General features: G+C 38.1%; 1 protein-coding gene across 2 annotated transcripts; it reads left to right on the forward strand.

Annotated features, from left to right (window-relative positions):
* The first annotated feature begins 12,334 nt into the window (after nt 1-12,334).
* Nucleotides 12,335-82,962, forward strand: LOC149449249 (short stature homeobox protein). 2 transcript variants are annotated; one of them, XM_089693536.1, is made up of 5 exons: nt 12,335-12,806; nt 17,475-17,683; nt 42,060-42,126; nt 46,042-46,130; nt 80,585-82,962. In XM_089693536.1, the coding sequence occupies exons 1-5, from the start codon at nt 12,539-12,541 to the stop codon at nt 80,828-80,830; spliced, it is 879 nt and encodes a 292-aa protein (XP_089549662.1). In that variant the 5' UTR covers nt 12,335-12,538; the 3' UTR covers nt 80,831-82,962. The 2 variants fall into 2 exon arrangements, with proteins under 2 accessions (XP_089549662.1, XP_089549663.1); XM_089693537.1 differs by having other exon boundaries at nt 42,060-42,117.
* Nucleotides 82,963-144,179: the final 61,217 nt, after the last annotated feature.

Raw genomic sequence — 144,179 nt, forward strand, 5'->3', positions numbered from 1 at the left:
CAAAGCAACAGGGACGAGCTTCAAACTTTCGAACATGTTAAATTAGTTCAAATGAGCATTTTACAATTAAAAAAAAGGAGAGAGAACAGTCGCTTTATATTTATTACTTAGATCTAGTAATGTGTACAGTATTACTAAAAAAAAAGAAAAAAAATTATCATCATATTACTGATTAAAACATGGCAGAATAAGATCTAAATAATATGTTTAATTATATGAACAATTTTCATTTGCTATAGACGAAGAGAATTATATTATGTAAGTGTTTTTGTATTTGTATGTATGGGATGATTATTAGCCACGTGTGTGTCTGTGTATATATATATATATATATATATATATATATATATATATATATATATATACACAGAGAGAGTGTGAGAGAAAATATATGTATAAATACATTATATATATATATATATATATATATATATATATATATATATATTGGGAGCATATATGTATCTAGAGAAAGCGAGAGAACGATAGAAATGAGAAAGAGGGAGAGAAAAAGTGTATTTACATATATATGTATGTGTGTGTGTATCTATATACATATCTATCTATATATATATATACACACACACACATAGATATATATATAGAGAGAGAGATATACACTCCTAGTTTTATTCAACAGATAGAGACTTTTTGAATACTTTATGTATAAATAATACCATACCGTGGGGGAGATTTACTAAAACTGGTGTACTCAGATTCTTGTGGAGCTGTGCATGGTAGCCAATCAGCTTGTAACCAGCTTGTTCAATTCAGCTTTGACAATAAAACCTGGAAGCTCATTGGTTTCTATGCAGAGCTGCACCAGATTTTGCACTATGCAGTTTTAGTAAATAACCCTCAGTGTGATGTATAGACACTGATACACTAGATCCTTGAAAGACTTAAAATTAATATAGCCATATGTGTACACACACACACACACACACACACACACATATATATATATACTTTTTTTACTTTAATAAAATAAAAAAATTAAAAAAAAAAAAAAAAATATATATATATATATATATATATATATATTTCATATGTATATCTATTTATATATTAGATAGATAGATAGATAGATTATCTCTCTCTCTCTCTCTCTCTCTATATATATATATAGACATATATATATATATGTCTATATATATATATATATATATATATATATATATATATATATATATAATAAATACATTTTTAGATAGATCTATCTAGTTTACCTTCTGTCTAAATATTATCATTCAGTGATTGCCTTGACATTGTTAGATCTTTGTAGTCTTTACAAAGTAAGATCTCCTAACAGGGACTTGCTGTAAATTAGTGCTGGTAGGACGCACTACAGTCCCCTAGTTGTTAATAACAGGCGCTCCTAGCTGAGAGGAAACGTAGGTAGGAAATAAATGAAGTTTGTGTGATTAAAAGAATCCGGTCTAATTATGAAAATGTCATTTATTTGGGTGACGGAAGCGTTCAGGATCAATCAGCTTCAATTAGGATTAAAGTGAGCCCATTCAATGAAATCTATTAGCTTCTCATTTCAGACACGGATTCGGAGCATAAATCAATAAACAGCAGAAAAGGGAGACCAGTGGCAAAACACAGAGTGCAAAAAAAAAAACTATTACAACCGAAAGACGTGTAAAAGAGGCATCTGTAAAATTCTGAACCCTTTTGATCAATACGATGAATATGTAATAGTTAAAAGAGGAAAATTGAAATCTATTAACACCGTCTCCTCCCTTCTTATTAGGACTACACCATGCCCTGAGACTTGTTTGATTTTGGAGCTCCAGAAAACGACTTGGGCAGTCTTGTCTTAAAGCTCCATTAAACGCCTCTCGTTCTTTCTGGCTCCATCAGATTTTTCTAACACTCCAATATTCACCAGACAGCCTCAAATAAAAGTCACTTTTTTTTTTAAAGGACTTCCAGTGTGACGTCAGGGACAGCTAGGAAACAAACTTTAATGTGCAAATTGTAGATCACACAAAAGTGACCTCTGCAATAACGTTGGACAGACCTCAAGTTCAATGCCATCGCCTGATTTTGTAAAAAAAAAAAAAAAAAATCATTTGAAATTCAAATTGTTTTTTTTTTTCAGTAAATGACACCATCCTCCATTCATGTGGTTGGTCTGGATGCAATAGCCGGTGTGTGTGGCTGTATTTTTTTAAACTTTCGTATTTAGCTTAAATACACTAGCCTATTGATAGCTGTATGACAGCCAAACATGGCAGAAAAAAAATTCCTGTGTGCTTGAATGGGAGAAGTATTTCAAGCCCCTGTGTCTAGATTAATATTTATATGCTACTATGTCATTTAAAGCAAGCCATTACCCCAATTAATGGAATTATAGGAACATACATCAGTGACCCTATGCAGGCATGTAGTTAATTATGCCCCCCTAACAGTTTTCTACTCGTTATCTGTGAAATAACAGGGATCTGAACGTTCAGATTATATGACCTATAGCACTTGTAGCAAGAAAGCAGTGTTGTTCCTGGGTCTGATGTTTAATTACTTTTATTCCCCCCCCCCCTTTTTATTCCATGCAAAAAAAAAGCTGAAAATGATTTAAAAGTAAAATAGACTTTAGATCCAAAGGGGTGAAGGGTTCTTGCTAACTAAATTATACTAGCAGCGGAGTAGAACTTTGCAAATCCCATTTCAACCTTTCCCCCTTTCACCCACCCACAGAGAAGATTATATTTTACGAATTATGTTCATATAGGAGCATATGGGTAGAGCTGTTTGTTCGTGTTCTGAAGCCTATGTGGGAGGTCTGCGTATTATAAAATATATATGGAAAGCTAGAGGGCCAGGAAAATGAAGGTGCTTGAAGTGCAGTTTATTTATGAGGGAGATACACTATGGCTTGTGTATGCCAAGGAGCTTGTGTTTTGTCTGCTGGTAGCAAGGCCTTGCTGGTTTGTGGCTACTCTGCGCTTGTTGGTTCAATATGCTTTGCTATGATTTCTGGAACAATTAAGCCTTTTTATTAAACTATTATTTCCTCTTGGAGTCTCTACCCTTTTCCATAGAAGAAAAAAAAAAAAGCTTCAGCCTACTTATAAACATGTAGGGCCTAAACCTTAGATGACTTTGATAGGTCAGATATGGAAACAACCATTAAAGCTGAACTCCAGACAAGCAGCTAAATACACAATTGCAAGACATAGATGACGATTGTCCAGGGGCTGACTGACCATTTGGAAACTCTGGCACTGCCCGAGGGCCCGGGTCAGTAGAGGCCCAATGAAATGCCCCTGGTACCTTTTTCATAGGCTTTTTTTAGTTTGGACAAGGACACAGGGGCCCCATGATCCCCTATTGCCCGGGGGCCCCATGAGTTGTCAGTCCGCCCCTGCAATTGTCATAAATGCCAAAGAATTTGTACTTTTATCCATCCAGACCTGAGAGTTACAGTGCCCTGATAGACATCATAGCCAGCCTAGTGATGTTTCTTTTCCTGCCCCTGCTCTGTGATTGGACAGTAAAGGAACAGCAACAGACTCTTTAAAGTGTTACTAAACCCACAACAGTAAAATCAGTCTGTATGTTCAGTAAAGCATGCTTGTTATTATTATATTATTATACAGGATTCATATAGTGCCAACAGTTTGCGTAGTGCCGTACAAAATGAATAATCACTGTGGAACCTAAGTGGTTAATCCTCTGCATTGTGTAAGAATGCTGTTTGATCCTGTCTTTTCTGATCCTCCCCTGCTTCCAGTGTCCCGTTCTTATCTCCTGATATGACATATGATGTGGAGACACTCTGCACCTGCTCAGTTTGGTGTGTATTGCTAGAGAGGTTTTTTTTGTTTAATTTTTTTCTTGGGAGAGTACATGTGATCAGCACAGGGCCAATCAGCACTGTCCAGACAGAGGTCAGTGATTCTGCATCTTCCTAGAGCAAAATGAAAACTCCTACAATCTTTAACCAGTGCTCTGCTGGGCACTGATATAAGTCACAAGACTGCTGTAGCTGCTGATGAGAAAAGGTATTTAGAAGTTTATATTTACTAAAATAATTGCATTTCCATGTTCTGTGTACTGTGGGAGACCAGATAGAGTCAATTCAGGGTCCTGGGTTTAGAAACAGTTCACGCTACAAAAACGCACTCTGGATGCATTCCGGGTACATTTTTGCTTACAGTTCACACCCCACGCAGTTCCAGTGCAGTTTTGATGCAGTTTGCTATATTCCAGTATGGTTCTGTGCAGAAAAAGTGCAGTATGTTCTACTTTTTTTTCTGCACTGGAAACTGACTGGAGCTGACTGCACTGGTGTGAACCAGGGCAATTGGAATACAAGAAAACATTGTGCATGCATTTTAGATGCTAAAAAAAAAATGCAGTAGACTACATCTAGTGTGAACTAGCCCTCAGGGCCAGTTCACACTATATGCACTTCAGTTGCTTTTTTTCTGCATCTGAAATGCACACAAAGTAGGCTATATGGTTGTCAGTGTCATAGTTCACATCAGTGCTTGCAGTTCCAATCGTTGCAGAAAAAAATGTAGAACATGCTGCATTTTTTTCTGCATAGAACTGTACTGGAACTCGGTAAAATGCATCAAAAAAGCACCAGAACTTACTGGAACTCACCAAAACACATCAAAAACACACTGGAACACACATGTCTCTATTTGAATTGAAGAAAAATAGAGCGGGAAAAAATGAACTGGAATGCATAAAAATGCACTGGAACGTGGCAAAAACGCACACATGCGGAAACGCATCTGGAACGTATCTGGAATGCGTTTCTATAGTGTAAACCGGCCCTAAGTCATCCCTCTGCTTTATCCTTCTTTAAACAATAACTCCGCTTTTGTTGGGAAAAAATCATTGGGTGAGCTATATACATTGCAAGGATTTTAATAAACTGTTGCTGACTCTGACCCTTTGTTATTCTGAAGAAATAGCTGTTCGTTTGTGTCCATATGCAGAGTAACTTCCTAATTACCTATCAGCTGCAGGGCTCCAATGAGGAAAACTGGAGGGTCTGCATCCCTTTCCCCTTTGGGAGTATCTCACAAAAAATAACATGCGGGGGATGCCCAACATCTGACTTGTATCTTAATGCAGACTTCTGGAAAAATCAGTGAGCCAATTATAGGAAATGATGTTTCATGGGGTGTTCTGTACACCATCTGTGCACAGAACGCCTCCAGGAAGCCATACATACAGAAAATTGAAATGCTGAGGATTGAAAAGGAAATGTCATTTACCATAACATTCAAATACAATATGATTTGTGTTGCAATTGTATATACTATATATAATTCTTTTTTGCTATTTTATTTTTTTACCACAAAAGTGAAGTTACCCTTTAAGCTCATCCCTTCTGTGCAGATGTGAATACAGGACACTACATACAGTGTGTTGACCCTACCTCTCCTAATGTAAGTGCTGCTGTGCAGGAAGGCAGAAATCTTGTCATATTCAGGTATTTATACTTGCTACTTTTAAAATATATTTCTATTTTAAATACATGCACAACAGCATTTATTGGTGTTTTTAAAATCTAACTGGATTTCAGCTTTAAAGCATATGTAAACCCTCCCCTTGTAAAACAACCCATTCATTTTAAAATAGAAAGGCAAAGCATTTGTTTGGAAATATAAAATAAATATAAACACCTGTTTTTCCTCTCTTTTTTAAATGATCACATAATCTCTGTTCCCAACTGCATAAGGAGCTCAGGGAAAAGCCACAGCATCATGCTGATCTTCCTAGTGAATGGCTAGGGGGGAGGGGTATCATCACAAATCTAATCATTGGAATAGAGCACACTGAGTTTTCAGCACAGATAGAGAACTGACCAGGCTGTACTCACATGCCTAGTGTGGTCAGTTTTTAATAGGAATGCAGAGGAACTGGCAGGAACACCAGGGATTTCATACAAAGGGAGCAATACAAAGAGAACAGGAGATTTTTTCATACAGCCACATGGTACAGCAGGCACATATCAGGAAGATGAAATGTTGGGTTTACATATTCTTTAACATCTGTTGGGATTATAGGGAAACCACTAGTTTTTGCCAGTTTTCTGGCTGGAGGAATTGTGATGATTTCTTGGCTGGTCTATGCCTGATATGAAAAGCAAACCCAAAAAGTCTACAGACTCTACCAGTCAAAACCATCCATTGACAAATTCAATAGATTCTGTTTGTTGGTTATAAAATCAGAACAATTAAATCAATAATAAACCCCAATATAAAATGGATTACATTGCAGCCTAGCAATCCTTAGATATGATGGCTGCAGTAGTTTTCTTGTTTGGCTCATTTTACTTTCTTTTCACCTGGTGATCCTGACAGTAGCACACTTCATGTCTTTTAGGCTCCATTCACACTAAACTCAGCGTTTTCAGGTGTTTTTCAAGTGTTTTTTTCAGGCATCTTTGAGCGTTTTTTGAGCGGATTTGCAAATATTATAGGTGTTTTTTTCAGGTATTTTTCATTTAGTCATTTTTGCTGTAGCCAATAGAAATAGCTGCTGTTTGAGCTGAAAACGCCTGAAAAAAATGCTTGAAAAAAAAACTGCTCATTCCCACTGTTCAGGTGTTTTTCATTCTAGTCTATGTTGACAAAATGCTGAGATCTGCCTGAAAAGTAGAACAAGCACTTTTCTGAGCAACAGACATTTTGCTACAGGCAACAGAACACTCAAGTGTTGGAAATAATGGGATTTTACTTGTTAAGTGTTTTTGAGCTTTAGACTTCGAGCTGAAAAACGCTCAAGTGTGAATGGGGTCTTAGGGGGTTTCCAGTCTTGATGGAAGAGCAATGGAGCCACCCTTGAACAGCAGTATTGTCAATCACGGAGAAGGTAGTGTTAGATGGATTGGAGATTTAGAAGGACTTGGCTTACACATGTTCCAGCTAACAATTTTTAAGCAGTTACAGTATTTGTTTCCAAATTTTTGATCCGTTTTGCTTTTTTTTTTTCCTTGTCGCTAGGCAGATTAAAATGTAAAACGCATCAAAAATGTGGCAAAAGCACAGCAAAAATACACTGCATGCTTTTCTGCAGCATTTCCATCGAAGTCTGTAGAACCAAAAATGCAACTTTTTGCGTTTAAATAAGTCCCTGACCCTTTCCAAAAAACGCACAGGCTGAAAACGCAGAGATGTGAATGTGTCCCATAGGAAATCATATTAAATGGACCGTAGTGCATTTCTACAAAACGCTGCGGAAAACGCTTGGGTGTGAACCTAGAGTTAAAGGAAATTGAAAAATAACAGACTTACTGGCAGGATCACTAGGTCAAAATAGCCACCAGATCTATATATTGGTAAGCTTCAATATATGATTTTTTGTTAATAACCAAAAAGTACAGATATTTCATCACTGGTTCTTCTTAATCCTTATTAAGACAAGGTAAACTAAGCAGAGTCCTAGGACAGAGCCCAGCCATGCAATGTAGGCACAGGAGACCAGGAGATTCTAGGAGTTCTGTTACTATGGAAACGCTGGAAGTGAAATAAATCTCCATACCAAGCATGATACAACCTCCATCGAACATAAACTGGGATGTTACAGTCTGGTTATGAGAACCTGATCACTGCCACCCTTTCTGGAGGGCTGCAGTGCAATGTCAACCCCAGCACGTGACTTAGCTTCATTACAGCTTTGATGTTGCCTGTCCTAAACCCAGCATTTAATTAGCGTCATCAAGTGTTTATTTTATCCCTGTTCATTTATTTAATGCTAGAACTTTCTTGTGATATGCTGAGCTTCCCACAAAAAAAACAAAAATTAGCAATGCAAAGCTAGCGATATCTGTATATATCTCTATCTATCTATCTAATCTATCTATCTATCTATCTATCTATCTATCTATCTATCTATCTATCAATATATATATATACATATATATATATATATATATATATATATATATATATATATATATATATATATATATACATCTATCTATCTATCTACCTATATAATATATTTTCTTTAAATTTATTTATATATACATGTATTCTATTATATAAAAAAAAAAAAAATATATATATATATATATATATAAATAGAATACATGTATATATAAATAAATTACAAAATATATATATTATATAGGTAGATAGATAGATAGATAGATAGATAGATAGATAGATAGATAGATAGATAGATGTGTGTATATATATATATATATATATATATATATATATATATATATATATATATTATATGTATTATTTTTTAAGGCATGTAACAAGCTCTTTTGCATAAACATTAATGGGATTGAAGTGGTAGTGCATTGGGAGCCTTCCTGTGAGCCAGGGTGGAGTTTAATAGGCGATGGATGAGAGATGAAGCTTCGGGAGTCCTTAGTAGAGACACACACTTTGCCTGATGCTTATCAATGTCAATTGCAAACTGCCATATTGCTCAGTCTCCTGGGAAAGTTGAACGCTACTTGTGGCTTTTGACAAGGCTCCGGGTATTTTTAGAACCTTTGCCCTCGTTCTGTCTTCAGCACCATTGGTAACACAGAGTGCTACCAGACTTTCATATTCTCGGTAGATATGATAGGAGTTGCTGTGTATTTTTCTGATTTCTAGGAGGCCGGTGATCATCACACTGACCTCACAATACCGGTATAGCTTCACTCTCAGCTTTTCATTATTTGCAGAGGTTAATACATCCCTGCAGCAGGGTCATGTCAAACCCAGCACTCTAATGTACACATGTGATATTCTAGGCAATGCTCAGGCGTGGGCTCTTTGCAAAAAAAAAAAATGTACAGAAATAATAATTACAGCCATTCCTCTGATCACTGGAAATAATTAGAACTAGGCGTGCACTTGGCATTCCCATCTTCCAATCCCACTGATTAAAAGTCAACTTCTATTTAATACTGCTGTCTGTGGATGCTCTCCGGAGCTGAAGGCTGAAATATGGAGATTAGACTTTAAAGGGCATCAAACATTCCAAGTATTCAGAAGAGCTTACCTGTGCTTAGATATGGTGGCTGCATTCCTTTTCTTTTTCTGCACTTTGGAGTTGATTTATTAAAACTGGAGAGTGCAAAATATGGTGCAGCTGTACATGGCAACCAATCAGCTTCTAACTTCAGCTTGTTCAATTTAGCTTTGACCAAAAAGAAAGTGAAAGCTGATTGGTTTCTAGGCAGAGCTGCACCGGATTTTGCACTCTCTAGTTTTAGTAAATCAGCTTCTTTGCAGCATTTATTTTAAAATCCTGCCACCAATTTGCTTTCTGTCCTAGAGTGACAATCAGCCTAGGACAGGGAGTAAGTCAGGACTACATAACTCTATTGTTAGGACCACACAACACCCCTCATTCTTTTGCATAAGGGGGATGTGTTTTATAGTCCACATATTGCAGGCAATAATGCACCAGAGGCAAAGGGGTTGAGTTACTAAAAGGCACTTTCCAAGGGAATTTGCCCCTGAGCCTAGTGAATGAGCTAACTTTCATTATCCTAGCATATGCAAGCATCAATGCTGTTTTTTTTAACTTGCAGTAGATTGGGTATTTTATGCACCATATTCAGTAAGCTCTGGAGCAAATACCTTTGCAAAGTGAACAGCCTATTTGCCTTTATTACAATCAACCCCAAAGAGCACAATAACGTATCAGCCCACAAGATTACCAGCTTCCATGAATATATATATATATATATATATATATATATATATATATATGTGTGTGTGTGTGTGTGATTTTATATATATATATATATATATATATATATATATATATATATATATGTATATATATATATATATATATATATATATATAAAGTACTTGTGGAACAAATACAATAAAAAGCTTTCAACAGTCATGCAACAAACCAAAAGGGGGCAAGTAAGAGAAATTAGGGTTTACATTCACTTTAATATACAGTTTTGGAAATAACCTGTGGGCACGTATAACGTGGCACGCACTCGCTGTAGAGAAAGCAGCTAGTATAGGGGGAACCTAAACTGAATATGTTAGCAGCGACTACATTAATAAATCGCCATATGGTATGAGATCACTATGGTAATAAGCAAGTCTAATGGTGATTTTGCGGTGATTTGAAGAAAGCATGCAGCGATTATTCTAATAATAATGATAATAATAATAATTTTATATATATATATATATATATATATATATATATATACTGTGCATGTATATATATATATATATATATATATATATATAAAATGTGTGTGTATATATTTATTCACACACACACATATATATATACATTTTATATATATATGTATATATATTCTTTTTTATTATTATTATATATATATATATATATATATATATATATATATTAGGTGAAGTAAATCAGGTAGCAGTATCAGAGACGCCTGTCTGTTACAATCAGCAGGACTACCTAGTGTCACCATGGTAGATGACCTTGTCCCATGGACTTGAGAGCAGACAGTGGACCCGACCTGCACTCAATCCTAGCACAAATTGACTGAATGGAAGAGATCAATGGCCACAATGACACTTGAGTCGCCTATTCCCAGTCCTCCTTGTACCTTACCTTGTTCAGCCGAGCAAAGCAACACTACAAGGGGAAATATTGTTTGCAAGTGCAGATGTTGCGGTCACATAGCATTCATTGAATCCATCATGTCCTTTGAAATATGGATAAAGCAGGATGTGAAGCTATTCCCCCAGCCAGGCCCCTGATCACATTAGACACCAGTCTAGCAATCCATCAGTACCCTGGAAACTTAATGCTATTTAGAGTTAATGCTCGCTGTAATTATTTTTGCCTTGTAAATATGTTAATTCGCTTTAATATTGACGATAAACTGACATTTACAGTAGACATTCATTTATAATCTATATTACCACCGCATAATTTAATAGAGCAGGGTTGGCTGATACGTCTCTTGATATTTGGCGGAGACATGGAAAATTACTGAGTGGATCAGGAATTAAAAAAAAAAAAAAAGGTCACTGATTGCGTTAAATGGACCTAAATCAGGACTAATAGAGATATAGATGAGAAGGCAGGCGGCTGCATCTAGGAGCTGTGAGTTGTCCTGCCATCCATAGAATCAATCAGTGAGGCCCTGGCATTCCTATAAACTTGGTGTGAGCCTCTTTTTTTCCAGGGCTTGCCTAATTGCACACGTTCTCCAAGTATATTGTTGGGAGCACTGCAATTAAGACACTTCCCCTGGAAAGGAAACAATTGCATCTAGTGCATGGGCAAGCATCTCATTGACAGCGATCTCACGCAGGCTTTGGGTGGAATTAATTATGTAATGTGATTAAATAATGAAGGCGAGGATGAAATCATGGAAATACAGCCCGCTATGAAATGACATCCAACACTACAGACACTTGTAGGGGATCATCTACGGTTTCTATTATTTTTTATTTTAGCATTTGAACTTTTATTTCATATTCATCAAGTGCATCTCCAAACTCAACGTCAGGAAAATGAGAGTATTGTGATATTAGTAGAGTGAATGAGTCTGATGTGCTAAAGGAGCTGGGGACATTCATACATGTATTCACTTCACTTACCCAAATCTGTGCAGTTGAAATAGAGATTTGTTTTTTTATTGAATAATTTTAGTGAATTTTCACATATGTGAACATTCTCAGCTCCTTTAGTAAATCATCCTCTACACTTTCCCAGATGAAGGTCCCCTACTAACCTAAAAAAAGGGGAGACTTCTAGCACCTAACACACCCTATACTACATATATCCAAAAACTGCATCGAAGCTGATAGTAGCTCTGGCTGGAATGTCCATTCAAAGCAATTATTATTTCACTGGAGAACAATGGTCATAGTGCAACCCCAAGTTCACGATGAGTATCCAAAAAATAGGAATAAAACATTTATTTTCCGTTCAGAATCTGTTTCCTAGACAGCTGCCAAGTCTAAAAATCTGCCAATAAATGATCCCTTTTAGTGGTCATTTACTAAGAAATGACACAAGTCGATCGCAATGATCTCCCATTTCTTGACAATGACAACCTTGTCCTTGCACTTTATTTGGGGCATTGTAGGCAGATCAGCGACCTTCTCTTAGCCCTGTTTCCATATTTGCCTTTTTTTTATAGGAACATTTTTTTATTATTATATTTTTTTTAGTTGTGTGTTGCTGCTTTCTGTACAAAAGTCAAGGTGCACTGATGCCAAGCAGTGATGAAATAAGAAGAAAGCCAATTGCTGGACTGAGTTGGGGGGGTGTGGGGGGGGGGGATAGCTGCTAGGAATCCGCCTGCAACTGTGGAGAAGTCAGTAATTGCTGGAGACAGGGAGAGCTGGGAGGGGGGGTTGGGCTGAACTATCCATGTATAAATAGTGTGATCTCAAATTGAAAGGCATAAATAACAGCAGGAGTGATCTAACCCTATGCAGTTCATCCTCGTCGTGAAAAAAAAAGAAAAAAAAAAAGGGAAGGAGAAACAATAAAAAGCTTCCAGGGGACGTGTAGATCTCCTACTGCAAAAAAAAAAAAAAAGCGAGTGGATCTCTGTGGGTAGGTGGCAGAAGATCACAGGGCAGCCATGGAAGAACTTACAGCTTTTGTATCTAAATCGTTTGACCAAAAAAGCAAGGAGGGCAGCGGCAGTGGCAGCGGCAAGAAGGAGACCATCACCTACAGGGAAGTTTTGGAGACAGGCTTGGCTCGGGCCAGGGAGCTGGGGAACTCTGACAGCAACCTCCAGGACATTACAGACAACAGCAATCACTGCCCGCTCCATCTCTACAAAGAGCACACAGACATTGACAAGGACAAGCTCAAAGACTACAGCACGAGCAGGATCTCTGAAGGTAAGTATGTGCATGGGGGACAAACCTTGCCTGCCTGCCTACCTACCTGCTTGCTTGGGCTGGATCAGTGCTGCTGTAGCTGTGACGGAGGACAGCAAAACTTCCAGCCAGATCCACACTGGTCTGTACTAACACACTGATCTGCCTTCTAACAGCTGTATTGTGCATGCCTGTCCTTCTCACTTCCATCCCTTCTATACATGGCTTCATTCTTCCTGTCTGCTCATGAATTCCATCCGATCATTCGGTTTTAAAGAACATCTGGATTTTGTGTAATGTAATGCATGTTGTATGTTCGCCTATTGATTTTTTTTTACTATTTGAAATATTCAGGAATTTTTGTTATGATCGTGTGCTTTAGAAAAAAAATTGCTGGTGTTCTTTTGTTTCAGCACAGTGTAGAGGAAGGGGACCTGGGATGCATTCTATAGCTGAGCTGTGGGATAAAGTTTGCAGAAGTTGCATTGTAGGAAATTGTTTTTTTTGTGTTTTTTTTTCAATGTGGCCCTGCGACAACCCATTCTGCACTCACTGACATCAAACAGCGACGTTGTCCCCCTATCTCTCAATCAAAGCCATCAAGTGGCCGGACACAAGGGCCACATCGATTAAATCGTTTCTGACCCGGGCAAACAGGTGTCCTTTCTTTCAAACAGGACTATTCCATTGGAAAAAAAAGACATATTGCAAACAGCCTCCAAAACATGTGGCTCAACTTGAGGGAGGGGGGGGGGGAGCCCAAAACGTTTTCATCTGGTGTGACTCAAGGTGAAACTAAATTAAAAACAAGACAAGTGAGAGAGCAGGATAAGAGGACATGAGTGATTTTCTTTTCTTTTTTTTTTGTCTGAGCTGGGTGACACAAACAGCAATATTCCTAGAGATTTAGGCATTGAGCCTGATTCACTAAAGGAGTTGAGAATCTTTACACAAAACATTTATTTTAAATAAAATTAAATTAAAATGATAGAAAAAGCAAATGCCTGTTGCCATCTGCACATGATTAAATAATTAACATGAATATTAACCCGATTTATTAGGTGATCATTTTGAACTCCTTTAGTAAATCAGCCCAGCGCTGTCTGTATTCTCTCCCTCCTTGCCTGCTGTTATAAACCACAATTTTCTTCCATCTCATGCAGGCTTTACATTGATCGAACAAGTGTTTATTGTCTTGCCAGCAACAAGCACACGACACAAATAAATATCCTGTTACCCTTTGCAGCAATACAAAACTGCAGATCTCCTAAATATTTCATATTGAATACCCTGCCCTATGTCAACACGTGGGCCTTACAGACTTTATAAATAGGTGGGATCCTCCAACAAGAATTAAAAGTCACTATTGTGCCTAAAAAAAGTCAACTGTGGCCTTCTAAAGCTCGCAGCCCAACAGCAAATGTAATAAAAGTTTAAGTGGACCGCAAGAACAAAAAAGGATTATAAGATGATTAAAACTGCCTACAAGTACTCTATAAACACGTGGAAACAATTACACGCCCATTTTCTTTACAACCTTTGCAAAGTTAATTTTATATAATGGATTACACCAAACTGGGAGAAGTTTTGGCAGGAGGTTCCAATAAAGAGCAACTTGCAATTTAGAATTTAGCTGCACATCTAGCAATCTATAATCTATCTAATGTATCTATCTATCTATCTATCTATCTATCTATCTATCTATCTATCTATCAATAGCATTATATATATATATATATATATATATATATATATATATAGTAATTTTTTTAACTATGTACAATATATCACACACACACACGCACATATATATATATATATATATATATATATATATATATATATATATATATATATATATACACACACACACATACACAGTGTCATGTTTAAAGCTGCCTAAATGCTGTTTTGCACTGCAACAGCGTGAGTGTTTATAGATAAATTATAAGGGAAAGCCTTGACACTTGACTATCATATTTCTAATTGAGGCTCCATTAACCACCTCCAGAGCCACTTTCTTGCCTTGTTGATTGAAGAATCATTGATAAAAGCTACACTGACTGTTCCCTGCATTCTGTACAGCACAGTTCTGTGTTAATGACAGACGAGCCTACTGAGAGGCATTTTATCCTCAAACTACTGTATACATGATTGCTACATGTTCTATCAAATACATTATAACTATATAGATAGTTGATGTCAGCTAAAGTGTATGTGGTTGCTGCATGTGCTGTGGAATACACTATAACTACACACATTATTGTCAGCTAATTTATCTCTGGTTGCTATATGTGCCAATGAATATACCATATCTATATTAATGCCAGCTAATTTATCCATGGTTTCTATATGTGCTGTAAATACACTATAACTTTTGTAAACATTTAAGTGTCAACTAATTTATACATGGCTGCTATATGTGCTGTAAAATACACTCTATTTTTTTATACATTTAAATGTCAACTCATTTATCCATGGCTGCTATATGTGCTGTACAAGACACTTTTTTATACATCTAAATGTTAACTAATTTATCCATGGCTACTATATATGCTATAACATACACTCTATTTTTATACATTTAAATGTCAACTAATTTATCCATAGAAGCTATATGTGCTGTACAAGACACTTTTTTATACATCTAAATATTAACTAGTTTATCCATGGCTGCTTTATGTGCTGTAAAATACACTATTTTTATACTTTTAAATGTCAACTCATTTATCCATAGCTGCTATATGTGCTGTACACTACACTTTTTTAATATACATTTAAATGTCAACTCATTTATCTATGGCTGCTATATGAGCTGTAAAATACACTCTATTTTTTATACATTTAAATGTCAACTCATTTATCTATGCCTGCTATATGTGCTGTAAAATACACTATAACTTTTTATACATTTTAATGTCAACCCATTTATCTATTGCTGCTATATGTGCAAATGAATACACTATATCTATATTAATGTCAGCTCATTTATCTATGGCTGCTATATGTGCAAATTAATACATTATAACTTTTTATACATTTAAATGTTAGCTAATCTATCTATGGCTGCTATATGTGCTGTAGAATACACTATCTAACTTTTTACACATTTAAATGTCAGCTCATTTATCTATGGTTGCTATATGTGCAAATGAATACACTATATATCTTTATTAATGTCAACTCATTTATCTATGCCTGCTATATGTGCTATAGAATACACTATAACTTTTTATACATTTAAATGTCAGCTAATCTATCTCTGGCTGCTATATGTGCTGAAGAATACACAATAACTTTTTATATATTTACATGTTAACTAATCTATCTGTGGCTGCTATATGTGCTGTAAAATACACTATAATATTTCTTTACATTTAAATGTCAACTAATCTATCTGTGGCTGGTATATGTGCTGTAGAATACAATATTACCTTTTTATACATTTAAATGCCAACTAATGTATCTATGGTTGCTTTATGTTTTGTAGAATACACTATAACATTTTATACATTTAAAATGTACAAAGGAATGCACTCTAACTATATATACGCGAATGGCTGCTATATGTGCAAATGAATGCTCTTTTATTATATATATTTAATAGTAACTAAATAATCTCTTGTTGCTATATGTTTAGGGGGATTTACTATAGCTAATTTGTCTCTGGCTGCCACATGTGCAAAGGAATACACTATAATTATATATGCAATTAATTTCAACTGATTTAACTATGGGTGTTATATGTGCAAAGGAATACACTGTATTTAATGTCAGTTAATTTGTTTATGGCTGCTACATGGGCTATGGAGTAAACTACAAATGTTGATTTTTTTTTTCTATTTTTTTTTCTATTCTTCTCTGTTCTGTTTTTTATTAGTTCTATTTCATTTTCTGTTCAATTCTATTTTTATTCTGTATTATTATCTGTGCATCTCTGTCAACCTGCCTACCTGAATTTCCTGCATGCACGCCTGTCATTAATACATATACTTTGTAGATGTCTAGGAAAGGCTTAATTGTAGGTATGCTAGGTGTGAGGCATGGCTGTACAGTGACTCTAGTGTTCTTCTCTACACCCAGGAGAGTGGGTAGTGTAACATTTGCTGATAATCTATTTATTGTGTGTAATGAAGCAACAGAGCCGAGTGTGCAGGGCCACTGACTGGATTCATTATCATTATTAAATGATATTAAATAGATACAAATCCTTGGTCCCATTGTATTTGCATTCGATGTGTCTTCAATTGATTTCTGTGCCTGTGTTCTCTACACCGCTTTTGGACTAATATAAATCGATTGAGAATACATTAGAAGGTATCTGCTGGAGCGGGTTAGTTCATGAAATACATGGCGGATAAAGAGTAATTATTAAGATTACTGGCTTCTTCCTACTGAAGGGAAATCAAATTGCATCGATCTTTTTTTTTTTTTTGCTAGGGCAAAAGAATAAAAAATGAGAATACACACAATTGTTAATTGAAGATCATGTATGAGGTCATTTATCAAAAGGGGGTTTGCTAGTTATTGTGAACACAGGGAAAAAAAAGGGGGGGGGGGTGCAGAGATATCAAAGAAAAGGCCGTTTGAAGTATTAGGGGGATTTAAGTCCATCTAACTGTTGCTGAAGCTCAGAGGCCCCAGCCAGGCTTTGATAACTGCTGACACCTTCTACTTACTTTCTGGCAGGCATCTATGAGTGCAAAGACAAGAGGGACGATGTGAAATCCGAGGATGAGGATGGGCAAACCAAACTGAAACAGAGGAGAAGCAGAACGAATTTTACATTGGAGCAGTTAAATGAACTTGAAAGACTGTTTGATGAGACTCACTACCCTGATGCTTTTATGAGGGAAGAGCTGAGCCAAAGGCTGGGACTCTCTGAGGCTAGGGTGCAGGTAAGTGCTAACGCTTTCATAGCTGCTAAAAAAAAATATGGTTTATCCAACAGTAAATCCAGCGTGAAAGTTACTGTAAATCTCAGCTAGAATTTTGTAAAAAGAAAAAAAAAAACCCTCACAAAACATAATAATACAAACAATGATGATGATGATGATTAATATTAATAATAATAATACTAAATATGATTATGATGATGATGATTATAATAATGAAGATGATGACTGATATTAATTATAAAAAAAGATGATAATGATTACGTTGTTATTATTATTAATAATAATAATATAATAATAATAATCATTATCATCATCAAGATAATATTATCACCATCATCATTTTTTATTAAACTTATTATTATTATTTTATTAATAAAAATGATGATGATAATAAAATAATTATAAAAACAATTTGAAGAAATATATTATTATTATTGTCATCATCATTATTATTATTATGTATATTATCATCAACATAATATTATCATCAGCATCATTTATATGATTAATATTAACATTGTTATTATTATTATTATTATTCAGGACTGGTATATACAGAATTGGATGAGGAGCTAAACGCCTAGTGTTCATCCAATCAGCATGGCCAGGTTCTGTACATACATATAGCAGTATCCAGGCACAATTTGGCACCGCATGCACATCTAACCCTATTAGTTTTCAGCCCAATTTTCCACCTTATGTCGTTGCCACCACCGAATGAAATAGGCCTCTTTAAAGGTTATGTGGCTGCTTTGGGGCTGGATTATCATGAGCCGGGGGGTAAGGGTGCCCCAGCTGACCTACTTGACAGGCATATGGATTTATGACATCCAAGTCTACCCCATCTGCTCACTCGCTGCTTTGAAAGCGCTGGAAACACAATCCTGAAAATGATTATTTAGTCAGTAAAACGTATTTACGAGCTTTTAGCTGAGCGTTCAACGTTTATGACAGGACGCATTGAATTAAATCTCTATTAGACATAAGTTTTCCTGTCCGAGCAGCAATCGATAAAGAGAAAATAAGTCCAAGCTTAGAAATAATTGCGATTAAAAAAAAAAAAAAGAATTGCAAATTCAAGCATGTAAAGTTGGATGTATAAAGGCAAGAACCACAAGTATAGATAGTAGACATGGAGATGGGGATAGTCCTTTCCTTCAAAATGTCATTCAGATTAAAGAAATAAATGGGATTGCTTAAAGTAGCACAAATGTCAAGAGGAGTAAAAAATAGTAGTGTAAAAAGTAGTGTATTTAAGTCACGAGTAGTAAAAAATAAAAAAGATAAACATCTGCATTTGGGGAAGTTTTTTTTTATTGCCTCTTGTATGAAATATTTATTGTATTGTTTAATATAAAGCAGTGATTATCTATAACTCTCTTATTTGTGGGATTTCAGTCTCACAAAGTGACCACATAGTCCCTATTGCTTCTTATATTGCTGATTACAAAATGACCCCACAGTCTTCAATGTGGTTTATATTGTTGCTTTAAAATGGGACCACACAATCCCCCAGTGCTGATTATATTGTTTTCCTACAAAAGTGATCACACACTCTCCGTTGCTGCCTAACTTATATGGCTGCCTTACCCAGTGACCACACAGTCCTCGGTGCTGCTTATATTGCTGCCTTATGAAATGAGCATCATACAGTCCCCATGGATGCTCATACTACTGCCTTATAAATAGACCTCATCGTACTCATTACTTAGTGTTTATATTCCTGCTTTACAAAATGAGCAAGCAGTCCCAATTGCTGCTTATATTACTGCTTTGTACAGTGACCACACAGTCCCTAGTACTTACTGCATATATTGTCTCACACAGTGACCACACAGTCCCTAGTACTTACTGCATATATTGTCTCACACAGTGACCACACAGTCCCTAGTACTTACTACATATATTGTCTCACACAGTGACCACACAGTCCCTAGTACTTACTGCATATATCGTCTCACGCAGTGACCACACAGTCCCAATTGCTGCTTATATTACTGCTTTGTACAGTAACCACACAGTCCCTAGTACTTACTGCATATATCGTCTCACACAGTGACCACACAGTCCCAATTGCTTCTTACATTACTTCCTTACACAGTGACCACTCAGTTCTCAGTACTTGATGCTTATATTGTCGTCTTACATGGTTACCACATAGTCCCCAGTACTTGCTGCTTATTTTGTTGTCCTACATAGTGATCACACAGTCTCCAGTACTAGAGATTGTATTATTGTTGTCATACATGGGGACCATACGGTCCCCAGCATTTGATTGTTATATTGTTGTCCAACACAGTGGCCACACAGTCCTTAATACATGCTGTATTGTGGTCCCACACAGTCCTCAGTACTTGATGCTTATATTATTGCCCTGCACAGGGAATGTACAGACCTCAGTACTAGCTGTATTGCTGTCCTACTAAGTGAACACACAGTCCCCAGTACTTGGTGGCAATATTGTTGTCTGACACACATAGTAACCACACAGTTCCCAGTAGTTGATGGTTATATTGTTGTCCTACACAGTGACCACACAGTCCCCAGTACTTGGTGGTAATATTGTTGTTCTACACAGTGACCACATAGTTTCCAGTAATTCATGCTTTTCCTGTTGTCCAACACAGTGACCATACAGCTCCCAGTTCTTGATACTTATATTGTTGTCCTACACAATGCCCACATAGTCCCCAGGACTTGATGTATATTTTGTTGTCCTACACAATGACCACACAGTCCCCAGGACTTGATGCTTATTTTGTTGTCCTAACAATGACCACACAGTCCCCAGGACTTGATGCCTATTTTGTTGTCCTAACAATGACCACACAGTCCACAGGACTTGATGTTTAATTTGTTGTCTTACACAGTGACCGCACAGTCCGCAGGATCTGATGCTTATCTTGTTGTCCTACACAATGACCACACAGTCCCCAGGACTTGATGTTTAGTTTGTTGTCCTATACAGTGACCACACAGTCCCTGGGATTTGATGCTTATCTTTTTGTCCTACACAATGACCACACAGTCCCCATGATTTGATGCATATCTTGATGTCCTACACAGTGACCACACAGTCCCCATGATTTGATGCTTATCTTGTTGTCCTACACAGTGACCACACAGTCCCCAGAACTTGATGCTTATCTTGTTGTCCTACACAATGATCACACAGTCCCTAGGGCTTGATGCTTATATTGTTGTCCTACACAATGATCACACAGTCCCTAGGACTTAATGCTTATCTTCTTGTCCTACACAGTGACCACAAAGTCCCCATGACTTGATGCTTATCTTGTCCTACACAATGATCACACAGTCCCTAGGGCTTGATGCTTATCTTCTTGTCCTACACAGTGACCACACAGTCCCCAGGACTTGATGCTTATATTTCTGTCCTGTACAGTGACCAGACAGTTCTCAGTAATTATACTGTAACTTTTTTCTCCTGACCATGCATCCTATTCCCGGCATCTCTTTCCTCTTTCCCCATGCCTGAGAACAAAGTCATTCTAATAAGTGTTTTGTACATAAGCATTCCCATACTAAACACTTCCTTTCCCCTGTCCTAAGTAAAGTGTGGGATTATAGGGTCCCAGCACAGTTCAGGGCATGCTTGTGCTAGGCTCAGTTCATGTGAAGGATTGATCAGACTGTCCTAACCCACAACAGACACAGACAGAAAACGTCTTTTTTATTTAGCTAAAGGGGATATCAACTTTTATGTCATTTCCACTTCTCACGTTCTAGAGCTGTAATACCTCCATGTACCTTGATGTACTGTTTCTATTTAAAAAAAACAAAAAAAAAACAAAACAAATGACTTGTAATGGAATTCTGCACTGCCTCCTTTTAGTACTTTATTAGAGAGCAGCACCTTAACAGGATGTTCAAAGCTGCAGAAAATCATATTCTCAGCCAAAAAAATGTCTATATTGATTCAGGTGGAGGGAATGCCAAAAAAAGGAAACAAAAGTGTTTGCTTTGAAAATAGCTGGGTATATTAAAAAAATGAAGCAAATGATGAGATTAAAAATAAGAAGGTATAATAATAGGAAGAATGAAATGAAAATAAAGGAGGGGTGCTAAGATACAGGAGTAGAAGTCACAGGAGCATTTTAATACTTGCTGGCTTGTAGTAAAAGCCATTCTATCAGCACACCCTGTCCTTGTTGTTAGAGGATCCAGTTTCAATTTAGAGTGGAAATTTGCTGTAAATAAATTGATGCTCCTATGTCTTGCTGGTCCTTATTAACCTTTTATTTTTAGCGTGTCCTGGAACCCCATACCACCCAGCTGTCAGGGTTATAATTGAAAGTTATGAGACCATGGTGAGGAGCAGGCAGTAATTCAATTACAAGGAATATCTCTTGGTTTATGGTGCACAGCTAAATTAAATGTCATTATTCACTGTCTCTAATGGAAATCAAAAGGAAATCAGATTAGGGTATTTGTGAAAGGAATCATTGAGTGATGCTTAATGAAGAAATAACTGTCTAAAACAGTATGCTAAGCTTTACTTAGAGTATTCCTGTCTAATTGGAACTGGTTGCAAATCGCCACACACTGATTCCTTATTGCTTAACCTACTGGCTAATTTATCACTTTTATTTATCATAAGCTGTTCTTTTTTTTCCCCTTCATTTGATATCTCCCATGGAGAAAATCTCCTTATTCCTGCAGCCTCCCTATTTGCAGAGGTCCCTAGCTAATGTGCCAGGAGCTATCCAAGAGATGACACCAGCTCAAATCACATTACACACTGATTGCACATATGCACTTCTCTTTGTTCACAACAACTACATCCACAACACACAGCTTTCCAGGACTAGCAGCCTTCGAAAATATTCCTTGGCTGAAAATGTAGTTGGAAGGGGGAGGGCTAGTAGTTTGCAATTTATGAACAATCTTTCTATCTCATTTCCAACCACAATTTTAGGTCAGATTTGCTGAATCAGCCTAAAATGACACATTTACTATATACATTTGATTACTTTTCTAGTGACTTTTTAAATGTATTTGCATTGTTATGGCTACTTGACAGCCTAAAAAAGTCAATGACAGATGGTAAGAGAAATGTTTTTTTTGTAGCAGTTTAGCAGAAAGAAATATTCCTAACCTGAGATTGTCCTTTAAAATAAATGACAGCTGGCAATAATTATGTCATCTGCACTGAGCCTCTTTTTACACTGAGGTCCCAGCACCATGTAAAGTAAGAATGTGCAGGACATGCAGGCACATCCAGAGAGCACAGTGTGACATTACTGAGCACCGTGATAAATGCCTCCCGACTCTCTTCTCACTAATTACCGCCTTGTAAATGACCGTCATTAAGGCAATTGAATAAAGCTTGAAGGGAAATGCAATGTAGAAAGTGCAGCTAGTAATAATTAAACAGGGAGTCATTTGACAGGCAATTGCACGGTCCATGTTTACTTTACTGCACTTTATAATGGCTGTAGGAACTTTTCAAAGTATACTGCGAAGTGGATTACACTTTTGCTGCTCAGTGATCCCCCACCTTCCTCCTAATATAGGGAACCTGGGAATGGCTGGACAAGTGATATGTGTGCAGAATAAAATAAAAATAATAATACAATAAAATGAAATACTGTTATCTTATATCAGAATAGAGAGACAGATGTTTTAGTGCTGGCAGGCAATGGTGACATTAACTAATCCTTTTGTATGATATTGAAAAAAAAAAATATATATAAATATAATTGTGGTGTTTGTTGCACACTTTTCACTCCTGACTGTAGGCATGACTTTTCTTACACTGCAGTCTGGGAATGCCTGATAGAAGGACTGCTTTAGTCGAGGGAAGTTGCAGATCAGAACCAGTGCACACTCCTAATACCTAGAATGGATCTAAATAATAAAGGTTCCCCCCACCTGATCCAGCTTTTGAAGAGAATGTAATAAATTCACACAGAACTACATAGCTTTCCTTTCTAAAAATAAATATTACCTTTTATCACTGCTAGGTAAAGAACAAAAAAAAAAGAAAAAAAAATATCTCCCAGATTGTAAACTCTAACGAGCAGGGCCCTCTGTTTCCTCCTGTACCAAATTATATTGTAACTGTAATGTCTACCTTCATTCTGTAAAGCTCTGCACAAACTGTTGTCACTATATAAATCCTGTATAATAATATATATATATATTATATATATATATAAATATATATATATATATATGTATATATAAAATATATATAATTACTACTATACTCATTATTATACACTATATATAAACATAGATACAGTATGTCAAATGTAAGGCAAGACCATGGTATTGCAATGCATATGCACACGCTTCAAAAATTACTCTTGGTATAAACTAAAGCTGCCCTCGCCAACTAATCAGCAGTGAAAAATCAGTGGATTGAATGCCTTTTATTTATTAAAATCTCTAACTATTGTAACTATGAGCTGCAAAGGACCTGCATGGCAGGTCTTGATTCAGTTCCAGGCCTGGGTGCTGCAGAGATTTATTTAATAAGGCTGCTCCTGGAATACATTTTGCACTGCAGCATTTATTAGAGAACTGGCAAACTCAGGGAAAAATTGCAACTTTGCATTTGCTGTATTCCTTAATTTCCAGGCATAGGTAACAGATCCATTTGAAATGTTTCCATTGGGAAAGTTATAGTATGGTAATAACTAACAATGTGCTGGAGAAAATTGTCTATATATATATATATATATATATATATATATATATATATATATATATTTATTTTTATTTCCTAAAGCATCTTAAATGTTACAAGGCAATTTATTATGTTAACATGAGCAGGGTTTTTTTTAAGGTTTTACACATTGCAATTGCTAGGTACACAAAAAGTAGCTCTGACAACCAATCTGGGTTGAGTGTGCTGTGGGATCAGGTACAATATTTTGTGTCATTGGTAACTATGTTAGTAACAGAACACAGTCACTGCTCTTCTACTCATTACAGAGATACATACATGTTATCATTGCCTGTATAGTTTATGAGCAATCATAAAGCACATATTTTACAAATTAAAAATTGCTGGAAAACAATCTAAATTGGCTTTCACTTTTAACTTCATGTTGTCATTACTGAGCAAGTCATAGTGTAAAATCAGTGGAGTTTTTTATTTTATTTTTGTTGCACTTGTTATTTAAATGTAAGGCTCTATAGCAGAACTTTGTCTGGGAGGACACAGAATTGCTCTTTGCGTAGACCCTGCGGACTACAACTCAAAATAGTTTAAATTAATCTGGATGCTGACAAACGCTGTGGAAATGTATTACTTTATCTAATTAGTGAACCACAGCATGCCTGAGCTCTCTTCTTGGTGACTGACTACCTTAAATATTACATGGTGGTTTGAAAGTAGATCTCATATGGCTTTGCAGCAGTATGTATGCAAGTGCAGAGTTTTCTGAATGTGATGGAAGAGGTAACCCTGTTATCCTTAGTGTTATATTATCACTAGAAATGTTTGTCTTTAATTATTTAGCATTTAAAGGAAAAGCATAATGCATTCCATAATATATGGAGATTTATTTAGTGGTTAGCCACTAGAGGGAGTTCTGCATTTAATGGCAATCACTGCCTCCCCGCAATAGTTGAGATAAGATATTATCTTAGATAGGGAGTGTATTAATCTCTAAAGCTCAGCAGGCCTGTTCTTGATTTACTAAAATATTATGGAATGTTCCCTTAGCAAAGTAAATGTTCATTGAGCTTATTGAATAAGGGGAATCAGTGTTCACATTATTCATCCAGTTTTACAAGCAAAATTCCTTTTTTTATTTCTTTTGAAAATGATTATCAAAAGTGAACATAGGTTCACATTATTTAATAAACTAAGTGAACAGTCTTTATTGTTTTAGAAAATAAACCCAGTGAACTTACATTATGGGAACAAGCAGTAAAGCACAACAGTTGCACAGCACTGAAAAGCAGGAAATAAGGCTGGTGTAAATGTGGCAGAGTGCCCAATTAGGCTACATTCACATTGGCAAATAGCGCTGGTGCGAATTGTAATGGAATCAATGGGTAGTTGCAGCCACCATCTCCATCTTCACTATAGTGACAGGTCAACCGGTATCTGCAGCTACTCACAGCTCTCTGCACAGCAGGGGCGGACTGACCATTTGGAAACTTGGGCACTGCCCGAGGGCCCGGGGTCAGTAGGGGGCCCCATGAGATGCCCCTGGTACCTTTTTCATAGGTTTTTTTTGAGTTTGGGCAAGGACACAGGGGCCCCATGATCCCCTATTGCCCGGGGGCCCCATGAGTTGTCAGTCCGCCCCTGCTGCACAGCCAGCGATCACCACAGGTAATCACTGGCTTTGTGGACACCCTTGAATAGCTGCACCTACCTGTTGAGAGCTGCAGCAAGAATCTCTCATTCCTACTTCTACAATTTGCACTGGCCCTAATCACTGGTGTAAATGTAGCCTTATTCACCATGCTAAGATATAGCCAAGCCACTTAAACCCTTCCCCCCAAAAAAACACCAAATTTTGGACATGCCCAGTTAGGAAAGTTCCTCAACTTTACTCCTTCAGCAGCTCAGAGAATTCACACCTGATCAGGCAGAAGTAGCTGAGTAAGTGATCTTCAGCCAGGCAGAGGCTCTCCTTTGTCAGAACCAGCATATGGCCAGCTGGGCAAGAGGTTAATACTGTGCAGCTCCTCTGGGAGACCCAACTACTGTGAGGAGCACCTCCCCAATTGCTACTAGTTACAGTGGGGTGGCTCTTTGTACCCGGGCCTTGGATCCCTCCAGCTTGTTAGCAGGTGTAGTTCCTACTCAATCCAGCAGGTGGTATCTTGATGCAGTGTAGACTCAGAAGAGTGTTTTGCCTCTGGGGCCTCCGTAGGTGTCATGTGGAAAGCAGCTGTGTTTGTGATCCCTGCTGACCTTCCACTGCCATCTTGGTTGGAGCAGCCCTTTTAAATAAGGGACCAGTTTGGGGCTTGGTGCGCATTTTGCCAATAGTTAGTGTAGGGACAGGAACTTGCTCTGTCAGGGAGAGAGATTGAGTTTTAGGTAAAGGCTCCAGTGCGAGGAGGGCAAGTGTAAGGATACCACTATACATCCTTAAGACACCGGTCCCTAGAGTTGTCACAGCAGATCTTCCAGTCTCCTCTGTGTGCTGCTTGTGCCTTCTGCCCTACCAGTCAGCCGCCCCTCCAGCAGATGCTGTCTCGGTAACGTAGGCCTTTACTCGGTAAAGTAGGACTTATTGTGCCTGAAGATATATCACTGCCTAACAGTGCTCTGGTGCTGTGACATTTCAGTTCAAGCTGGTTTACCTGCACAGCTTATCTTCACCTTTGCCACTAAAGACAGTACCAGCACTGTACTGGGAACCAAGAGTAAAGCTGGCAATAGACGATTCGAATCTCGACCTGTTCAGCAGGGATCGGCCGAGATTCGAACCATTGATCAATCAACTTGGGTATAACCAGCCTGTAGGATTTTACATGCGATTATTGCTAGTGGCTATTGTATAATGGCTTCATGGGAGGGATGTCCTGACCTGACCCCATCCATACAGTCACTGACTGTGTTAATGGTGGAATCAAGTGGTTTTCTTTCCTGCAACCCATGGTAAAGAAAATCACACCATTTATGTACTGTCTTTAGTGAGCCTATTTGTTGCAAGTTTTATTTTGTCTGTTATTGCAAGAGTTGGTGTACCTAGTGTTCTGCACCTGTTGCCATGAAAGATTGTACTAGTGCTAACTTCTGTGTTCTACAAGCATTCTTGTTAGGCTGGCCATACATTATACAATTATCGTGTACAATTTACTTTAGATTTATCAAAACCATATAATATGAGGTTAAACCTAAATTGGGGCAGCACAGTGGCTAAATGGTTAGCACTTATGCCTGGTAGCACTAGGGTCGTTGGTTCAAATCCCAACCACGACATGCTGGTAGGGTAATTGGATCCTGTCTAAATTGGCCCTAGTATGTGTATGTATGAAAGTGAGTTAGGGACTTTAGACTGTACACTCCTTGAGGGATAGGGACTGATGGGAATGCACAATATATATATGTAAAGCACTGCGCAAATTAACAGCACTATATAAGTACATGTAATAAAAATAAATAAGTTCAATTTATATGCAATCAGGCAAGCCCTTGCCCTACATAGTTGCAAGTAAATCTAAAGGAAGTTGAATAAGAAAATTGTATAATGAATGGCCAGCTTAAGTCTTCAGCCTGCATACTTGTAAACAGTGGAGTATTTAGGTTTTGTGCTGCCCTAGGCAACACAAATATTGGCTGACCCTGCCTCCCCCCCCCCCGCAGAGAGAGCCTGACACCAGCCAACATCCCCACCCCTCTCCAACCGCCCACCCAAGAGAGCATTCAACTACCACCACACTCCATACACCAGCCATCCCACCCCCAGCGAGAGAGAGAAAGACTCACCTTCACAGCTCCAGACATCCCCTGGAATGAGAGTCAGGCTCTGCATACACTGTCAAGCAGCCCGCAGCCTCTCTCGGATCCCATATGGTCCCCATGCTGCGTGTGTCCCTTCTTCCATCTCTTCTTCCAGGGGGCAGTACTGCCCCCTCTGAAAAATGCCACCCTAGGCAAATGCCTTGTTTGCCTTGTGGTAAATACACCCCTGCTTGTAAATGCAAGAACCAACTCTTCATAGACTGTGTGTGCCGCTTCCTTACATTGGGTACCCTACTCCTGGCCCTGCTCACAAGCTGTTTGCCTTTGTTACCAGAGAACACATTTTTTAGGATAACTGCAAGTAGCTGTGTTTTGGACTGTTTAACTGAATTAGTGATTTTCATTTTGACTCTCTGTTGTTATAGAGTCTTATAAAGACTACGCTATGCAGCCACATGTCAGCCTTATTAAGGCAGAGACATTGCTGTGAAACAACCATGTTTGTGCAGTTTTCATTATTCTGCAGTGCATGTATGTTCTTTTTACCCTGAACCAGTTTTGCATTATTGCCTCTAACTATGCACCTGTTTAGCAAACTGCATGTTACAATTCCTCTCTGACCATTCCATTAAATATGCTGTACAATTAGCGAATATGGATGCCCCCATGTACCACTCATTAACAGGCAATGATATTTTCTAGAAAGTCAACCTTTTTCACATGTAAATCTAAGCAAGACCTTTACATTCCCTTTAAGGAAACAACCCACCCCCCCATGTGAGATAATTCAGGCTCTGCATTGTGTGAATCACATCTGGTCATTTTGGATGGTCTACACCCTGCATTGAAGAAATTGGTAGCAGTGATGCATATTCACACATTACAACTGATAGTGTCTGTAGTGGAGGGGTGATTTAGATTTTCCAAATGTACATTTAAAAATGATCAGTTTGATGTAAATAGCCTTATTAATGTAATTTAGCATAAAAATAACATGCTCCTGCGTATACATTTTATTTTCATAAATGTGCAAACACAGCTTTCTGTTTAGCAGTGCCCACAGAATGATTGTTTTATTGCAGTTGGCTCGCTCACTGAAAACAATACACTACTGAGGATGTTGCTTTTGACAGTTGTAGATTGGTTAGATAGGGTAACCTTAGGAACTAACCTATCTGCCTCTGGTGACTAATCTACAGATCTCTGCATTTAAAGTCAAACTCCAGGTTAAAAATATTGTCTAAAGACTTGAGGAATATGCATTCTTACTTGAATCTTGGTGTCATTTGTGCATTTTTTCCAAATCTGTGCAGTAATCCAGATGGAAACCTTACTTATGTACTGGGGTTTCCTGTAATACAGACCAGTTGCTGCTGCTCTATCTCCTTGTACAGGGTGACTGGTCTTATATCCACCCCCTCCTGTACTTTTCTGCAGACAGACTGTAGTAGGTGGAGCTCTGCTCTCTGCACAGGCTCTGTACAGCACAGTGATGATGTTACTGCTACTTTTAGAAAGTGATTACTGGGTTTTCAAGACATTCAGTGACACAAATGGATTTCTATCTTTTGTGGTTATTGAGGAGAATATTTAAAAGAGAAGTATGTATTTTTTTAAAAAATCATACTTACCTAGGTGGATGCAGATCAATCCAATGCTGCATCTGTCCCCTGCTGGCAGTAAGGGTGAGAACTGAGTGATAAAAGACCACTGTTTGCTGAGTTCTTACTGCCACTCTGAGCAGAGAGCCGTGACTGTCAATCACTGCTCTTTGCTCTGCCCCCCCACCGCTCACTGGAGTACTGGGCTATGGAGGGAGCAGAGAGGCTGAGCCAGATGCCAGTCCAGACATCTGGGTGGATCACGACTTTAGAGTCAAGATCTTTCCACAGCCTGGACCGGCTGAGTGCCGTCACCAGACAGCTGACTTTAGCCTGCCATCAGCTGAAAATGGGTCACAGGAGTGCAGTTTGGTTTGCATTCCTGAACAGCTTTGGCTGTTCTTCTCCTTTAAATTAAAATTCTTATGCTAGAAGTTCAGCTTCAATAAAAAAAACAAAAACAGAAGCTTGTTAACACATGAAAGTATATGTGAACCTTCACCTTGTAAAAAACCCCATTTATTTTAAAATAGAAATGAAAGGCAAAACATTTGTGTGTATATATATATATATATAATGACACTATATTGACAGAGGTTTTGGGAAACCCTTCCAAATCATTGGATTCAGGCTTTCCAATCACCTCTATGGCCACAGGTGTATACCATCAAGCACCTAGGCATGTAGACTGCTTCTACAAACATTTTTGAAAGAATGGGTTGCTCTCAGGAGCTCAGTGAATTTAAGCGTGGTACCGTGATAGGTTGCCACCTTTGCAATAAGTTCATCCATAAAATATAACAAAGTGGAAGCAACTGGGAACAAACCTTCAAACTTCATGTGGCCTTCAGTTTAGCACAACAGTGTGTAGAGAGCTTCATGGAATGGGTTTCCATAATGAGCAGCTGTATCCAAGCCTTACATCACCAAGTGCAATGGAAATCATCAGATACAGTGGTGTAAAGCATGCCAGAGCAGTGGAGATGTGTTCTCTGGAGTGATGAATCATGCTTCTCTGTCTGGTAATCCGATGGACGTGTCTGGGTTTGGCGGTTGCCAGGAGAATGGTACTTACCTGACCTCATTGTGCCAAGTGTAAAGTTTGGTGGAAGGGGGATTATGGTGTGGGGTTGTTTTCCATTGGTTGGGCTTGCTGGTCAGCATACCAAGACATTTTGAACAATTTCATGCTCCCAACTTTGTGGGAACAGTTTGGGGATGGCCCCTCCCTGTTCCAACACGACTGCACACCAGTGCACAAAGCAAAGTCCATAAAGATATGGATGAGCGAGTTTGGGGTGGAGGAACTAGACTGGCCTGCAGAGAGTCCTGACCTCAACCCGATAGAACATCTTTGGGATGAATTAGAGCAGAGACTGCGACCCAGGCCTTCTCATCCAACATCAGTGCCTGACCTCACAAATGCATTTCTGGAAGAATGGTCAAACATTCCCATAGACACACTCCTAAACCTTGTGGACAGCCTTTCCAGAAGAGATGAAGCTGTTATAGCTGCAAAGGGTGGGCCAACTCAATATTGAACCCTACGGACTAAGACTGGGATGCCATTAAAGTTCATGTGCGTGTAAAGGCAGAAGTCTCAATACTTTTGGAAATACAGTTTATATATTTTGCCTTTCATTTCTATTTTAAACTGAATGGGTTAAATGTATATAAAATAAACATTATGAGTATCTTTTTCCTCTTTTATGCATGTGGTCACATACTCTCTGTTGTCAGCTGCATAAGGAACTCAGAGAGCTGGGGGAGGAGAAATAGCATTGCACTGATCTTCCAAATGAATGGCTGTGCAGGGGGGAGTGGCATGTCATCAGCAGTTTAATCATTGGAGGAGAGCAGACTGAGTTCTTAACAAAACTAGAAAACTGACAACAGTGTGTTCTCATAGCTAATGAGATCAGTTAATAGGAAAGCAGAGTGACTGGCAGAAAAACCAGGGATTTTACACAAAGGAAATAATACAAAGAGGACAGTACTTTTTCATACAATACATAGTACAGCAGGCACATATGAGGAATGAAATGCTGTCTTTACTAATTCTTTAAATTTGAAAGGTAAACACATCTTACATAGTTACATAGTTAGTCTGGCTGAAAAAAGACAAAAGTCCATCCAGTTTAACCATACAAAAAACATATAATCCTATACCCACATTTGATCCAGAGGAAGGCAAAAAAACCCCAGCAAAGCATGATCCAATTTGCTCCTGCTGGGAAACAAATTCCTTCCTGATCCCCCGGGAGGCAATCGGATATTCCCTGGATCAACTTTACCTATAAATGTTAGTATCCAGTTATATTCTGTGTATGTAGGAAACAATCCAGGCCCTTTTTGAAGAAATCCACTGAGCTGGCCAGAACCAACTCTTGAGGGAGTCTATTCCACATTTTCACAGCTCTCACTGTGAAGAAACCTTTCCGTGTTTGGAGATTAAATTTCTTTTCCTCCAGACGTAAAGAGTGCCTCCTTGTTCTCTGTGATGACCTCAGGGTGAATAGCTCTACACCCGGGGGTGTATTTACCACAAGGCAAACAATGCATTTGCCTAGGGTGGCATTTTTTAGGGGGCAGCACTGCCCTCCGGAAGAAGGGACATAAGCAGCATGGGGACCAGTTGAGATCCGAGAGAGGCTGTAGGCTGCTTGATGGTGTATGCAGAGCCCAGCTGTTGTTCCTGGGGATGACCAGAGTTGCCTGTGGGGGGGGGTTGTTAGTGGAAGGCTCTCTGAGGTGGGGGGCGTTCAATTTTTGTGTTGCCTAGGGCACCACAAAACCTAAATATACCACTGTCTACACTGAGTTCACTATATGAACCACTGATGTATTTATACACATCTTAAGTGAGAAGAATCTCTCCAAAGTGAGAGATAGCAGTCACCAGAACAATCATCTCCATTGTAAGATTTCCCCTCCATTTTTGTTTTGGAGACAGATTTAAAATATGGATTTTTCCTTACTTTTAGTTCCAATGAGTATACAGAGTAAACCTTCCTAACGGGGTCACAGAGAGCAATAAAATTCCAACAGGGGTTCTAACCCCACACTCTATTGAAATGCTCACTGAAAATACAGTATACTTTTTCTTTAGAATATTTCCCCATATGTGTTTCAGCAGTTGTTCAGTTTTGTTCAGTGCCACTAGACGTACGCATCTACAGAATTATTTAGAAGTGCAATTGGCACAGAGACCATCAGTTTTTATGACAAATGTTCCTGACTCTTCACTTAGCACCATAATACATAACCAATGTCAGCTGTTAAATGGCTAAGTGATAAGTGGCAAGTATTGTTTCTGAAAGACACATTTTGAAGCTGTCAGCAAATATCCATTTTTACATTTTTGCTTAACTATCCACATGATATTTTTTAATGATTATAATCTACACTTTCTCTTTGTTATACTCTAGCAGCATTTTAATGACTTTTGCTTTCCAGATTTGCTATAGCTTCCAGAAATACATGTAGTATATTTTTACTCTTAACTCTGCTGGTATCCAGATTCATTTTAAAATGTAATGCTAAAGTCAATGCCAACATAGCCATTTTTGTAATGGTTTTTCTTTGGTCTGGGTACAATGCAATGTAAAAAGCAACAGATTGCAGGCAGATTTCTAGAATGGAAATGTAAGGAGATCAGGTACTGAATGCGTATGCAGTCTAAGTGCTCTGCACCTGAAGACTGTGTTTCTTTCCCATTGGACCTACTCACTGGCTGCCTACTGTGTGGATGCACATGGTCAGAGTACAGATATAGAGAAGAATGGCTGTTCTGAGCACAATCACCTATGACCATTGATCTTTACACCCGTGCAATAATTCCCCGCCTCCACTTCAGATTGCTGTCTGTATTAGAGGTCTATATAATATTTACCAAGTTTGAATTGGAGGGGTAGGCCAGATAGAACATTTGTTTTAATAGTTAAAATTATTCTTTCATTTGCTGTTGAAAGTCAGTAATATATACTGTACATTGCAGTTGACTGTTCAGCAATGTAGAGAAAATTAATTTAGCAAAACTGTATTTATTTCATTCATCCAATCATGTATAGGCAAGGTAGTGTTTTTTTTTAAACCCCTGCACATGACTGGGTATTCAAAGTGAACACAGCTTCACTTTGCTAATGTAACATTCTTTTAGTAAATCAACCACATTATTTTAATATGTTTAACATCCCTAATATCCATAACTGGAAAGCGGTTATACCAGGATGATGACTGCAGCTGCATGATGCTTTTCTGTAGAAGTGATCACTTTTACAGCGCTACAGGTTCCTCTTCTCCCCTGCTGCTGCCTGCACCCATTTCCAGGAAGCCCTGGATTGCTGTAAGCAGAGAACAGAGAAAATGAACACACATACACTCCTGATCTCCTCTTTAATGAATGAAGACAGAAGCGAAAAGGGTTTAATCACTTTAGGTTTCAATGCGGTCTTTCCCAGGACATTACAGCCAGAGAATCAGCTGATCGAACAGATCTGTGTTTGATCAGATGACTTGGAAGGCAGAGGAGGCATTAGGGATCTAATGGACCCCTGATGTCTCCCTAAAGAGTACCCGTTATTGCTCAAAGCTATCACAAGGGGTCTTGTTCACCTCCTTGTGAAAGCAAAAATGTTAAATAAAAAAAAAATTAAAAAGTTTAAAAAATAAATGTAAATAAAAATAACAATGAAAAAAGGAAAGCACCCCTGCTCCACAGTGTTCACGTGAAAATGCAAACAAGCACGTAGGTCTGGCATGCATATGTAAACAATGATTTTACCAAACATTTGAGGTATCGCTGTGAACATCAGTATGAGAGCAATAATTCTAGTACCATAGCTCACATTTAACTCTAAACTGATAACCTGTGAGCATCACCTTTGGACAATTTTAGGAACCATAGTTTTTTGACATTTCACAGGTGTGCACACTTTTAAATTTTGACATGTCTGGTATCTATTTACTCGATGCAAGATCATATTTTTTCTATTTTTAAAAAATGTGGGTATTATATTGTGTGCATTAAAATTCATTTAAGTGCATTTTTTCCCCCAAATTTGGGTTTGCTAAATGGCTGCACAAAAATCATGTACCATAAAAAATAGGAACAACCACCATTTTATTCTCCAAAGCCTTTGCTTTCAGAAAGTATATAATTTGGAGAGGTTCTAAGTAATTTTCTAACAAAAAAATGCTGATTTTAACATGTGTGTGAAAAATGTCAAACTTGCTCAGATAGGCAAGCGGTTAAAATAAATCTGAAGTCTGACATGGCAGTTAAATCATACAAGCTACAATGTTTAATCTAGTAGAATTCTGAGTTCTTCCAGGGTTGCCTGTCTATTTCTTATACTATAATAAACATGCCAAATCTGTACGCTTATTCCAGGGCTTTACCCTGGTGCTTTCAGCTTTACCTCCCACACAAGTAAGGGCTCCTACACCAACTCCTAAAGTGTTTCCATTATTTACATAAAGCATGCAAGGCTTTCAAATCTCACATTAGAGTACTTTTGGTGGTAAGTTTAAATTTACATGACATAGCTGCCAACATTTAAAATAGGAGGAACACACTAAAGGGGTTGAGAAGAAAAATGGGGTGTGCGGATCTGGGTTATGACTAAGGCCGTATGGATGAAACGCATCGCCCTATTTTGATATAAGTTTTTGTGGTCAATTCAATAAAAGAAGATTTTAGTGCTGTGGGGGTAGTGCGGATCAATTTCTTCATTGCGGTGTGTGGAAATACCCAAACATATTTGGGTGTAGCAAAAAGGTGGGCATGGCCAATAAAGTAGGTGTGGCTTTATGGCATATGACTTATAGTGCTGTACCTTTCGCTCTAGGGTTTCCTAGGCACATTAGGGCCTGGGGTACATTGGGGGGAGAAAGTGGTGGTAAAAACGTACCATATAACTGGTGTCACTGAGATAAAAAGGTGCCATCATTGATGTCAGTGGGATGAAATAGGCCCCATTGTTGGTATCTCTGGGATGATAATAATAGCCCAATTGTTGGTGTAACTGGGATAAAATTAATTTAATAATGTTGGTATCACTGGGATATAATAAGCCCCATTATGTTGGTGTCACTGGGGTAAATTTATCATATTGTTGGTGTCACTGGATAAAATAAGCCTCATATCGCTGGTGAAACTGGGATAAAATAAGCCTCAAATTGTTGGTGTCAATGGGAGCAGTGAGTTCTATGTTTACATTGATGTTCCCTGGTTACTAACCTCATGATACGCACCCTTGCCAGTGCTCTATTTTTCATGCCAGCACTATGCTGTCACTGTTAGGCACTGTCTGATAGTGCCAGCATAAATATAGTGTTAAAACATGTAGGTATTCTTAACAATAATTATCAAATTATATTGTTTCATTTTACTCTTACAATAGATGAAAATATTACTTCATGTAACAAAATACCTCAGCCAATGCATACATAGAATGCTAATCATGTTTCCTACCTTGGTACAATCCTTCCTCATAAGTTATTAAAGTAACTGGTTAACAGTATATTTTATGGCATTCAACATCCTATATTGTGCCAAGGTTAGCCTATGCCATCTGAGTCTACAATTGCATGAAGCAGTTTTCATCCCTCTTCCTTTAAACATACTGACCATTTTCTTCCTTGCCTTCTACCTGATTCTCTATGTGCTTAAATGTATTCCTTTCATAGATGCATTGGGATAGATTTACTAAAGGAAAATAGACTGTGCACTTTGCAAGTGCAGTTGCTCCAGAGGTTAGTAAATGAGGGGAAGCTCTGCTGACCTCCATCATCCAATTACGTGAGAGCAAATATACTGTGTTTTATTTTCCTTGCATGTGATTGGGTATTCTTTGTAAAGTGAAGTTTTACCTCTTTTACTAAGCTCTGGTGCAACTGCACTTGCAGAATGCAACTGCAATTGCAAAGTGCACAGTCCATTTGCCTTTAGTAGATCAACCCCACTATCTATCACTCTCAGTACACTATGGTTTCTCTATATTCACCCTACTAACCCATCATTGTCTATGTCTTATTTGTGCTGCTTCTTTTAACAGAAAACTTGATACAGGCTTCACAGGTCAGATCAAAATGACAATGCTAAGGGAGGGGGTGCGGTGGTGGTGGTGATGGTGGTGGGGGGGTTGACATGAGGGCAGGGGCGGACTTACCATTTGGAAACTCGGACACTGCCCGAGAGTCCGGGGTCAGTAGGGGGCCCCATGAGATGCCCCTGGTACCTTTTTCATAGGCTTTTTTTGAGTTTGGGCAAGGACACAGGGGCTCCATGATCCCCTATTGCCCGGGGGCCCCATGAGTTGTCAGTCTGCCCCTGCACGAGGAACATAACCTTATTGCCTGTTGGCTTGTGAGTGCAAGCTGCTGGGAGCAGGAGAAATTTATAATAGGAAGGGAGCATACTGCATTATGTCCTGCTCATGTGCAGTAACCCTCAGTGAACCTCACATTGTGATCCCAGGACCCAGCACAGGACAATTCACTAAAAGTGCCATATATAGAGTTGAATTAATATAATTAAAAAGAAAAGTTTTAAAAAGAGAACAGCCACTGTGATGCACACCAGGCACACTAGCATGCACATGATCTGTTCACTATAATATGTGCCTGCTGGTGTACCGCACATGTGTGCAGTGCTCATTATGTTTGTGTGTAGTGTGTGTACTGTGTGTGTGTTTGGTGGGACAGACACATTCAAAGGGCTGAAAAGGTTAAAGCAAACCCAAATGGAGTAAAATACTGTACAGAGGTTTCCATTGCTATGCTCCATTTGAAAATTTTAGTTGCCAGGTCCCAGGAGTCATTGGGGTTGATTTACTAAAGGAATAAAGACTGTTCACTTTGAAAAGTGTTTACTTTGCTTTGTGAATAAGAAAAAGCTGTGCTCGTTTCAGTCATTCAATCATGTACAAGCAAAAATCCTGCTTTCCCTTGCACATGTTTGGGGTATTTAAAGTGAACACAGCTTTATTTACTCTTGAAAATACACTTTGCAAATTGAACTGCCTGTAATCTTTTTATAAGTTATCTCAATTGACCCAGAAACAGCAAGTAGCAAAAGAAATCATAAGTCAAAAATCACTATCTGTATACCCATTCTAGGTTAGTGACTTGGGAAATATTAAAGTGTTGTGGAAGCCCCTGATGACGTCAATTCTGTCTGTAGGACGGAGCTGGATGTTGTAACATCATCACGCACACAGAAGTGTGCCAATCGGGTCCCAATTCATTGTGGATGCGTAGTGATATTACCTTTTAGCAGGGATTTTTTTTCTCAGAGAATAGGTACGGGAACTCCCCCCTTCTGAGTCACGCTTGTCTCCTCCCCCTACCCACCTCCAAGCACTGTCTCTTGGTCACACACCATAACCACCTCCCAGTACTGCCCCTTTTAGAAAATACAGAACTAATATTATGTAGTGCTAATTAATTTGTATGGAGTTAGTTAATGATAAGAAGAAAAGCAATAAAATAGATCCCCTGCAATCAGCAACAATAGACACCCCCTGGTCAATAGATCCCCTCAGCAACAATAGATCTCCCAGAAACAATAGACCCCCGGCAGCAACAACAGATCTCCCAGCAGCCAGCATCAATAAACCCTCCTGCAGGCAGCAATACTAGACCCCTTCCTCAACAGTAGATCCATCCCAGCAACAAATGACCCCCCAGAAATATCCAATTGCAACAATAGATCCCCCAGAAGCAACCATAGTAGACCCCTAGCAACAAGCATCAATAGACCCCCCAGCACACCCCAGCACCCCTTGCCATTACATACATCCAGTGCTGGAGGTGCTGGAACTGTGTTCCCCCACTTTCCCACAGAAAAAATACCCTACCTTTTATTAATGTGAGTGTTTTTTAAAGATTTTTTAAATAAAAACATATTTACACCATTGGAAGCGCTTGGCTCTTCCTTTTCTTTTTTCCCATACTTATGAGTTTTTTTGCGGAGATCTAAAGTGAGATGTAGTAGAAGCCACTATCCATATTGATCACAAGACAGTTATAAAATCTATGTGCAATTTGACCAGCCATGAAATGGGGATCATGGCACTCTGGTAAGCCTTCATGTATGGCACAGTGGTGGAGAGGAGCTTGTATTGCTGGACACATTTAAAGATCACTGCCTAATTATTAATGCACTTGACTATTTATGTGTTTAGATTAGTGCAGCACTTGTTTTTTGATTTAATGTTTATTGATATGATATATCACGTATTGTGTAAGCAGCTTTTCTTATATTACCTTTCTCTGTGACCATAAATGTGGTTTCATTTTTGTTTTCAAAGTGTTTGGATTAACATAACAGCCAGCCAATCAGCATATTCAAAAGGAGAGTTCAGCATTGGTATCCTCCATATTTAGTCAACATAAATTTCTTTTAACGAATGTGTGAGCTTTACATGAAAGCCTAACATTTTTGGCTAATGAAAAGATATAATATTGTGGGATAAAATCAGGCACCACTTTCCAAGTCATGTTTGTAGGATAGAAGATCTGCTATTTTTGAAAACTTTGATCACTTTTGCCTATATCTGGACCTTCTGGATCAATCTCAATAAACTGAACATTAAAACCACTTGCCTACTACACTATAGCAGATATACTGCTACAGGGTGGCTGCTCTGTGCAAAATCACACACACACACACACATATATATATATATATATATATATATATGCACTGCCATTGGTTGCAGCTGATGTCAATCACCGGGTCCCGGCTGGTGATTTTCAGCTGGCACTCAGTGATCACTGCTAAAGCTGAGAAGGGTGAGATCGGTGTGTAAACAACACAGGTCTCTCTCCAGTCAGCATGGACATGCAGCTTTCTCTCTCTGCGCAGAAGAGAGAGAGAAAGCAGCATGTCTCCCTAGTAAAACAGCACACAGCACACAGTGTAAGCACAACACACAGTTAACCCTTTGATCACCCCAGGTGTCAACCCCTTTCTACCCAGTGTCATTAGTACAATGTCAGTGCCTTTGATTAGCAAGTATCCCTGAATTAGTGTTTTCTGGAGATGTCCGTGGCCATCAGTTCCCACCCAATGTCAGAATGCCCACTACAATCCCACTATAAGTCACTGATCGCCACCATTACTAGTAAAGAAAAAAAAAAAAAATTTCCAGTGTATACCGCCATTTGTAGACGCTATAACTTTCACGTGCACCAATTATTTTGCACGTATTGGGATTTTTTTTTAGCAAAGACATGTAGCAAAATACATTTTGGCCTAAATTTATGAAGAAATTTTATTTTTTAAATGTTTTATAGAAAAAACTAAAAAATATTGTTTTTTTTTTCAAAATTGACTGTCTTTTTTGTTTATAGCACAAAAACTCAAAAACGCAGACATGATCAAATACCACCAAAATAAAGCTCTATTTGTGGGAAAACAATAACATAAATGTAATTTATGTACAGCGTTGCATGACCGCGCAATTGTCAGTTAATTTAACACAGCTCCATATCACAAAAAATGGCCTGGCCAGGAAGGGGGGTAAATCCTCTGGAGGGCAAATGGTTAATGACTGCAATGATTTGTGACTGTATCCTGCTTGGAAATGCCATACAATGCTGTTTCTCTTAGTGTAAATACAGCTCCAATATTCTGTGCCTGTCTAGCTGAGTAACAGCTACACTACTCAATTGAAATGTCTTCATGCAGACTTGCATTACAGAAGAATGGAAGGGGCATGTCTGACCAGATTATTATTATTAATATACAGGATTTATATGGCACCAACAGTTTGCTCAGCACTTTACAATATAAGATCTGGTACTAGTGCTGATTACTGAATGCACTGGAACTAGCTCTGGTGGCTACTGTAATGCACAGTCATGTTTAAACACTCTGAACGATTGGTGTAACAGGAAAGTAGAGGTACAATTATAAAAATGAGGGTTATTAGTAAAATGTCTATCTGCCTGCATAATGATTTCTGTTATTTAGTTGGACTTTAAAAGATACATTTGTAACTGCATGATCTGTATTTTGAAGACCATGCAAATGACATAGGCTTGAGGTGGATTGTGGGTATGTACTTCTTCTCTTTAATGTTAGGTACTGCCTTCCTGTATATTAGGTGAAGGGAGATTGCCTTAGTTATTGTAGTCAGTTCAAAAGAAGCTGGAAGCAATTGTGTGGAACTTAGAATTAAAGACTAGCACACACAAAAGTGTTAAGCACAACATTTGGACTTTTGCCCTGTGGAGCACAAAATCTTTCATTATTGTTTATAGCCTGCCATAGATGAGAAGGATTGCTTGATGAGTTTCAATCGCATCTTTCCCCCTCTAATTCACATTGTAATAATTTGTTGGGAGGAGGTTTGGTGTGATTGATTGCAACAATTCACAACCAAGTGTTTTTTTTTTTTTGGTCACATGCCTTAAAAACATATCCAAAATTAAAAAAATCTTCGCACAGCTTGGGAATAACAGTAATAGAATTGCACTCTTGGTTTGATATGTTGACAGATAAACTCTTTTTTGTAACCGAATAAATACTTTTGTTTTCCATAGCTACACTCTGAATGAATATGTTCTATTATTGCCATATGCACAGTCTGGCAGTGGCAATATTACTTTCAAATTCCGATTCTTTGTTAAGTATATCTTATTTAAATTTTGAAATTTCAGCCTCTTCAGTTTGTAGCAGTGGTCCTCACTTCTGATCATTAGTGACTATCAACAAGTCATGTTTTCTAGGTCTCTCTTCAGAATCGACTGTGAAATTATTTCTGTGTTTCCTATAAGCTGCTACTAATCTACATAACTGAGGTTCTATCAGGAAGAAAGGCAACATGAGTTGTTAGCAATTATTGAAGCCCTGTGCTCAGAACTCTAATCTGTTGCAATAGATTCAAAAACAATAATCAGTATAGAAATCGAGCAATGTTTAGCAAGCAAAATCAGGACAAAAGATACACATTTTATTTGCCACTTTGTAATGGTCTGTAATCTTTTACTGATGAACACAAGACCAGGGGCAGACTGACCATTTGGAAACTCGAGCACTGCCCAAGGGCCCGGCGTCAGTAGGGGGCACCATGAGATGCCCCAGGTGCCTTTTTCATTGGCTTTTTTGAGTTTGGGCAAGGACACAGGGGCCCCATGATACCCTATTGCCCGGGGGCCCCATGAGTTGTCAGTCCGCCCCTGCACAAGACTATACATTGACTAATACTGATATAATTATAAAATACAGTAGCATTACTTTTTTAAATCCTATTTCTTAAGGTATACATTCCTACTGATGTTTGGAGATCTGTAATCTACTTTTTTAAATTGATACTGGATATAATTATGATAGAACACTAATCCTCTGTGTGTTTTGTAGGTATGGTTTCAGAACCGAAGAGCAAAATGTAGAAAACAAGAAAACCAAATGCATAAAGGTGGGTATGGTGAGTAACATGTTCAAATTTTACTCTTTTCAAGATACACACCTTTTCAGCCATCTCTTTCTAAACATTACCTGCCATTTTTCCATTAGGTAGAGTAACATTATCTGCAAGTTGTAGCAATTACCATTCCTGCGCAACTGATACTTAACCAACTCTTAACTGTGCAAATACAGTAACCTAGAAAAGTAAAAAAATATTGGCTTCACTACGCACTAGGGTGGATTTACAAAAACTGGGGCAAAGGGAAGCAGTTCATAAATGAAGTAGTAGTACATAGCAACTACTTAGGCTTAATCAGTTTGGCACCATGTGCCCTGAGCCCAGTATTGACCCGTAAGTTCAAAAGTACCCCTAGAAAAAGTAAGTATATCATTAAAAGGCACAAAACTGCATCAGCACAAAAATTACTGATAGTTGTAGTGTCCATCTCTCCTCTACAAACATTGAGACCCACGAGTCTCCTCAGCTGTCACTTTCTGGTTTTGGGGCATAGACAAGCCCCACCAATTTTCCCACAATGCACTGAGCTTGAGCATCCTATCACTGGGCCTAAAGCTTAGTACACATGATGACAATATTGGATGAATGATTGTCCTTTTTTTTTTTGCAAGTCTAATCTCATATCAAAAACGGATAGGTTGCTAAAGTTACGAAAATTTTCGTAAGACAGAATACAACTTCAAGAGTGATGTAATGTATTTTACTGTATTATAATGTATTATTTCCTTTCCTAAACATGCGAGGTCTTGGTCACTTGATTGTTTTTGTACAAATATTATACTAATTACATGAAAATCATTTGTTCTGTTACCTTGCAAGAAAAATTTTCATGGTTGTCCCTTTGGATATTTTCTCTTGAACTGTCGTGATCGGCTCTCAAAAGCTGTGCACTAATGATCAGATTATTGGATGATCTCTCCGAAAGTGTTTTATTTTCATCAGATTTTCTCATCATTTGCACCAGGCTTAAGTACAGTATTGTCTTGCAAGACAACTGAAAACTGAAAATGATCAACATTGTAATTTAAGGTATATTAAAAACCTTTAACTAACATAGAACTAAAATAAGATTATGCCCATGTATTCTAACACCTGTATTGTGGGCAAGAATATTTAAAGTGCATGTGTGGGAAAAAAAAACTAATTGTCTCACTAATACATGCACATTTACCCATATGATGTCTCTTTAAAACACTGCAAGTTATGAAAATATCTGCCAGAAATGCAGTTAGTTCCTAACTTATTGTATAGGTCTGTCAACATTGGCTCTACCATACTGTGCTACACTGATATAGTTTAGCAGAGAAGAACTCTGGTAGGGCTGACAGTGCTGTTGGGGATTTTGGTGCAGCAGTGCCAGTGCAGGCAACTCACTACAGAAAGCTAGGAGATCACTGCATTCCTGGCAGGATCAGATATTTTTCAGTACTTGCAATGTTTTTAAAAAGACATAACAATGGGAAATGTGCATATAATGCGCTTTAATAAGTAGCATATCAAAGTATAAGTGTGTTTATACCACGTATACACATTTAGTAATATGTGTATGAGGTCTTCTATTTTTGTTTTTCATTATTTAACCGCTTAAGGACTGCCCTATAGCAGATATACTGCTACAGGGCAGCAGCTGTGTGCAGAATCACGTATATATACGTCATTTTGCATTTCTTGGTAGGGGGCGCGTGCGATGATTACCGAGGATCTCCGATGGGGAGTAAGATTGTTTTGTTTACAAACAGTCTTCCTCCCTGTCAGCTCGAGCACACTGCTGGGGGTGGCTGTGCACAGTACAGCCATCCTGATCAGTGTGCTTACAGTTAAGCACACCTCCGCCCCCTAGTAAAACACTCCTAGCACACCGTTAACCCTCTGATCGCCCCTCACATTAACCCCTTCCTGCCCAGTGCCAATAGTACAGTGTCAGTGTTTTTTTTAGCACTGATAACTGTATTGGTGTCATTGGGGTGTCAGTGACAAGTTAGTTCCCCCCTAGTGTCAGAATGTCCGCCGCAGTCCCGCTAAAAGTCGCTGATCGCCGCCATTACTACTAGAAAAAAAAAATTCCACTATCTATACTGCCATTTGTAAAGGCTATAACTTTCACGTAAACCAATTCATTTACACGTATTGGGATTTCTTTTTGTAGTAAAGACATGTAGCAGAATACATTTTGGTCTAAATTGAAGACGAAATTAGATTTTGTAAATTTTTTTGCTGGACATGTTTAATAGCAAAAAGTCCAAAATATAGGTTTTTTTCTCAAAATTGTCGATCTTTTTTTGCTTATAGCGCAAAAAATAAAAAATGCACAGGAGATCAAATACCACTGAAAGAAAGTTCAATTCGTGGGAAAAAAAAGGATGTAAATTTCATTTGGGTGCAGCGATGCATGACCGCGCAATTGTCAGTTAAAGTAATGCAAAGGGGGTAAATTCTCAAGAGGGCAAGCGGTTAATTACTTAACTTTATTGGTATGTGATATCTGTCTCAAAAGGCAGATGGTTTGAGCCACTGTCACAGTGCCTTGGTTCTTTGAATGATCCAGGGAGCGATCAGATGACCATCATTTCACCCTCTGATGGGATATTTACTGCTTGTGATCTAACATACATTCAAGCTTGGCCTCTTGCACAAAACCTTTGTGGATAGGTCCATCTTAGGACATCACTAAATAGACCCTGTTGAATACCTTGAATGGGGGCTGAAAATTCTCATTAACTCCCCACTTGGCTCCTGATGGTAGGAATCTGATCCTGAGCATGCAGATGCTTAGTCCTGAGCACTTCAGGGTCATTCAACACAAGTCTGAATGTCAGAGCCCGTATACTATCTAGAGAACCCACAGTACTCCTTATTCTAGAGAAGTATAACAAGTGCGCAATCCTTAAAATTAAGCAATATATGTAACTGCCTGCTAAGGGTAACACTTTGCTCCAGTTTTTTTTATAATAAGCTCTACATATTTTACCTCTTTGGCACTGTCAAGTCAAACCTGACATGAGTAAGACCCACAGAGCAACATGTGTAATCCACTGATCAAATCTAAAATAACGAAGCCACAATATAGGCAACCTCCTTTTTTGTTATTTTGCTGACCTAACACTTTTGGATCAGTAGTAATTTGCACAAAGGGTATGGTCAGGTATCTGCTGTCTGACATTAGCTCTACATAAAACATTGCATACATCATTTGTGAATAGTCCTATTTAGGCATTATATTAATATGAAAGAGAACCAGAATTGTCCTGCCCAAGATAAGATGGTGAGGTGCCTGCCATTACATTTGTTAGTCAGAAAAGACTCTTGTGTGCTTTCCTTTGATCCCAGATTCACCTGGTTACAAAATTTGGGATTTCCCAAACTATGGGAATAAATCACACCTAAATGAACCCTGATGTCACAAAAAAGATATTTATTCAGCTTGAGGGAGGTTAGTGAGAGAGAATGATGGTGGAGGAAGCGCACTATAAACTCAGGGCTTGCAAGGGTGGTGCACAAAAGAGGCTTTTCTGACTAACAATGGTAATCTGAATTTAATTTCAAGAGTTGAAATTGGCTACTGTTTCATTACAAATCGTGTAACCATGGTTTAAATGAGAACATAAGATAAGAATTCAAAATTGCATTCACATATATTGGAGATTGTACCACATTTGGGTATTTTTGAATCCCAAATACATGTTGGCAGCACTGTTGACATTTTTTTTTAAGTAAGAGAGACTTAGCTGTATGATCACACAAAATTACTGTGAGAGGAATAAGCAAATGGCAGAGTTAGCAGTTTTTCTGGGTGGGCATGGTTTTCTAATTACTTATTCCTAAAAGATTGCAACCTATCCTCTTGGTTTAGAAAAGGGATTACACCTGCTAGTCCAATACAAATGTAAGCAGCACTGACCTATATTCCTTTTTCAGGTGTGATTCTGGGAACAGCAAGTCATTTAGAAACATGTAGGGTTGCGCCGTATGTGAACATGGGAGCGTTGAGGATGCCTTTCCAACAGGTAGCACATTTATTATTTGCATTTGGTGGAGGAAAGCATGTGGGTTCGAATATAAAGCCCAATACCTAGAATGTATTATGTTCAACATTTTAGACAATATTTAAAATCATTACAGTTAACAAAAAGAGATGCTACCTAAAGCAGTCAGATTGTCTGGCACAAACAATAACATGAAAGCTAGCCTGTGATTGATATGGGCATGCTGGACTGCTTTTCCTTTCAGCTATTTTTTTTATAGATGTTGGACATAGAGTACATGTTTTCTAACTGCCAGGTCTTCATGTAAGGTAATTATAGCTTAACACTGTTGTAACATTGGTAACAGTCCTAGACAGAAGGCCAGCACAGTTGTTCATACAGAAGAATGAAAATGTGATCTGTCTCTGCATTGCATTGTAAATTGTTTTCAGTCATTGTTCTACAGATAATTTCATAGTTGCAGATACTGCCAGTTAGCATTGGCATGCTAATGTTGGTTAATTTTAGAATGCTCAATGAATGCTAGTTGGATTAGATTGTAATTCATGAAGTAAAAAAAAATATTGAATATTAAAAGGCAGCCTTTTCATTTGCTCTCCTTTTTTTTGGCAAATATATTCCCCACTTTTCACCCTTAGGTTCCAGAGTGGTTTATTTTTAGTATTGGAGATGTCTCAGTTTTGCACCATATAATGTTTAGCTTTTCTAGTCTGCTCTAAGCTATACATCTTTTAATTCAGTACAGGCTGGGCTTTAATTTGGTAGCAGATATGGATACATAGATTTTACCTTCCAATGTTTTAATTAGGAAGAAATATGACAGTAAAAGCCTTTCAACTAAAATGATAGCACTATGATATGATGATACAGTGTGATTTTTATGGCTCAAATAAAATTTTATTTATCCAGTCTGTGCAAATTCTGACATTCCACTCCTACATGTAAAAAAACAGCATTTTGTTAAAGGAAAACTACATTTTTAAAAAAATCAGAGGCCCTAGAAACAAAATGGTGGGTTTTGCATATTTTTATATCACACAATATTTGCGTAGTGGATTTTAAACGCAATCTTTTTTTTTTAATGCATGTTAATGAATTTTAATGCTCAAAACCACCATATAATACCCAATTGTAAATTATAAAAGATGATGTTAGACCGAGTAAATAGATACCAAACATGTCATGCTTTAAAATTGTGTATGCTTATGGAATGACGCCAAACTACGTTACCTCAAAATCTTCATAGGCGATGCTTTAAAAGCCTTTACAGGTTACCAATTTAGAATTAAACAGGAGGTCTGTAACTAGAATCATTGCTCTTGCCCTGACATTTGCAGTGATACCTCACATGTGTGGTGCGTTCACCATTTGATCTGTTTGATATGTTTGATGCCTGCACAAGCCAGTAATGTTTTGTTTACATAAGACTGAAATCAAAAGTGATGAAATCCTCATTGCTTCCAGTTTCTGACATCACACAGTGGGAGGAGCAACATCAGTTCCTCTTACTGTGTCCCAGAAACCAGATCCCACAGGTTGCATCTTTACTGGGCTCCCTGATCGGAAGAGCCTGGTAAAGGCGGCAGCAGGGGCATCCCCTTCCACGGTCTGTAAAAGTAATCCAGCGGCTGTATAGCCACTCAAATTACTTTTACTAAAAAGAGGATCGCCGGTTGAAAAAAAAAAACGATACGGGGATCATGACTGTAGATGTAGTCATGATCTCAGTATAACAACTTCAACCTTAGGCCATTTATAAATAGCCTAAAGGACGGGAAGTGGTGAAATATAGGGGCACTTTTTTTCAGCATTATTTTGCAACATACACAGGAACAATCAACACAAATCTGCTTTGGACAATTTGGGTTTGGACAGAAATGAGCACGGAGGCAACATTTTCATAAGTTTGTGAGCACTAAAATTCTGCTTGACACTTATGCTCACTTATGTCAGCGTTTGACACTCACACAGTAATGCAAAATGTCATCCAGAGCATCCATTCTGGGGACATCCATTCTGGGGATTAATGGGGAGAGGATTTTTTATTTTTTACTATTTTTCTGTTTGTTATTTATGTACATGTCTTATTTGTTCTTCATTTATACATTTTCTTTTTTTTTTACAATTGTTTTCTTCACGGAGGTGAGGGAAGACTTGATCCAGCCACTGCCCCATGCTCCTTAGCAGCAAAAGATCACTTGCATTAAATATCTATTTTATCTCTTTTATTGTAGTGAACTGTTGCTGTAAGGGTAGGCAGGGCAAGCTTGATCAGTTCTGACTTATTTAAAGATGGCTGTGTGACACCACAGATGACTTCCCAGGGCAAAAAAATAGAATTTGGGGCTTAAGTGGTAAAATATAAAAATATACATTTTGAATTTTAAGATAAAAATGGAGCATACATTTAACTGCATTTAGCAATGTGTGCAATGCTTGTGCAGTCTTATGATTTACAATATTAATGTCTTACTTTCTAGAAGATAACCAGAATATACCTTTTTGATACCTCAAGAAGGTAGTAACATGCCTATGTCTAATTGGTAGTAAATTCAAATTTTACATAAATTACAAACTAAGGAAAATGTTAAAAAGATAGGTGTAAGCAATACATATAAAGTTAGTTTAGAAATATGCTACGTATTTATTATAATTTTCTTTAGATCATGCTTTGGTTCTATACCAGAGTGACCAATGTGATTTTAATCAATTTAGTAAGAAGTAGTGTAATCTTTTTTATATTATTTTATAGCAGCCCCAAGGTTATTTTTTGTCATAGAACTATGGTAGCACAAGATGTTGTATGCTATTACATGTTTAGATCTTCATGAAAGGTAAACCAGTTAGGATAGATTTTTTTTTTAATAAAAGGGACACAAACATATCTTAAACTGACCTTCACATGGGGTTGATTTGCTAAAACTGCAGAGTGCAAAATATGGTGCAGCTGTGCATAGAAACCAATCAACCAAAACAAATGTTTTAATTTAAAATAAACATTTTATTTAAAATTGTAGGGTTCATATACATGTAACATCTATATCTGTTTCCCTTCTCTGCAAATGATGTTCCTTTAAATATTTTATTGAATAGATCTCACTGCTATTACCTTGCAGGGTTGTTAACAATACTATTCAAAAAAGAAACAGATCTGAAGCTAGGAAACTCAGGGCATCCATGTTCTCTTTTTCAATTTAAACAACTAATCAATTGTAAAAAAATGTTCCTTGTAGCTGAATGTTTAGCACAAAGACAAAATCACTAAGCTAGTAATAGCAGTTATAAAATAATATACAGTATGTTTTGTACATTTTAATTCTAAAACATTTGTCGTCATTTTACTTATTGTTCTAATGGAGCTATGGCTCATTCATTTACAGTTTATTTGAAAATGCAGGGGGAAAAGCATGTTATAAAAATGAAACATGAGAAATTGTTGGTTACTATTGGAATTTTTCCTTGTCTGTTAATGCATTTTGGAAAACACATAAATGATTAATAAAAATCAAATGTATGAGCCTTCAACTATTAATGTTCATTGAGAACCTCTGAAAATGCAATAGATTATGGGTAATAAAAACCTTTCGTTTTAGCCAGTGACTAATGGCAACTTTGCTATTATAATTATACATCTGCATTTTTATTTACATCTGACTTGTCATTACACTTTTCAAGATATACCATATGAGTGTTAATTTGTTCCTACAGTTTGAGAACAATTTGATATTGTGTGTTTCTTTGTGGGCAAGACTGTAGTCCAAGTTATATTAATTTCCAGGTGTGAATTTTCTAAATTTTTTGATGATGTGGGGAAAAGGCATTTAAACCAGTCTAGATGTAAGTGCTACTGTGTGGTAACCAAGTGCTTCCTAAAAATGGCTCATATTTATTAATGAACTTTTCAGAAAAACAAAAATGGCAAATACTGCGTGTGTCTAGCTTATGAAAGCTTTTTTTGACTTTCTGTGAAACAGATAAGTACTGTCGCTCATTTTTACAATACAGTGGGGACTTTATGAAATGGTTGGCCACCTAAAGTTGTATTGACTAACTGATGTTTGTGTGGAGAAAGTGGCAAACTTCGAGCATACATGTGGTTGCTGGACAGATGTCCAAAACAAACGTTTTCAGTCAAATTCATTTTTTGTTGGCCATTTCAGCTAGATTTTTATGGTAGAAAATGAAGACAAACATGAGTACCTTATAACAAATTTACACTGTGCCACACAGAACCTTAGAACGAGCTGAAAATATATTTAATTTTCTCTGCTGGTGATGATAGGCAGTCTTCTAATGGCATGAATTTATTAGTGATATTGGTGGGCTAGCGCAAAGATATGTTACATTCATTTTTTAGCTTTTTTAATGTTTTTTCTGCTCAAATGTGTAATTTATTCTCACTTTAGTTAAATAATTGTAACTTTGGATAATTATTTTAATCCACCATATATGTGCCAAATAACCTATAAAACAGTAAAAAGGTAAAAGAAAATGAATTCTCCACTTCTGTTATACTCTATTAGAGCATTTCTGTACTTGTTTGCAATTTTGTTGCAGAAAGTTTCAGGACCAAGAGAAATTTAAAAAGGAGGGTTTTACCAATAGCAGTCCACATTTTTTCACTTAGCTCAGGGAAGCTGTATTTACTTTATTCACCCAATCATCCATCAGTATGTATCCTTCTCCATGCAGCTCTGCAGTATCCAGTATTTTTCACTTTTCTATGTTTCTAAGTTTCTTCTTATTATTAATACTATAAATATAAAAAAGTGCCAACAGGTATGCCGTAATAACCTATTCACTCACAGCATCTGATTTATTGAGCTCAAAGTTCCCTTGCATGCAACTGGGCTGAATTACTAAAAGATTTGAGAATCTTCACTCAAAAAATGGTGTGGCTATTCACTTTAATGATCACTTTCATATGATTTGAATAATTGAAATGAATATTCACACATCGTTTTGACGCTAACTGCTATAGTAAGTTAGCCTCACCATACTAATTAGCTCCAATGGCTTGTTTGTGTGGTGCATTGCACACATTGGCATGGCTCATTGATTTTGAGCACAATGATCCAACTCTGTTACCTACTTTTTTCTTAACCAAGATAGGTGTCCGTTTATGACACAGAGAATAGCTGCGATTCAGAGGATCGCAGCTATTCTCTGGTCATTCACAGTTTATGACACTCAGGAGATCAGCGGAGAACATGTTCAGCCCTTCACCGGAGATCTGTGTTCTCCCTCCATATTTTCCAGTTCAGAGCTGGAGAATTGCTGGAACCGCAAACTAAGCAGCGATAATTTACCTCTGCTTAGTAAACTGGTCTTTTACTGTAATCTCGCGAGATTATAGTAAAACCAGCCATTTTCCAGCGTTTGTAGACCGTTCTCCGGCGTTTGTAGACCGTTCTCCCTTCATTTAGAGAACTGATCTACACTGCTTCATAAACTGCATTCACAGGAGAACTGTGTTCTCCGAGAATGCCGGAGAACTGAGCAGAGATCTATTACCGCTGGTTCATAAATGGACACCTAAGAGTTCAATTGAGGATTGCTTTCGTTAGCTTCCTGTGCCTTATATATGCCATATTTTGTGTTATGTGTAAGTGTGTACAGAGAATATCAAGATGTATACTGATCAGATATATTATAAAAAAAAAAGGTAGATTAATTATGTCAATATCTATGCAATTTATTTTATTATGAAAATGGCTGTAGGGACCAAGTACATATAAAAGACCATTTTCCCCAACTCACAATGTGCTGCAAGAAATGCATTTATTGGTGTGTTGAGATATGTTGTGGCATTTTAAAATTAATGGGCTGCAATGCATGAATATTTTGTGGTTTTTCAGTGGACCACATTGGTTGCAATTCAATAAGGCATTTGTAACACATTTCTGAAGGTGTGTATGTAGTTGGAAGCCTTGCAGCAAATTCAGGAAACCCTTCTTATTTGCGGCACTTTCACTGTACAGTGCTATTGTTAAAACAAATTTATAAAGAAATCCCTCCATATTGGTGATAAGTAAAGTGGAGGCAAATAAGATCTCTTCCATGTTGGGGTAAATTGTTGATTGTGCAACGCATTTAATTATTGTTTTTAATTCTGCAACAAACTTTATCATTAAGTTCCTTTGTAACTGATATTTGATACGTTTCCATTACTCTCTCAACTACTCCAAATAGCCTTTCTGCCTGTAAAACTCCACTACTTTGCAGGAGAGATGTTTTTGACAGTTCTTCCAAAGTTGCAACAGAATGATATGAACATATTGGACACATATAAATCTGACATATTATTATTATTATTATACAGTATTTATATAGCACCAAAAAGTTTGCTCAGCGCTGTACATTATAGAGGGAGACAGTACATGAGACAGTACAGTAACAATACAATACAAGAGGGGTTCGAGGGCCCTGCTCCTTGGAGCTTACAATCTAGGAGGGAGGGGATAATGGTACAGGAGGAAATGGCTGTGGGGGATTGGGGGATGGAGTGGTAGGAGGAGTGGAGGAGATTGGCTGTTAGGTGAGGGCGGGGTAGGCTTCCCTGAAGAGATGGGTTTTCCGGGTGCGCCTAAAGTTGAGGAGGGTAGATGACAGTCTGATGGATTGGGGTACTGAGTTCCAGAGGATGGGGGAAGACCTGAAGAAGTCCTGGAGTTGGGCATGGGAGGAGGAGACCAGGGAACTGCAGAGTAGGAGGTCTTGTGAGGAGCGAAGAGTACGTGTTGGGTGGTATTTGGATATCAGGTCGGTGAGGTAGTTTGGGGCAGTATTATGAATAGCTTTGTACGTCAGTGTTAGTAGTTTGAATTCTATGCGTTGGGCAATCGGAAACCAGTGGAGGGAATGACAGAGGGGGGTGGCGGATACGGAGCGGTTGGTAAGGTGGATGAGTCTGGCCACTGAGTTCAGGATAGACTGAAGCGGGGAGAGTCTGTGATGAGGTAAGCCAGTGAGGAGGGAGTTGCAGTAGTCGAGTCGTGAGATAATAAGGGAGTGATTGAGTTGTTTAGTAATGTCTGGGGATAGGAACGAATGTATTTTGGAGATGTTGCGGAGGTGGAGCCTGCATGAATTTGCCAGCGATTGGACATGGGGCTGGAAGGATAGGTTGGAGTCTAGAGTGACACCTAGAACTTTGGCTTGCGGGGTGGGACTGATGGTGGTGTTATTGGTCGTGATGGAGAGGTTGGGGGGGGCGTGGGCTGGGGGGAAAACTAGGAGCTCGTTTTTGGAAAGGTTTAATTTGAGGAAGTGGAGTGACATCCAGTCTGATATGTCGCTCAGTAGGCAGGTGATTCGAGCGGAGACTGAAAGTGTGAGGCGAGGGGTAGAGAGGTAGATTTGCATGTCATCGGCGTAGAGGTGGTAGTTGAAGCCATGGGAGTGTATCAGCTGGCCAAGGGAGGAGGTGTAGATGGAGAAGAGAAGGGGCCCAAGGACAGAGCCTTGGGGGACCCCAACATATGAATTCTGCCATTTGTTGCACTACCACAAGACAGATTTCAAAAGAGTATACATAACACTCTTCATGAATTCCAGGAATTCTGTGTAGTGGTGTTTTGTTGTACATTGCAGTGCATTGAGTTGCAGTATGTCACGGTGCTATTCAAAATGAACATGAACGCAACAAACCAATGCATGTATGGTGTGTTACAATGCGGTGTGGTAACATGTGAGTTACTTCAAAATGAATGTGTGAATAAGCCCTCTGATATTTATTTATATTTTAACTTAGTCAACAAGCACATGGATATGCATACACCATTATAAACGTTTGGGAAAAATATGTACCCTTTATTGATATTTTTTTCCAGGCATGGAAGGTCATTTTCCTATGCATTTTAATATTGAGCAATGTGTAAACAAACCTATTTAGTAAATCAATCTCAGTGTACCGGCATATGATTAGAGGCCTATAAAAGTCTTATTATTGTCCATAGCCATTGGATTTGTTCCATGTTAGGAATTTTTTGATCAATAGTTTACCAGATTACAGGGTGTAAATTATTGCATATTATCCAGACCCCAGCCTGTTATTAATTCACAACTTCAGAAATATGTTAAAACAAGCTAATTGCAGCAATTCTCACCCTATACGAATCACCAATGCTGGATGAAAAACTGAGGCCTTACTCAATAATTCTGAAGACATACAAGTAAAAAGGATTGGTTGCTATAAACTATTGAATAGGAATAAGAACACTTTATTGACTACTAGAGAACATGTCTATTCTCTAAAATTCCCTACAGAGAAGAAAATATAACATTGGTACTATTATTTTCAGGTCATATGTCCAGCTTGTATGATGCTCAGCAGGAGATATGTAAATACTATCCATATTCTGAAGATCACATATCCAAGGACAAAAACAAACACTTCATGTCTAGCCATATCTCCACTGTATGATTTACTTTTTACTTCATTTACTTAAAGTGGTATTAAACCCAAAACAAAAAATGTAGTATATTGCAGTTTACCAATCCTTAGATGTGGTGGCTGCATCAGTTTTCTTTTTTTTGGTGTTTTCCCTTCTGTTTTCACCTGGTGATCTGGCCAGTAACACACCTCCTGTATTAGTCAGACACCAGTCTGGAGGAATGTGCATAGAGGAGTCACAGAGAACTGCATTGTCTTTCTGGGAGGAGGGGAGTGTTAGATGTATTAGCAGATTTAGAACCACTAACAAACTGAAGCCAAACTCCAGCTCACACTTTATAATATAGTGAAACTATTTGGGGTCATGGCTTTGGATGAAGATGGCTAAGGTTGCTTTCACCTGTTTACTAATGGCTTTGCTAGGTGTGCAGTGTTTGGGACCAGGGGCGGACTGACCATTTGAGCACTCGGGCACTATCAGAGGGCCCAGGGTCAGTAGGGGGCCCCATGAGATGCCCCTGGTACCTTTCAAAGGGTTTTTTGGGTGTGGTTTGAGTGTGGGTGAGGACACAGGGGCCCCATGATTCCCTATTGCCCAGGGGCCCCATGAATTGTCAGTCTGCCCCTGTTTGGGACATTTCTTTATGCATATCCACAGTATGTGAGGATTTAGATGGACTCCTGCCCAGCCAGCACCCATTGCAGGAAACACCGGATGGACTTACAGGAGCTTGTGTGGAGACCTTAAGTTTTATGAGGTCACATTAAAAAGGCTGAGTTTCTAAAGGAATCATTGTATGCTGACTTAGCAACCTTGCATGCAGTTCAGTCATAAATCAGGTTCAGAAAGATATCTGTATAATGTCCTCTTAACTGACCTGCTAATTTGAAATAAATAAAATATTAATAAAAGAACATTAAATTAACCACTTGCCCTCCAGAGGATTTACCTCCCCTTCCTGACCAGGCCATTTTTTGTGATACAGCGTTGCGTTGCTTTAACTGACACTTGTGCAGTCATGCAACGCTGTACATAAATTAGATTTATATTTTTTTTCCCCACAATTAGAACTTTCTTTTGGTGGTATTTTATCACCTCTGTGGTTTTTATTTTTTGCGCTATAAACAAAAAAAGAATATTTATCACTTTTTGCTATAAAACATATCCAGGAAAAAAATCTAATTTCATCAAATATTTAGGCCAAAATGTATTCTGCTACGTGTCTTTGCTAAAAAAAAATCCCAATACATGTAAACTAATTGGTTTACATGAAAGTTATAGCATCTACAAATGGTAGTATATATACTAGGATTTTTGTTTTTATTTTTTTTATACTAGTAATGGGGGCGATCAACGACTTATAGTGGGACTGCGGCGAGCATTCTGACTCTGGGTGGGAAGTGATTAACTGCCACTGACATCCCAATAAAAAGCACTGAAACTGTACTAATGACACTGGGCAGGTAGGGGTTAACATCTGGGGCGATCAAAAGGTTAACTGTGTACTGTTTAACATAATGTGCTATGTGTATTTTACTAGGGAGACATGCTGCTGTTTATTTCTCTGCTGTGCAGCAGCATGTTCTTGCTGGCAGGAGAGATACCTGTGTTGTTTACACAGGTCTCTCCACTGTCAGTATTACTCGGCGAACGCCTGGTGCTGGCGGGGAATTTCTGGCCGGGACCCGGCAATTGACATCTGTAGCCGCCGTGTGCGCTCCCTACCTGTAAACGCAACTCACGTATATATACATAATTTTGCACAGCCCTGCTGCCCTGTAGCAGTAGTTCTACTATAGGGCGGCGGGCAATCTGTTAACATAAGAACACTTTTTAAATTAAAAAAAAAATAAAATGATGGGACGACTACAATCAAGCTAAAGCCAACATTTTGTTTTAGTTTTGCATAAAGCAGGGAATAGGTAAAATCCATGGTCTGTACACTCCTTGAGGGTTAGGGAATGATGTGAATATTCAATACAGTCATGGCCGAAATTGTTGGCACCCTTGATATTTTTCCTGAAAATCAAGTATTTCACACAAAAAAGGTATTGCATTAACACATGTTTTGCTATACACATGTTTATTCCCTTTGTATGTATTGGAACAAATATAAAACAGAGGCAGAAAAGCAAATATGACATAATGTCACACAAAACCCCAAAAATGGGCTGGACAAAAGTATTGGCACCCTTAACTTAATATTTGGTTGCACACCCTTTGGAAAACATAACTGAAATCAGTCGCTTCCTATAACCATCAATAAGCTTCTGACACCTCTCACCCGGAATTTTGGACCACTCTTCCTTTGCAAACAGCTCCAGGTCTCTCTTATTGGAAGGACACCTTTTCCCAACAGCAATTTTAAGATCTCTCCACAGGTGTTCAATGGGATTTAGATCTGGGCTCATTGCTGGCCACTTCAGAACTCTCCAGCGCTTCTTTGCCATCCATTTCTGAGTGCTTTTTGACGTATGTTTGGGGTCATTGTCCTGCTGGAAGACCCAGGATCTTGGACGCAAACCCAGCTTTCTGACACTGGGCCCTACAGTGCGACCCAAAATCCTTTGGTAATCCTCAGATTTCATGATGCCTTGCACACAGTCAAGGCACCCAGTGCCAGAGGCAGCAAAACAACCCCAAAACATCATTGAACCTCCACTATATTTTACCGTAGGTACTGTGTTTTGTTCTTTGTAGGCCTCATTCCGTTTTCGGTAAACAGTAGAATGATGTGCTTTACCGAAAAGCTCTATCTTGGTCTCATCTGTCCACAAGACGTTTTCCCAGAAGGCTTTTGGCTTACTCAAGTACATTTTGGCAAACTGTAGTCTTGCTTTTTTATGTCTCTGTGTCAGCAGTGGGGTCCTCCTGGGTCTCCTGCCATAGCGTTTCATTTCATTTAAATGTCGACGGATAGTTCGCGCTGACACTGATGCTCCCTGAGCCTGCAGGACAGCTTGAATGTCTTTGGAACATGTTTGGGGCTGCTTATCCACCATCCGGACTATTCTGCGTTGCAATCTTTCATCAATTTTCCTCATCCGTCCACGACCAGGGAGATTAGCTACAGTGCCATGGGTTGCAAACTTCTTGATAATGTTGCGCACTGTGGACAAAGGCAAATCTAGTTCTCTGGAGATGGACTTGTAACCTTGAGATTGTTGATATTTTGCCACAATTTTGGTTCTCAGGTCCTCAGACAGTTCTCGTCTCCTCTTTCTGTTGTCCATGCTTAGTGTGGCACAGACAGACACACAATGCAAAGGTTAAGTGAACGTCTCTCCTTTTTATCTGCTTTCAGGTGTGATTTCTATATTGCCCACACCTGTTACTTGCCCCAGGTGAGTTTACAGGAGCATCACATGCTTGTAACATTCTTATTTATCCGCAGTTGTGAAAGGGTGCCAATACTTTTGTCCAGCCCATTTTTGGAGGTTTGTGTGACATTATGTCGAATTTGCTTTCTTTCCTCCCTTTTTTTGTTTTGTCCCAATACACACAAAGGGAATAAACATGTGTATAGCAAAACATGTGTTAATGCAATACGTTTCGTGAGAAATACATGATTTCCTGGAGAAATATCAAGGGTGCCAACAATTTCGGCCATGACTGTATATGTGTAAAGCGCTGCGTAAATTGACAGCGCTATATAAGTACCTGAAATAAATAAATAAATAAATGGTTTCTTCTGTTGACTATGTCCATTGTAGAGAGTTGCCTTTACTTCCTGTTCCATAGAAACAACAGGAAGTGAGAGGAAATCTCTCAAAATAAGAGAAAGTCCTTCTTAGACAGCTGTCACAGGAACAAGTGTCCCAATTGGAAGCCCTCATTGGAACATTTCCCTTCTGTTCCTGTCAAATTTTGTAATTTTTCTTCACTTTCAACCTAATGGAAATGACAATGGTAATTGGCCTACATAGAAAGAGTGAATTTCCCAGTTGATGTCAACAATAACAACTTCACAGAGGTTTAAAACCTTCCTTACTCTACCAAAAACAACAACAAAAATGGCTTAAATTAATAATGTGAGCTCATTAAGGTATAACTATAGCCAAAACTTTGGAGAGAGGCTAAAACCCCTGTTACACTATTATGTAGGTTGTGTTTTATTGTTGTGATTTTTCTTTACTTCCTGCCATGGAGATAGAATCCACTTACTGTTGACTGACTCACTACCTCTGCTGGAAGTCTATTTCAACAATCAACTACTCTATTAGTAAAATAATACTTTCTAAAATTAGTTTTGAACTTTCCTCCTGCTAGTTTGAGATCATGAGGATGAATGTCCTTAGCTAGGACTGTCTGACAGAAGGTCTAACTCTTTCACATTCTATCCAAAACTAGAAAAAGAAATTGGCTTTAAGTATGCTCTTTAATAGACAGTAAAATGTCTTCTGGCAGGAAAGGGGAAAGTTGTGCATTCTTCCAATGCCTAGAAGGTAAAGTTATCAAGATGCTCTGTGATGAAAGTGACAAACTAAAAGTAAACAAATCGAGTCTTCTTTGGAAAATTACCTATTTTTGTGTCAATTATAATTTTCTTTCAGTCTGATCATAAAATAAATTAATTTTATCAGGTGAACACTTCTTGATTGCCTAAAGCATGTGTGAACACCCTTATGTTAGGATAGAATTTGTGTTATTTCCTAGGAACAATAAGTAAAGGGCATCAAGGTATACAGTCAAATTGATACCCAAAGTGGTTATTTACTAAGATATGCCAACTTTTGCACAAGTGTTTACTTCAAAAAAACTGACTATATTAAAGGGGATTTCAATTTTCAATCTGTAAAGTTCAAAAGTCGTACATCTGTTGGACGCTGAGGGATGATATGTGTTACTTTGAATCATCTGTTCCCTGTGTTGAAAACAGCAATCTCAAGGCTGCTAGAACACTCAAGGCTGCCTGTCTGTTTTCAGTGCAAAGCAGTTCTAGCCTGGGAAACTAAATGAAAGACTGGAGCGCCAGTCATTGTCTGACATAACAACAGCTGAGCCTTACTATTTTGCATGAGCAAAAGGGTTCCAGTTTAACACTAAAAGTTTAAGACCCTTTTGAAGGATACTATACTGTATTTCTAAATAAATACATATTTTAGGGTTAATTAATTTAATGAGCAAATGTAAAGTAATACACTGCTTTAATAAATCACCTCAATGGTGACATATGTATAAAAGCAGATTTTGTTTTTACTGTTTTAATATTTTTGTTATGGATCCAATTTGTCTTATAAACATGCTTAGTCTATTTTATTAATTGCATCTGACCTGACCTGTAGACTTGCATTATAAGAGGGAAGCAGTGAAGTACATTCACTGTGCAGTAGAGATAAGTATGAAGTTGAGTCAGTTATTTTCTCAGGTTTCAAAGTTAAAGTGCAGAAACTAACAGAACATTTAGGATGAGCTTGGGGTTCAGCTAATGAAAAAAGGAACTGACTATATTTGGCAGGTTTGCCTGCCTAAACCCCAGGCTGTTATTTGTGTCATGTCATTGTGTGGTAGTAGCATTAGTGCAACAAAATTAAAGCTCTTTGTAGGCTCATACCTATGATTGGCCGATGATGTTACCCAGGATCCCCACTGGCTTGTCTATATATAGAGTCTGGTAGAGATCTGTCATTTGCTATAGGAGTAGCGATTAGCATGACAGATCACCATGTCTGTGGGTCATTATTATTATATTATTATTATTATACAGGATTTATATAGCGCTAACAGTTTGCGCAGCGCTTTACAATATAAGGGAGACAGTACAATTACAATACATTTCAGTACAGAAGGATTTGGAGGACCCTGCTCGTGGAGCTTACAATCTAAAGGGTCATTGTGATTGACTTCAATCTACATTGCTTGATGATGATACTGACTTTGGATTTACATTGCGGAGCATAGTTTATTTTTTATTTCTAATACAGATTCTGATAAGTCCTCTTGGCAGAACCCAACATCCCTTTTGGGAGACAGGAAGTGAGGATGAGGGCCTTCTTCCCATAAACCTGGGGACAAGGTGCCTTGGAAGTCAGCAAGGCTTTACCCCCTGCAAATTATTTTCCTAATATTGAAGGAAGTAGGTCTGGGTAGTGGTGCAAACTCACTGCCTGCATGTTCTGACCACCAAAGGTTCATGCTTCATTAAGGATCTTTTATGAAAAATTAGGAGGAAGCCATGCCTTTTTTGGAAGTGACAGTACATACAATGTGTGTTGTTCATCTAAGAAAAGAGCTTACCAAGTTGCCTTGAATGCAAGAAAAAGTAAAAATATCCAGCTTCATTATACTTCAATGGGGTTCAGCACTGTGTTCAGGGTTAGAGGATTTTTTGCTGGATTTGTTGAACCTCAGGTGAACAAAACGTTGCCAGTATGCTTATCTCTACTGGACACAATGTTACAATCCAGGCCACTTAAATTAAAACATTGCTACACAGTTCTTACATAAGTAAAAAAAAAAATGAAATACTAGGGAATTTCAAATCAGCTGATGATATACCAATGGTGTAAACTCAACCTCAGTTTAATAGATGAATATTTCACATTTTTAATAATATTTTTGTTACATGCTCTATCTTTTGTAGTTAACCAATGTGCTAAATGTTAAAAAAATGACCACTCTAGTAAATCATTCTCACAAATGGTGCTATAGGCACCCTGATTTGCCAAGGGAGTAGTCAATATGGAGAAGTTGTGCTGACTTTAATCGTTCATTCATGTGCAAGGAAAATGCCCATTTTTTAAAAAATGTTTTGCAAAGTGAAAATTCTCTCTCCACATTCACTAAATGAAGGAGCAAGTCCTGTGCAACGTGAACACTCTCTGGTGCCTATTTGCCATTTTAAAAACCCCATAAAATATGAAGGCAGCTTTATCTATGACCAATGTTTGTGTGAAATAAAACTGAAGCTATCTCATTTATTTTTTAGAACATTTAAATTTTTGTAGTGTATATACTAAACTTAAGGATTTCCTGTTCTGCATGTAGGATGTGGTCTCTGGGCTTTCTTAGTGCTAATTTATGTCCTTGCATTCTAAAATCTGTACTCAGCTGCCTACTGCTCCATGAAATTGTTTGAGTTATAAGAGCCGGATATATTAGTATGAAATCCACAACTGTACAAATGGTTCATTCATGTCTCATATATGCTTCCAATTATATTTATAAATCACCTCTCAAACTGTATACACAGCATATTCAGAGAATAAAATTTGTTTAGTATGTACAGTAAACAAATTTTCACTTAGCTTTGGGCACCATATTTCTATTTATATAGTTATTCATAAAATGTTGTAAAGGGCAGATTGTAGAGAAGTATACTGGGCAATATTCATCTTACAAAAATGAGAGCAAGTATAATGTGTTGGAGGCTAGTCTCAAAACGTAATTTGTATGATTTTTTCCTGTTTCTAGAAACTACCATAAAGCTAATAGAGGGTCACAATTTTAACACCAAACCTTCTCAGCATAGCAGTTTCATATCAATACTACACATTCCTAATTTAGTAGCTAATAGTGTTTGTCAAAACATTATCCACAATGTTTTTTGTTCAGTAATGTCAATGTTTTTTTTTTTTTTAAAGGCAATGTTCTTTGAAACTGTGGGATTGATTTACTAAAGCAGTAGCGTATATTTACTTTGTAAGGGAATTTTCACTTAGCTTAGAATACTCAATTACATACCAGGAAAATTAAAAAAACCCCAAAAAAAACAGGATTTTTGCTTGCACAGGAATGGGTGATTGAAGTCAGCAGAACTTCACCTAATTCAGCTAAGTGAAGTTATCCTGTAAAAAAATAAGCTGTTTTTCTTCTGTCAAAGCTTTTATCAGTTGTTGCCAAAAATTGTATTCTTTTAATAATATACCTTTCTATGTTTTTAACCATTTTGTATTTGCAAAGTCTAAATATAACATTTTATTATAATTTTATAAGTTAATTCTAACTCAATCATTCTTCAAATTGCATACTAAAACTTTAAAAGAAAAAATAAAAGGACAAATGTCATGTAAATTGTAGGAGTTCAATAGGCATTTGAAAGCAGTTAAATTAGGTCAACAACAGTGACAGAAATACTGTATTGAGGTATTTACCTGATCTTGCTAAAATGTTTAAAAGTAAAGAAACTTTATTTTTAAACTGTCAGTAAACAAAATACACATGGAATGTCTGCTAAAGAAGATTTTTTTATTACCTATGTGCTGTCTTTATTTCAAATACCCAATGAGGTTTATAGAAAATGTATTTTGTTTAAATTCCCCATGACTATGGTTATGCATTTAGGCTGAAAACAGGCCTCTGCTCTATTTTTAAAACAGCCTCATAATCTCATGAAATAAATGTATATTTACTAGCTTCACTAATTAGTAGTTCTCCAAAAAACAGTAGTTTAATACCTACAAATGTCTGTAGCCTTACATATTAACAAATTAATTATGAACCTACATCATATTTAGAGTTATGTGTTATGTTGTTTTTAGTATCTTTATCACTTGTACATCAAAACACACACAAGCATAAAAATGAGAAAAGTTTTACATATTTATCTATATCAAAATTATAACATTTCACCTTCAACATTTTTTGACAACCTATGAATACTAGGGTCTCTAATGAGTGTTAGACCAGAATGAATTCACCTAGTTCAAACTGATGAATTTGGTTATCCCCTATGGGAGGTTTTTGCTAGATCTAAAAATGCGTTTTTGCTCATTTTCACTAGGAAACTCATAAATGGTGTGGTTAACTCCCTGTCATCACTAAAATAATGCTATGGCTTCCCCTAATTTTAATGTTCAACATCACTACTGCTTTTTGCTACTATTTCTTTAAAAATAAGGGGACTTTTTAATGTTAAGTGGGTCATAGTTAAAAGAGAAAAGTTAATTTCTTAAAAACAGCCATGCGTTTTTTTGGAGGACATACAAAAGTATAGTTGGACATAAAGTAATTCTTTCAATGAGTGCTTGGAATATTGCATATACAGTATAAAATGTATTTGGAGTTTAGCTATATGGAATAATTTACTGAAGTGTGCAGACTGAGAGCAAAGTTTTGAAGTCTGACTATATCTGTTTATTATAAAGTTTTATTTAAAGTTTATTATAAAAATACTATAGAGCTAAAGAAATGTTAAAAAAAATCAGTGACCTTCCACAGCTGGCATCTCGCAGCAGTGGTAGCATGAGCTTATATATAAGATATTTTAGTAACATTTACTCCTCTCTACTGTTCTGATTTCTAATTACACTTGAAAGGCTTGATTTACTAAATTCATAAGCATGATCACTGAGTCATTAACCTCAGGCAATGCAGCATGTATTTCTTATCCTGATTTACTAAGACTCATTGTACATGTCTATGTGTGTGAAATGCATGCAACAAGACAAACTGTGATTTTAGACTAACTAAAATTACTTTTACAATGCTCTAGTGAAGGGTTACTTATTTTACTAAATATTGTAACTTTTTCCATCTTAGAAATGTGTATTTGTAGTGGCTTTCTAAAGAAACAAATTACTATCTTATATTTCATTTTAATTAATCCATTACTATTTGAACTAATATAACATTCTTTAAGTACCATTTGTTATTATCATTGTTGGCTATTTCTGGAGGTAGACATTTATGATATGGCATTTAAAAATATCTCTAGAATTTTAAAGAGCAATATTATTTTTCTGATTTTAATGGTAAAGCATAAAATAACATTAGATGGATCATTCTGATCAATGCAGATAATGTCTCATACTGCCCTGAAGTGTGCACATGAAAGTACACCTAGATGAGCTTTCAGCCCACATCAAAGTCAATGTGCATGTAGGCACCCAACCTATGTATAAGCTTTTAATGGTCCTGGCTATTACTGACAGGCAATTTTTGGATGCATTTGTAGAAGAATGTGGAGGATATGTTGGAAATATGTGCAGGTGTACTTTCAAACACCTTGATTGATTAAAATCAAAGGGGAGGGCAGCAGACACTTAAATCAATTAAAAATCTTCTGACTAGTTTACAGTTTGTTAATGTACTGACCCATAGGTTTTTTTTCCCAGTCATTCAAATAATATGTATATTTATTACTGACTAAGGAACATTTTGTACCACATTAGAGATAAATAGGAATTACATATATATAAATATATAAATGTAGTTCTGTGATATTTTTTTTACAGGAGATCATTCAGAATAAAAAATGTAGCATTTTGTTTTGCTATTTAATCAGTTATAGTCAGCTATAGGACATACTAGATGTTGAGTAAGTCTGCCCATGTGCACATTTCACATGGCTGTGTGAGATAGTGAATATTTATTTGCCAGCGAGGAAAAGTGAACACTGCTCCCTGACAATTTGAGCTGAATTTAGCAATTCAGGCTCTAACTCTGTGTGGTGCAAACACATCCATCTGGATAACCGGCAGAACAATCAAGGTTAAAATGTTACAAGGTGGAGCTTGATGTTTTTATGATTTTACCTGACATTTAGATAAGAAGCTATTTCCTTTGATTTCTTAAATTAATAAAATACAGTTTAATAATTAAATAGTACTAATTTTATTTTGTTTTGTTCTAGTTTGTAAACATAAATGCAGGCTAACTAAATACATTATAAGAAAAAAAGCTTAATTTTGATTCCAAATAAAGATACTAGGTGCCAGGCCTACTATTTAATTTATATGTGCTAGCATATGTGAAAATGCTTTCCTCCCAAAGTACATATGCTCATTTATAATTTCCTAACTATACTGTAGTATGAATAGTACATGTGAAATGAGAAAATACTGTTCTGTGACCTATGTAAATCCCTGCATATATGACACATCTTTGTTACTGCTACATCAAAATACATTTGCTAGCTTAGAACTCTTTATACTACTGTCCAGCTAAGATGTTTAAAAAAACTGAGAATGATTTAATAAAGGAGTAATATTTGCTATTCTGCTAAGGAACATACTTTCCATTAAGCAATCAATTATGTGTGGGGACATAAGAAAATGGGAATTTAAATGGCTATTTTCAGTAAATGCAGATTTCATGTGAGAAGTGTGAGTAGGAAATGTTTTTAATGGATAACTGCATATTTATGTATCAGTTGCAAGAAGTTGTATATTAAAAATAATTACAGCAACTTCAGCAATCAATTATCTCAAGTGTTATGTTTTTCCTTTGAGCAGTATTTACGTATATATTTCATAACAGTTACAGTTTTAGTACTGAATGATCTTGCTAAGGTACTTTATAGTGTTAAAACTCCATATTGTTAAAACTTTTTGAAATAAAAGTAAGTTCTTAATACGTCAATAATAATAGTAAGACACCATTCGACACAGCCTAGAGGATCACAGATATTCTCTGTGTTTCACATACCCAAGCATGATAGGAAAAATAGCTATTAATTCTAAATTTGTTTTAGCTTTTGTTTCTGTATATTTTGTTTATTTTTCTTATATTCCCATAAATGAACACAGCTCACCTATAATAAACCAATAATTCTCTAAAAATGAAGTTATTACTTTTTACAATTACATTTCTCATTAAAACAAGAAAGACTGTTGTAGCAATAAACACTGAAGTAAAATGGCACGTTTACATACATACTTATTATTTGTTAAAATGTGTAGCTATGAAAGTTATTTTCATAAGCACAGACAGATCTTTCCATTTTATAAACTGTGAGAAATTTCGATACCACATTCATACAGGAAAATATTCCCATTTTTGGGAATACTTGGATTTTCTAATTCAATCATGATAGAGCAGCACTTTACACTGCCATTCAAGATTCACACATTTTTCATTTTTATTCTAATAAATTATTAATGAGATCATTACACAGTTTGTGGGATATTTTTCAGTAAATTGTGCAGACATTTACCATCAACTTGGCTTTTTTGTTTAGTTTTTGGCACATTACTTTGCTGGCATACTGATACCTTCTAATATACTTTAAGATGCTTTAAATGTTCCAACAGAAATATAAACCACTTGTGTTTAATGAAAAGTTATGAAGTTAGAAATTTAAGAAAGCAATAAAGGAAGCAAACAAATTCACCAGCGCGGTATAGAAATGTGTGCGTATGTATAGTCCATTCTTCCACATCTCAAAAGATAGAAATCATATTTTGTGGTTTATAATTATGGTACTGTTAAATGTAAAGTATGTTTCATTTTTATTATGCTTCCCTACACAGTAAACTTTAAACATAACTAAGTAAAAATAATTGTAATGTAGATTCAGTAAATCAAAATACTTTAGTCTTTATATATATATATATATATATATATAAATATAATGTGTGTTTATGTTTGAAACTACTACCTCTATATAATTTTTACTACTACCTCTACAGTATCCTTTTATAAACAATACGTTTGCATTTTAAATATTCTAAAATATGTTTGTAGTATGTATGTAGTAATAGTGTAATTTTTAACATAAGCTGTTTGTATTGAAATAGCCAGGTTAGAAGTTCTTTTTGCTCTTTAAAAGTCTTTTAGTCTTTTTACTGGTAATGTTTATGTTATTTGTTAATTTGTGTTGACATTTGTGAGCGAAAGACCTAACTTACATAATCCAATTATACAAAGGGCACCTTGGTCATATACAGCAACCTTGAAGTGAGTTTGCATTCTGGGAAACTCAGGATTGGTGGAAATGAGGATGGGAGCTACACAGCTGTTGTATGGTCTCATATGTTTAGGCCTAAATGATACATTTTTCAGAAATTACACATTTTAAAATACCATTCAGATATGGTAAGACAAGTCTTTTGTTTTATTATATAGCATAGCATGACACTTATTGGATCTGTAAATTGATTTCATGATTACAAAGCTTAATACTTCCCAAATATTGAACCTGATTTACTAAGGAAGGTGAGAATCTTTACTTGAAAAAAAGTGATTGGATGTTTTTTCAATTATCCAATCACGTAAAAAGTGAACTTCTGTTTACTTTGAATACCCAATCATGTGCAGATGCTATTTACCTGATTGGATGATTAAAGTAAATATTTTTTTAATGGAGATTCTCAGCTCCTTTAGTAAATCAAGCCAATAGTTTGCACAGTCTAATAATATTTTCTGCATGTGCTGTACTATTTTTCACATAATAAGTTCATTATTGTGTGCTTTATTATAGCAATTATTCAGAGTTATGCAAGTAATTTTTTCATTAAACTGGAACTGACTTTGCTAAATTGTTTGTAAAGAATCAGGCTCCAGGGCTGTTATAATGATCCTGGCTTCACTGCCTAGTGAGTCACTGGCCTGAAATAAGTGTGTTTCATACTTTGCTTGCAATATAGTGGTGTCTGGACCATGATGGCAGCCTGGAGCCTGTACCCTTAAAATCAAGTCAATAAATGTAACTCATATATTTCTATCCTTCTCCCACACAAGTCAGATTCAAAGGAATCTTTAACAAAGAAAGAGTGATTTAACTTTTAGAGGCTCACTAATGGATGATGAGCCATGTTTATCTAAATCTGGCAATATCTGTATTAATGTTATAGGGTTGCACTTCAACTGTGAGCCTTCAAACATTCTAGATATGCAGCTTAAAAATGTGATTTGATGCTCATTATAATAAATTAGGTCAGCCTTCTTTCACAAACAATTCACATACAGTTTTATATTTTCATATCTTCAGTAGAATTAAGCTCTTCTGTTCTCTCATACTTTGTAACCTGCTGCATTAGCAATTGCATGCCTTCTTTCTCCCAAATCTTCACTGTTACTAATATGCAAATTACACAGTTACATAGTTAAAGAAAAAAGGGAGGAAGCAAACTGCGCTTGTGTAAAAAATTTTTTAAAATTTGGAAACAAAGCTGCAGCCACACTATGAGATATCGTTCATAGTAGAAGAATGTTGCGCTAAGCAAAATACATTAAGTGAAATCAAACTAAAGCAAATACATCTGTGAAAAATTGAAAATAATATACCATAAATGCCCTTACGTGAGATTATGAATAAAACACAGTCCACTTGTGTAGATATCCAGTCCAAGTCTCAAATATAAGTGAGTAATCCAGACTCCACCACCACCACTCACTGAGAAAACCACCACCTTGAAGGTACAGATGTAAAACCCCCAGCAACAATAGATCCTCTAACTAAAGAGTGGTCAATAATGGCTCACATAGTAATCATCCAGACCATATCACTTCCACTGGCAGTGTCCAAAGATTTCCACAAAGAGTATCCCTTGTATCCTCCTCACCTCTCCTTTCAATCTGTACTCAGAAGGAAATAAGAAAGATTGCATATCATAAAACCTTTTTAAAAATATTTATTTGTGCTTAAAATGTCACTCACAAGAAATAAAAGCATTTTCACAAAGATAGAAGGCTTTCCAGCCGGCATACACAGAGTTTACTGTCACTTCCGTGTTACGCAACGCTGCTCCGCCCTCCATGTTTCATCACATCTGATTTCTGGTTTCAGATATGATGAAATGCATAACTTATCATTTTATCAACACTAAACCATTTAGTTGCCCAATTAAATAGTGCACTGAGGTTGACTTGTAAGTTGGAGACATCCTGTAAGAACATTATTCCATTACATAGCTTTGGCCATCTGCAAACACTGAATGGTACTTTTTAATCCCGCACTCTACATCATTTATAAGTATGTTAAAAAGTTAAGTAAAAAGTAAGGGTCCCAACATGGAACATGGGATGCGCCACTAATAACCTTAGACCATTCAGAGTATGAATCATTAATCACTACTCTCTGAATACAGTCTTTTAACCAGTTTTCTATCCAAATACAAACTGTATTTTCTTTGCTTGTAGACTTTAACTTGCACATTAGCCTTGTGTGGGTAACTGTGTCAAACACTTTTGCAAACTCCAAATATACTATATCCACAGCAACTCCTTTGTCTAAGTTTAGGTTCACTTCCTCAAAAAAAGAAATCAGATTTGTTTGACAACATTGGTCTTTTGTGAATCCATGCTGACTATTGCTTTAAATATTGTTTTATGGCAAAAACTCTTCTATGTGATCTTTTATTAAACTCTCAAGTATCTTCCTGACAATAGATGTTAACTAACATCTGTAGTTACTCCTGATAATTTTGTTCAAAAGTCCACAGAAAAAACTGATCTTGAAATATTCACAATGGACATCAGGGACAAACAACGGTCTCTCTGAATGACAACCTTGCTTTACTTTCTCCATGGTAAGAATCAAAATGGCGGCAAAGTTAATAAGCTGAATAGTTCATATTCCATTATGGTTCCTGTAAACAACGGCAGAGAAAAGGTTTGCTTTCAGTAAATTGTTTAAACAATCATGGCCATTTATGGAAAAAGTCTGTGGACCTCTATGTTAATGGTATCATAAAAAAGGTAACTTGCATCCAGTATCATAAGTGATGAATAAATGTCTTTAATTTATTCATACTGTATTGTGGTTGATTTGCTTACCAACATTGATGCCTACAATATTTTCACAGTTTTTTCACCTGTTCTTCACAAAAGATTTCTGTTAACTGTGGTCCTGTCCAAGGCTTGAAATGGTTAAAAAAGGATTTAAAATATTCAACCCCCATTAGTAATGCACATAGAAGAAATTAAGCACTATTGCTAGTCTCCTTAGAAATTGGCATCCAACAAACATTTGTTCACTGGCATGCTTTGCAACCCTCAAACAGATGTCAAAGAAAGTGCCACTTCATGATCTTTAAACATTTCACTACATGATCTTGCAGTATATAATACTGGTGAGGCAACACTTTTAAAAATACTAGTTTTTATTAAGTAACAAAGATTAAATCATAGTTCTCCAAAAATCTGCCAGTCTCAGTTTTGCTGTAATCCCCTAAATTTTACTCATGGAATAAAGTTCTAAGTACAGATGACTCATATGGCAAACTTTTTGTAAATTCATGAGGTGATTGTAGCCATATTAATGTATTTGCAATGAAAATAGTTGATTGCTGTCCTTGATACTTTTTTATTTGCACTAACATCCAAATAAGCTGAGGACAGGCTTTTGGGGTGTACCCCCTTCTTCAAGATCAAAGCAGTACTAATTAGTACTGCTTGGACTTGAAAAAGGGGGTATGCCCTGAAAGCTTGTTATAAAAATTTGGATTGTTGCTGCAAATAAAATAAGTAGCACGGACAGTACTCAATTGTTTTTGTAAATGCATACAGCATTACATTTGAAGAAAGAAAACCATTGCATAACAACTAAGCCTCATTCTGTTTATAAAGCCTAGTGAAAGATGTGTGGCTGCCTCAGGGCCTGGAGGTCTTGCAGTCACTAAGCCACCAATCACTCAGTGACTTGATAAACTCTGCATACTCAAAAACAGGTCACACAATTTGATGAAGATCCAAGACAAATCACTAGCACAGTTTCTCACACAGAATTAACATTTTAACATACAAAAATGGGTTAAATATCTAGTAATTACCAAATGTTTGGTTGAAGTTATTCTAATAATGTAGACTCCAGACTATAGAGGTTATACTAGACTACTAGATATACAGGCTTATTTATTTCCCATAAATCAGCTTGATTTTTCAAAGCAGATAGGGCAATGTAAAATATGTGTTGTGTAGTAAATAGGATAAAAATCAGTCCACTCAAATTTATATATCAGGTTTTCATAGATGCTGGAACATTAAAGGAGAAGTACAGCCAAATCTCTTTTGGCTGTACTTATCCTATGGATCACAGGAATGCAGTTCATTCTGCACTCCTGTGACCAGGGGCGGACTGACCATTTGAGCACTCAGGCATTGCCCCATGAGATGGCCCTGGTACCTTTCATTGGCTTTTTCATAGGCTTTTTTGGGTGTGGGCGAGGACACAGAGTCCCCATGATCTCCTATTGCCCGGGGGCCCCATGAGTTGTCAGTCCGCCCCTGGTTGTGACCTATTTTCAGCTGACAGTGGGCTGAAATCCATTATCAACAGATGTCTCAGAGCTAGTCCAGGCTGGGGAAGGATTGCGACCATATGGTCAAGACCCACCCCAGGGTCTGGAGCAGCACCTGGCTGAGCCTCTCAGTGAGCCACTGAGAGCCTGAGCCAGTCGCTTCTGACCCTCCACAGCCCAGAGCTCCAGTGAATGCAGAGGGGGGGGGGGGGGCAAAGCAGAGAGTGGTGACTGACAATCACCGCTGTCTTGCTCACAGTGACAGTGAGAACTCAGTGATCAGTGGTTATGTGATCTCTGAGTTCTCACCCTAAGAGCTGGCAGGGGACAGATTCAGCATCCACCTAGATAAGTATGTTTTTTAAAGGAAAATATTTCCAATACTTCTATTTTAAGCTACCTGAAAAGCTTGTTTTATCATTTGGGTACTCAGTGACTTTCTTGGTCTACATATCTGCTGTGGCCATTATGAAGTAATACTGAAACATGTGAAATTGGAAGGGAACACTCAAAACACCAAGGTGGAAAGGAAAATATTTATGAACTAAAGTGACACTAAATTCTGGTTTAAAAAGAACGTCCATTCAAGTACGTATTCTTAACTTAGAAAAGTACCTTCTTTTGTCTTTAGCTTCTGTCCATTCTCCAAATTCCTGCTGTGATACAACTTCCTGGTAGAGAAAGACTTCAATCATCCTTCATGGTCCCATTTCATATAGGAACATAGCCATGCTCTTGCTTACTCCCAGGATGGACTAGGGACTGTGGATTATGTACTATTGAATATGACATGTTCATAGAGCAGTGCACATAACTGCAACTAACATGCACTGGTTATGCCAATCAAATGGAAGTGATAGGGAAAGAAACTGTTTGGGAGCCCACGGAGGGCATTATGCTGAGGCAAAAAAACACAGTTAGTAACTATTTCATGCAAGATAGATTACAGGGCCATTAAGCAGAATGTATATGGACTATATTTGGAGAATAAGGTAATAGTTTAGTATCACTTTAAGCCATGGAGATCTCACTGTTAGATCACTGCAGGACATATATTAAGCCGAGGGCTGACTCAGATCACCATGCTTTACTTACAGCATAGCTAAAATATCATATCTTAGATAAACCCGACCCTATGTTTTGACTTAGATATTGATCAGACAACATTTTATGAACCTTTCATGAAGAAACCCAGGATTCTCTGAGAATAATCTATAAGGTCATCATGTGTTAGCGATTTGTCTGTAACAATAATGTGTTCCAACACCCACACTACTTTATAATAAACATAATGATATTTTAAAAAAATATGTAAAGGCTACTTTTTTTTTTACTTCAAATTACCTGGAATTGGTAGTGTATGTCTGATAATGTAAAAAGTATTTTATGTTACTCCCTACCTCTCCATGGTCCTGTCTCACATAAGACCTTGTTTGTCAATTAGAATTGTAAAATCACTCTCCAAGTATTTATCACCCATAGACTCATACATTTTCAACATCCTTTCAACCACAGTAGATTTACTACAGGATGTAGTGGTCATAGCACTGTCTAGATGTAAATCTAGATGTTAGCTGTAGTTGCCTAAGAGGCAGCACATAATACTCAATAACATGTTTTGAAATTGTAATTAGTTTTTGGGGGGGAAGATGGTTATTTATTAAAGTGGTAGAGAATGTTCATTCAGCATTGCAAATAAAGTAAATAATAAAGCTGTTTTCATGTTAATAATCCAAATTAGGTGCAAGCAAAAATCCTCACTTTACTGGAAAAGCTAAGAAAGCATTCTCCAGCCTTTTAGTAAATTAAACCCAGTACTTTTCACTGCCAGAAAACATGATAATTACATCATATTATTGCCATGAATATCCTTGATTTTTAACAGGACATCAGAAGAATAAAAAACTAGGGAGTACCAAGAGGTTGAAATGTAAGGCAAACCATGAGTAGATTAGGTCCCCCTGAGCTGTATTAATATGGGTATATTTGCTGGTCTAGCGGATCAGTTTAGTCTTTAGATCATCTTTTTGCACCATCATATACCATCTTATTTGAGATACAGCAGCCAGCTTGAATCTTTTTTGATTCAAAACTGTCAGTCTTGGTGATTACTTATCATGTGTACAGATATAAAGAATGTACAGGATATATTATAATATGTGGGGACCTGGTGACTGGTTGGGTTTTAACAGTGTGTTCAATATCTGTTGAATTGGGTTTTAAATAAAATAAAGGTACTGTGTTTTAGGTGTCCTTTTATGACACAGAGAATAGCTGCGATTCAAAGGATCGCAGCTATTCTCTGGTCATTCACATTTTATAACACTCAGGAGAACATGTTCAGTCCTTCACTGGAGATCTGTGTTCTCCCTCCAGATTCTCCAGCCCAGAGCTGAAGAATCGGAGGGACCGCAAATTAAGCAGCGATAATTTACCTCTGTTTAGTAAACTGATCTTTTACTGTAATCTCGCGAGATTATAGTAAAATCAGCCATTTTCCAGCATTTGTAGACCGCTCTCCCTTCGTTTGGAGAACTGATCTACATATGCTTCATAAACGGCATTCACAGGAGAACTATGTTCTCCGAGAATGCCGGAGAACTGAGCAGCGATCTATTACTGCTGGTTCATAAACGGACACCTAAATTAGCCAGGAGTTGTTGCATTGTTTTATTCATGCAGCACAAGAAGATTATTTAAGATTAAGGAAAAGTTGAGCCTGCATCCAATTTTTTGTTCAATGTTTGATACAAGGTGTGTTTAGTTACATAGAGTTCAAAGCTCATACGAAATGTGTAACATATATACAATGCAACACACCCATATGATGTGAACAGGGTCTAAAATTGTGCCACAGAACATTAACCAAAAAGGAATGTGGAATGTGGTACCTAAATAAATCATCATTGCCTGCCTATAAGTAAAATGATCATTGCCATGCTTTGATACTTGAAAAAAATATAGTGCTAGGTGCTAGTAAAAGAGTAATACTAGCTCCCATTGTAGAAATGCTTGCATATATTTACTTTGGGGTCCTCCTCAATAGGACACTTGTATCAATTTAGTATATACCTGCCAACATCCTGAGATGGGGAAGAGTGACACCTTTTAGTGCTAAATATTGAAGCAAAAGACATACCGCTTTTACTACCACCTTTTCTTTTTTAGATGTTAAATTATGCAACCTCTGTAATATCTCCAAAATATGCCCCTTTTTACCCAATGACACTACAGAGCTTCTGATTCACTCCCTGGTACTCTTTTGCTTTGCCTACTGCAACTCCTTCCTCATGGCCTACCTTTACATATGTTATCCCCCCTTCAGTCCATCATGAATACTGCTGTCAGACTCATCCACTTTACCAACCATTCAGTGTCTGCTACCCCACTCTGCCAATCCCTGGCTTCTACTCACTCAACAAATGAAAGTCAAAATATTAACAACAACTTACTAAGCCATCCACAACTCTGCTCCTAGCTACATCACTAACCTAGTCTCAAAATACCAACCAATTTGGTCTCTTCATTCCTTCCAAGACCTCCTGCTCTCTAGCTCCCTTGTCACCTCCTCCCATACTTGACTATCTCCTACTCTGTCCACTTTTAGGCAATCCCTGAAAATCCTTCTTTTCAGAAAAGTCTATCTTGCCTATACTTTTACTTTTTCCATCAGCTCATCCCCCAGAGTTATTAACTTTTGTATTATTTGACCCTCTCTTTTAGATTGTAAGCTCTAACAAGCAGGACCAAGTGATTACTCCTGTATTGAATTGTATTGTAACTGTAATGTCTGCCCTCATGTTGCGCTCATGTTGAGCTGTGCAAACTCTTGGCACTATATAAATCCTTAATAATAATAATAATAATAATAATAATAAAAAATATATTAATGTATATGTATAGCTCTATTCATCACACATAAGAGACATTTGAAGATGAAAAAGTAATACAAGGATATTGTTTCTAAATGAGGGACACTTAAAGATATGCAGTAAAGTGTATTGTGCTTTCTTATACAAAGTTCATTGTACACAGGCCTCTAAGGCTGGATTTACACTATATTATTGTATGCATACTATGTTTCACTTCTTTAATGGATGTTTTGACACATTTTGTGTTTAAATGTAATTTTCTTGCAATTGTCCTACACAAAACTGCAACACAATAGGTTAGATTTACTAAAGGCATAAAGACTGTTTGCTTAGCAAAGTGAATGTTCACACTGGAAAGTTTATGAACATTTTGCACAGTGAATGCTTTTTTAGGTTAATGTATATGGTAAAGCTGTGTTCACTTCGGTCATCCAATCATATGCAAGCATGTGCATTGCCTTTGTACATGGTTGGGTGAGCTAAACTTGTGTACTAAGAAGGGGCGGACTGACCATTTGGAAACTCGGGCACTGCCCGAGGGCCCGGGGTCAGTAGGGGGCCCCATGAGATGCCCCTGGTAACTTTTTCATAGGCTTTTTTGAGTTTGGACAAGGACACAGGGGCCCCATGATCCCCTATTGCCCGGGGGCCCCATGAGTTGTCAGTCCGCCCCTGGTACTAAGCTAAACAAACATTTACTTTGTATGTGTACATCACTTGCCAAAGTGAACATGCAATTTTATAAGTGAACAGTCTCTATACCTTTGGTAAACCAACCCCAATATGTGATAAAACATGTTAAAATAGAACTAAAGGCAAAACGTTTTCATTTTGAATAGAGTAAGGGAGGGTTATAACCCCTGCCAGTTTTTTTTGCCATCTATGTCTCTTAAGGGAGATTTCCCTTTACTTTCTATCTCATAGTCAAAACAGAAAGTGAGAGGAAATCCCCAAAATGAGGCAAACCTGGGGTGTCACGAGAACTAGTGTCCCTATTGAAAGATTTCTATTATTGTTCTGGTGCCAATCCAAAGTTTGGGATTTTTTTTTACTTCCCCTTTCAAAGATAATGGTAAACAGGATGAATAGAGAGGGTGAATCGCCCTAACGGGGGCACAGACAACAAAAAAAACATGACAAGTGTTCTAATCCCTCTTCACTCTATCCAAAAGTAAAAAAGAAAAACCTTTGTCTTTAGTTACCCTTTAAAATGTGTTAAGGTGAAGAATATGATAACAATGTAAGGTGAATTATTCCTTAGGGCTGAAATGTACCTTTGTGATAGGGTATGCAGCAGCGTGTGCATTACCACAATACACGGTAATGCATGATACAGGCATGAATGCATTACAGTGCTATTAATTTGGAATGGCCACTACACTCACTAAGGCATTGCATTGGTCTATGACAGTGGTGGGCAACCTTTTTTTTCAACTGAGCCAAATCTCGCCAAAACCACGATTGAAATTTATTTTGAGAGCCACATTTTTAAAACTGAAAATACATAGGATGGTACACTGTTTTTAGTTTCAATAAGTTTTTATAGTAATTCATCCCCCATAGTAATTCATCCCCCATATAGTAATTCATCCCCCATAGTAATTCCTCCCCCATATAGTAATTCATCCCCCATATAGTAATTCATCCCCCCTATAGTAATTCATACCCCATAGTAATTCATCCCCCATATAGTAATTCATCCCCCATATAGTAATTCATCCCCCATAGTAATTCATCCCCCATAGTAATTCATCCCCCATATAGTAATTCATCCCCCATAGTAATTCATCCCCCATATAGTAATTCATCCCCCATAGTAATTCATCCCCCCTATAGTAATTCATCCCCCATATAGTAATTCATCCCCCATAGTAAATCATCCCCCATATAGTAATTCATCCCCCATAGTAATTCATCCCCCATATAGTAATTCATCCCCCATAGTAATTCATCCCCCATATAGTAATTTATCCCCCATATAGTAATTCATCCCCCATAGTAATTCATCCCTCATAGTAATTCATCCCCCATATAGTAATTCATCCCCCATATAGTAATTCATCCCCCATAGTAATTCATCACCTATTTATTGTAATTCATCCCCCATAGTAATTCATCCCCCATATAGTAATTCATCCCCCATAGTAATTCATCCCCCATATAGTAATTCATCCCCCATATAGTAATTCATCACCCATAGTAATTCATCCCCCATATAGTAATTCATCCCCCATAGTAATTCATCCCCCATATAGTAATTCATCCCCCATAGTAATTCATCCCCCATATAGTAATTCATCCCCCATATAGTAATTCATCCCCCATAGTAATTCATCCCCCATATAGTAATTCATCCCCCATAGTAATTCATACCCCATAGTAATTCATCCCCCATATAGTAATTCATCCCCCATATAGTAATTCATCCCCCATAGTAATTCATCCCCCATATAGTAATTCACCCCCCATAGTAATTCATCCCCCATATAGTAATTCATCCCCCATAGTAATTCATCCCCCCTATAGTAATTCATCCCCCATATAGTAATTCATCCCCCATAGTAATTCATCCCCCATATAGTAATTCATCCCTCATAGTAATTCATCCCCCATATAGTAATTCACCCCCCATAGTAATTCATCCCCCATATAGTAATTCATCCCCCATAGTAATTCATCCCCCCTATAGTAATTCATCCCCCATATAGTAATTCATCCCCCATAGTAATTCATCCCCCATATAGTAATTCATCCCTCATAGTAATTCATCCCCCATATAGTAATTCATCCCCCATAGTAATTCATCCCCCATATAGTAATTCATCCCCCATATAGTAATTCATCCCCCATAGTAATTCATCCCCCATATAGTAATTCATCCCCCATATAGTAATTCATCCCCCATATAGTAATTCATCCCCCATAGTAATTCATCCCCCATATAGTAATTCATTCCCCATATTAATTCATCCCTCATATAGTAGTAGTAAGTAAGTAGCAAGTAGTAAGCCAAGTCCCTCCTGTGTCAATTCACTTACCTTTGCTCCGCGCGTTCCTCTCGCCGTGTTCCCCGCGCCGTTCCGGTCTTCAGGGCGGACTGTGAGAGGAGCCTAGCTCCCCTCACGTTCGTCACGCTGCCCCGCCTACACACATCCTGACAGCCAATCACTAGCTATCAGGATGTGAGTGGCAGCGAGACTGGCCAATCATTGCTGGGCTAGCTGCAGAGTCCTCGGCCGCCCGAGAGGAGGGAGGGGAGCGGGCGCCCGGCACACAGAAGAGCCGCATTAAAATGTGTAAAGAGCCGCATGTGGCTCGCGAGCCGCGGCTTGCCGACCACTGGTCTATGATAATGCACTACCGTGCAATGTGGTGCACTGCATTGGGAAGAATTCAGCAGGTCTGTTTTTGTTCTCTTCTTGTGTGTTGCTAGGCCATTCAAAAGGAATAGGCTGTCTTTATGCATCATATATTATGTCCAACAAAACACGTGTGTGTGTGTGTATTGATGTAACGTGCATAAAACAGCAAAGTGTAAATCCAGCCTTAATGGAATCCTGGATATTTATATTCATACCACAGGTGATCATAACTCCTTTACCAAACTCCTACAGTCATCATTGGTAATAATGCTGCATATCACTATGGTGAGTGGCCTGTAGCTGCCCTTCCTTATTTTAAGTCATCTTTATATATTGAATCAATGCTGGCTTGTCAGAATCTTGCCTTTAAGGTGTCTTTCTATGTCATAACAGGGGGAGGTACACAGCTTAAAGTGAGATTTATATGTAGAAGTAGTTAAAAAAGATGAAATCAACACAAAATGTCTTAATTGTTAATCATATTTAAGGAATTACTGTATGTTTAATTTAGAGGCCTAGTTTTTCAAAGGCACTCCAGCACAGTGAAGTTTTTTCAAGGTGAGGGAAACTCACATACGTAGGACATTTTCCTTAACTTGATTTGTTGTTTGAAACAAAACCAAGATTTTTAAATCAGCCCTACATAAGTTTGGAAGTGGAATGTTTTCATTGTAATTGCTCGCGCATGAGCCTAGGCATTAGATATGTAGTAACATGTAGTGAGCTAATCTATATGCAAATTATACAAATATGTCTGATTCTTTGTTGTTTGGTTTGTAAGAAAAAGCAGCATTAACATGCAGAATCTACGGCCATGGTCAAATTGATGACTCCCAAAGGATGCAACAGCTGTCTTTTGAATTAATTCAATGGCTTTGTTGATCTTCTGCCAGTCTTAGGTTTTCTAAGGCTAAATAATGATGTTTCAAACTCTGACTGATTCACAAAAAAACCTTTATGTGTAGCAGGCTATCGCACTTGAAAACAACCATTTCCTATTTTAAAATAGTTTTGTTTGTGATAGAACAATTGTGATAGAGCAAATAGAAGATATTTTCATTTGATGTAACTTAACTAATTTGAAACCGTGTCAGATATAGTGTGGTAATTACAGGGAAATTTTATTAGACAGACATTAAGCAATGGACACCTCCTCCAAAAGGGGTATTGCATATAATATATAAAATGTGCTTAAATCCATATACAGTGTATCAATCTGATGGAACAACTATAATAAGCACTGAGTAAGAGCACCAAGATCAAAAATGATTTTAAGTAAAGTTATATTCAATAGGGCTTTGCTTGTGAACTAATTTTCTCTAACTCTGTCCATGCACATGGGTGTGTTTTCAACATTGTGGCTAAGTTATACAGGGGTTTGCTTTGGCAATAAAACCTGGAAGATGATTGGTTTCTATGCACAAGTGAACCTGATTTTGCACTCTCCAGCTTTAGTAAATAAAACCAACAGTGTATCATATGTTACTGTTGCACAAAGCTTGATGTGACATTGGCAATTTCCTAACGTGTTAAATATAACTCAATAATTGAAATACATTGATGCCCACTCCCCAAAACTTAGGATTTCTTTAAATTCCTAGCAGGACTGAAGCTCTGTTTTCTTTCCTTTTTTTTGATGTTCCATTAATAAATGTGAAAAGTAAAAACTTATTTCATTTCAATATCTCCCAATAGTAGCAGCTTTGTTACAATAAACATTTTAAGTTGAATGTAGGTAGGTACACATTTTGACTGAATAAAAAGCAAGGCATTTCGTATTTACAGAATTAAATTTTCTTTATGTTGGATTACAGGTGATGCTACTTTGGGGGGGGGGGGGGGGCTGTCCTAAATCTCTAGTATGAAATAACTATGTAGCATACGTGAATACATCCCTTGTAAAAAAAACACTTGACGTGACCTGTTTTTTTTTCTTTCTTCTAGGTTCAAGCTCAGTTACAGTTAGAAGGTGTAGCTCACGCACATCCCCATCTTCATCCGCATTTGGCTGCCCATGCTCCCTATTTGATGTTTCCTCCTCCACCCTTTGGACTTCCAATTGCATCATTGGCAGACTCAGCCTCTGCTGCAGCTGTGGTTGCAGCTGCTGCTAAAAGCAACAGCAAAAACTCTAGTATTGCTGACTTGCGACTCAAAGCCAGGAAACATGCAGAGGCTTTGGGGCTTTGACACTTTTAGCCATTGGTTAAACAGTAACTGACTTCTTGATTCTCTTCTCTGCCATTATATGACTCTTCAGATGCCAAATGGGTTGGTAAAAATACTTTGCAAGTGTACTAGAACAATTAAAGGGCCTATACCTGCCTCTGTAGAAGATCAAAAGGATTATTTATCAAAGGCATCATTTGGTCTAGTTAATTAAATTCACAATAAGCTTGAACAAAATATCATGAATTTTGAACAATGTTTGCAACCACAGTGATTCTGAATCTGGAGACAGATGGAGCCTTACATAATTTGGACAATTGTGGAATTTTGAAGAGGAATGGAAAACAAAGATTTTTTTTCTTTACCCTTGGCAAAAAAAAAGGAACTTGAGCATTACACCATTGGCTGCTTTCAGTTTTTCTTCTGCATGTTTCTGAGAAAAACAACACGGAAAATGCATATACATAGATCAATATATTGTAGATAACAAATCACTGGGGCTGGTCTCCATTAAAAATGGCATCTCTTTGTTGCCAATGGTATTACTCACTTCCATATAATTCTTCCTTTGTAGACACAGTCTCCTGAATATACATGGAGTTTTGGATATAGAGAAAGCAAGAATCACCATTCATTATGTGCAGCAGCCTGCTCACAAAAATAGGCAGCAATAATTTATTTTCTTTTTTTCCAAAGATCACATTTGGAAAAGAAATGATACAATACACCAATTATTGGTGCTTTCAATACCTGAAAATAAAAATACTTAATATTTACCACAAAGACATTATATGTTTTAATAAAACGCAGTATCATGTGCTCTGTGCCATTTACCTGTAAGCTGTCACCATGTCCAAAATTCAGAAGTAATTCGATTTGGAAATCCCAGAGGTATTTATTGTAAGGAGGAAGAAGGTTGAATGGCGGTGTCAGAAAGTAATATTAATACAGAATTAATGTTAGTAAGATGCAATTAAAGTGCAGTAAAGTGCAATACTGTAAATAGTATAGGTTTACGAAATGAAATCTTGAGATATCAATAATTAAATTTGCATTCACCTATGCAAAGTCTTTTGGGCTCAACTTGGGTGTTGCAGTTAATTTGCCAAATGAGTGTATTCCATGAGAATGGATAAAATAATATTGTCTTCTTCCTTGAATGAAGAAAGTTGTTATGGTTGTTAATAGTCTGTGTGCCATATTATAATGAAATCAGCTGAAAATCTGGCATGGTGGTTTTAGTATTGATTTGCCATTTTTAATACACAATTTAAATTGGACACATATATGATCAGGGCATTGTCGACTGGTTGACGTATACATCAAAAAGTAAATATCATATTAAAATAGATACCAAAGTGTTCGCTTTTTTATTTAAATGCAAATTCCTTCTGCCTAGACAACTTGGATAACATGCTATAGTTTGCAAACAATTCCTGTTTACTTCTACAAGAAAACATAAACATTTCATCATTTTAGTTTGGCATTTGTGTTAGGTACATCCAAGACAGGCAAACCTTTCTGTTTCTTTGTAAAGATGTAAGTGGACGTTTTATTTATTATTTTGTTTGAAATTTTATAAATGTGTAATATTTTAATTATGTTGAGTGTAAATTTGACAATGCTTTGCATTTATTTTTATATTTTGGAATGTTGTTGCTTTTGCAAAATGTTGTAGGCATTTAGCCTAAAGGTTTTTTTGGCATTGGCTTTACCCACAAAAATGTAGCCCTCTTGATTGTAGCCTGGAGACATAGCCATGTGTGATAAATAAAGCACTTTTGTATAGGGCATGTTACTTTCTGGCATGATCTGCAAAATCCTCTCATGCTAAAAATTCTTTAGCATCATGTCAACTAGTACAATTAGTTGGGCTGCATATATACATGTTGTATGTCTGGATTTTCAGACATTTCAGGGATTGTAGATAGGAAGATTTCAAGCCTGTCAAAAAGAAAACTGGTCTTAAAATCTGTCATTCTGCATAATTTTACATTTTCATATCCAAGCTTCCATACCAGCATGCTTCCAACACCAGGTCACTAAATCATGTTATGTTCAGTTTGAGAGTGTATTTTGGTAAATCACAAACAAGGTATGAATGTACATCTCAAACAACAAGTGGAATATTAATAAACTTATAAATATTTGCATTTGTGACTTTATATGACTTAAACATGATTTTCAAATAGATTGTAATTTGTTACCAAGGCCCATGCTAACAAAAACCGAGTAGACTTCAAACTTGAAGAGAAGAGAGAAAGAACATTCCCTTTTACATACAAAACAGTTTTTCCTTTCTAGGAGACATAGGGCTTGATCTACTAAAACTGGAGAGTGCAGAATGTAGTTCAGCTTTGCACTGAAACCAGTCAGCTTCCAGGTTTATTTTCAAGCTTATTTGAACAATAGATTTTGCTCTCCAGTTTTAGTAAATCAACCCTATAGACGTTAAAAAAAGGGGTTAAATGTGCATCATTCTCTACATTTAGGATTTTATTCTATGTGGATTTAATAATAACCACCAGGCTAGGTTAGATGTCTTAGCTTAGTAGCATAGCTATCTTTAATCACTTGGGGACCGCCTGCAATGTAGTGCGGATGGGTGGCCCGTGCAGGCAAAGAGATGTACTGGTATGTCACAACCTGCTTCCAGGTTTAGGGTGAGCACATCGACACCCACTGTGATTGTACACGGCGGGAATCTGTCAACAAGTCCTAGCCAATGATTCATGGCAAAGATCTGCTGATCGGCTGTGTGCAATCACAGCTCAGAGCCTTGTGTTGACATTCAATACAGGGCTCTGTGCAGAGGGATTGATCTCAATGTTTCTCATCCCTGCAAAGCATGGATGAGAAACAAAGAAGTCTCTTAGTTAAAGCAACACATAATATACACATTAGACATTGGTAGGCGCACATTTAACCCCGGATTGCCTTAGTTGTTAACCCCTAAGCAGTTGTCATTAGTACAGTGACAGTGTATATTATTATCACTGACCACTGTATTAGAGTCACTGGTGATGGCAGTTAGTCAGTTCTCCCACAGCATCAGTTATTTTCAGATTTCCCACCACTTTCAAAGTCCCATTATAAGGCCTTGATGACTGCCATTAGTAGTAGAAAAAAAAAGTTCCAGTATATACCGTATACCATAGTTTTTAGATGCTGTAACTTTTGCACAAACCAATTCATTTACACTTATTGTGATTTTTTTTTTAATCAAATACATGTAGCAGAATACATTTTGGCCAACATTTATGAAGAAATTAGATTTTTTACATTTTTTATTTGATAGGTTTTATACCAGAAAGTAAAAAATATAGTTAATTTTTTATTTTTCACATTTTTTGGTTTATATTGCAAAATATTAAAAAAGAGTGGTGATAAAATACCACCAAAATAAAGCTCTATTTGTGTTAAAAAATACTATATACATTTTGTTTGGGTACAGAACTGCATTATTACGCAATTATGAGTTAAAGTAGCATAGTACTGTATAGCAAAATATGGCCTGGTCATGAAGGGGGTAAAATCTTCCCGAGCTTAAGTGATTAAAATTATTAATATTATTACTCAGGATATATATAGCACCATCAGTTTACACAACTCTTTACAACATGACAAATTATGTTAGTACAGTGGGGATAGAAAGTTTGGGCACCCCAGCTAAAAATGTGTATTAATGTGCATAAAGAAGCCAAGGAAAGATGGAAAAATCTCCAAAAGGAATCAAATTACAGATTAGACATTCTTATAATATGTCAACAAAAGTTAGATTTTATTTCCATCATTTACACTTTCAAAATAACAGAAAACAAAAAAATGGTGTCTGCAAAAGTTTGGGCACCCTGCAGAATTTATAGCATGCACTGCCCCCTTTGCAAAACTGAGACCTGCCAGTGTCATGGATTGTTCTCAGTCATCGTCTGGGAAGACCAGGTGATGTCAATCTCAAAGGTTTTAAATGCCCAGACTCATCTGACCTTGCCCCAACAATCAGCACCATGGGTTCTTCTAAGCAGTTGTCTAGAAAACTGAAACTGAAAATAGTTGACGCTCACAAAGCTGGAGAAGGCTATAAGAAGATAGCAAAGCGTTTTCAGATGTCAATATCCTCTGTTCGGAATGTAATTAAGAAATGGCAGTCATCAGGAACAGTGGAAGTTAAAGCAAGATCTGGAAGACCAAGAAAAATATCAGACAGAACAGCTCGCAGGATTGTGAGAAAAACAATTCAAAACCCACGTTTGACTGCACGATCCCTCCAGAAAGATCTGGCAGACACTGGAGTTGTGGTACACTATTCCACTATAAAGAGATACTTGTACAAATATGGTCTTCATGGAAGAGTCATCAGAAGAAAACCTCTTCTACGTCCTCACCACAAAAATCATCGTTTGAACATTGCAAATGAACATATAGACAAGCCTGATGCATTTTGGAAACAAGTTCTGTGGACCGATGAGGTTAAAATTGAACTTTTTGGCCGGAATGAGCAAAGGTACGTTTGGAGAAGAAGGGGCACAGAATTTAATGAAAAGAACCTCTGTCCAACTGTTAAGCATGGGGTTGGATCAATCATGCTTTGGGGTTGTGTTGCAGCCAGTGGCACAGGGAACATCTCACGAGTAGAAGGAAAAATGGATTCAATAAAATTTCAGCAAATTTTGGATGGTAACTTGATGCCATCTGTGAAAAAGCTGAAGTTAAAGAGAGGATGGCTTCTACAAATGGATAATGATCCTAAACACACCTCGAAATCCACGGGGGATTACATCAAGAGGCATAAACTGAAGGTTTTGCCATGGCCTTCACAATCTCCTGACCTCAACATAATTGAAAATCTATGGATAGACGTTAAAAGAGCAGTGCGTGACAGACAGCCCAGAAATCTCAAAGAACTGGAAGACTTTTGTAAGGAAGAATGGGCAAAGATACCTCAAACAAGAATTGAAAGACTCTTGGCTGGCTACAAAAAGCATTTACAAGCTGTGATACTTGCCAAAGGGGGCAGTACAAGATATTAACTCTGCAGGGTGCTCAAACTTTTGCAGACGCCATTTTTTGTTTTCTGTTATTTTGAAAGTGTAAATGATGGAAATAAAATCTAACTTTTGTTGACATATTATAAGAATGTCTAATCTGTAATTTGATGCCTTTTGGAGATTTTTCCATCTTTCCTTGGCTTCTTTATGCACATTAATACAAATTTTTAGCTGGGGTGCCCAAACTTTCGATCCCCACTGTAAGTGACAGGTGTAAGTGGCAGTAATGGTACTAATAGTCCATCACAGGTGATTTAGGTGCTTTTTGATTGTGTTTTACACTTTTTTTCTATTTTGCTATGTTTTTTTGCACATGCTTTTCAACACATGTCATGATTAATAATACTTGCATTAGTACATTCCAAAATGCATGTAAAATGTGACTCACAAACGCATGCTAGAGCACATGCATTTTTAAAATATAAAACTATCAGATGACATGTAATAAAAATCTTTAACTCTATGTTGGATTGTAAAATTCAAAGGTGGTTTAGGTTCCCAAACATGGTTTGAGTGCCACATAGCGTAAAGCTTGCAGCCAAACTACTAAATAAACAATTGAATTGCATACAATGTGAACTGTATTGTTTACCAGCCAAAATATGTCCTAGCAAAAACAATAATGACAAAAACTCCAATCAACTTAAACAATTTAAAACTAGTTTTTTAGGTGCCCATGGAAAGGACTTTTCACAGAATAAATACAATACAAGCATTACCTGCACACTTACCAGCTAGCCAGCAACAAAAAGAAATTACACTGTTTCAACATGGTAAGCATGCTGGAAAGTTTTTGTATTGTGTTGGTTCTGTAAAAAGCCCATTTCATGTAAACTTTATTTTAAAATGTTAATTTTATTTATTTAAAAGAAAACATTTTAGGTTTTATAAAAAGGCTGGCCATTTTTTTTTTGCTTGATTTAGCAGAGGGACACACCGAAGGACTTCAACTGCCATTGTGCTGTGCTGAGCTTCTGGTATGTCCCTTAACCTTTAAGGAGGATTAGGCTAGCAAACTGTGCACCACTCCAGGTCACCACCCATTCTGTGTATACATCACTGCTCCACAATCTCTCAAGGTGAAAGCCTGGCCCTCCAGTGGCGACTGAAGTGTACACACAAAATCCAGACGGCTGCAGTTTTTGACACTTTATTTAATAAAATACATTACATGGATATCATGCAGAAGTGGGGGAAAGAGAGGATGGCGTGTTTTGCACCTACCTGGTGCTTAATCTCATCTAGGAGCTAGAAATAGGTTATCTCCAGGCAGAACTGCCCTCAAATAATTCATTGCTGTATGTGTTCCCAGATGAAGGCTTTCATAGACTGGATTCAGGATCCCACATTTTACAGAGGGGAGTTGACAGGCAATGTGGTTTTCATAAATATTTGCAAATGTATATACTGTAGCTACAGTAAAAATTCTGATTTATTTTCTGGCCAGCTTGTAAGGATGTTAGGACATTTTTTTATTGTGTTTTGTTTTGCTCAGTCAGTTTTGTGGTTTACATATACCGTCATATTACTAGTGCAACACATGCACTAATACAGAGGTTGAGCTTGGATTGGATGCAAGCTAAGAAGCTCATAATAAGAGAAAAACCAAGTGAAGGATCAAGGCATTGGTAGGTGTAACATGCAGGTAACCCCTTTTTAATGGACCTCCCAATCACCAAAATAGGTTTCAAAGGAAAGCAAAGAGGGGATCTTCTTTGCAAGAGAAGAGCTGAAACATCAAAGATGGGAATATCAAATGCCGTACACCAACAAAAGTCCAGGAATAAACAGATAAAAGGCATCTTCAGCCTGGCTCCATCCATGCCATGTCCCTTGTTTCACCCTGCCCCACATAGAGCCTGTCTGAAGTCACCCTTTACCTGTTTACTCCTGGGCTTTTGTTAGTGTGCAACGTTTGGACTTCTTCCTTGTTTTAGTGTTTATATTGAGCCAGGATCAGCTCTTTCAACCCTTCTAGTGTGAGTCACTGGAGATATTTGGTTCTGGGATCTGGAGCTGCACCCAAAGTCTTTTGTCTTATGGTCATCAGAGGTGGGAACTCAGGATCCCTCTCCAGGGCTGATATCATTCTAATCAATCAAGTAAGGCTCAATGCAATCTAGGTATGTTATGAAGGACATTCTTCTTAGCCAACCAAACCTTGTTCCCAGGTTGAAGAAGTGGTTCCTGCTTCCAAAAAATTGTTTGTGTATTATTGAATCTGGGTTTGAAATTGGTTCATATTTTTTTGCATGAAATTTCAGGAGCACAGGGCATGGGCAAGTGGTGATTTTTATTGGTAAATTCTGCTGAGGGCAGGAGCAATCCATTTGTCTTGGTGGTCAGACATGAAGGCTAGGCGGAAATGATAAATTGGCTAAATACATCCCTTGATTTGCCCATTAATTTTCAGATGGTAGACCAAAGAGAACAGTAGAAACATATCCAAATATTTACAAAGGCCCATCCAGAAATATGAGGTAAACTGGACCTTGTGGTCAGACACTATTTTAAATGACAGACTATAGAGCCAGAAGATTGGCACCAAGGCTGCTGCTGAAAGCAATAACTGGATAGGTATGAAATGTGCCATTTTAAAAAATCTTTCCGCTAATACCCAGATTACAGTACTGCCCACAAATAGAAGAAGGTCTTTTATGAAATCCATTCAATTGGGCACCAGGCTTTCGCAGGAATGAGATATGGGTGGAGAGGATCAACTGGTGCTTGGGTAGGAGACTTAGTCTATGTTCACATTAGACAAGTTTGTGCATATTCCTCTACATTTTTCTGAGGCCCAGTCACCAGCATAAGTGGAAAAAAACACATAGGTTCTGTGGTTGCCAGGATATATCTTGGTTCTTATCTTTGTAGAAGCAAAGGTTTTGCACAGAGAAATCGCAGACTCCTGGACTGAAGTCAAAGCTAAAATTGGAGTAAAAGGTATGACAAACTCTGCTTCAGTGGACGTTTCAGAGTCTTGCAAAACAACGGTAATCAGGAAAGAGAATCTGTTCTAGACTTGGCTGTCCTAGGTTTGAAGGTGCTGACAAAATCAAGAAGGGAAAAGAACAAAAGCCATCAAACTTGTCTATTGGTAGTCTGGAGACATAAGATGTAAGGTCAATGAAGATCATATTCTGATGAGATGGTCCTATCAAAAGGTTGTTCCATACTTCCAGAGCAAGTTTAGTGGCAAGAAACTCCCTATCTCCAATAGAGTAGTTGTTCTCTGTAGGGGAGAAGTCCTTTGAGATGAATGCAAAGAGATGGCTAGCCTGACTGGGAACCTAAAATGCATAGCCCTGGCTTGGAAACATCTGACCAAGTGCTGTAATTGGGGAGACTAAAAAGGAGTAGTTGCACAAAAAAATGAGCATGGGGCAATCTCGCAGCCCTACAAATACTAGGGTAGAAAGTGGTGGACCCCAAGAGAGGAGGGGATTCCTTATAGTGTGCAAGCAAGAAGTATTTTCATTTTTACTTCCAGAAATTATTAAAAATTAAACTGGAGAAAACATACAACAGGCATGGTGACAATAGCTATACATAAACCATAAGAGTGCAGGTCAGTCTGCATCTAAATTGCAGGGAAAGCATTATATAATAACCAGCACAAGCAAACAACTTACATGCAAGGTAGTGCATCAAGATGTTGGGACAACTGATCAAGAATTGGTAAATGGTAGTCTGAGGAAGACAAAACATCCTAACAATAAGCCAGATAATGAAAAGCTACATTCTTCTGTTATTATTATTATTATTATAAAACAGGATTTATATAGTGCCAACAGTTTGTGCAGTGCTTTACAATATGAAGGCAAATAGTACAGTTAAAACACAATTCAATACAGAAGGAGGGTCAAGTGATACAAAAGGTAATAACTGTGCTGGATAAGCCGATGTTGAAAATACATGTACAGTTGTTAGGTGGAGGCAGGATAAAGCCTGTCTCTGAAGAGAAAAGTTTTCAGGGATAGCCTAAAAGTGGACAGAGTAGGAGATAGACAGGTTGGGGTAAGGAATTCCATAGGATGGGAGAGGCTCGGGAGAACTCCTGGAGGTGAGCCTGGGAGGAGGTGACAAAGGAACTAGAGAGCAGTAGGTTTTGGGAGGAAGCAATTTGGTTGGCATCTTGAGACTAGGTTAGTGATGTAGCTGAGGGCCGAGTTGTAGATGGCTTTGTAAGTTGTTGTTAGTATTTTGAATTTAATTGGTTGGGTGAATGGCAGCCAATGCAGGGATTGGCAGAGAGGGGTGGCAGATACAGAACGGTTGGTAAGGTGGATGAGCCTGGCAGCAGCATTCATGATGGACTGGAGTGGGATAGCCTATGTAAAGGTAAGTCAATGAGGAGGGCGTTGCAGTAGTTGAGGAGTGAGATAACCTGGGAGTAAATTATGAACTTTTTGGTGTCATTAGTTAGGAAGGGTTGTTGGGGATGTTGTGGAGGTAGAGATGGCAAGCTTTAGAAAGTGATTGGATGCGGGGTCAAAAGGAGAGTTCAGAGTCCAGGATTACACCTAGCACCCTGGCATGTGGGGATGGATTGATAGTGGTGCCTTGACTGTTACTCCCTGAAAGAGAGGGTCATAAGGGGGAACTCCTGCCACTCTTGGGGAGTACAACCAGTCCCCAGTGTGTGTGAAGCCCCCCCTCAATTCACCAGTGTCACCGCAGCTTCAAAACTAAACAGAAAGATGAAAAGGAATATGAAACAAAAGCTTGTGGAAAAAATAAGGAACAGGAAAATAAGTGAAAAAAAAAAAAAAAAAAAAGACAAGAGAAGGAAAAAAAAAAAAATACAGGAGGGGTGGGGGGAGAAAAAGGGGATGAAGTGGAAGGAAGGGGGAAAAGAAAGTAAGAGGGAGAAAAAATAGCCTGCTGCATAAACTACAGTATCTCTCGAGAACAGCTGTGTGCAGACAGAAGAGATTACTGGATTAACTGTCACCATGGTATAAAAATGGGATACTGAATCATGCAATGCATATAGAATTTTTTGGAATGAGGAAATCAATGCAGTGGTCATACTAATGCTGTAACCTTTAGGTGTTTGATAGTGAATCCAACACGCACAAATTTTAAGTTAAGAGTCTAGGTGGTCCTGCAAGGTAGCAATTAACTCCTCCATCTCTACCACTCTGTTTAGCCTAATAAACCAGTCCTTCAAGGAAGGAATTAGGGATTGTTTCCAAAACATTGGTAAGCACATATGAGCAGCATTAATCATACGTATGACTAAGGACTTGTGATAGGAATGCTGCATTATGATAGGAAGAGATGCTTGTCACACTTTTGTGTACCTGACCCACAATGGTTGAATCAAGGGACATTGCCACCAAATATGTATCATGGTGCCAACATTTTGCACACAACGCCAGCATGTATTGGTGACCAGGGACAAAACATTGTGCAAATCAGTGGGATCACTATGGGGGTGCAGAGGGTGCGGACAGCGCCTGGGTGACACTCGCCTGAGTGGTGACACGAGGGCCTTGGGTCAGTAGGAGGCCCCATGAGAGTCTCAGTCCACCTCTGGAGTTGCACACAGATTATCATGCAGAATACAGGAGGTTTAAGCCCAGAAGATGGCAGTGAACAATAGCATCTCTACCAGCAGTTCATTCATCGCTGGGAGAAGACTCCTGTGCTGACCGGGATGAGGGAGGGATGGTGGAGTCATGGGGATGAAGGCACTGACAGCTGCTCTGGCCACCTCTCCTCCTGGGGACTTCACTGGAGGGGTGGGGCCACAGACCATATTCCTGCTGCTGGGGACATCAAGTCAGTGAGTGCTGAACTTAGCTCGAGGCGGCAGAGAGTGCATTGCACAGCGGACCCGTCATTCAGAGCAACCTGCATTATGTGCAGCAGGTCAGTGATATTGATGATAGCTAGCCCAGCAGCTAGTAGTGCCACTCTGCTGTAGTCTCTGTCAGCCATTCTGAGTGTTTCCGCTCAGTGTCCACACACCAGGTGCTATTCCTTATTTCTAATAATCCCCTGATCTCTATACACTGTCAGTAGTGCCACTCAGTGTACAAATATCAGTGCTATTACCTGTATATAACACTGACATCTGTACACTAAGTGCTATTCCCTATATATAACACTGATATCTGTACACTGACTGCTATTTCCTATATATAAAACACTGACATCTGCGCACTGAGAGGCACTCAGTGTACAGTTATCAGTGTTATCTGTACACTAGTGGTATTCACTATATATAACACTGACATCTGTACACTGCCACTCAGTGGGTGTGGCTTGTGTGTGGGACACATGGGCGGGGACACAGGCGGCCTTATGATCTCCTATTGCCTGGACCGAACGCATCATTACAGGGGCTGGATTGGAGTTCACACCATGACTGGCCCAAAAAAGTATTGGCGGGGTGACAACATGTTTTACCACAACAAGTGACACCAACCCTAGTGACACCACTGGTGCAAATAGATGTTCAATGACCCCTTATGTACTGTTGTGCAAATCCTCTCACAATTTTGAATTGATAAGGTGCCTTTGTTCCCTTTTATTCTCATGTATTAGAAATAAAAGGAAGGAAATCTCGATCAGAGGCTGGAAGAAAGAAGTAAATAACTGATATCAGATGTCAGGGACTCAAGGGTCTGCCTTGAAGTTAGGAGCATTAAGAAAGTGCCTGAGTTGTATGTCCACATAGGAATCAGCGACTGTTGAGGGGCAGAAGGCAAATCATCTCTGGAGCAAAACACACCACAAGAAAAGAACTGGTAGGCCCCAAGATATGGATCAGGAATGTATTGGTGTAAAATTCCTTTAGATGAACCTGGAGGGAAGTCAGGATTGTTGCAAATAGGAGTCAGAGGGCGCAGCACTGTAGCAACTGAGGTTATCTTCAGCACTTCCCGTAAAAACATCAAATAGACAGTTCAATTAGCGGATGAGCCTTAAGATGCCTGAAACCCGAATGAGAGGTAAGCCAAGGAATAAAGAGCAGAGCCCCTTCTGCTTGACATTGTTCAATAGAGATCAAGTTCTTAAGAGCCTCATGAATGTATCAGTCGACAATTCTGGTCAAGAAAATTGTTCTGTGGTATTTTTGAAGTCAGGCAAGCCAATGCCTCCACAGCATTGAAGGCATGCCAGGCTCATTCATATAAATTTGCATACAAGAGAGTGAATCGACATAAAAAAAGCTGCCGAAGAGTGAAAGGAATAGCTTGGGAGAGATACAGAAACCAAGGCAAAATTGTCATTTTAATTGCTGCGGCTCATCCGAACCAAGAGAGGCTTGTTTTATCCTATTTGGCTAGGTCTTTCTTTATATCATGGAGAAGGGGATGGAAATGTTGTGTGTATAACTCTGAGAGATTTGGGGGGAGTTGGAAACCCAAGTATGTGATTGACCTTGATTGCCAAGTGAATGGAAACTTTTCCTGACAACTAGTAACTATAGATTTCAGGAGTGTCACGTTAAGGGTCCATGCACACTGGGCTTAAAAAAACACTAGTTCCCTTGGCAGAAAAAAAAATGCTTCAACAGTGTTTTTGTACAGGAGTTTTGGAGAGTTTAGGAGCTTCTAGGAGAACTTAGGAGCATTCAGCATTTCTTTCTGCTTCTACTCCTGTAGAAGCAGTGTTTTTTCTAAGCCAGTGTGCATGGACCCTTAAAGCATACAACTTTTTGAGTTTAATTTTCAAATTTGAAATCAAATTAAAGAGTTGGAATTCTTTAGGTAAGTTGTGTAATGTGGTCAATGGATGGGAAAGAAAAAGAAGAATATCATCTGCAAAGGTCGCTGTCTCAAATTCCCTATACTGTAGGTACATCTTTTATATCCAGGTTGGCTCTAATAAATCGAAGGAAAAGCTCCAATGTTAAAATGAAAATAATTGGAGATAGCAGGCATCTCAGTCTGGTTCCATTGCAGATGGGAAAGGCATCCAATAGGTTGCCATGTGCCTTAACCCTGGCTTGAGGGTTTGAATAACTGCTCAAGATGTTAGCTTGCATAAAATCTTCCCAGGTTACTCTGTTGAATGCCTTTTCCACATCCATTTACAGAAAGAATCCTGCTATTTTAGAAATGGAAAGCCAATGGTGAAGATTGATTGACTTAATGGTATTGACACAGGCTTCCCTGCTTAGGACAAACCAGACCTGATCATTTAATATAAAAGAAGGGGTAATAGTCGATTTGCAAGAATTGTTGCGTATAGTTTAATGTCCACATTCAAGGGTGAAATAGGACGATAGTTCTGAACTTGCATGTCATGCCTTTCTTATGGAGAACCGTGATGTGTGCTTCCAATAATTGTTGCAGGGGAGATGTATGTTGCAAAAAGAGAATTGATTGTGCACAAAAAATAGGGCAAAAGGACCTCTGAGAAGCTTTTGTAATATTGAGTGCGGAGGCTATACCAGCCCAGACTTTTACCTGGTTTTATCTGTTTGCTAAAGAAATGCTAAGGAAAATTCAGATTCTGAAATGGGTTTTTCTAATTCCTGGGCAGTGCTACAGGGAATACAAGGCATTCCATGGGATGCTGGGTAATTCAATAGTAATTGTTGGCATGGCCTGGGGTCAGAATCGGGAGGTCTGGTGGAGGGCAGTTTATGCAATTGTGTATAGTAGTGCACAAATTGCTTTGCTATGTCTTCCATTTTATGATGGCATTTCCCCTCTCTATTGAGTATAGTCTGGACAGTCATGTGGGCCTTTTTCCCCTGGAGTAGTCTAGCTAGCAGTTTACCACTTTTGCTGGTCAGTTCATAAAACATTTTGGAGAACAAGGGACTTTACATCTGGTCTGCCTGCCTAGTTCCTCTAACAAGGTCTTCCTAGACTGAACCAGGGAGGCATAAATCTGCTGATTCCAACACTCTGATATGGTCTGTCAGGTCGAACATAGGCTTGGTGCTGTCGTTTAAGTTGTGTAGAGAGAGGGATATACTCTGCTCGAAGCACACATTTATGTGCCAGCCACTGGGTCAAGGCTGACGTATCAGTAGTGGAGTTGAGGGAAAAATATTCTTCCAATTTAGTTTGGAGGGCGACGTGATGAATAGGATCACTAAGTAAGGAGGCATTCAAGTGCCAAAGTTTAGTCTTAGGATCAGATTCAGGAAAAGGTAATGAGAGGGCGATTAGATGGTTATCTGATATATAAATGGGTTCTATGCTGGCAGCATGAAAGTATTTCAGATCAGGTTGTGAGAGAAAAAAATAATCTATACGTAAATACTTTTGATGAGGTGCAGACTAAAATGTACAGTCTTTCATGTCGGGATACAAGGTTCACCATGAATCTATCTTAGAGCCCTATAGGAGACAGAAGAGGCCAATAAAGATGAGTCCAAGAGTAGGTTGAGGGGGATATTCATATCTCTTCCTAACACCACCATCCCCATGTGAAAAGAGGCAAGAAGGTTTACCACCTGATGAATAAACATTACCATTTGGGCAAGAGATGTTTGCAAATGTGATAGGTCGGCTGTAGGCCATGCCCTTTACAAAAAACAAAACATTAAACCAAAGCATTAAAAATGACACTCACATAAGTAGATGAATAACAAGCACAAAACCCTGACCCAGGAAGTACCATCATTGAAAGGTGTTACTTCCTGGTTTGGAGTTTTGTGGTTGTAATCATCTACTTACTGTATATGAGTGTCATTTGTAATGTTTTGGTTTTAAATAAATAGAATTACACTGTGTGGCCCCCTTCCTCTAATATTATTTTTTATTTATGAGCATCCAAACGCTATGATTGCCGCAAAAAAAAAAAATCAATATTATAAGAACTACGGACAGAAGCAGTAAAGTAGCAATCTCAGGATAATGGTGTGGTGTCTTTGTCTCCTGTACAAGAGCATAAATACAAAGGCCTTTTAGATGTAGTAATTCTGTAATCTTGGTATCTCAGGGGCACAGGGTGACACTCTCCATCTCAGTCGATGTGAGTCGGAGAAGTCATGTGTATAAATGCAAAACACTCAGAGCTGAACCCCAAGCTGGTCCTAGCCAGGTGGTAGCATGCTAAAAATAAATTTCCCCTAATCCAAGAGCCATTGGGGGTGCAGCAGTCTAAGGGTTCATCAAACCCAAAACCATTCCTCTTGTTTTGGCCAGTGGAGTCCATTGGTCTTGTATAAAGACAATTCGAGACAAGTCAAACAAAAGTCAACAAAGTTTGTAGAGGGAGAAGAATACAAAGAAGGGTTCTCTGGAAGTTAATAAAAACTAAAAATAAAATTAATAACCCAAGATTAAAAAAGGGCTATTACCCCATACTGCTAATGTTCCATATCCAATAAGGTACTGGATGTAGTGAGATCGTGGGGGTTGCCCATAACTAAAGATAGTTGTAGGCTGGAGTGAAATTTACAGGAGATGAAGGGTGTTATATTTCTTCAGGGACACCTGAGGGTCCACCTGTCTTGACATCCAGTTATCTGCGACGATATGGTGTAAAGTTTGTAAAAAAAAGGAGATTGTATAAATGGACTTTATAGGCACAGAGACTACATATACAAAAAGTAAGATCAATGTTCCTTTATTTAACATCACATCACATATAGACCATTTTGGATAAAATATTGTTGTACAGTGTACCCGCAATGAATGTCCCAAAGCTCACCATATATTCAAAAGGGTGACAACCAGTGATACAGCGTAGAAGTTACCACCAAAGTAATCCTGTGGGGGGGCAAGGAACATTCAAAGACTGAAGAGAATGCCCAACATGTTTTGTGATGACAGTCACTTCCTCAGGGGTTAATTATTTATTTTTATCAGGGGGCTTGTACTCGGTGGAAAACACCAGAAGGCCGAGAATGAAAAAGAACGGTACATAGACCTACAAACAATCGGATATATAATCACCACATTAGTATAAATACCAAAACATCTAAAATCATATTCATTTTCCAAAGAAGAAAAACCTACCAATGGCCCCTAATTGCGATAATATGATTGAAATAATATCCAAACTGAGTCCAGACTGCATATATCAGTCCCACATTGGCATACAATGGCCATGGGCCTAAAAGCAAATCATATTACACATCCATATAACTATCTCCCCAATACAATGCCAAGTAATTGCCTCCCTTGGATCATAGTTAGCTTACCAGTACTTTCCCATAAAATCACAAAAAGCGAGAAAACCATCCAGGACTGCTGCTCTAACGGGAGTCATAGGGGACCAAGCATCATCCCACGGCATTATATGCACCCCGACATGGTGCGCCCGTGCCGGACGGCGTGTGACATTACCGGGCAAGTGACTGTGCAGGCGCAATAATCCCACGCATGCGCCACCCCGGAGAAGGCGTATCAGAGTGGGCTGGAAACAGCGCATATGAGAGGGGGGATAGATCAGGAGATCCGCCCCACCCTCCCATGGATGCCCCGTCCCAATAGCCAAGAGGGGCCATGAGCGGGGCAAAAACATACCACACCAATTAGGAATTGAACTCCTAACCCTCCCAAGGGAAACCAGGGGAGCAAGAAGCAGGTCCAACCCCCACTGACCAAAAGGTCCACCATGGCATGGCATACACATAGAAACAGCACGATAGTTATGTGTAACTACAAAGTAAATATCAAATGCAATAAAAATTGACAACAGAAAACACAGTGTACATGCACAGCATACAGGTCACAATGTTATTAGAGATATATAGTAGAATGAGGATGGTGACAAAGAAGCTTCAAAAAGCCAAAACATCGGCTATCATAACATCGGACCACAACATAGGGGCCACTAAGGCACCCTTTTCTTCCAGGTAATGAAATCATAAACATTGGCAGTATTAGCATTCCCAACCCTGGGTCTAAACAAAACACACCACAAGGCCCAGGGGTGGTATTAGCAACCATGTAGCTAGATTTTACAAGAAAGTTTTATATGATAATATATCGTTTAAACCTGGCGGGTTCACTTCATTAAGGAGTTCAATCCATATAGTTTCTTTACGCAGTATTTTTTGGTTCCAATTCCCTCCTACTACTTCTAGCTCAGTGAACTTGGCATGAGTGGTTTCAAATTTGTGATAGAGTGCCAAATGACGACTAATAGGGTTGAGCATTTTAGCATTAGAAGAATAATAGATGTGATCATATATTTTCTGATTGAACTGGCATATAGTTTTGCCCACATAATGGGCTCCACATGTTCTGTCCCCCTTTGTAATGTACAGCGCTGAGCGAACTATTGGCGCTTTATAAATACTGTATAATAATAGTAATAATAAGATAAACAACTCCCCTATTTGTACAGTTGGCATGGAATCTGGGAAGGAATACATCTCTGTTAGACAAATGAAACTGCGTTCCAATCCTTACCCAAGGGCAGTAGGTACACTTACTACAAGTAAAAACCCCTTTGGGGTGTATAGAGCCTCAAGTTCCAGGTGTGTAGTGACTAGATGTTACTGTGTCCCTGATGCATACAGCTTTACGAAATACTACTCCAGGATAATTTTTTATATATTTATGCAGAATTGGGTCCTCCCAAAGTAAGTGCTAGTGATGTTGTAATATTCTACGCAATTGCTGGTGTTGTACCGAATATTGTGTTAAAAATCATCTGACAGAGGGAGGCTCCGCCTTAGGTTTAGATGTAGAATATAGTAGACTAGTCCTGTCCTGGACCAAGGCCTTATTGTAGGCCTTGTGTAACAAAGTTTTACTATATCCACCAGCTAATAGGCGTTGATGTTTAAAATCCTGTAAATATGTACAATTCCACCGTAGGCACATGTATTGTGCAAAGGGTATACTTCTCACCAACACAGGAAGGTGGGAACTATCTGCATGAAGTATCATGTTGCCAGCAGTTTCCTTGCGGAAAAGCTTAGTAGCTAGGCAATTGGTTGTATCTTTGAAAATTTGTAAATCCAGGAATGCAATAGCATTGCTATGCCAATTCATAGTAAATGTTAAATTGAAGGAGTTCTTATTTTTATTTTCTTCTTTGGAAAAGGAATATGATTTTAGATGTTTTGGTATTTATACTAATGTGATGATTATATATCCCATTGTTTGTAGGTCTATGTACCGTTCTTTTTCATTCTCGGCCTTCTGGTGTTTTCCACCGAGTACAAGCCCCCCTGTTTTTTCTGGGGACTGCAAGTGATGCGGTTATCCTCTAATTTTTTGGTGTAAGAATATATGCGCATCTACTATATGATAAGGTAAAATACTACCTAGGAAGTTAGTTTATATGTATTAACATTACTGAGTAGAAAGCGGTATCCTTAGCCTGTACATATATTTTTATCTAGGCCCTTACTGGCTTTTCAACTTTTTTATTTATATTGGGAACCAAGTCTCTTGGGGTTTCCCTGGGTTTCTGGCCTGCTGCGGTGTTTGCACCCCCTATCTGACCCCTGGAGTGTCTTCCCCCCACCTTGGATTCAGAGGAGGCTTTCACCTGTGTGATTGAAGGGTCCACTGCTCTCTGGTGCATAATGGTCTATTTTATAAGTGCTAAACTCTTTAACAATTTTACAATGCTTAATTGTATTTTCTGTTCATGATTTTCTGTTTGTCTAAGTATATGTATCTCTTTTAGATAAATAATTAACCCCTGAGGAAGCGACTGTTGTTGCAAAACATGTCCGGCATTCTCTTCAATCTTTGAATGTTCCTTGCCCCCCCACAGGATTACTTTGGTGGTAACTTCTACGCTGTATCACTGGTTGTCATCCTTTTGAATACATGGTGGGCTTTGGGAAATTCATGGCAGGTACACTGTACAACAATATTTTATCCAAAATTGTTTAGATGTGATGTTAAATAAAGGAACATTGATCTTACTTTTCTGCTTATGTAGTCTCTGTGCCTATAAAGTCCATTTATACAAGCCCCTTTTTTATAAATAGTATACACCAGGATGTGGCACTGTTGTATCTATTGGGTGTGACCTATATCACCCGAGGGTTACCCCATATCCTTTTCATCATGGTGTAAAATTTGGTCTGCGGCTTGTGGTGTGTTGCTCAGTGGTAGCAGGAATAAGTTCCTTCCAGGTCAGGAATGTGAAATTATTGGTACCAATCTGGAACTGGGACTGGAGGAGCAGTAATACAACTGACAAATTGAGGCAAGTCTGTAGGGGTTTGCAGTGTAAAGGACCATTCCTTAACAGTCATGTATAGCCCAAAGGGGAAACTCTGTTTATATGTTATGTTACTATCTCACAGCAGAGATAGACTAGGGCATAAAGTTCTTTTATTATTTAGAGTGTTAGGGGAGAGATCGTGGAAGATTTTTACCTCAGAGCCATTGAATGTATATTCCTCTTACTCCTTTGCCTTGATGTAGACTTCTTCCTTAAGTCTGTAGTTGGTGATGCAACAGATGACATCCATGGGAGGATTTCCCTCCCTCCCAGAGGACAGAGTGCTCTGTGGCTTGTTCAAAATCCACCAGGGAGTCCTGGGGCCCCTCTAACAGATTATTCATAAAAGACTGCAGGACTAGTGGGATTTGGTTGTACTCGACAGTCTCCAGGATGCCCCCTGTTGTCTAAATCTTCCAGCTTGTGCTGCATGATTAGAGAAGTGAGGAGCATATTGTTAGAGTTCCTAAATGTCAGAGTTGTGGAATGCTACCTGCTCCACTTCCCCCAAGCAGTTGAATACTCCACAGAGTTTCTTCTTCAAACTTTCCTGCTCTGTCAAAGCTCCCCACTCAAGTGGCCATCTTCACCGAGAACCAAGCCACGCCCCAGTATTTTGGATTTTTAACTTTCAAACAGAGATCCCAGTGGGCTCGAATTTTGAGTAGGACCTTGCTCATTTTTATGACAAGGTTTTGATAAAGCAAAGCAATAATGAAATGCGTTAACCTCTCTCTCGTCCCTCCAGTGTGCTTTTGCACATTATTGCTGTTTTTGTTGATATTTTGAACTAATAAAGAGATTACATTGAAGATCAAGGTAGTGTGTGCAAATTGCTGTGGCAGTAATTTTTGGTAAAACCAAGGAAGTGCTGTGTAGCACAGAGGACACTGAGCCAAGGCCAGCTGAAAATTGCTGCAACTTTTGCTGGATCCATCAAAAGTCCTTCTGTGGAAAGAAATTTTGCTTAGATTTCATACTTGTAGATCCACTGAAGAGGCATTTTTCCACTTATGTGTAAAGAACATTGTTCCAAAGATATGGTAGAATGGTGTGGGCATGCTGCATGTATATGGGAAAATCTGCAGAAAATGTCATCCAGATAGAAAACCACAAAAACATAAAGGAGGTCAGAAAATCGATTGCACAATGAATGATTCCACTGTGTCAAATAAAGTGGGGAAGTGCAGCTACACAGGAATGTAAGGGTGTTGCAAAAAAGGAGTTAGTCTGAAATTTTAGTGTACCCTCCTCTAGGCACACTTGACATGGGAGTTTTCCAGCTGTCCACAAGTGTGTCTATGGGAATGTTTGACCATTCTTCCATAAGTGCATTTGTGAGGTCAGGCACTGACGAGAAGGCCTGGCTTGCAGTCTCTGCTCTAATTCATCCCAAAGGTGTTCTATTGGGTTGAAGTCCCTTCACTGAAACTAAGGGGCCAAATCCAACCCCAACCCCTGAAAAACAACCCCACACCATAATCCCCCCTTCACCAAACTCTACACTTGGCACAATGCAGTCAGGCAAGTACCGTTCTCCTGGCAATCACCAAACCCAGACACGTCCATCAGATTGCCGGAGAGAGAAGCGTTATTCGTCACTCCAGAAAACACGTCTCCACTGCTGTAGAGTCCAGTGGTGGTGTTCTTTAAACCACTGCATCAGATGTTTTGCATTGCACTTGATGATGTAAGGCATGGATGCAGCTTCTTGACCATTTCATGAAGCTCTCTACACACTGTCATTGTGCTAATCTGAAGGCCACATGAAGTTTGGAGGTCTTTAGCTATTGACTCTGCAGACAGTTGGTGACTTCTGTACACTGTGCGCTTCAGCATACGCTGACCCTGCTCTGTCGAGTTGATGTTGTTCCTAATTGCTTCCACTTTGTTATAATACCACTAGCAGTTGACCGTGGAATATTTAGTAGCAAGGAAATTTCACAGATGGACTTATTGCACAGGTTGCAACCTATCACAGTACCATGCTTGAATTCACTGAACTCCTGAGAGCAACCCATTCTGTCACAAATGTTTGTAGAAGCAGTCTGCATGCCTAGGTGCTTGATTTTATACACCGGTGGCCATGGAGGTGATTGGAACACCTGAATCCAATGATTTGGAGGGGTGTCCCAATACTTTTGGCAATATAGTGTATAATACATGTGCAGTATATCTCCAAAAGGCCTGTTCCAAGGCAGGGACTACCCAGGATTAAAAATTGGACAGTACACCCCAGGCTAGAGTCCAGGATGCCACATGCTACTCAAAGACAGATCAGACACTCAAAAAAAGCTGTAAATAAAATAAAAATAAAATTCCAGTAAATGGTGGCCATAATAGGAGCTACAAATATGATCCTACTATGTCCAAAAAGGAACCTACCAAAAAGATCTGATGTCAATGTTTACATGTAGACCACATTGAGGCAGGACATGGAATATTCAACACCCTTCCAGCTGCAGGCTCTTAAAGGCCCCAAGCTGGATTGCTTTATTGCACCTGAATTGTAAATTACCATAATGGGCATGCAGCTGGAAGGGTCTTGAATATTCCATGTCCTGCCTCAGTGTGGTCTACATTTGGCATTCTTGCATCATTGGGTTCAGGAGTCAGTGGCATACAGGGGAGGAAGCTTGTTACAACATAGGAGTTCATGATTCACTGACACACAGATGAGGAATTCCATTAAAGTGCTAAGGTTTAGATTTCACAAAGTATACTCAAACTCGCTCATTCATGTGTTTATGGACTTTGCTTTGTGCACTGGTGTGCAGTCATGTTGGAACAGGAAAGGGCCATCCCCAAACTGTTACCACAAAGTTGGGAGCATGAAATTGTCTAAAATGTCTTGGTGTGCTGATGCCTTAAGAGTTCCCTTCACTGGAACTAAAGAGCCAAGCTCAACCACTGAAGAACAACCCCACACCATAATCCCCCCCTGTATCAAACTCTCACCATGGAGGTGATTGAAACACCTGAATCCAATGATTTGAAGGGGTGTCCCAATACTTTTGGCAATATAGTGTGTGTATATATAATATATACAAGGAGTTTTCCCTGTGGTATTCTTGGTTGGAGGGTCTGATGACAACAGTGAGCTGTCCCTAGGAGCTGAGTGTGCCCTGTGAGGGAGTGGAGTTAACTTGTGTGCCTTGAATGTGCCTGATGACCCCGCAGCCCCTACCCAGACCCTGATGACCACTGTTGGATACTTTTATATATGCGCATATCCCATGCGCTTCTGGTGAGTGCACTCATAATACCAGCCCTCACCATTTAGGATCACCAGCATGGAATATGGATCACCCAACTTTATGGACTTGATTTGCATTTCTATACCTATGATGCACTATAGTCACTTTGTATATTGATTTTATATTCATTAATTTATTACATCATTAAGAAATGATTTATCACCTTATCACTTTATAAGAGCTGTACTGGCGCTCACCTTTTATGGTTCATTCACTTTTATTATTCAAAATTATTGATTCTTTTATTTATAGCACTGCATTTTTAAGTATATTATATTGCAACATCTATCTTTTTCTATGCTTCAAGAACAACCTCTTTTAGAGCCTGGAGGCTGGATGGAGAGTGATGCTCAACTTGTCTCTTCAGAATTCCCCATAAGTGTTTGATTGAGTTCAGATCAGAAGACATATTTGGCCACTGAATTACTTTCACCTTGTTCTAAGTAATGCGAGAGGAGACTGAAAGACTGAGGTGAGGAGTCAAGAGATAGATTTGGGTATCATTGGCATAGAGATGGTATTGAAAGCCATAGGAGGAAATCAAGAGACCAAGAGAGGAGATGTAGATAGAAAAGAAAAGGGTTCAAGAACAGAACATTGGGGGACCCCTACAGAAAGAGGAAGTGAAGGAGACAGAATTCTGGAAGAATGGTCAAACATTCCCATACACACACTCCTAAAGCTTGTGGACAGCCTTCCCAGAAGAGTTAAAGCTCTTATAGCTGAAAAGGGTGGCCAACTCAATATTGAACCCTATGGACTAGGATGCCATTAAAGTTCATGTACATGTAAAGGCAAGCGTCCCAATACGTTTGTCAATATAGTGTGTGTGTGTATATATATATTTTACAATACGTGTAATTGCATGTGTGTGTGTTTTGGGAGGATATTTCCATGAATACATTGTTAGATAAGCACTTTATAGTATATTTTGAGGTATCTTACAGTATATAAAACTTTGCTTTCGCTAACACAGAGCTGTTTATGATTTTAATCTTAATTTTTTAATGCAGAGTTTTTAATTCACTTGATACATTTTATAATCATCTATTTATTTAATATTGGTACAGTGATTGCACATAATAGCACAAAAATAGTTGCACAGTAAAACAATTATAATTCCTATGTCACAAAGTCTTCTAAAGAACATCTGTGACACATTTAGTTTCTCTAAACCAGAGAAGATGAAATTCTAGCCCATCCATTAACCTATTAATCCTCCAAGGTGTTGCTCTTGGGTAAGGCAAATAGGTGTTTGCATTAATGTAAGCTAGCCACCACCCAACACCACCACTATTAGCTTTCAAGGTTTCATCTGCTTCTCCTTTTCTACTACTTAGAGATCAACCATCCAAAACTCTTTTTTTTTACTTTTGGACAAAGTGGGGATGGGATAGGACTTCTTTTTATTCAGTCTGTGTTGCATTAGCAATTGTTTTATTTCGGTATAGGAAGCGATGGAAGATCTTTTCCGTGTGGATACAAACGTAAAACACAAAAAAAGTTTTACTTGTAAAATGGAGACGGGTCAGAACAACTGTTAGATTATTATTTATGTATGTGTCTTCATATTCCAGTGAAATCCACTTTCCTCATTTTTCCTGTTTTTATAGAGACAGGAAGTATAGTGAAATCTCCATATTAGGGTCACAAACAGCAACAAATCTGAAGTACTGAAGTATTTACCGTATATACTCGAGTATAAGCCGACCCGAATATAAGCCGAGGTACCTAATTTTACCACAAAAAACTGGGAAAAACTATTGACTCGAGTATAAGCCCCATCATTAGTATCAGTGGGAGGAATAGTGCCCCATCATTGGTGTCAGTGGGAGGAATAGTGCCCCATCATTGGTGTCAGTGGGAGGAATAGTGCCCCATCATTGGTATCAGTGGGAGGAATAGTGCCCCATCATTGGTGTCAGGGGGAGGAATAGTGCCCCATCATTGGTATCAGTGGGTGGAATAGTGCCCCATCATTGGTGTCACTGGGAGGAATAGTGCCCCATCATTGGTATCACTGGGAGGAATAGTGCCCCATCGTTGGTGTCAGTGGGAGGAATAGTGCCCCATCGTTGGTGTCAGTGGGAGGAATAATACCCCATCATTAGTATCAGTGACACCAATGATGCTGCACTATTCCTCCCACTGACACCAATGACACTTGCTGACCCCTGTTGCAGTATGGTGCTGCTGCAGCCAGCATATGTGGTTGCAGCAGCACCTCTGCACTGCACACTGCACACTTACCGGCTTTTCCCTCACTCAATTTTCGCGGGTCCGCTCGGCTCCGCCTCCTCGATCGTGATTGGCCACCTGTGTACCTTCCTGAGCTACAGTTCTGGCGGCCAATCACCGGTGAGGAGGCGGAGCCGAGCGGCAGGAGTGAGGGAGTGGCCGGAGTGACGGAAGGAGCAGCGCTTCCTGGATGGATCATCGTGGGAGCCAGGTAAGAGACAGCAGCCCTCTGCCCACCCCTGTACGCGCCCCCCTTGACGGAGCCTCGCGCCCCCCCTGACATCTGCAGACGTTGACTCGAGTATAAGCCGAGGGGGACGTTTTTCAGCACAAAAAATGTGCTGAAAAACTCGGCTTATATTCGAGTATATACGGTACTGCCTCTAAGTCATTAAAAACAAAAATATTCTCAAATAAGCTAACAGATTCAGGGAGGATTACTTCCCCAAAAAATGTTAACAATTTTTACTTTGTAGTTAATATTTCTTAGATTAATGAATAAGGTATAGCTGCATTTACAGTATTACGATCATTCAGTGATTCAGTGACTCTTTTTGCATTTTCTCTGTACATGTGTGGGTGGTTAAAGTGAAGAGACCTTTAGTTTGCTAAGTAAAGCTACTTATTTAATAAATCACCCCAAGATACCCTCAATTATATAAACACAACTGTTTTTATCATCCTGTCACTATCCAGTTTGAATGTTCTTTCACACCAGATGCGGTGAAGCAAACACAAAATGAGTACCACCGTCACCCCCAACGTCACTGCTAGCTCTGCCCAATTGTTTACATGTGACCAGCAACTGTCAGACCTGTCATATTGCGGCAAGTGCTTGGCAGGTGCAGACGAGTCAGCGGCATCGGGTTTTTCTTTATTTCGGTGAGTCAGCATCATCAGGACAATGGTGGACGCTGTGGTTGTTGATGGATTACATCAATGGAACCATTTTTTGCTTTTTTTTAAAATAAAGGACTTGTCAAAAACTAGGTTTTTCTTTTTGTTCAATTAAATGAATTTTTCAAAAGCCTAGCGTCTTTAATTTTTTTAAATGTAACCCTTTAGTGAATGGGTAGGGGTACAAGTATCCCTTACTCATTCACAAGGGGGGCAGCATCAGGCTTATTTAAAGGGGTACCCTGATGCTAATGAGCCCCTCTGCCTGCAGAACCCCACAACCAGCCAATGCTGAGGGCATGTGGCCTGGTAAGCAACAAGGAGGGGGGAGGGGCACTTGATCGCCCCCCCATTTCCTGCCCTGCCAGGCTTGTGCTTGGTTCAAGGATCTGGGAGGAATTTATGGGAGACCCCACGCTTTTTCCCCCATTTTTAGGGGGTGGGATTCCCCTTAAAAGTCCTACCAGGCCTAAATGGCCAGGTATGGCTTTTAGGGAGAACCGCACTCACGTTTCCCCCCATTTGTGGGAGGTGGGGTTCCCCTTAAAAGTCCTACCAGGCCTAAAGGGCCAAGTATGGCTTTTTGGGTGAATCATTCACATCCGCAGCTGTCAATCACCAGGTCTCGACCAGTGATTACTTGCCGGCGCTCAGTGATTACTGAGGATTTCCGAAAGGGAGAACTGTTTTGTTAACTAACAGTTCTCCTCCCTGTCAGGTCGGGCACACTGCTTTGGATGACTTTGCACAGCACAGCCATCCAAAGCAATGTGCTTACAGTGAAGCACACAGATACTGCCCCCTAGCAAAACACACCAAGCACACAGTTAACCCTTTGATCGCCCTCATGTTAACCCCTTCCTGCCCAGTGCCATCAGTACAGTGTCAGTCCTTTTTTCTAGCACTGATCACTGTATTGGTGTAACTGGAGATGTCAGTGACACCAAGGCAGTTCCACCAAATGTCAGAATGTCCTCCGCGGTCCTGCAGTCCCACTATAAGTGGCTGATCGCTACTAGTAAAAATAAAAAAATAAAAATTCCCAGAATATTTGTAAAAGCTATAACTTTCAGGTAAACCAATTCATTTACATGTATTGGGATTTTGTTTAGCAAAGACATGCAGCAGAATACATTTTGGCCTAAATTTATGACGAAATTTATGATGTGGAATTAGCACCAAAAGAAAGCTTGAATCGTGGGAAAAAAAGGACGTAAATTTCATATGGGTGCAGCGTTGCATGACCGTGCAATTGTCAGTTAAAGTAACGCAGTGCCGTAATGCAAAAATTGCTCTGGTCAGGCAGGGGGTTAAATCCTCAGGAGGGCAAGTGGTTAATATTATTTTTAAAAATTATTATTTTTTTTTTTTCGGGAAGAGTATTCTCCCCTCTGTCTTCAGCAGTGTCCAACAACACACTGCATAAGCTGCAGTGTAAGCAGCCTTCTATAGTGTGGGGTGTGGACTTAGCCATGAGGCATGATTGGCCAAAGTCACTGTGACATTGTGCTGTTATTGGTCAAAGCATTGCACCGAATTCCCTTACTATTCGAGTTTTCGGCAAACATGCAAATGGCTGATGTTTGTGCTCATCCCTACTTCAAACATTAATAGATTAAGACCAGCAATTTCAAGATAGGCAAGTAGTGAGCTGTAATTAGTAACTAGCATCCCACAACAGCTCTTTCAATGAAAACTTTTTATCTAACCTGGAGTTGTCTAATTTTGTAAAACAATTAAGAATAACCATAAAACTATAGCACTCACATTTCTCTCAATTCCAAGTTAACAATGAAAGACATAAAGATATAAATACTGTTAAAAGAAGACTTCCAAATACTCTGTTACCAGCTTAACACACAGTAGTAAGTAATTTTCTCTGTTTCATTTTACAAATCTTTTTAAACAAATCAAAATAATTCTGTTTTTATCTGCTGTTGCCATCTTTTTATACTGTAGTTTTAACTTTTCGAACTGATAGTTAGTGCTAAAGATGAGTGCACACAACTGCAAGAAATTATAAGCTACATTTGCCCTTTCCCTGAACTCACAACACTTGTTTCATGGATCACAAGAAGATAAGAAAAGTAAAAGTTATAATATAAATTGTGAAGACAGACCATTTTAATGATATTACAAATGATAAGGATTGATGTGTAGCCTAAAAGAATCTAGCAATATTTAAACTAAAAACATAAATACTCTGTAATTACATTTTAGAGGACAACCCCACTAACATTAAAATGAAACTTCAAAATTAAAATGCAATCCCTGGAATTCACAAAGACTGGTGCAGACAGATTTTGCCAAAGCGTCTCGCATGCGTTTTAGAGGTGGCACAGCATGTACCTGTCTAGAACTTGTACTTGAATTTGGCACTTGTTGTCCCACATTTAGAATGCATATGAGACACTTTCACAAAATGTGTCTCTGTACGCCAAAAGAAAGTTGGTCTTAATTAGCTTTACTTTTCTAAGATACAAAGGGAGGAATTCAATAAAGCTGTTGCGCCACATTTCTGGTATTAATTACTCTTGTTAATGTGCTGTGTCAAATTCAAAAACCATCTGCATCTTCTGGTTCTGACAGTGTGCCAAGTTCAAGTAGTTCTCCGCTTGTACATTGTGGTGCAACACCTGTGTCAAAATACTTACAATATACTGACTTATTAAGATATACTTTCTTTTGGCATACAGAGACAGATTTGGCAAAAGTGTCTCTCAAGCATTCAAAAAGTGGCACAGCATGTGCCAAATTCAAATGCAAGTTCTAGTCAGGTACATGATTTTGGTTCACTCTACGCCAATTTTAGAACGCATGTGAGACACGATTGCAAAACCTGTCTGGTCCAGTCTTTTTGAATTCCAGGGCACTGTTCAACAAATTTTTATTTTTTGCCAGTTTTGGAAACAAAAGGATCCATTTCTTAATGAATTTCACATTCTGAGTTCAAATATAACAATGAAATTTGTCAATTGGCTCTAGTTTTTCTGTAAACGGAAAGTTTTCTACTATAGGCGTAATGACTACATAATGCACAATAATTATATAGATAGATGTCTTTCCACAAATATAAAGCAAGTGATATTGACTACATAACAAAGCCTAAATGGCATAATATATTGCATAGGATTACCAAGAAAAATTATAGCCATAAGCTAAGTTGAATCATTTTAATACTTAGGATTCTCACTAGTTTTGTTTTCAGTTTGTGGCGGTTTTGCTTCTTTTGGCTTTTCTCTTGTATTCGAGGAAAGGGCTATCTCTTACAACTGCACGTGACTACACGCTTCAGGTTCTTCCTCACTTGACTCAACCACGAAGGATTCTGGTGCTTTAGGAATTGGTAGCCCCTCTCCATGAGGAACTGGACGTATTGCCGATGAAATATTTGGATAGTGCACAGATAACTTTTTCTTCTTATTTAGCCCTTTTACAATTGGAGGCACCATACAAAAGTAACAATTACTAACATGATCTGTTGGCTCTCTCCAAATCATTGGCACAGCGAAAGGCATAGATGCCTTTTTTCCATTCAACCATTGCTCCAGTGCCGTCCCACAAGAATTGCAGCATATATGTGGTGCCCAGCTCTTGTCCTGGCCTCCTATCTTGCAGCCAAAATACAAGTTGTAGGCTTTCTTAATCATTCCTGTTATCCTCCTTTTTTGTGAGATAAAAGTTATTTCACCGCAGATATAGCAGAAATTATCTGCTTTATTCACACAAGTTCGAGGCATTACTGAGTAGCCTATATAAGCATAAAACGAAATGTAAAGACGCTGTCGAACTACAATCAGCTACAGATACTGCAGCTTTTATGCAGTGAAGTGATGCAATTAAAGGCTAATATTGCATCATCTCAGTATACATGCAATTTTCTGTTGGTCACCAGTATCAATTGCGCAATATGCAGCTGAAGTTGCATCATAATTTTGAATGGCTTACGTCATTAGATGGGTGAATATATCATGGAAACTAGAGCCAATCAACATTTTTTAGGGTCATTTTTGTTTTCAGCACCCCAAAATTATGTAAGATTAGCTAATTTTATGCCCAAAACTTTTTACCTGTTGAACAGTGGGAAAGTGTACGTATTTTTTTTTGGATTTGGTGCAGGTGTTGTGTCACAATAAAAAATGGGAGAAAATGAGAACTACCTGAATTAGGTGCATGAATCAGAATGAAATTAACCCCTTCCTGCCCAGTGCCATTAGTACAGTGTCAGTACTTTTTTTTTTAGCACTGATTACTGTATTGGTGTCACTGGCGATGTCAAGTCAGTTCCCCCCAGTGTCAGAATGCCCTCCGTAGTCCCGCTATAAGTCGCTCATCGCTGCCATTACTAGTAAAAATAATTAAAAAAAAAATTCCAGTATCTATACAGCCATTTGTAAACACTAAAACTTTCGCGTAAACCATTTCATTTACATTTTGGCCTAAATTTATGATGAAATTTGATTTTTTAAATTTTTTTACTGGACATGTTTAATAACAAACAGTAAAAAATATAGTTTTTTCTCAAAATTGTCAGTTTTTTTATAGCGCAAAAAATAAAAAACACACAGGCATCAAATACCACTGAAAGAAAGCTCAATTTGTGGGAAAAAAAGATGTAAATTTCATTTGGGTGCAGCGTTGCATGACTGCGCAATTGTCAGTTAAAGTAACGCAGCGCTGTAACACAAAAAATGGCCTGGCCAGGAAGGGGGGTAAATCCTCAGTAGGCAAGTGGTTAATGTTACAGATGTTGTTTTTTTAATTAGGAGCAACATGTTAACCAGAGCAATTAACACCAAAAAAGTGACAGGGCAGCTTTATTGAATTCTTCCCAACACACACATGTTATTCTCTCCCTTATTGACTACCATTGATTGACTGTTCAATTAACTTTATTGTAAAGTTATTTACAAACATGTTATACTTACGTGACCTGTGCAATGGTTTTGCACAGAGCAGCTCTGATCCTCCTCGTCTCAGGTCCCCCACCAGCACTCTAGGCTTCTCCTCTTCTCCGTGTGCCACCACAAGAAGCCACTTGCTATAGTGCACACATGTGGGCTCAATTCTGAGCCAAGCTGTGTGTGTATATTGACACACACAGTACATCTTGGCTTCACCCCCACCCCCTCTTCATTACGTTTGATTGACAGCATGGATATCACGCTGCCGCCTCCGTATCCAGTGAGGAGAAAGAGAGAGAGCAGCGCCACTACTCTTGGGCACAGAGCTGGATCAAGATCAGGCTAAGGTAAGTATTTAGGGGGGACTGGGGAGCTGAAGGTTTTTTACCTTAATACAGAGAACACCTTAAGGTAAAAAAAACCTTAAGCCAAGTTACTACAGTCAAAAATAATTGATGTTCTTGGTATCCAGGTGTCACTGCTCCAAGATGTTTTGTTCTGGTAATTCTTACATGAAATATAAATAGTTTCCTTCAAGGTTTAGTCAACCCAAAATTGAAAGTCCAAACATGCATAAAAAATGTAAATTACATTATGTACACACCTGTTGGAATATTATATCTAATGTTTTTGTTAGACTATTCTTTGTCCGTATTTACTGCCATTATTGGGCTGTTCAATTAACATTTTTTAAATAAAACTGCTGGCCAAGTGACGATGGTATGAAATGACTGACAATATGATTGTGATTATATCTCTGCTCCATTGTACTTTGTTCTGGCATTCCCTACATCAAGTATAGGCAGTCCCACTCAACTCAAACATGGTAATTTAGTCATAGCTGGATTCTGGTGGGTTGAGTAAACCATATGTCCTGGATACTCTCAACAGTAACATCTCCTGAGTATAGTTCCGGGATTCTGCTTCTTTTTACTTGGGAGTTTAAGGTGTTACCACCAACCTGTGCATATCCCATTTTCTCCTGTTACATTCCCCATATTCAACATAGTGGATTAAATCTTCCTAATAGAAAAAGCAAGTATAATATACATAACTAGGAACCTCATCAATAGTGTCCTTTATATAGGAAACTGGTAGGTGTGTTAACTCAACTACTAGCTCAACAGCTACTAAAAGCTGAAATATCAATTTTGGGTGAACTAATCCTTTCATTAATGCCACTGGCTTTACAATCTGCCCCCACCAGATTAACATCTATGATGTGGGTAGGCAATTAGAGGTTACATTGTTGTCAAATGACCCACATCTCTGCTTTAGCTGTCAGTCATACTGGAGCCTTGCCTTGAGCCTATGTCACACAGTTGTTACATAGTAGGCCCCACCTTCAGCTCTGGAGATTAAGAGGAACAGACAAGAATGAATGGGAGCCCTACATAAGCTTTGACTTTCAGGTACATTTTGAAATACTTATAAAATATGGCATGGAGCAAACCAATAATTACATTTATTTTCTGTCTGGGGAATGTTTCATATTAAATCATTATATTATTTTCATAACTATGAACAAACTTTTTTACCAAAAATATTTTTACTTATATTTATCACAGAGCTCTTTCATGGGATCGTTTTTACTGATATTCATCCCACAAATCTGACATGTGATATCTGTCAATGATTACTCTTACCTTTGTATTCACTTTCAGTACCGGTGTTTCTTGAAGGAAAGGCTCTCTTTAGGCCTACTGTTAAACAAGCCCAATGGAAAAGAACTAGAAATGGTTCATTATGACCATATGTGATTGAAAATGATTTTTATTAATTTGGTCAGAAGATAATAACAAATGGCCCTACTGTCTTCTTGGACTATACCCTATGATCCCTAGTGGCACAGAAAATGGAAAGTACACTAGGCTAGATTTTTGAGCAAGAGTTACCTAAGCACATGCATGCATGGTGTGGCATTGATTATGCACAAAATCAAATTGTATCCTTATAGTATGTACCAAGGGCGGACTGACAACTCATGGGGCCCCTGGGCAATAGGGGATCATGGGGCCCCTGTGTCCTTGCCCAAACTCAAAAAAGCCTATGAAAAAGGTACCAGGGGCATCTCAAGGGGCCCCCTACTGACCCCGGGCCCTTGGGCAGTGCCCGCGTTTCCAGATGGTCAGTCCGCCCCTGGTATGTACTATGCACCTGCTATTTGTGCAGATGCATGAGCAAATGTTCACTCTCTACTCATATGATCTCACAATGTGTACAATGGTGATTTATCCCTGCTCTTGTTCATTTCCCTGTAGTTAATCATGTCCACTGCCTTTTTTGGCATGCCTTAAGTAACAATTTTAGGAAAAACAACACTAAGTACTCATGCTGATTTAGTAAAGACTGTTCAATAAATAAATTGTGTGAGTATTCATTTTAGTTATCCAATCATGTAAAAAAGCAAATTTATTTTTACTTTCTTTTTATTTGTGCATGATTGGTAATTGAAGTGAGCAAGAGTTTTCAGTTCATATAACTGGATAATAGCAGTTAATAATTACACAATTTATTTATCAACCAGTTAAAACAGACCACGCATGCACAAAATGTCCTTCAACCAGTCAAAACGGATGGCAGATGAGAACTAGTCATCATTCGGCAATCTCCCATACTCAATGCATTTAGCACCTAGGTGGCCAGCAGCAATACATAATATCACATACTGAATGCACACACCATCTAATGTGGAAATAAAAAACAGACAATTAAAAAAATTAAAAAGAAAGTAATCAGCTTGCCAATATTGTTACACATTTAAAAGATGAGGAGGAATGGGATATACAGAGGAAAAACATCAAAAATATTCATAGTACAGCCAGTTAGTATATCCCACAAAATAAAAATACCAAAAATAACCTGAAAGGCTAATAGCCATGAATTATAATTAAAACTGTTGACATCCCATTCAACATTTAACCCAAATGGGACATAAGTCTTGAGGTTATAAATCCACTTGATTTCTAGGAGTGATATTTCCCTCCTAACAAAGCTGTCCCTCCAGTGTGGTGAGAAATGGTCAATGAGTATAAAGGTGGTGCCAGCCGGATCCTTACCATGACATCTAGCATAGTGCTTGGGCACACCATGTCCTGAAAACCCAGACCTGATATTAGCTATATGTTTATTTAATCGGGTTTGAAGTTTCCTTACAGTTCTCCCAATGTATTGCCAGCCACATGGGCAAATTATCATAGAAATTACATTCCTAGTGTTACAGCTCATAAAAGTACCAATATAGTAACTTTTAGATGTTTGATTTGAACAAAAAGATGTGATTTTTCTACCTTTTGAAGCAATTGATTTTACATACTTCGCATTTACTACACAAGTAATAACCCCTAAATTCCTGGAAGAATTTAGGTCTATTAGGGGGTGGATGGCATTAGGAGCTATTAGGTTCCTCAATGAGGGGGTTCCTCAGTATACCACAACTGGTTTGTCAGGCAATAAAGGACCTATAATAGAATCATTTTTCAGCACCAACCAATTTCTCTTAATGATTTTCTTCACTGCCCAGTGTTGATTTGAAAATAAGATGACAAAGGTCCAGTTGAAAGAATCATTGTTACTGTCATTGGAGTTGTTCCTAGAAAACAAAATGTTCCTCTATCGGCAATCTCATTAATAACTTGATTAATTTCCCCTATATCGTATACTTTACTGATAAATCTTTACATTAACACTTCTGATTGTAAATAGTAGTCCCTAACATCAGAGGCTCTTGGGAACCGGATTAAGCCAGGACATGTGATGGCAACTCGTCCTGACCAAGTAGAAATTCATATCTGTTTCCTTGAAAAAATTCACTGTTTGAAGAATATCATTACCGGCTTTAATTGTTAGGTCTAAGAAATGTACCTTCAGTGTGCTCCATTTACATTGTAGGGCAATCCCCCTATAATTATTATAAAGCTGGGCATCAAGTAAAGACCCAGACTCTCCATCTCATAGAAGGAGGATGTCATTTATGTATCTACCCCAAATAGTCTAGTCACCTCAATTCTCTGGTTGGAGATGGATGGGATGCTAATTCTTGTTTTTTTCATCAATCACCCCAAGATTTGAAAAGAAGAAACAAACAAAGAAAGGCACCAGAGGGGGGAAGAGATAACAAAAGATTAAGAAGATTAATCCAAGTGGGGTTAAACTCACTAGAAAGAAGACATTGGCTGTTAGTAAAGATTTAAAACATGCACCTCCTAAAAGATTGAATAAATACTTTTATGGATGTCCAGAAGTACATCAGGAAGATTAATATCAAGAGATATATAATTCCTAATCCTATAAAAGATATGGTGGATGTTAAGAATGGTATTGTTCATTCTAAACTGTCTAAAGTGAAACTTTTTAATCCACCTAAGGCTATGGCACCTTCAGTGTCTGTCTTTAGAGACATGGTCCTTAAGGATCTGGATCTAAAGAAAAGCATTAAGAGACATTGGTTGTTGTTGAAAAAGGATTCCATTTTTGATCCTTTATTGCCTGACAAACCAGAGGTGGTATATAGAGGAGCTCCCTCATAGAGGAACCTAATAGCTCCTAACATCATCCATCCCCCTATTAGACCTAAATTCTTTCAGGAATTGAAGGGTTATTATTTGTGCCGTAAATACGAAGTATATAAAATCAATTGCTTCAAAGGTAGAAAGATCACATCTTTTTGTTCCAAACAAACATCTAAAAGCTACTATAGTTGTACTTTTGTGAGCTGTAACACTAGGAATGTAATTTATATAATAATTTGCCCATGTGTTCAGCAATATATTGGGAGGACAGTAAGGGAATGTTAAACTTGATTAAAAGAACATATAGCTAATATCAGGTCTGAGTTTTCAGGACATAATGTGCCCAAGCACTATGCTAGATGTCATGGTAATGATCTAGCTAATAGCACCTTTATGGCCATTGACCATTTCTCACCACACTGGAGGGGCAGCTTTATTAGGAGGGAAATATCACGCCTAGAAACCAAGTGGTTTTATAACCTCAAGACTTATATCCCATTTGTGTTAAATGTTGAATGGGACGTCAACAGTTTTATTAATAACAGTTGATGTCCTCATTCTAGCATTCATAATAATTCATGACTATTAGCTCTTCAAGTTATTTTTGATATTTCTATTTTGTGGAATATATTTACTGGCTGTACTATTAATATTTTTCTTGTTTTTCCTCTGTATATCCCATTTCTCCTCATTTTTTATATGTGTAACACTATTGGCAGGCTGATTGCTTTCTTTTTAAATTTTTAATTGTTTGTTTATATTTCCCCACTAGATGGTGTGTGCATTCAGTGTGTGATATTTTGTATTGCTGCTGGCCACCTAGGTGCTAAATGCATTGAGTGTGGGTGGTTGCGGAATGATGACTAGTTCTCATCTGCTATCCATTTTGACTGGTTAAAGGACATTTTGTGCAGGTGTGGTCTTTTTTGACTGGTTGATAGACACTTTGTGCATGCATGGTCTGTATAGTTGGCGGACATCTCGCATATGCGCGGTCTGTGTGATCGGCGGACATTTTGCGCAAGTGCGGTATCTTTTCATTGCAGTGGGTTCATGTGCATATATTCTCTTCTTACGTGATGATGGATGTTCAGCCTCCCCCCCCCCCCCGAAGACGTCATTCTGAGGAAACACGTCAGGAGTGGCTTGCATGTGATGTCATCATGCTCTAAGCTCATGGTGATTGGCGGTTTTTCCATTGTTTGGGAGCTATCAGCTTGCTACGTTTTTATGGTTTCTATTCAGACTTGTCTTTTGAACAAGAGTTGCTGGAAATCATTTGTTTATTTTGTAGACTCAATAACTAGTGTGAAACCTTTTTTTATTTATTTCACCATGGAAGTTTTTACATTTTTTTACTGTTGATGGATTTCTGCTTCTGTGCTGAGTCGATGATAGCTGTGGAGGAGTTTCATGGGCGCATTTGACCATTTATTTGACCTTCATAGTCCACCATTTCTGGTAAGAGGCGACAGAAAACAGGGTTTACCTGGTGTTGGAGTTTGTCACACCACTTCACATAGGAAGAGTGATTGGCTGCAAATTTGTGGATCACCTTTCTTTAAGCACTTCAGTATTGGGATCATTTGATCTCTATGTTCAATATGGACTTTTTGCACTTATGCTAATATTTGCACATTGGACTTTGATGCACTTTATTTTTTTTATGCACTTTATATTGATCAGATGATTCACTTTAACACTTGCACTTTTTTTCCTAAATGTTTATCTAATTTTGGTTAGTGCTGCTTTTTTGAGTTAAATGTATAGAGGGTTGATATCACAATCACATAAGTAGCTGCTTGTATCCTTTTTTTGGTTTATTTTTAGCGTGGATATACTGCATTTTTTTCAATATTCTAAATTACTTTAGTAAATCAGCCCAATGATTTTGCATCTTCACTTATTGTTATTGTTTATCAAATGCAATTTTAGAAAAAGAGTAGTTTGCTGTGAACAGAACTTACTGGCATTTTGAGTCTAATTTGCTAAAATAGTTGAGAACCTAAATTTAATAAATTGTGCCTGTGTTCACCTTGTAAACCCCGTTATATGCAGATGAGATATGTTAACAGGAATTTCCTTTACATATGACTGGATAATTGAAGTGAATCTTCAATAAGGACCCTTCTACTCAACTGCATGCTAACTTTGCAACACCTGGTAATGCACATTAACCAAGTTGGTGCAGTGTGTTGCTATTTATTCTGAATGCCAGCCCGATACACCTTGATAGAGGACTAACATTTATAGGTAAAGTTGATCCAGGGAATATCCGATTGACTCTTGGGGATCAGGAAGGAATTTTTTTCCTCTGCAGGAGCAAATTGGAACATGCTTTGCTGGGTTTTATTGCCTTCCTCTGGATCCACTGTGGGTATAGGATTCTAATTTTTTTTTTTTTTAAAGGTTGAACTGGATAGACTTTTGTCTTTTTTCAGTCAGACTAACTATGTAACTATGTAACACTAACAGACATTGCAGTGCACTAGCAGAAATGCTACATGTAAATGTGTTTTAGTGCATTTTGGTTTGCAAGGCAGACCATTTAAATGAATAGGCTGTCTTAATGTTTATTTCCACTTTTGCATACAAATTTGAGAAAACGCCACTATGTGTGTGTTCCCATTCACAGCATATCTAAAAATATATATTTTTAAACATGTCTTGTTTTTGATATATTTCTCAGGGGGAGGTGTCATAGCTGACAGCAAAGTGTTTTGAAAATGTTAGGATGAGTTTGTTCCAAATATGTTTTTATTAACATACAGTGTAAGAGGCCTCTACATCTATAACCCTTTGTTAGGACAGACAGCGCTAAAATCTTGTTACAAGTGATACTGAAGATCCACTTGCAGAGCACAGACAGGGTAAATTATGGAAAACACAAATACCCAACCCCCTTATAAACAAAGAAAGCTACCTCAGATATTTTTCTTACTGGAAGGTCAAGAATGAAGCACTTAGAAAGGTAAGCTTAAATTTTAAAATACTTTTTGAAAGTAATACTACTATTAATGGGGGTATGTAACAAGCATAAAGTAGGTATTATCCCAATTTTGTGGGGAAAGTGGAATGCACTTTACATAAGGCACTTTAATTCACTTGTGCTCATGCAGCATAGTATAAACAAGTCCTTATATTTTCTCAAGTTTCTCAACTCATTTAAAGTGGTTATAAAGCCATAAGGTTTTTTTTACTGTACCTTAGTTCATTCTATACATTAATAGTGAAGTCCTTGATGTTCAACTCGAACATCGTCCGTTCATGTATTCTGCTGTTCAACAGCTACTCCCCAAAATGCACTGTGACATCACCGCTAGCTCCACCCAATTGTTTACCTCTGACTGGCAAATGTCAGATAGCGGGAAGTGCTCAGCAGGTGCGGATGGTATGTTTTTTTTATTTTATTTTGGTGAGTCGGCATTATCGTGACAATGCTGGACACCATGATTGATGATGGATTACAACGATGGAACCTTTTCTTTGGCCATTATTAAAATAAAGGAATTGTCAAAGTTTTCTGTTTTTATTTACATTTTACACTTTTTTGGTGAATGGGTAGGGGTGCTATACACATTCACAAGGGAGGGCCAGGATCTGTGGGCCCCCTTGTGAAAGGGGGCATTCAAAGTCAGATAAGTCACCGCCCACAGACCCCCCACAGCCACAGCCCATTGTTGTGGGGAAGAGGTACATCAACGTGGGAACAAGGTGCTTTGGGGCATGAGCCCCCCTACCCCAAAGCACCCCCCCATGTTGAGGACATGTGGCCTGGTATGGTTCAGGAGGGAGGCACTGACTTGTCCCTCCCCTTTCCTGGCCTGCTAGGCCTGTGCTTGAATCAAGGGTCTGGTAGGAATTTAGGAGGTCCCCATGCTTTTTTCCCCCATTTTTGGAGGGTTCCCCTTAAAAGTCCTACCAGGCATGGCTTTTAGGGAGGACTCCACACTGTTTTTATTTTTTTAAAAAAATGTACTTTTTGAATTTGTTTTCACTTATTTATGTCCCTCAGGGCAGTACCCAAGTTCCCATAACCCTTTTATGGCCAATAACTTGCATATAAGCCTTTAAAATGGGCACTTTTGAATTTACAAGTTTGAATCCCATAGAAGTTCGTGGTCAAACTTTTGTTAGGTTCAAATGTTCGACCGTGAAATGAACAGAGTGGTGATCAGCACATCACTATGCATTAAGATAAAACACCTTCTGTGCTGCAGGAACCCCCCCTCACCCACCTTATACTTAGCTTAGCCCGATCTTGATCCAGAGCTGTGCACGAGAGTAGCAGCTCTCTCCTCTCTTTCCCTCCTTATAGGGCAGATTGATAGCAGTGGGAGAAATTGTATTTTATTTTTCTTGATTGGGTATTCTTTACAAAATTAAGCCTCACCACATTCACTAAGCTCCAGAGAAAATGAGTGCAATTGCACATACACAGTACACAGTCTATTTGCCTTTACTAAATCAACCCCAATGTTTTACTTCAATACTATCTGAATCATTGACCTGCAACATGTGAGGCCATTGTGACTCAGAATAAACAATCTGCCTTCTTTTTCTGGGTTAGCAACTGACAAAGTATTGAATCCACTAAATCATCAAGAAAGGCAACCAACATATTTACTGTGATTAGTGAATATGGTGTTCACTGTGAATTACATAGACAGAATGTTTGCTGGAAAATAAATTGATGAACTAAACAACTTCACTCTCAGTGAACATGCACTTGTGACTTATAACAAACCATACCCTGTAGACATGCATTGTGAATAGGAGCAGTAAAACACAAACATTGGGGTTGGTTAACTAAAGGAAGATAGATTGAGAATATTAGTGAATAAAGTGAAGATTTAATTATGAATATGAATATCCAATCATTTACACAAGAAGCGCCACATGCTCAATACATATGTGAATAAAGAAAAAATGAGAATTGGACTTGACTGGTACATGAGAGGTTTTGGTGGTATTTGATCGCCTGTGCATTTTTTATTTATTGTGCTATAAAAAAAAGTCTGACAATTTTGAGAAAAAACAATATTTTGGACTTTTTGCTATTAAACATGTCAAGTAAAAAAATCTTAAAAAATCAAATTTCTTCATAAATTTAGGCCAAAATGTATTCTGTCACATGTATTTGCTAAAAAAAATCCCAATACATGTAAGTTAATTGGTTTACGTTATAGCTTTTACAAATGGTGGTATAGATACTGGAATTTTTAAATGTTTTACATTTTTACTGGTACTGGAGGTGATCAGCAACTTATAGCGGGGCTGTGGGACTGCGGCGGACATTCTGACACTGGGGGGAACTGACTTGGTGTCACTGACATCCCCAGTGCCACTAAAACAGTGATCAGTGATAAAAAAAAAGCACTGACACTGTACTAATGGCACTAGGCAGGAAGGGGTTAACATGAGGGGCGATCAAAAGGTTAACTGTGTGCAGGGAGTGTTTTACTAAGAGGCTGTGTCTGTGTGCTTCACTGTCGAAAGCAGTGCGCCTGAGCTGACAGGGAGAACTGTTAGTAAACAAAACAGTCCTCCTTCCCATCGGAGATCCTCGGTAATCGCTGGGCATGACGAGGAATCACCCTCCGGGATTGACAGTCTCGGCCGCGAATGGCAGTGCGGGTAGGGTGAGCGCATGGCTTGTGCACGCCCCCTACCCAGAAAAGAAAAATCACAAATATTTATGTGATTTTGTGCACCCTTGCCGCCCTGTAGCAGTATTTCTGCTATAGGGCGGTCGGGAATCGGTTAAACAAAACCCATCATATACTTTTAATCATACTGTAAATGATCCCTCCTACAACAATAGAGAATACTACCAATGTCTACCACCTTACGGGCCTATCTTCAATGGCATTGGCCAGGTGGTGACAGATCCTCTAGAGTCAATGCGTTTCTTAAGGACCACTTTTGGAATCAAGCCAGGAAGTTGCCACATGCAACTAAATACAAAAAGGATGTTGTTAACAACCCTGCCAACCACAGCAACCCTGACAATACCTAAAACTGAACTATGTTATATGTTTTGGATACCCACAGTACGTAGTATAGTTGTGCTTTATTATATGATTAAATGGTTAAATGAGCTTTGACTTTGAGCAGGTATGGATTTTTTAAACTTTTTTCACTTACCTCTATCTTTCAGCTGCCACAGGTCATGTTTCTACGTAAACTCATCTGTAAAGAGCAAGACTCTTGCACAATTCTGTGGCAAAATACTCACCTTGATAAACATCGTCAATTTATTAATGAAAATTGATGCACATGGCTGAGGCAGAGGATCTGATTTACTAAAAGAGCAGAGAACATTAACTTAGCAAAGGGCATAAAGCTCACTGAATCATAGAATCACGTTCAATCACGTTCAAGGCATAATGATATTTTTTTTATTCTCTTGCCTATGATTAAGTGTTCAATGTTAGCACAGCTTTACTAGGATCAGCAGTCCTTTTTTGTTTTTTCAGCAGAAGTTCATTACCTTTTCTTTGGAGAAAGGGGACATTTTTATATCACAAAATGCATTACAATATGTTCCAAAAGTTCTGAATTTGATAACAAGATCTTTCAAGTTTGTTTGAAAAAAACAAGTAACTTGGGATTTGACCTCAGTTTAATCCAATAATAACAAGTAATGCTTGAATTGGTAACATCTTATACATTGCTTTGAAACAATCAAGTTATGTATGGCTAGCTTTTAGGCCTTACCAACCTACCTAGAGTTCTCTGTTTAGACAAATATTAAGAAAGAAATTAACACATACAAATAAACATATTAGGTAAAAAGACATAAAATAAAAAAAGACAAGCTGGGCAAGCAGACATCAGCATTAAAGACATCATCCCCCACAGTTTTTACCTTTTGTACCACTAATCCCTCCCTCCTAGATTGTAAGCTCCAAGGAGCAGGGCCCTCCTATCCCTCTTGTATTGAACTGTATTGTTGCTGTATTGTCTCCCTTTATATTGTAAAGTGCTGAGCAAATTGTTGGCGCTATATAAATAATGTATAATAATTATTTTAATTAAAAACTCATTTACATCAGGATTTATATGATTTTATAAAATACTTTGACATTTCATTGTTCTTTATTTTTCACACATAAACAATACACTAATTAAAAAAAGAATGACTGTTATCGAGTTTCTTAAATAAACTGTATCATACAGAATTACTTAAAAAAAAAGTATTAACCAGATTTATAGCACCCAGCCAAACTAGAACAGAGATGACATATTGTGTTAGGCCATATCAGTGCTACCATAATTACTTATGTCAAATGTCGGAAAGTATTTAGAGGAAAACAAATAAAAATACTAATAATAATAGCTTACATTTTGTAAATGTTTTGTGAAAACTGTTTTAAGTTTAATGCCAAGGTGATTAAACTGTAAGAAACTCTTAATTTATTATACTTGGTGCAAGTGAAAGCCTATTAACATTGAAAACATAAAATGCATAAAATAGCATAAAAACTTGACAATTTTTGAACAAATAATGGCATAGGAAAGCAAGACTTTTGCCAGTAGTTAATGACCTACTGGATGCGTTGATGGCTTGGGGCAAAGCTAAAGGCCCTTTCCTGTGTTGGTCATTAGTTACCTGAAAATGGCCATCATTGATATCAGTTGAAAAAGTCAGTGTGTTTTCCTTTACATGTTTAAATAACATTTATATAGAGAATAATTTTCTTTAAACATGCACTAACATAATTCTATTCTATTTACTTAAGGTAGAGAAACCCAAACTGACCAAAATAATAAAGAAAAAAGGTGTACCATGAATTCAGAATATCGATCAATTGAATCGAATAAAATAAAATAGAATCAACTAAAATCATAGATATTTTATTCATCATCCTGATAAAAAGTATAGAGTTAATGTGAAATGATGGCATGGTGGGTGCAAACGTATGAATTTATCAATGTAGACACACTGCAGACACTGCAATCACCACACAGGATCCAAAGGGAAGAGAAAATACGGTATGCAGGAACTGAATGACACAAAGAGCATGTCTTTTAGTGAAAGAGAACCTGAATTTTCCATGGTCCCGCTCTATGGTTACCACATGCACATATAGGATTTTATGGTAAAAGTACAGTTATCTTAGAGATTTTGTGCTTTACATCATATCTATAATAACAAACATAATTGCAATTTATTCTGTCATACCTTTATTTGTTTGTGCATAGAAGAGAAAATTGAATGGATTTACTATACACTAAGTATGTCTGTACTTATTTCATACTTTTCTGATGTGATCTCATATTGATAATATATACTCAGTAGCCACTATATTAGGCACACCTATCTACTATCCCTAAAAGGGTGCACATTGCAGGGTCAGCTGTGGTATCAAAATAACTGTCATTGGAAATAATGCAGAAAAATGTTTGGCAAGAAATTGTTTTCCACATGATTACATCACCACCAGCCAAACTTACTACCACAACACGTTGTGGGTTCATGGAGTCATATAGAGTATACCAACCCTGTCTTTATTATCTTCATGTTTCAGCATTTAATGAATTTGGAAAGACATTTTTGTCCAATCTTTGGTCATTAGATTTTGGTGACTGGAAACCTTTAAGGTTCTACCTACTTAAACTGTTTCAAGCATTATTGGTTATTTTAAGCTCAATGGATTTTCAGCCTTATTTTTTCAATTAGTTTTTTTCTTCTGTTAATAAAATAAATAAATAACATTGTTGAGTAGTACTTATTCTCTCCATGCTCCAGTGTTGCCCCACAAATCCTCGTCCATGGTCCTTTTTTGTGCTGAATGTAGCCAAGCTATAGTTAACCTACTTCCTTCCTATGATCCAGGGGCATTAAGGACAGACCCATCTGGGGCACATCATCAAGCTACCCCAGACTCACATAAAACCTGTGGAGAGTGGCATTACATTCTTATTCTATTCTTACCAGTATTCATGACCAATCCTTTAACAAAGGAAGACAACCCATGTCTATTATTTTTTATAACAGGTACTTATATAGCATAGTCAATGTATGCAGTGCTTTGCATATATATTTTTTACATTCACAATGTGAAGAAGCATACCATCCAGGGGTGGACTGACCATTTGAAAACTTGGGCACTGCCCAAGGGTCCAGGGTCAGTAGGGGGCCCCATGAGATGCCCCTGGTACCTTTTTCATAGGCTTTTTTGAGTTTGGGTAAGGACACAGGGGCCCCATGATCCCCTATTGCCCGGGTGCCCCATGAGTTGTCAGTCTGCCGCTGGTACCATCTAAGGTCCTTAACTCACATTCATATATACACATGCTAGGGCCAATTTAGACAGGAGCCAATTCACCTAACAGCATGTCTTTGGAGTGTGGGAGGAAACCCACGCAAGCACAGGGAGAACATGCAGATTCCAGGCAGATAGTGCCATGGTTGGGATTTGAACCAATAAACCTAGTGCTACTAGGTGAAGTGCTAACCGCTTAGCCACTGTGCTGCCCTTGTTGCAGTAAAACTGGAAAAAGACCAATTGAAAAAAATATTTACAAAGAATAATTAAAAGAAAAAATACTGGGGGATTCTGGGGTAGGGTGAGGGATGGAGTTGTGGGACAATAACTATTGGAGAGGGTGACAGCTGTTAACCTGAGGGTTGTGGGCCTGGGAAACTTGTCATGCAAGAAAAAAGGCATACTAGTATTCCTGACCAATTTTTGAAAATGCTAATTTCCTGGTTGCGAGGCTAACCCTTTGATTTAAACCCTTTAGACATTATAAATTCAGTTAAATCAGGTTTTCCTACCTTTTGCTTGGTCATTGATTTACACATTAGTGAAGTTGGAGGATCAGTATCACACCTGTGATATGTTCAATTACTCTTTACAAAGTTGATGTATACTTAAATGTCAATATGCTGTTAGAAAACTCAAATTCTTGGTGTCTATATACTACATTTTTTATCACTTTGACAAACATATGATGCAACCAAATCAGGTTTAAAACTTGTATTTTCAAAGTTTATATTAACATAACTTTAACCAAGACTTCAACATTGTGCTAAATATTTCACAAAAGTAAAAACAAAGGCACATCAAGAAGATTTCATTGGAAAGGCAGACTAAAAGCAGCACCACTTGAATTTTTGGTTGGAAGTTGTGCTGGAGTATTAATGAGTTCCAGCTGCTTTATGAAGTTTCAATAACTATGTGGATCTTAACAAAAAGTTGAAATAACTTTCCTTTTCCTAAAGGCATGTTAAACCTTCAAATCTTTTCAAACACATCACTTTATACACGTTCCTTCTGTGAGTATGGAGGAAGATTTTTATTAAACCAGTAAAATGGAAAATATTTTTTGTCTTTCTCAAGTAATGCAGCGTGAAAGAACAGTTTAACTCGTCATGTCTTCCAATTTGTACATTCCTCCTATAAAAACATGACTTCAATACATGTTGATCTTGTGTCATTTTTATAAGCCATTCCATACAATTACATGCTATACCACATTAGTGGACATATTCAACACTCAGGTTCTTACATTGGCTGTGGTTAAGCTAACCTGGAATTATCATTTAGAAATCTGTAATTGTGTAGAATAAAATATGTTGATATATATATATATATATATATATATATATATATATGTTTGTGTACTTATTTTGCAATATATTGTAGACTTGGCAATCATGAAAAAAAATCCACTTTTTTTAAAAACCTGTTAGCTGTTATATTTTGGTACATTTTAAAAATTAAACTGTATAGTGAAAACTTTATGTCTTTAGGCTTGGTAGTATAAGAAATGGTTAAAAAACCAGTCAGGTTATTTTTTTGCTGCCTCTGTCTCATTACGGAAATTCTTCTTCCCTTACCAGAGACAGTAGTCACCATTAAAAATAGAAGGGTAAATCTTGCTAGTGGCAATAAAAACCTGATAGAGTGTCTAAAGCTTCCCCACCCCATTGAAAATATAAAAAAGTTGCCTTTACATATACTTAAACATAGTGAAAGCAATGCTGTTTTATAGAGTTAGGAAGTTTTTTTTCTAGCCTTAGCTATAGATATTATACCAGCAGTGAATGGGAAGTGTATGGGAGTCCTTAAAGTGTTACTAAAGGCAAACCTTTTTTAGTTAAAATAACAAACATGTTATACTCACCTGCTCTATGCAGTGGTATTGCACAAAGTGGCCCCAATCCTCCTCTTCTGGGGTCCTCCGACAGAGAGCCTGGCTCCTCCTCTTCTTTATGTGTCCCCATAGCAAGCCTTTTCCTATGGGTACAAATGCTGCATGCTCGCTTCCAACCTGTGTGTCTACTGAGACGTGCTCCATAGACACATACAGCAGGAGCCCGTCCCCCACTTCCTCTTCACACTTGATTGACAGCAGCAAGAGCCAATGGCTCCTACTGCTGTTCGAGTCCCTGTGTGAAGAGGAAGCGAGAGGAGAAAAGATGCAGCTGTGCACAGCACTGATCTCTTCTCCCCACTGTTCCCCTTCACACAGGGAAGGGGGAGCACAGGGAACTTATAAACATTTTTTACCCTAAGGTAAAAAAACTTTTTTAGGTTTAGCATCATTTAATGAAACTCAACTGTTATGCAAACTAAAACTAGAAGACATGATTTCAGTGGCAAATAATGGTGGTTATGCAAAACCTGCCTTAAGAAACTCTGTTGGGAACAAAATACTATTTCCATACCTATAGACCACTTTAAAATTGTTTTTACAGTTTTCCTTTCCCTTAAAACAACCCCCAGTTACAGTACTGGCATGATTTATATATGAGTGAAGTCAGCTAGTAAGTATGCAAATACTTTATAAAACCATGGGCACAACCTCTGCTGATTGTTTTTGAATTTGGTAACATTTTTGCCTGTTTTAGAACTTGCTATAAATTAAGTTTAAAGCGGAACTCCAGCTTTAATGCCCCCCCCCATCCATTCATGCAATACCTCATTACAAGGGGCCTTGCCACAAGTTCCTTAGAAAGAAAATAAAAGTATAAATAGATTTTTTCCAATGGTGTCCTGGCCAATCTGATGAAATCATGGGTCCATCTCTTTCTCCTCTTGAGGTGGTGCCGTTCAGTGCAGTATTTCTGTGAGCCCTGGACTGCAGGATGATGCATTCCTAGGATATGTGTCCATCCAAGAGTTGGTTTAATGATGCAAACTTTAATTGAAGGAGGAGCTTCCTCTAGTGGACAAGTGGACCTTCTGTGACAGCACCATATTGATGGTATATATTGTAGAAACAGCTCCTTTTTTGGCTGTTAGTTTGTTACTATAATCTGGAGTTCAGCTTTAAGGATATGTCCATATTGGTCGGTGACTCACCAATTAGAGAAAGCATGATAAAAGATAACTCTGAAGCTTGCACCTTCCAAAAACATTAGCAATGGTAGCTACCCTACCCACCCAAACAAGTTCATTTTGGAGATAGTGACTGTTTTTAAGTAACCAACTAATTTGTCTCATTTACTGCTGTTACATCACCTGTCTATGAAATGCAGTATTTTAGTGATTAGATAAAGTATTTAAGATATAATTTTAGATAAAATATTTATTCTTCATCTACCAGAATCTAGTTATGCAGCTCTAATTTAAATAAGGAAAGGTAAATTTTTAGGTGCCAGAATTACTGCTGTTGCACTCCTGATTGCTCATTAATGCCAGGGCAAATAAATACATAAATACAAATAATACTGCTTCACCAGATGTGGAATGGTGTGTTTTATTTCTAAGAATATCTGGTGTTGAAGGTCTGTATAATCCTTTGTTGTTATGTATTCCTGTTTACTATTTGTGGATAAACATGCATCTAACTTGCATTCAACTTTGTGCTTTAATTTAAATTGTACATACTTAACTAATGACAATCCCTATTAAATATAAACACTTGCAAACTGTTGCTTTCTTTTAATGTGGTTTTTCAGATTTTAACTCACTGGTTAAGTGTTGTTTTAATTGTGTATTTTTTTTATAACATTAAATTGTACTTGTTGTGCTATGACAGTGTGTCAGTAACTCTTTTATGTTCTTTTTCCTTAAATGATTCAGTAACTCTTACACATTTTACAATCCCAGCTGATTTCCCAAATTTAGACCACAGGCCACTCTGATAGTGAATGTGAAGTACATAATAAATCCAGATAGATGAGATCTGAGACAGATATGAGAATCTGCTCTCTCCCTGTGGTTTACTTTCAGTCTACAGGAAATGAAGGAGAGATCCTTGTGGCAGATATATTTCTAACAATACCTTGGGGCTTTCAAGTTTCTCTCACTAAATAGATTCTAAAGAGCTTTCAATTGCTAATTTTCCCACACACCATGCACAGGCTTAGAGAAACATGCCGGAGATTTGAAATTCCACGCAATGTCTCCGTCTGGTAATCTATCACAAATATTGTGTAACATGTGCAACTAGAAAACCACAAGGTCAGTTTTTTACGTAAGTTATAGATCAGATGTTTTATGAATAGATACAGTATGCAGTGCACAATCTCATACATTAGACATTATGATATTTATAACACATAGGTCATCAACTGCAGGTAGATGGTATAGATACAAATAATTAGAAGGATAGGGTTTTGCATTTAATTATGGTGCAATTTTCTAAAACACAGACATTGTTGAGTCACTTGCAAGAAAAAAGACCAGATAAAGGAGCAGTGAATATAAACAGCACAATTCTTCACTGTTTTTTCATCAAGTATACCTTTAGAGTTACATGGCAAAGTTTATCTAAAATAATTTCTTAATTTGCCTTCAATAGCTTTACTTATTGGCTGAGATAAAACATCATATTGCCTTAGGTACATCTGTATGAAAATAAAGTTTTAAAATCTCAAATCATGTGATCTGCTCACCACACATCCAGAGCCACTCCATGGGCTGATTGCTGGTGGTACAAGGCTACACTCCCTACAACATACAGTCCATGAATTTATTCAAGATTGCTGGCTACATGTGTTTGGAATACTTTTGTAAATTCTCTGCCCTTAAATGATTGAATTCTTCCCGTAGAATATTCTGTGAGTGGCAACATGTGGACTTCTTTATATATAGTATGTTTTAACTGAACAGAACACCAAACAAGGGAAAAAAGAGAAGGCTTCACATTTCTAATAGTTGAAAGAGTCTTCTGACACCCCTGCACCACCTTATTCTTAAAGTTCTCTCACTGAATTAATGTAGCGGTAAACTCTCAGCAGCTTTCAGCTTAACACACTAAGCACAATAAAATAAGCATTCCCCAGTAAACTTTTTTTTTTTAATTCTTACCCCAGCACTTGCAGATTACAACTTTTTAATGCTGTTGACTCCTTCTCTCTTAGTGCTACTTCCTCAATGTGCCCCTCTGTTTCTATCTAACTGCAATCTGATTGACTGTGCATTAAGTCCACATTTCCTTGTACAGGTTTTGCAACAGCATTAAGAATAATGACTCACTCCCTGACATTATTTCCCCACATCCACAAAGTGCTTGATGATGATGTTGACTCACCACATTCCCAACATTAAATTGCAGATCCCCAGCTGCTGCAGTATAGTAAACAAAGCATCTGGGGAGCCTTGGTGATGTCACTGATGATAACTGGTCATGACCAAATATGGTCAATGACATTATCCATATGCCTTTCCACATTGGAAGGGTACCTTTTAAGGGGGGGGGGGGGGTTGGCAAAGCCTTTCCCTTCTTGTCATGCACTTTGTCCCCATATTCAGGAAAAAGAATTTATTCCCCGCATCCTGTCTGCCAAAAAGGCCACAAGGGTTGAAGGGGAGAAACTTATGAGATTCAGAAGGCCCATTTTATAATAAGGGGTCTTCCAGATATGTGACACCCTCCAGGGGAATGAGTACAGAGTACAAGAAACTGAAAAACTAAGTAAACACATCAATGCAGTTCTTTAATTAAAAAAAAGTTAACAATGCCTCTGATGTAAATCCAGCATTAATCACGTCATTCAGTAATGTAGATCCATCGTCAATCACAGTGACCTAGCACCTGATGATGGTTCCACACTGCAATGAAGACCCTCTTCCCAATGATGTTACTCTGCTGCACTACCACCACTAAATGACAGAATCCCCAAAACTTCTGGGGACCCTGGGTGCCATATTTAACTGAATATGGTCATGACCACATTGGTCAATGATGCTGCCCAAGATCCTGGGCTGCTTTGTGTATATGGCCAAATACAGCCAGGTTTGGTTCTAATTGAGTCTGCCAGTGAAGTCCAACTAATGTAGCTTCCTATGATGGTGTTGCAACAATGCTGCACTGCTCCAAAATTCAGAGTATAGTTGCCACTCCCTTATAGGCTGTACCTACTTGAACTATAGTGGGATGAAAAAATGTCACATAGGGTGAGCTCTCAGCATTGTTTGTTTCACAAGCCTGTAGTTTGTCAATGAGCACCTGGTGACACCTAGTCCTACCCACTAATTTCTGCATTGACAACACCACCTCTGTTGCTGAAGCCCTTATGGTACACTGTGAGCTGTAGTGTCTGGGAGAAAGAATAAAATAAAGAAGAGTTTGGCTTAGGCATGGACTTTTTTTTAGTTTTTTTTACTATCTGAGGTTTGTGCATCACATAGTAACTGTATTAGGTGTGTGTGTGTGTGTGTGGGGGGGGGGGGGTATTTTGTCTAGACTGTCACACAGAAGCTTTTAGTTTTGAAGGTGGGAACATTGTTTACCTAATATTTTAATGTGTACCTAAACTTTATTTTTTATGTAACTCACATTTTACATGCTTACATATTCTGATATTGTATTAATGAATAGGTCACTTAGGTCATTTTCACAACCAGTCTCCCATGGGTAAGCTGGCACATGGTGGTAGTTCCTCACTCCCTACACAGTCCACAGTAAACATGTACCAGTTCCTTGTGGGAATCACACACTGTCATCCAACACCCCCCCCCCCAAATAAGTCAATAGAGGTCACATTAGACAATAATTCCCAAGATTACACACTACTGAGTCCTATTCCTGAGACCCCTTTTTCAGCAACATAAACACCAGTGCACACAAGGAACAAAAACACTGGAAACATGGATCAATTCATAGCTAAAATGCAGATTAGCAGAACAGCTTTGACATAATTAATCTCTTTACTTCTTCAGAGGTGATGAACGCATCAAAAATTTAGGACTGCCATTTTGTCACTAAGAGGATGTTAACAGATTTGAGTTCATACATGTTCTACATTTATTTGCCCACAGACAATACATAAAGTTCTCTACAATTTGGAGGAAGTGAAAATTTCCTGAAAGTTACTGTTCCCACTCCTTAATGGCTTTTCATAAAAAAGAAAACCGGACATGGATAAGATGAAGACAAAACATCCCTCAATTTTTTTTTAAACTGGTGAAGCAAAGTTGATCAACTAAATGGTAAAGTGCAAGTCTTTCATTAATTCATGAAGGAAAATGAAGGTAACTTACAGATGAGCCCTCCTTCACACTTTTTAAACCTTTTCTTTGGACGCTGGTCATTTGAAAGAGCCACCCCTCCATCTCTTGAAGTATTTGTAAATACTCAGTGCTGAACAATATACAAGCTAATAGCAGCATGGAAAAGGGTTTTCTCCCTTATGATCCTCCAGATAGGGTGAAAATCCTATGTTCCTAGCAGTCAGGGTTGTTGATATTGGGGGAAATTTTACACACAGTTGTAAGAATTATATGTAAATTAAAAGAGCTATTTAAACATATATGTTGAAACATATATTAAAGTCAATAAGAAGAACAGTGGAAAAAGTGATATTCCATTTTGTCTGAATCAGCACAATTTGAGCAAAAAATAACGTCTTTGTGATTGTTTTGTTTGTCTTTATTATGACAACTGTTATATTCAGTTTCATATAGTTTCAGCAGCTTACAGTGTAAGTACAAAGTCATCTAGCCCTTAAATACATTACAATTGTCCAATAATGCATATTTAGGGTTTAAACAGTTGCTGGCAACTGTTGTTATCCTTATTAAAAATTATCGAATACACATGATTTGGTAGATATTGTTGAGTTTTTTTGTGACTGTATTTCTTTGTAATGTATAAATGTGTGCTATTGAGATTTGTTGATTATACCACATACTGTAGATCAATGTTAGCATATTTAGCAACATGTGGTCTTATTTATGACAAGATGCAAAAAACAGTAATAACATGCAAAGTGCAGCGACTCATAACAATTAATTACACGTTAACTTTTGTTAGTTCACCATAGTAAGAACATTGAAAGATGACTGATTGGCTGGTTGGTTACTATAGGTGTACTAATAGACTGTTTTTAAATGTCAGTGGTTATTTATGATTGACTGAATTATATGATCATCATCATTGCCTAAACATTGTCAAATTGAAACAATATTTAGTGCAATTTAGTGCACTCATAAAAACATAACAACAATAAAGAGTTAATAACTGCAAATTTTACTTGTTTGGTTGTTTCATTCAATTGCCTAAATAAAATATCCTTGTAAAAATATTTTACGTTAGTAAGAAACTATTGGTAACATTATCTAAGAACAGTGGAAGGTTTTTAAAGATTTGTTGTCCAAATCTTACTCTTTTCCATATGGCCATATGATCCCTTTGCTATTTGCTTCCACCTTGTTGGCTTATGCTTCGAAAATGCATCAGGAGTCAGCTTTAGTGCAAACTTGATATTAAAAACTAACAGACTTATGCCAGGGAAAACATGGTCCCCTTCTGGTTTCAAAGGGGCCTTTTTCATAAGTGCAGCCATGCTTTTCTAATAAAAACTCATTAAACTATGGTTATGAAGGGATGAAGCTGGGTAAAAAAAAGCACACAATCAAACATGTCCCTTTGAACTTTCATTTTTTTTCATCAGCAAAGCAAACAGTTAAGTTGTTACCGTGGCACAATGTATTTCTTTATAAGCAAACTTGTACATTAGGTATTATTTAGCAAGATCATTTAAAGACACACAGAAGACAAACCAAACAGGCTTACAGAAAGCTTAATTGATTTTTTAAAAATATATTATTTTAACCAAAAAAAAGTAGGTGCTGAAAGGAACTGTTTAATACATCCTTCAAACCTATATTCTTTCCAGTGATAAGTAGTATGTGCATAAAAGAAAACTACATTCAGTAAAAATATGATAGGTTATCTTGCATATTTACATTAAGTCATGTTCACTTGGTATCACTTGACTCTAGTACCTCTAGGCAAAATATTTCCAACACTGGAGCCTGTGGACACACAACCTTTGGCACCCAAAAGAACACATTTTTGCTAGAATCACTTTTATTTAGATTTTTTTTTTTGATGGTCCTAACCTGGCTTATAATGTTTTGACAGGGGGTTAAAGGAATAGAAACCGATTACTTAGTTAACTGAATGTCCACTTTGCAAAGGCAATGTTTACTGAGCTTAATAAATGGGGTTAAGGCTATGCTCACTTTAAAACATTTTTTTTTTCTTACACATAATTTGAAGTGAACACAGCATCACCTTGTTTAATAAAGTTCAATGACTGTTAACTTTGCAAATGTATCAGTCTGCATTCCTTCAGTAAAAAACTTTCAGTGGTTAAAAAACTTTGTATAAACCGACTGTATTCTGTATCATTTCATAATAGGAAAGAAAGTGTGATTAAAGACTATGGACAGTTAATCAACTCTTTGTCTTTGCTGCCTATGGGCACAGGTCTATAATGCCGACTGGTAAATGCAGCCTATTATTCGAAAAAATATTTTAGTGTTAGTGATTGGGAAAATCCTACACACACACACAAGCAATGTACTTACTATAAATATATATATATATATATATATATATATATATATATATATATACACACACACACACACTTTTTTAAATATACTTTATATACTTGCTGAATTAGGGACGATGAATGGCACAGCATGACAAACATAGAGAGGTGTGTAGTAAATAGTCCTAGATACATCCCAAAATGTCACAAAACCTTATAATACATGCATCGTTTTTTGGACAATATATATATTTTAGACATATAGAAATACTAACATGAATAGAAAGTTTCACTTTGAGGGCAGCTCCAGTATATGTGAATGAGGGAGCCCTTAGCTCTTGACAGCACCAACAGCAATCAATAGCTTCAGGATAGATATTGCGAAGAAGTTATGGGGTAAGACACCAGAAATATAATAGTTTGTAACACTTTTTCTCATAAAGTGTATGAACAGAGCTTCTCACAGCTTGTGACCAAATAACTTGGCAGGATTCTAGTGTAAGCTCTTCCCCCAGAATATTCTCCCATTTAAGTGTAGGCATGTGCACTTAACGTCTGCAAGGGGTATGCATTCAAAAGCTTATAGGCATCTGATATTAATCCTTTTTGAGATGAGCCCTCTGCTAGCAATTTTAGCTGATTTAGGTATCAAGGTGATAGATGATAGGTGCATGTCTGGAGAGACAAAATCTTTATGTAAGAAACTTGTAAATAATTGTACCATATGAGAAAGGAGAAAAGGAAGGAAGGCCTTATAATACTCATAGGGAAGACCATCAAGTAGCGACTTAAGCGTATTCTCTATTTCCTCCTCCTTACCTGGCTTATAAAGAGAGCAAGAACAGAAGAGGGGGGCTGAGTTGTGCCACTCTGTGCCAGACACTGTTTTATCCGTACCATATGAGGAAGGAGGAAAGGAAGGTCTTATAATACTCATAGGGAAGACCATCAAGTAGCGACGTAAGCGTATTCTCTATTTTCTCCTCCTTAACTGGCTTATAAAGAGAGCAAGAGCAGAAGAGGAGAGCTGAGATGTGCCACTCTGTGCCAGACACTGTTTTATCTGGCATTAGAGAGGTGGAGATGGTGGATTGTGGGGCATATACACATTATTATACAACAAGGAATAAAAATCTCAAAATTGAGGTTGGGCGCTAGTGAAATGTTCCATTTTTATCTTTTACCATTTGCTAACAGAGGAATGAATTTTGTCTTTCTGTTTATCTGCCAGAAGACTGTGGGCTTTATTGCCTTTATCATAGTAAACCTGCAGTAGATGGGTCAGGGTTTTTGCAACTTCTCCCAAGGCAATGTTTTTAAGGGTAGCACAAAGATCTACCAATACCCAAAGTTTGAGCAATGGGAATAAGTGTAATTGTACTTCAAGAGCCCATATTTTTCTGTTCTGTCTGTGTTTTAAGCACATTTGCATTTTTCTTTAAAGCAGATGATAGCGCAATACAGTGGCCTTGGAAGACCAGTTTATATACTTACCAGACAGTACTAAGTGAGGTTAGATTCTTGGTAAAATAAGTCCGCAAAGTCAACCCTAATTCATCTTTGGAGGATATATGTTTAAGCAAAAAGTCGTTGAGTTACCAGTGGCAGGTTTTCAGTTTGGTGGCCTCAAGGTAAGTGGTCAAGAGGATAGGTACATGGTCTGACCAGGATATGGGCAAAATGGTAGCCATGGTAAGTGTAGCCTAGGATTATTTAGAAAGAAATAGTCAAGGCAGGAATAAAGCAAGTGTGGCTCTGTGTAATGACTATGTATTTACAAAAACAAACAAAACTGCGCTTAAAGTAACGTGCCAACAAATACAATTGGTGCTCAAATCATTGCTGCCACTTCTAATAAATCAATGTGACCAAAAAAAAGAAACAACTTAATGTGGTTCAGTATTGCAAAATATCATATAGTGAATAAAATGATAAAACTAAATATCAAAATATAACTTTTGATGTGGAAAAGTCCTAAATAAAGTCCCATAAAAATCTTCAAGTTCTCCAAAAGAGTTCACCACGTGTATAAAATAAAATGTCCCCCCTTTTGGGTGTACACTCACCAAATTAATTTGCCCCCCACTCTCATGGTTGACCAAATCGCTTAAAGAAAACAATCACCATCTCTCATACACCAAGATGTCACTCTCTTCAGGATGCACAGGTATCATTCCATGGATTGGTTGGTAATGGATATACAGGCATCGAAAATGGTCATAACCACCCTTCTTCCTCCTCTGTGATCACCTCCTTGCTACAGTGCTGTTCCTGATCCCTTTCACAAGTGTGGTTTGTCTGTGCTCACCTGTGCTGTGCTGTGCTTGGGGAGTCTGCAGACTCTAATATTGTTTCTTTGGCCCTTATTGTCCAAGTCCTCTAGGTGTCTTTGCATATCTCTCAGACGTGAGAGTGATCCGCAACAAGATCTTTAACCTTGTGGATGTCTAGTTTAGTAGTCTGCAGTTCTTCCACTTAACCCTATCAGCCAGGTGATATAAATACGTTTTCAGAGCTTTAATTTCTGTGTGACAGGTTACTTTGACATCCTGGAGTAATTCTTCCTTAGTTGATAAGTCCTCCTTAGTTGGCATGGATTGTAAATATTCTCATTAGACAGAATGTTCAGAGGGATCATAAATAGGCATGGTAGTAGGAGGACCTGAGGGTTGGATATGGTCTGGGGTTTGAATAGCCATATGGGAGCTTAGCATAACCAGCTTGCAGGCTATGGTGCTTTTGACTGTGTGTGTGTGTGTGTGTGTGTATCCCATGGCTCATACCAGGCTTACAGGTGAGATTGAGAGAGTGAGGCTGCAGCAGGTGGTGCAAGGCCACACATGTCTGCCGTGTTCCCCCAAAGGGAGACACAGGGTAGTGTAGATGGTCTGGACACACTAAAATCCCTGGATCTTAGTGGTTTTTGAGGCTTAGGAGCACAGGGAGTTACAGCAGGGGAGTCTAAAGTGGCAAGTTCCTCTGAGCAGCAGCATGGACAGGAAGGAGAGAAGAGAAGAGAGAGAAATGTAGTGCAGGATAAGCTCTTCTGGCATATAGCTTCCTGGACCATCCAGTGGGACATCCCCTTTGTAGGAAAGAGAAGGAGTAGAAGAGGCCTGATCCAGACCAGTGTTCACAGGAGAACCACGTGAGCTCAGTGTTAGAGGTGGAGAGGAGCTGCGAGCGTGGTTCAAGATATATTCCATTGGAGAATGCTGTGTGCCTGTATCCGCCAAATAGTCTGGGTGGCTTAGAGGAGATTGTGCTTGAGCTTGTGGGATAGCTCCATTAAAAGGGAGCTGCCACCTCCCATGTTCCCAGGGACAGTGTGTCAGAGAGGTTGTGTGGCTGGAAGCTAACTGGTGGCATCTTGCCTTCTTCCTGCTGTGCTCACCCCACTGGGAGGTTGAAGAAGGAGTGTATTGTTAGAGAGGCTGCCAGAGGAGTGCAAGTTCATGGAGAGCTAATGCTTCAAGCGTCCATACAGCTCTATTTCCGGGCATGCCCACCTTCAACTTGAATTTAATTTCAGGTGTAGCTAGAGGGGCAGAAGAGGGTAATTACAAGGCTTCCTCACACATACATACATACACATACAGCAACATAAAGGTGGTTAGTCAAAGAGTGCAGGCCAAGTACTATAATTGACAGCCTAATAAGCTGTCAATCACAATGTGGCATTGTATTTCTAGGTTTTAATGGTTCTTTTGTCCTACATACTCGGGGTCCACCATAGGATCCCCCAGAGATCTGGTGGGCCAGTTTGAACCTCTATGCAACTTTGGCACATTGTATATCTACTATTGTTGTATGCCAGTTGCCATTTTAGGTATTGAGGGCTTTAAAGTTCATATCTAGATACATTTTTCTATTTGCTGGAAGCTTTATTGCTGTTTTTCCTAATTTACAGGCAGTTAGCATTTTAAGTAGTCGTAAACCCTAACTGAATGACACTTAATTTTCTAGAGAATTGTGGATCACAAACAGTTTTTCCATCCTTTATTGCAGCTCAGTGCTAGTCCTAATCCCCTATAATCACTTCCTGTCTACATGTGTAGTTTCCAGCTACAGCTGATTGGCATGTCTCAGGGCAGGTTTCCTGATAGTGACAACAGTAAAACATACCTGTGTAACATGTGTTGCAAAGGCCACTTGTAGTCTGCATTGGTTCAAGTGGTAGTTGAGAATATAGGAGCTCATTTGAGAAACCAGGGCATAGTATTTTAAGGTCAACATTCCAAATAAAGTTTATATGTATCAGTAATTATGTAAAAATGGTATTTCATTTCAGGGCTTAATGATACTAGAGTAGGAATGATTATTTTTTTTTTTGTAACTTAAAATTTGATTAAAACTCAAGGTCGGCTTTGGTCACTGGTTTAGTAGCAGTCCTTTCCTTCAGCCTCATTGCAGCCACTTCCTGTCTACATGTATGCACTCCAGCAATGGCTGCAGGTAATTTCTCAGGGTGGGTTTCTTGAAAGTGACAAGAGGGGAATATACCCATGTAATGTGCACTGGGAAAGCCATTTTTAGTCTCCATTGGGAGAGCATGTGACAGGTGGCAAAGCAGAAGACCAAACAGGAGACAGGGAGAAAGTGTTGTCACCCTATAACAGGATATTCTGAACAAGAACCTTTACACCAGAATCAAACGGTATCATTCAAACAAAAATTGCAAATTTCAAAGTTATTGAAAATGACTTTTGAGATTACACAAACATGCTAAAGCTTATAAGATTTAAGTGATTGTTTTTACATATACTTGTAAAATACTAATTTCTGCTAGGCTCCTAAAACTTGTATACCCACAAATTCTATTAAAATTCTTCATACATAAACCACCTTATAGTTTATGTTTTGCGGTCCTTTAATCCATTTGTACCAAGTGAAAACAAATGTGGAGGCCGAAGTTTTGTTATTATTATTTTTTCGTTTTCTGTGTAAAGAAAATGAACCCACTGGGAGACAGAAAAGTAAATATTTTAGGAACAGTAAGCAATCTGCCCATGCTTTATAATAATGCAGGGTTTTAAGTAACAAAAGAGAGGACAAGTTGCTGGAAGATCAAAGCTTGTTTAGAGGTTTAATACCGTTTTAAATTGCATTCTCAAGGGAGAAACAAACTCATCTGAATTCACTATTTCTTTAAGACCTTGTTTTTTAATGTAAACTATTGTAGATAAAGGGAGAAAACAACTTGCAAATTCATGTGATTCACTTAAATCCAAACTAGGGTTTTTAAAAACAAAAAATACAGAACCAAGCAGCGTTATATTTATCTTCCAATTATACTACAGTCATATCATACATTATCTAAATTTAAGGAATGTATTTTTGGCATAGTTGCTGGTAAAACCTGTTATATTGTATTATTCATGATTTTATTTGCTAAGAGATTCTAAAAATGCATTGTTTTTCAGGTGCTTCCCTGATATATTTGATATTGATATACTATATAATGCATCAGTCGCCATTTAATTGTAAAATATGCCCTGTTAATAGTTTGGTCTTATGTCATTTAGGAATACAGTATGTTTCAATGCCAAAACAAATAGCATACTTTAAGTCTGGTACCATGCCAATTGGCAATATAACAGAAATGTTTCATTCTAGAAGAACATATTACTGTAATGTAGCAGGATACAGTGTAGTTGCCTAAGATCTGTAGTGCCCAGTGCTAGTGTTTTCTGTTCACTGTAACACATTTAGCTTCCCTCATAATGCTGAAGACAAAAATCCCTTTATCTTGAAAGTCTCAGATTATAGATGACCGCAGACAGGTATATATTTCACCAAAAATGACATGTGGGGAGGAATATGCCCATTCCTGAATGTATTGCACTGTCAAGTTCTGTTGCTTTTTTATTCCTGATCCAGCTTTCGAATGGATGAAGGGCATGACAGGCCTTTTCCCTTTTCTCCACAAAAATAGGAACACATTAGTGAACAGTCATAAAAATATTTTTCCAACATGCTACAATATCTGTGTCTGGGATGCTGATCACTTCCAATGATATGAGGTCCTGTTACACATCCTTCCAGCTTCTCCCCTCAGCTGTGGGTTAACAAGTCTTTTCTGACTCCTAGCTGCTCCATTCATTGCTGGATAATGAGTCTTCTCAGGACACCTGTTTCCATTAGCTGCTTGGTAGTGAGTTTGCTCCCCCCCCAACAAACACAGCTGAATTGGTCATTGGTGAAATAAGTGCCTTATATAAACATCATCAGTCTTTGCCTTTGTGATTGTGATAGAGTTACTGCTTGCTTGCTCCTTGTCTCTTTCCTTGTTTGACCTAGATCTGCTATACCTGTCTTGTATTCTCTTGTTGCGGAGCTCTGTCTTGAACTTGGAATACTCTTTTGGATTGCCTCCAGCTCTGACCTCAGTTTGTTTACTGGCTAATGCTTGCCTGTTACCTGCCTTGATCTCAAGCGTTTTACCGATTAATGCTTGCTATTTACCTGCCCTGACCTAGGAACCATTCTCTGGTTACAAAATGTCCAGCCTCCCTTTTGGGCTGTGGTACAATTTCTCTACAACAACCACAACCCTCAGGCCACAAGCTTGACCAACCTAGACTACAGCTATTATTTTCTGTTCACTTTACTCAGTCCCAGTGCCATCTGGCCAAGAACTAATGCATTGTGTACCAGGGGAGGACTGACAACTCATGGGGCCCCCGGGCAATAGGGGATCATGGGGCCCCTGTGTCCTTGCCCAAACTCATAAAAGCCTATGAAAAAGGTACCAGGGGCATCTCATGGGGCCCCCTACTGACCCCGGGCCCTCGGGCAGTGCCCAAGTTTCCAAATGGTCAGTCCGCGCCTGTTGTGTACTAAGACCCAGAGGAAACCAAGTACCTGTAGGCCTGCTTGTCTTAAGGAAAAAGGGGATTATATGGTTAGTTAATCATGTTGAAAAACAAATCCATCAGATATTAAAAAAAGAATCCTAAATCCACAGTTGCTTCAGAGGACTGCAAAAAAACCTTATAAAGTGTGGTACAAATTTTATTTAACATGGGAAACATTTTTCCTGCTCAGAAATCAGAAAATCCTTTAGAGCTGCATGTTAGTTCTTGGTTAGACACAGGTTCCTTAACATACTATGCAGGCTTGTTTCAAAGAATGGGTGCTTCCTTCAGATTCTTCTCAGACAGGTATTTAACCTCCAATCAAAATCTTTGATCCATAAATACATACAGTATTTGGGATTATATTTCTATTACGTTAATATTCCTCAATTGACTGTGAAACAATTATATTCATAATCTAAAATTGTCATAGTTGATGCATAGTTATTTGACTGGTATCACTTAGAAAAATAGCATATCTTGGGAAACCACAATTTCCTAAGGAAATGAGGCCCATTATTTTTAACAATTTTACATTTGTTTATTTTTTGTGTGCAGTGTTTGTAAATAGAGTGATGATGGTTCATATTCTAGGTATAATTCTGTATTAACATCTTAAAAGGAATGTATGTGCTTTGCTTTATCATGGTCAAAACTAAAAAATAATTTTCAAATAATTGTTTAATTAGATAGGTACATTAATAGAGTATAATAATAAAAATTATAAGTTTGCCTTATTTTTTTAGCCAACTAGTGGAACTCACTGCCCAGTCCATTGTTTTAATCAGACAAGTGGTGCATAAAGGCAGACTAATACTGCTTTGCGGTCTTATTAAATAACTTGCGGCTTTGGTAACACATTGAGGTTGATTTACTTAAGACAAATAAACTGTGCACTTTGGAAATGCATTTGCACTCATTTTCCTCAGAGCTTGGCTTATGGCAAGGCTCTACGAAAATAGATAAATAAATACATAACACCAGAAAATTCAACAAATGTTCAATGTATCAGTAAGTCCCATTCAAAACTAAAAGATAGGTGAACAGGTGCTGGTGCCATTAGTAACAGATACACAGGTGACCACTTCCATGTGCTCCAGGTGACCCCACATGGATTTAGACTCACCACAATGGATGGACCTTCTATTACTAGATAGGCTTCACTGCGCTTTTTTTTTGGACCCACTGTCTGTCTTATCACCAATTTGACCATTCATATATACCAGGATGCAATTTCTTCCAACACAATACACTACCACTCTAAAAACAGTATCAGTGAAAAGGTTTATTATGCAAAGCAGCCAACTTAATTAAACCTTATAAAACCTTACAATTAGGACGCACTCAAGTTGTATATGTGCCTAAGACCCAGCACCAGTTCAATTAAGTTACATGAAGTATGCTTAAGATGGCTGCTGCCGCCACCCTGAGACCAGAAGCTGGATTGTGCTCTAGAGATGAGATGTGACGTACCGGCTGGAGAACACTGCTTCAACTAGCTTAGTCTGTAATTGGACATTTTCAGGAAGGTTCCTGAAGACGTCCAATCACAGGCAAAACTATTTTTGCTTAGCAACCTTGATTTACATTTTTGGCAGCATGGTCTATATACACATTTGTAGGGTTCACAGGTGTAGAAGTTAGACACATTTTGAAGACTGCAACAGCCATAATCACATTTATTTGTATTTTCTCATTTTTGTTTTCTTTTTGTTTTACCTGTTTTATTGATATTTGAAGGCTCTTCTCATTTTCATCATCTAATCATGTACAAGCAAAACTGCTTTTATTTTTAAATTTTCCTTGCACCTAATTGGTTATTGTTTACAAAGTGAAGCATTGCCACTAGAGATGAGCGAAGTATTCAAAAATTCGATTCGACTGATTCGGCGAATTCGTAGAAAAATTTCGATTCGAGTCGAATATATTCGCTGTGAATTTAACTTAAAAAAGGGTGTTTCTAGGCTTCAGAGAGACTTAATATTAGTGCTGAACACTGTACCTTTAATTTAATTGCCCTTGGAGTCTGCTGGGGAAGAGAAATAATACTGTCAGGCAGTATGACATGCAGATGAGTGCCGTCGATCTTAGAATCACCGCACACTTCACTCATTTGGGCAGTCACGGGGCCAAAACCAGAGTGTGGAGCCACAGTGTGGCGGTGGAGGCAGCAGCAATGGGAGGCCATACAGCACCCTATGACAAAAATGGAAACCACCAGCAGTGTGAGGAGACCTGAAAGTGGCACATGGCAGAGTGTGGCGATAGAGACAGCAGCAATGGGAGGCCGTACAGGGACCCATGACACACTCTGGACCTGGCAGCAGCATGAGGAGGCGGTACAGGGGCCCATGGCAGATTACGGGCCTGGCAGCAGCATGAGGATTCGGTACGGGGGCCCATGGCAGATTACAGGCCTGGCAGCAGCAATGGGAGGCCGTACAGGGACCCATGACACAATCTGGACGTGGCAGCAGCATGGGGAGGCGGTACAGGGGCCCATGACAGATTACGGGCCTGGCAGCAGCATTTGGAGTCGGTACGGGGGCCCATGACACACTCTGGACCTGGCAGCAGCATGAGGAGGCGGTACAGGGGCGCATGACAGATTACGAGCCTGGCAGCAGCAACTTGGACAGGAGGACGTTCAGTTTCTGCACCGTCTGGTGCGTGCTCGCAAACTGTTGTCTCTTGGAAACGGATTCCAAGAAAGACTGCTGACGGAATCCGTGAAGAGGAGTAGCAGGAGAAGGAGCATCTGAACGAGCGGAATATGCCAACAAGCGACAACA

The sequence above is a fragment of the Staurois parvus genome, unplaced genomic scaffold (genome assembly GCF_062004578.1).
Source record: "Staurois parvus isolate SC_StPar_1 unplaced genomic scaffold, SC_StPar_1.0 ptg000634l, whole genome shotgun sequence".
Lineage (NCBI taxonomy): Eukaryota > Metazoa > Chordata > Amphibia > Anura > Ranidae > Staurois > Staurois parvus.

Coding starts and splice junctions, on each gene's coding strand:
- LOC149449249 (XM_089693536.1), top strand. CDS start 12,539: ATGGAAGAACTTACAGCTTTTGTATCTAAATCGTTTGACCAAAAAAGC. Junction 12,807..17,474: donor CACGAGCAGGATCTCTGAAG/GTAAGTATGTGC, acceptor ACTTTCTGGCAG/GCATCTATGAGTGCAAAGAC. Junction 17,684..42,059: donor TCTCTGAGGCTAGGGTGCAG/GTAAGTGCTAAC, acceptor TGTGTTTTGTAG/GTATGGTTTCAGAACCGAAG.